This window comes from Malania oleifera, chromosome 4, assembly GCF_029873635.1.
Source record: "Malania oleifera isolate guangnan ecotype guangnan chromosome 4, ASM2987363v1, whole genome shotgun sequence".
Lineage (NCBI taxonomy): Eukaryota > Viridiplantae > Streptophyta > Magnoliopsida > Santalales > Ximeniaceae > Malania > Malania oleifera.
Genome location: NC_080420.1, coordinates 55,228,390 through 55,372,568, shown reverse-complemented (window position 1 = coordinate 55,372,568; position 144,179 = coordinate 55,228,390). Strand labels below are relative to the sequence as shown.

The 144,179-nt window shown below is 35.4% G+C and overlaps 4 protein-coding genes across 4 annotated transcripts; 3 read left to right on the top strand and 1 right to left on the bottom strand.

The window, feature by feature from the left end:
• Window positions 1–4,943: 4,943 nt before the first annotated feature.
• Window positions 4,944–5,617, bottom strand: LOC131153811 (uncharacterized). Its single transcript, XM_058106268.1, has 2 exons — window positions 5,129–5,617; window positions 4,944–5,051 (listed from the first exon to the last, which is right to left on the bottom strand). The coding sequence occupies exons 1-2, from the start codon at window positions 5,615–5,617 to the stop codon at window positions 4,944–4,946; spliced, it is 597 nt and encodes a 198-aa protein (XP_057962251.1).
• An 18,770-nt stretch (window positions 5,618–24,387) lies between these two features.
• Window positions 24,388–64,521, top strand: LOC131152813 (ubiquitin-conjugating enzyme E2 variant 1A-like). The gene is made up of 5 exons (XM_058104689.1): window positions 24,388–24,659; window positions 42,302–42,441; window positions 49,022–49,147; window positions 49,223–49,349; window positions 64,169–64,521. The coding sequence occupies exons 1-5, from the start codon at window positions 24,632–24,634 to the stop codon at window positions 64,225–64,227; spliced, it is 480 nt and encodes a 159-aa protein (XP_057960672.1). The 5' UTR covers window positions 24,388–24,631; the 3' UTR covers window positions 64,228–64,521.
• A 14,163-nt stretch (window positions 64,522–78,684) lies between these two features.
• Window positions 78,685–92,787, top strand: LOC131153313 (probable peroxygenase 4). Its single transcript, XM_058105531.1, has 6 exons — window positions 78,685–79,049; window positions 79,139–79,246; window positions 79,363–79,448; window positions 90,866–90,960; window positions 91,561–91,686; window positions 92,406–92,787. Exons 1-6 carry the CDS (start codon window positions 78,980–78,982, stop codon window positions 92,554–92,556), a joined length of 636 nt encoding a protein of 211 aa, XP_057961514.1. The 5' UTR covers window positions 78,685–78,979; the 3' UTR covers window positions 92,557–92,787.
• Window positions 92,788–120,975: 28,188 nt separating this feature from the next.
• Window positions 120,976–122,262, top strand: LOC131153215 (plasmodesmata-located protein 7-like). Its single transcript, XM_058105371.1, has one exon. It carries the CDS (start codon window positions 121,180–121,182, stop codon window positions 121,999–122,001), a length of 822 nt encoding a protein of 273 aa, XP_057961354.1. The 5' UTR covers window positions 120,976–121,179; the 3' UTR covers window positions 122,002–122,262.
• Window positions 122,263–144,179: the final 21,917 nt, after the last annotated feature.

The window sequence follows — 144,179 nt, the reverse complement described above, 5'->3', positions numbered from 1 at the left end:
CAGTGAATTTTCGGACGTGTTTCCAGAGGATTTACCCAGTTTACCTCCGGATCGTGAGGTGGAGTTCGCAATAGAGTTGCTGCCTGGCAAGGCACTGATCTCTAAAGATCTGTACCGGATGGCTCCAACAGAATTTCGGGAGTTGAAGAAGCAGTTGCAGGAATTACTGGACAGGGGTTTCATTCGACCTAGTGTTTAGCCCTAGGAAGCTCCAGTATTGTTTGTGAAGAAGAAGGACGGGTTGATGCGCATGTGCATTAATTACCGTGAGATTAACAAGGTGACTGTGAAGAATCATTACCCTTTACCTCGTATAGATGATCTCTTTGACCAGTTGCAGGGGACGCAGGTCTTTTCGAAGATCGACTTGCGGTCAGGGTATCATCAGGTAAGGGTTAGATCTGAGGACGTAACGAAGATAGATACGGCCACTACGAGTTTCTAGTCATGCTGTTTGGGTTGACGAATGCTCCGGTAGTGTTCATGGATCTTATAAATAGGTTTTTCCATGAGTACCTGGACCGGTTTGTGGTGGTATTTATTGATGATATTCTGGTATACTCGAGGAGTTCGGAAGAGCACGGGAATTAGTATTACAGATTCTGCGAGAGAAGAAACTGTATGCTAAATTAAAGAAGTGTGAATTCTGGTTTAATCATGTGGCATTCTTAGGCCATGTAGTAACTGGTGATGGTATATCAGTGGATCGTAGCAAGATCGAAGCTGTGGTTGACTGGGTAAGGCTGAAGAGTGCGCATGAGGTTCAGAGTTTTCTAGGACTGGCGGGGTGTTATCGTCAGTTCATGGAAGGGTTTTCTAAATTGTTTGGGCCTTTGACTCAATTGACTAGGAAGGGAGTGAAATTTGAGTGGACCAGTGATTGCGAGCAGTGTTTTTAGGAGTTGAAGCATTGACTAGTTACTGCTCTGATTTTGACCATTCCTTCGGGAGATGGTGGTTTTGTGATCTATAGTGATGCGTCTCTAAAGGGTCTAGGATGCGTGCTTATGCAGCAGGGTAAGGTAATAACTTATGCTTCTCAGCAACTAAAGGAATATGAGTAGAATTACCCTACGCATGATTTGGAATTAGCTGTTGTTGTATGCGCACTGAAGATCTGGCGACACTATTTGTGTGGTGCACACTGAGAGATTTTCACTGATAAAAAAAACCTTAGGTACTTCTTCACACAGAAGAAGCTGAATATGAGGCAGAGATGGTAGCTTGAGTTGATCAAGGACTATGATTGCACCATCAGCTATCACCCGGGAAAAGCTAATGTGGTGGCTGATGCGTCGAGTCAGAAGTCAGAACATCCGGTTGTATCTGTAGTTGTAACTCAGCATCACATCAAATAGGATCTGGAGAGCTCAAGTATAGAGTTAGTGCGTGATGATCATTAGGCTTACCTTGCTAGTCTGGTGGTCAAGCCGACTTTGTTTGAGCATATAAAAGTCGCACAGGCTAGTGATGCGGAGTTGACAGAGGTTGTGGAAAAGGTACAACAGGGATTGGTTATAGAGTTCAACATCTCTGAGGGAGGTGTGTTGAGGTTTGGGACCAGGTTATGTGTTCCAAACGACGATGAAATCAGAAGGACGATTTTGGAGGAAGTGCATCGTTCATTGTATTCGGTACATCCTGGTAATACAAAGATGTATCTAGACTTGCACGAGACCTTCTGGTAAAGTGGTATGAAGAGGCAAATTGCTCAGTTTATGGAGAAGTGTCTGACGTGTCAACAGGTAAAGGCTGAACATCAGAGGTCGACAGTACCGTTACAGCCCTTAGCTATTCCGGTGTGGAAATGGGAGCATATTTCCATGGACTTTGTGATCGGATTGTCACCAGCACTTCATTGGCAGAATGCTATTTAGGTGATCGTGGACAGGTTGACGAAATCTACTTACTTTTTACTGATGAAGGTTAGCTACCCTTTGAGTAGGCTAGCAAACATGTATGTGCATAAGATAGTTAGGATGCACGGGGTACCTGTGTCCATTGTATCAGATCGAGACCCGAGGTTTACTTCTCGATTCTGGACGAGTTTGTAGGAAGCATTGGGGACGAAGCTTACTTTCAGTACAACGTTTCACCCCCAGACTAATGGACAGTCGGAGAGGATGATACAGATCTTGGAAGATATGTTGTGAGCTTGTGTGTTACATTTCAGTGGTAACTGGATACATTTTATGCCACTAGTAAAGTTCGTTTATAACAACAGCTTCCATGCTAGTATCAGGATGACACCGTTCAAGGCTTTGTATGGTCGGAGGTGTCAATCTCCCCTGTATTGGAGTGAGGTTGGTGAACGTCAGGTGTTAGGACCTGAACTTGTGTAGCAGGCATATGAGAAGATAGGTTTGATCCGGAAAGGATTAAATCAGCTCAGAGTTAGCAGAAGAGCTATGTAGATGTTCGTCGCCGTGAGTTGGATTTTGAGGTGGGGGTAAGGTATTTTTGAGGATCACTCCGATGATAAGGATGATGAGATTTGGAAAGAAGGGCAAGCTGAGCCCGAGGTACATCGGACCATTCAAGGTTCTTGAGTGAGTGGATCCGGTAGCCTACATGATTGCACTACCCCCAGCACTCTCGAGGGTCCATGATGTGTTTCACGTATCCATGTTGAGAAGGTACGTGTTGGATCCTTCGCATGTTATTAGCTACGAGGATGTGGAGATTTGGGATACTTTAGCGTATGAGGAGATACCTGTTCAGATTCTAGACCATAAGGTTCAGAAGCAACGTACCAAGGACATACCCTTAGTGAAGGTATTGTGGAGAAATCATGAGATTGAGGAAGCTTCTTGGGAATTGGAAACCGAAATTCGCCGGAAGTATCCACAATTATTTTGAGTTATGTACATTACCCTACTTGTTCTGGAATGGGTGGTTGGTCTTGGGGAGTGTGTGTTTTGTGAACTCCTAAGACAATTTATGTTTGTAACCACGGTGTTCCTCCGCCATAAGTGAGGGTATGTATATATGGTGATGGAGCTACGTTGTAGTAGTCGCCAGTTTCTTTCTAAAATTGCATATATGTATTTGATGGTATGTTTGAGTTGTGAATGAGAGATGGCAAATTTCGAGGACGAAATTTTTGTAAGGAGGGGAGGTTGTAAGAACCCGAACCGTGATAGGTGGGTTTAATTAATTAAGAGAGGAGAAAATTGGGAAATTAGCAGGCTTTGTCAACGAAGTCCATGTGCTTCTCGTCGACAGAATTCAGAGGCTCGTCGATGAGGAGAAGCCGAGAGATTTTGGGAAATCAGGAATCTCAGGCTCGTCGACGAGGTAACCATTTCATCGACGAGGTGTCTACATAGGCTCATCGACAAGCGCGGCTGAGTCAAAGGTACTATAAATAGATATTTTCATTACTTCTTAACTAAGAAATCTCATTTTCTCTCTCTATCTCTCTAGAAACTCAACCTACTCCTTATCTCTTTAGATTTCTTTGCTGTTCGTCATTGGAATTGTTGATCCGAAGTTACCACGAGGATCGTGAAAGGATTCTCTACAATATCTACGAATCAGATCTTCGTTTTGGCCGTTTTCGAATTTTAGCCCAAAATCGAGGTAAGGCTCGATTTTTAGTTCTGATTCAGTAGTTGTGTAGAGAATAGGGTAGTGAGTATATTCTATATTGTGGTATGTAGGTTTTGGAACTCGGTTCGCTATTTAGGGGCCTTGGAGTTCAAGATTTACCGTTTGGGGAAAGGTAAGGGGATTCAGTTTATGTCGGTTATTTGTGAAATCGAACACGGTGGAATTGTGGTCCAAGGTCTTGTGTGCGTTTTGGTTACTCATTTGGGGGGATCTAACGGGTAAAACTATGGGTTTTTCATGATTATAGTTTTGGGGAAAATGGGGTATTGGATTGCATTCCAGGTTTTGTTGGAAAATCGTATGTATATGATGATTTATACTGTGTAATAAGGATAGCCGTGCCTTGACTTTATTTAAACTGTATATGTTTGGAAAACCATGATTTTAGATGACCAAATAGGTGTGGTATGTTTGGTTATATGAGCATGCATGGTTGTGTTTTGTGTGGAATGCAATCGGAACTGGGTTGTGAGTTGTTCCAGGTACTGAGAGTGTCCAGCTCTATATCCGTGGGCGTATGAAATTGCTAGGCCATGTTTGGCAAGAGTGTCTGGCTCTATATCTGAGGGCGTAAGCCTTACCAGCTAATCACCGAAGGGTGTGGATCCACTAGTTTGTACCGGTATGATGCCATGGGAGCCCGGGGTTCGCCATGTGCCGGGGATGCCGTGTAGTGTGGGTCGGCCAGGCCGACGTCGGGTATTGCTGGCCGGCTACGGGCCGAAGGGTGTGACGACATCGGGTTGCTTGATCATGTGTATGTGTGCTTGTATACACTATTTTGAACTAGTACTGGAACTACATTTAACTGTGTATGTATTGCTATCATGATAACACTCGAATGCCACACAATAATATAACCTGTATTCTTACTTACTGAGAGATGTCTCACCCTTGCTGTACGTACATATTTTTCAGGTCCTTTGGGTAGCCGGAGCTAGATTTTTGGTGTAGGAGCGTAGAGGTCGGTGTATTGCAGGAGGTACCTAGGTAAGTCCTAAGTTTGTGCTGGGTGGTTTTTTGGGAGTTTTGGCTGCCACCTCGATTTGTGCTATTTTTGTGGAGTTTGACCCCTTTGTATAGACTCTAGTAAAGTACAGATCATGTATAGAAAATCCTTTTTTCCGCTGTGTATGTGATTGTATCTGGATGTATATAGGGTGCCTTGGAACCCCACGGGGTCGAACCCTCATTCTGTGTCCCATGTATGGATGAGTTTGTATGATACGGGGACAGGTTATGTTTCTAGTTCACTCCTAGGTCCCATTATCGGGTTCGAGGCATGACAGTAATAGTTACCCATGAATGGCGGGCACTCCCTATCATGCCACTTACGACACTTGGCACAATGCTCGCGAGAAGTATCCCCTTGCGGATCCTACCGTTCCATATTCTGGCGATTTCTTGAACCATAGTTCCTCTTCTTCCACTGTCCCTATCTAGAACCAGTTTGAGAACCAAAAGGTACTGATCTCTTCTTCTGACCCTGTGCCACCTTATCGTCCTAGAGACCAACCTTAACTACTGCGGCCTTCTCCACTAGAACAGAAAACTCTTGAATCTGCAACATTCCCACCAGCTTACGAATGTGCTTCCTCAGGCCCTTCTCAAACTTCCAAGCCTTTTCGTATTCATTCGAGATCATACACGGCGCAAAGCGAGACAACTTGATGTATCTAGTTTCGTAACTCTGCACTATCAGGGTCCCCTGAGTCAAACTTAAGAACTCGTTTGCCTTCGCATCACAGACGAAAATCAAGAAATATCTCTCGAAGAACACCTCCTTAAAATGGCCCCACGTCATCCCTGATGAATTAGCCCTCTGCTCCTCAGGCAGGCTCACAGCCACCCACCACCTCTCAGCTTCTCTTACCAGCTGAAACGTAGCGTAGAGAACCTTCTGCTCATCGGTGCAGTGTAGAACTTTTAGTATCTTTTCTATCTTTTGCACCCAATTCTCTGCTATAAATGGGTCGGACCCTCTAGTAAACATTAGAGGATGCATGTGGGTGAACTTCTCAATGGTGCAACCCGCAGCTGTAGGTGGACGCTTTTGTCCCCTAACACTTCACTCAATCTCTCGCATAATATGCCTGGTCAAACCTGGAGGCATGAAAGGTGACCCTTCACTCGTGGTCCCCTCTGAACTACTATCCCAGTTGCTATCTTTGGGCTCTATACTGAAAATAGTATAGGAATAGATTAGTATTCCTATATCATAGCACAGTTAACACAATCATTACAGAATAATCATGTTAAACTCTAGACTCTCAGGCCTAGGTCTGCCCTACCACACAAACACGAAACCATCAATGGTTTGCTGTGATTTTACTGAAATCATCATTCTTGGAAAAACACAGAACACCGCCAATGAATCCTTGTCTAGCTACAAGACAACCCTTGACCTACTCTACACATTTCCTATATCCTATTCTCTTGTATGTTCACATAACTACGCCTAACCAAGTATACAAGACCTGACAACCTGGTTTGCTCTGATACTAAGTTGTCACGCCCCTAGAAATGGGCCCTAGAGTGTGATTTAGTAACCTAACCTGGCCCTGCATCATACAATCGTCCATGATACCAAACAATGCAAGGGTCTAACCTCGTAAGGTTCACGTATACCCTATCCATAATCACATATACCATATACGCAGCGGAATAATTCAACCTAATACATTCATAAAACCATACCAAAGTCTATACAAAACAGGATCTAATTCCCAAAATACAATACATACCACGGGGGTCTACATAACCCAAAATGATAACCCAGTCAAAGAACAGTACTTACACAAGTACTTCTACACAGCTAACCAACCACCACGCTCCTAAAACGCTAGGACGCTAGTGTCAGCTACTCGAGGGACCTGAAAAATATTTGTATGATAGGGGTGAGACACCTCTCAGTAAGGCAAAAATAGGTTATAACAATGTGTGGATACATGAGTGTTATTTCAACCGAAAAACATACATTTCACAATATAGTATTTTCACAAATACAGTTCTAGTATACATACATACGAAAGTAATACGATCTGGTGCCATCACACCCTTTGGCCTAAGCTGGACTGTCTGGTGGTATTTCACACCCTTCGGAAAAAGTCGGACATCTGGTGACATTTCACACCCTTTGTCAAAAGTTGGTGCACCCGGTAACCTAGCATAGCATAAGCCCCCATAGTGTTGAACTGGTGCAGGTCTGGTGTTCGCACACCCTTCGGTAAAAACCGACTGATCTGGTGGTATTGCACACCCTTCAGCAAAAGCCAAACTTAAAAACCTACGGTTTTACTCCAGCTCGATTCAATATCGCAGCCTACGACATTTTAATCCATCTCGCTTTGATATATTCCCACCAGTATTATCCCGCCAAGGCGTTTTCACAAAACCTAGAACATTTTGGAACTCACGCCCCTATATCACATTTGAATAATCCACAGCATATGGTAGTTAACCAGCACGTTTTACTACAAAATACATTATTCAAATTTACCATCTAATTCCACACTCATTTGGGTAAACAAACAATCACATATCAAATGTTCCAAAAATACAGTTTAAAATAATCAAAGGCATGATAATCTCTATATCACAGTTTATACCAATATAAAGTTTTCCAACGAAAATAGAGATGATATCCGAAACCACCAATTTTCCCAAAAACGGTAAATTGAAAATCCCATAATTTTACCCCATAGATTTTCCCAAATAAGTAACCAAAACATCCACAAAATCGTAAACTACAGTTTTACCTATTCAGATTACAAAAACAATTAATATAAACAAAAACCCTTTGCCTTTCCCGCAAACTGAAACACGAACTTAATCAGTCCAAAACAACAATAGGGGACCCCCAAAACCTAAAAATCGAAGAACAATACTTCAATATATTTACTACTACTACTACTACTACAAATCTACCGAACCAGAAATGAATTCGAACTCTTACCTCGATTTTGGATCAAAACTCGACAATCCTCGAAACGAAATTCTGATCCGCTATAAACGTAAAGCTTCCCCTCCTAATCCACGTGGTAATGTTGGATTGTTGATTCAGGTAACAGATAGCCCGAATCCCTAGAGAGAGAGAGAGATTTTGAGTTTTCTTCTCAACTAAGCAATGAATAGATATTTATAACTTGGTTTACCCGACCAACCTCGTTGACGAGATGACGTCCTCGTCAACGAGCATAAAAAGGGAGTTCGTTAACGATGGAGTTGCCTCATTGATGAGCCTAAGATTTCAGAATTTCACAAGATCCCTTGGCATCCTCTTGTCGACGAACCTCTAAATTTCGTCGCCGAGCTGTAAAAGGGACCTCGGCGACAAGAAAAAGAGCCTCGTGGACGAGCCCTGCTAATTTTCCCTTTTTAATTTTCTTCCTTTTTTTTATTTATTAAATTCAAAATTCTTGGGTCGAGTTCTTATAGTTTTAATACTTAAAATTTATTCATGTGTATACATGCATAACACATCTTTGTATAGAAGGTGTAACACCCCGACCCCGAGGGGCTGAGATATTAACTTTTTACTACTCATTTACAGCGGAAGCAAAATAAACTCAATTCTTATTAAACCAGAGCACTAATATTCCATATTACCATCATTTATTTCAAAAGAAGAAAAATTACACAAACATAAATATCTGAAACCATACTAATATTTCTAATCAATCTTTATTTTTCTAATCCCCACCCGCATGCTTGCTAAGCCTGATTTCCGACATGTCCTTCAGAGTTATCTGAAATAAAATATGATTGGGATGAGACGACGCACAGTAAGTAAATAAGATTATTATTAGTGTGTGGCCAAAATGAGTTTTTAAAGAATTTCGTAAAACAATATTTAATACTATAACTTCAAGACTGCTTTTAGAATAAACATAAATTTAAAAATTTCTGCATAAAACTTTTGTCATCAATTTCAACAGTAAATTTTTACAATCATATACTATAATTGCTAAATTAAACTTTTAACTTTAAAACTGTAAAAATATTTAATGATAAACATACATATACTTTTCCTTATACGTTTTCCTTAAATCGTCATTTAAGCACCAAAATGATCCTTTTCACGTAAACTTACACTTTTCCTTCAAATCATCAGTAACTTTGTACACGTAATTAAATATGTATAAACATCTATTATAAAAACCACGCTTAGGCCTGTTTGCCGTAAGTCATGTTTACCCCCATGACTGGGTTGTGCGGTCCGAAGACTGGATTTAGCTGGCTAGCCGACCAAACTAAATCAACGTACGTAAACTTTAAGTGAGATTTTCCTTATTAAGTCCTGGTCCGGAACCAGGTGTGCACTCAGGAGAAATCCACTAACATAAATAACTACTCTGTAAACAGTGTGGGTGCACTTTGATCCGTATAAACTTTAAGCTGCGGTACCGAGCATCTGTAACTTTGAACTTTCGTTGCCATAAGGGGTTTTAAAATCATCTTATTATAAATTATGCAATTTAAAATAATATCGTGAAAATCTCATCTTTACTCATATTTTCATAAAAAAAATGCAACTTATAAATAAACTCATGCCACACAATTTTTGTGTTAAAAATATATATAATTTTATTTTTAAATAGAAAGAAATGCTGAAAATTTACCCGAGGAGATTGGAACATTTCTTAACCCAAAAATATATGCAAGTATATTAAAGATAGAACTGGTATAATTAAATATGCGTAAAAATAAACTTATGGAAATTTTGTGGAACTAAGTAACATAATTAAAATTTACGTACAAAATAAACTCGGGTATGAACTTAAAAAAAAAAGAAACTAACATAATCAAAATTTACTTACCTTCTTCTTTTACCGCGTGCTACGAACACAATAACTATCTTTAAGAAATGAGATCGGAAAGAGTGGGTGATTGAGAACTTATTCAAAAATTCTCTCTCCACCACAAATTCTTTCACTCACTAATCCTTCTCTTCCTTGGAAAATTGTTGTGAAAAATGAAGGTTGAGAGCTCCCTATTTATAGGAAAATTTTGGGGAAAGAATGAAATTTATAAAAGTGTGGGGAGATTGGTGAAATTATAATTTTTAAAAATTAAAGTATGGGCAAGGGATGGGTAAGGTATGGGTTGAGTATGGGATGGGGATGGAGGCCATGTGGGAGTGTTTGCCACCATTCCTATTAAATAAATTCTTAATTAACTACTTACCTAATTAATTAATCAATTAGTTAATTAATTATTTTATTATTTTTATTAATCATTATTAATATCATTTTTATTACTTTAAAACTATTTTTAGTATTTATTTATTTTATTATTTATTTTTGAACAAAATTAAATTTAAATTTTAAAAACTCATGTGGGCCCCACATGGTCTTATGGGCCCCACACAACTTCGAGACTCGAATGGATCCTACATAACTCGAATAACTCTTATACGATTTTATGTATCCTACATAACTTTGAGACTCGTGTAAACCTCCATACAGTTTCGGGACTCATGTGGGCCCCACACAGTCTTGTGGGCCCCACATAGGATATCTATATTATTATTATTTTATCATATATTTCTACAAATTGTATCAGTCAAAACATTATTTTATGTACTTATTTGCGTATATAAACAGTGTCTTGTGGCTCTGGGACTCATGTGGACCCCACATAGTCTTGTGGGCCCCACATATGATACCTATATTATTATCATCTTATTATGTATTTTTACAAATTATGTCTGTCAAAATACTTTTTTATGTATATATACTTATTTACGTGTACAAACAATGTCTATCCTGTTTATCGTATGAAATTCCATTTTGACCAGGCCGACCTCCAGGGAGCGACTGAGCCGCAATGGTCTCTGAGCACTCACTAAGACAAGGTCTTTCTTAGGCATCAAACATGGAATCAAGGATCCTACAGAAAAACACTTCTGTATTGATATTAACTTAATGACTATTTTTATTATTTTATTATTATTGTACTTTAATCATATATATATATATATATATATTTGGGTCATCACAATCTCCCCTCCTTATAAAAATTTCGTCCTCGAAATTTGCTAATTTAAAATGAGTAATGTATAATTGGTTTGCGCTATTAGAAAGAGTAAATTGATTAATGATTTAATTAAGTCTTAGAATAGATTGAGGGTCAATTTGACGAAGTATTTTATTTTGGGAATTGAAGTGTGAATCGTCGCTCTAATAGTGGTTGAAATGGAAAAGAAATTCAGAAGATGTGGAAAAGGATAATTATATATATGTATATATATTATACATGTCCTATAAATAAATAAAAAATATACAAGATTTGGCCTTTAGAGCCTTAGATTAACGTCAACATCTATCGTAGTACTAGCGGTGTCACTGCTAACCGCTTGGGTTCTTTCTTGGCAGAGTTGACCTCTTATAATGTCACCGGCTTGGGTCGGAAAAAGGGAGAGGACGCCCATTTGTTCAGCGAAGGAGGAAGAGCTGCTCTCTTCCCGAGTTATTGGTGGCCCATATATGAGTCTCATTGCGAATCGGGTTTCCTTGAAATGGTGAAGTAGGCCAGCATTATCCGAAACCCTTGGTGTGGTGACTGCGATATTGCCATTGTAAGGGATATGACTCATTGGTGAGATATTAGTTGTAAGTTTCACAGTCGGAATATTCTCGATAGGGAAGAGGGTTGGAAGAATGGCAGGGGCACTGCTCGGGTCGGTAGTGGCGGAGGAGGTAATATGGAGAATTGTTGGGGCAGTAGTTGAGATAGTGGCTTCTCCAACTGATCCCCGCCTACGCCTACGGTTCTCAAACCAAAAGCGTATATTTTTCGGCTCGATTGGACCATACCGTCAGAGTTGTGCTGCAAGCAAGATAATCTGCTCCACTGAAGGGAGTTCCCCTTGACTGTTGTGGAAGACCTCCTCTAGAATCTCCAGCTGTGCCTTATTGGGTTTCCATCTTTGAATCGATGATCTAGTGCTGCTCTCAGCAACTTGGGGAGTTGGGTGATTTGGCAACATTTTCGAGTAATGAGACAACTAAGAGACAAGTTGGGAAGAGCTAATCACTACAAACCGAAATGTGATTGTTCAAGATGATAGAAAACTGTGATGCTTAGAGTTCGAGGAGGGCGTACCCTTTTTATAAGGGGATGACCGCGTGTTATGGAAATCGAGAGAGAGCGACGTGTGTCACGGATATTGAGCAACGCGTTTTGCACAAATCGAGAGAGAACGATATGTGTCACGTGAATCAAGAGAGGGCGACGCGTGTCATGGATATCAATCAACGCAATTTGCACAAATCGAGGGATAACGATGTGTGTCGTGAGAACCGAGAGGGGGTGACGCGTGTCACAGATATCGATTAACGCGTTTTGCACAAATCGAGGGAGAACGACGTGTGTCACGAGAATCGAGAGAGAGCGACGCGTGTCATAGATATTGAGCAACGCGTTTGCACAAATCGAGGGATAGCGACATGTGTCGCGGAAATTGAGCGAGTGACACGTATTGCAAAATTTGCAAACTCTAGGTTCTTTTTATGTTTTTACATCTTTATTAATGCTTTAATTATAATTAATTTCATCCTTAGATCACCACTTGGGTGGGTAGCCTAGTGGTAAGGAACTGGCCGTGCATCCATGTGATCGCGGGTTCGAGTCCCCACTACGCCCAAGTGGTCTCATGCCCTGACCTTGCTTCGGGGGTAAGTGAGCTATAGCCGATGATTTCCACCCATGAGGCCCCCCTTTTTTTTTTTTTTTATAACTACAAGAGCACCCCTTATATATATATATATATATATATATATATATTCCATTAACATTAGTATTATTATTATTATTATTAGATCAAATATATGTTGGGCATGTTTAGCCAATGATGATTTGACATTGGTTAGTTATTTGAAAGAAATTAGTAAATTTTTATATTGCTTTCATTAAAATATATATATATATTTTTTTTATATAGAAAATTTTAAGTTGTATTAACTTTTATAAATTTATACAAAATTAAAGGTTTCATCAAAATTTGTACTCCTAAATTAAACTTGGATACTTGATGGAAATTGAATATGTAATGAAAAAAAAAAAAGATATATTTAACTTGCACATGCTAAGGGATTATATATATATTGAATTTAAATATATATAATATTTAAATTATATTTAATTCCTTGTATACACACACACACACCCGTACACACATGTATGCATGTGTGTGTGTTTGTGTATATATATATATATATTGCAAATGATAGAGACTTCCTCTGAGGTTTCAAAAATGTCACAGATCTCCTCTAAGGTTTCAAAAATGTCAAATACCTCCCGTGAGATTTGCAAAAATACATAAATCTCCCTTGTCTTTGGAATTTTTGAAACTTCAGGAAAGGTTCGTAGAATTTTTGAAACCCAAGGGGTAGTCATTAAATCCTTAAGATTCTTTTCCAAAGCGAATTTTCGTTGAATTCAAATTCTAAATTACAAAAGAAAGTTAAATATTGTCATTAAATTTATACTTATAATTACAAAGTACACATGTAGTAACCCGGATAATAATAGAAATTAAATAATAAAAGGAAAGCGAGAAAAGGTAATTTTAAAAGGGGGACTCAGCAGGGTCTCGTCGATGAGCGCAGAGCGTTCGTCAACAAGCAGTCTTCTTGGGCATGTCGACGGAGACACGAGTCTCTTCGACAAGAACTTACCGAGGGGGCTAATTTCAGGGCTTGAGATTCGTTGACGAGGGTTATGTGTTCGTCGACGAGGCCATGTAGCCAACCTTCTATATAAGTGCAAAAATCATATTTTTGACGAAAAATTTAGCTCATTCTCTCTCTCACACAAGGTTTCGGTTTCTCTTACTTCTCTCTAGATTTTCGGCCCTATTTCTTCCCAGTTCGACGATCAGAAGCTACCATGATAATCCTGGGGAGATTCTCTACAACCTAACCAGAGCAGAATTTTGATTTGAGAAGTTTGGGAACCATCCCAAAATCAGAGTAAGTAGATTATTTAAGGGTTATTTAGTTTGTAGGTTTTTCTGAACCCAAATTTAGTAGTAGATGTTGTCACACTGGTGATTGGGATGGTTTATGTGGGTATTGTGAATTCAGGGTGTTGGGGCTTTTACTGCAGGCAAGTTAGGGAACCTAGAGGGTGTTCCCAGGAAAACCAGGTAAGATAATGAGTTATTTATAATTCAGAAAATATGAATATAAAAATTTATGCTAGGGAATTCAGTTATTTGATAGGAAAATATATATGTGTATAATTTCAGGATTTTGGTATTATGGACGCCGTGGGCGTGAGTAAGGAAATTAGCAGGCAAGGTCAGTTAGCCAAGGTAAGGGAAATATGCTATGTTAGGAACTTCAGAAATTTTATTTGTAATATATATGTGTTTCGAGATAAATTTTATAGAGTATAAATTATCTTCATTATCAGAAAATACAGAAGTATAGAGATTTTTATTTTTTTAGTTGTGTGGCATGAGTTAATATCAGAACAGTTCAGAATTTATAAAAGTTTTTTAGAATATCATGATTTTCAATAGTTTTATACAAGAATGTGCTTTACCATGATTTCCAGAATTTCAAAACTATAACACTCGGATATTTCAGTTTATTTAATCAAATATTTAAGTTTATTCAGACAGATATTTCAGTTTCTTCAGTCAAATATATTTCAGTTATTTCAGTCAGATATTCTAGTATTTTCACATCAGATTTATAGTATTATGGTTATTTTGGAATCATGATGAAACTGTAAGATAGTTATATGTATTAGTATTATGTAGTATTAGATCCCTGATGAAATATTTCCGTCAGATTAACTATTTCAGTCAGATTAATTTTTTACAGTCAGATTCAATCAACAGAGCACGGTACCTTTGCTATTTTAGATCAGAGTGCAACCACATATCTCAGATAGTGTGTGGATTCCGTTTACCGTGCCTATGGAAGGATTGCAGGCTCCCTATTATTCTGGGTTGAGGAGGTTGGTTTGACGAGGTAGATACTAGTACCGAGCCTTTGGAAGGATTGGAGTAAGGCTGGACTGAGGATTGACAGAGTATTCAGGTGACTTATCCTGGTTGGCCAACCAGAATTAAGTCTAGCCTACGGGCTGCACAACCCTATTATGAGGGGTTAAATCATGACATTTGGATTTCCAGGGATATTTCTCAGTTATTTATATATATATATATACAGATTTACAGAATATCAGCAGATATATTATAATACTAGTTGTATGATTAAATAGAAAACTTAGATATTACAGTGTATTTTAAGTCACGTAGGTGTGAGTTACACAGTATTATATTTTACATGGTATCTTAGTACAGTTATTTATTAGTAGATTATTTATGTAAACTCATTTGCCACACACTAGTAATAACATATTTCTTCTTACTGAGCATTGTCTCATCTCGGTGACTTAACATTTTTCAAGTGATCCAGCTAGACAAGCAAATCATGCTCGCAGGTAGAGAGGTCGTCTGCACTACCCTGCCTGTAGGGTAAGTGTTATCAAAGGGTTGTATTTTTGTGTAGCATTCAGGAGTTTTGGGTAGTAGATGCGGGGATGATGAATATGTATGTATATTTTGGGAAAATACTGGATTCTGGTATTGCAGATATAGATGTATGACTTTATGTTTTCCACTGCATAGGTATGTTACTTTGTAAACAGGAATTTCCTCAGTGCCCACTTGGGGCTTGAGATGTTATAGTAGATATTATCAAGGGTGTGAGAGTATTTTATTTTGCAATATATTTATGAAAAAAAAGTTGTATGAAATTTTAGGTCGTTACATTTTGGTATCAGAGCCTAGGTTGCTTGGTTCCACAGACTCTAGAGTGCAGTGGAAAACAATATCAGAATATAGGAATGAAATTTTGGAGAAAGATAGAATAGAATATCAGTGAGTTAATGTTGGAAAACTAGGATAAGGATTTAGGGTTTTGTTCTGCAGTCTGGAAGCAAGAATTTCGGGGTTGTTTCTGTGTTTTTCCTGGGGTGACAATTTTAGGAAAACCATAGTAAACTATCATCGGTTTCTATTTCCATATGGTAGGACTAGACCTTATATTAGTGATAAGAGGTATGGGGTATTTTAGATAGAATAGCACTATGAGGCTGAGATTCTCATATCATGTTTATTTTATTTTCAGAATGGACCCTGAAAATAGCAACAGGAATGTTAAAAGAAGTGGCGATGTAGGGGCATTCTGTATGAGTGGCAGTGACTGTGAGCAGATGCTACGTGGTGCAGGTCAATAGGTTATGACTAGAATTGTGCGGAATCTTAGGGGACAATATTGGTCACCAACTAATTCGAACTGCTCTACCAAGCAGTTTACTAGTATGAATCCCTTGACTTTTATGGGAAGAGCTGATGCAATTACTGCGAAGGAATGGATTCAAGAGATGGAGGGTATATTGACCAGTCTTTGTTGTGCAGGCGAGCAGAAGATTTTGTATGCTATTTTCAAAATGACTGGGGAGGCCAAGCGTTGGTGGATGTCGCTGAAGCTACTTAAAGAACAAAGGCCATGTTCAGCAACCTTGACATGGAACCATTTTAAAAAAAAATCTTCCACAATCGATATAGTCACTTTCCCACCAGAGAAGCTCAGGCAGAGGAGTTTATGAACTTAAACCAGAGGAAGAGGCCTACGCCTCTTAAATTTCAAGCGGGCTCTAGCTGGGGCCCAAGGGGGAGAGGTGGACATAGCAATGAACAGAGGTAGAAGATTGGGAGTCGTGAGGTTTAGGGCAAGCAGATGTACCCTATTTGCCCCATATGCTGTAGGAGACATATGGGAGCACATCGGCTGGGAAACAATATTTACTACAGATATGGTAGACCGGGTCATGTAGCACGAAATTGTCGTACGCAGTATATTATAGCTTCTGCTCCCAGGTGACTTCGGCGTAATACTTAAGCGCCCCGTGGAGGCCAGCAGAGAAATACCACGCAGAAGTGGGTTTGCACATCGACGCCGGGAGATGCTGAGGCTGCTAGAGACATTGTGACAGGCATATAAAGTAGTTGTTTTAATTTGACTTAGGTACCATCCATCTGATTGTATCATTGGGATATGTTTAATTATGTGAGATTGAGTTATAGTTGCTAGATGTTGGATTGTTAGTAGTTACGCTGACTGGATTAGTAATGAGGGGTAGAAGGGTGCTTAAAAACTATCCAGTGGGCATTTAAGAGAAAGTATTACCAGCCGACCTTGTGGTGTTAGACTTGCGAGGGTTCGATGGGATATTGGGCATGGATTGGCTGGCAGCTAATTATGCTAGTATTGATTGCTATCAGAAAGAAGTGATTTTCAGACCCCCTAGGTGAGCAAGAATACATATTTGTGGGTTCACGCGTACGTGCCTCGCCATAACTAGTGTCAGCTATTCAGGCGAGAAGGCTGATATGGGGTGGATGTCAGGGATATGTAGCTTACATAAAAGAGCTATTGAAGGAAGAATTGAAATAGGCCGATATTCTAGTGGTCAGAGAATTTCCATATATTTTTTTAGAGGAATTACATGACTTACCACCAGATTGAGAGATTGAGTTTATTGTGGATCTTTTACTAGTGTCGGCACCGATATCAAAAGCACCCTAAAGAGCTATTAGATAAAGGGTTTATCAAGCTCAATGTGTCGCCTTGGGGAGCACCAGTTCTATTCGTGAAAAAGAAAAATGGGACCCTGAGGATGTGTATAGATTTTAGAGAAATAAACAAATTGACAGTCAAGAATAAATATCCTCTTCCCAGAATTGATGATCTAATTGATCAGCTCCAGGGGACTCAGGTTTACTCCAAAATTGACCTTTGATTGGGTTGCCACCAGGTAAGAGTTAGAGCAAAGGACATTTTGAAGACAGCTTTTCGAACCAGGTATAGGCACTACGAGTTCTTAATAGTGTCGTTCGGATTGACTGATGCACCGATAGTATGTATGGATTTAATGAATTGGGTGTTCCATTGATATTTGGACCAGTTTGTTGTAGTATTTATTGATGATATACTGGTTTATTCGAAGAGTTTTGAGGAATATGAGGATCATTTGAGGCTGGTGTTGCAAATATTGAGAGAAAGAAAGTTGTACGCAAAATTCAAGAAATGTGAATTCTGGCCGAGGCAGGTCACCTTTCTAGGGCATGTGATATGCGGGAATGGCATATCAGTTGATCTAGGTAAGATAGAAGCAGTGGTAGATCGGCCGAGGCCGAGGCCGAGGAATGTTCAAGCGATCAGGAGTTTTCTAGGTTTGGCAGGGTATTACTAACACTTTGTATGTAGTTTTTCTAGACTATCAGGTCCTTTTACACGACTCACGAGGAAGAATGCGAGGTTTGAATGGTTTTATGAGTGTGAGCAAAGCTTCTAGGAGTTGAAGCAACGGTTGGTTACTGCTCCGGTGTTAGCTATTCCATCAAAAGAGAGGATGAATTTGTCATATACAGTGATGCGTCCCAGAGGGGACTTGGGTGCGTGTTGACACAACATGAGAGAGTTATTGCTTATGCATCCAGGCAACTTAAAGAATATGAGAAGAACTATCCTGTGCATGATTTAGAATTAGCTGCGGTGGTATATGCTCTTAAGATCTAGAGGCATTGTCTGTATGAAGGAAAATGTGAAATCTTCACGGACCACAAAAAGTTTGAAGTATTTCTTCAACCAGAGAGAGTTGAATATTAGGCAAAGAAAGTGGCTAGAGCTTATTAAAGATTATGGCTGCACTATCAGCTATCACCTAAGGAAGGCAAATGTGGTGGTTGATGCATTGAGGCGAAAATTAGTAGGGGGCAGAGTTGTCGGCAGAGTTGTCGGCAGAGGAGATTCAGCATCCGATCCAGATGGATCTGGAGACACTCGGGTAGAAATAGTAGAGGGTGATCACCAGGCATCTATTGCCAATCTGGGTTGCAGCCTACTCTGCAGGAGAGGATTAAAGTCATCCAGAGGAATAACACAGAGGTTGCAAAGTTGATAGAGAAGGTGCGGGATGGATAGGAAGAGGAGTTCAATATTTTAGAGGATGGAGCTCTAAGGTTCTGTACTAGACTATGCATTCCTGCGGATACTGAGATTAGGAGAACTATTTTAGAGGAGGCTCATAGATCCCTGTACACAATTCATCCAGGTAGTACTAAGATGTATCAGGACCTTCGAGAGTCTTTCTGGGGGAGCGGTATAAAAAGGGAGATAGCTGGATTCATGCCAGCAGGTAAAGGCTGAGCACTAGAGGCCAACATGACAGTTGCAGCCACTCCACATTCCTGAGTTAAAGTGGGATCACATATCCATGGATTTCGTCACAGGGTTACCGGCAACGCTGCATGATTAGAATGCTATTTGGGTGATTGTAGACTGGCTAACGAAGATTGCCCACTTCCTACCTATTAAAGTTAGCTACCCTATGAACAAGACTAGCAGAGATCTATATTCAGGAGATAGTTCGACCCCATGGAGTGCCAGTATCTATAGTCTCAGATCATGACCCAAGTTTCACATCATGATTTTAGAGGAGCTTACAGGAGGCTTTGGGGTCTCAATTATCATTCATCACAGCTTTTCATCCTCAGACAGATGGGCAAACAGAAAGGATGATTGAGATACTTGAGGATATGCTACGAGCTTATGTGCTGGATTTTGGGGGTAGTTGGACCCAGTATATACCGCTGATTGAGTTTGCTTATAATAACAGCTACCAGACCATCATCATAATGACACCTTATAAGGCATTGTATGATAGGTGGTGCGTTCTCCGCTATACTGGGATAAGATGGGTGAGAGGCGAGTTTAGGATCATGTATTTTTTTTGAAAGAGTTATGAGATTTGGGAGGAAGGGTAAGCTGAGCCCTAAATTTATTGGCCCATATGAGATACTAGAAAGAATGGTCCAGTGGCTTACAGACTAGCTTTACCACCAGCTCTTTCCAAAATACACGACGTATTTCATGTTTCCATGTTGAGGAAATACGTCCCAAACCCCTCCCATGTAATTAGATATGAGGAGTTAGAGAGCTCAGAGATACACTAACATATAAGGAGATGCCAGTGTTGATCTTACATAGAAAAGAGTAGGAATTGTGTACTAAGAACATTAAATTAGTAAAAATTCTGTGGAGAAATCATGCAGTGGAAGAGGCCTTGTGGGAGCTAGAAGAGGAGATACGATAGAAATACCTACATTTGTTTAGTGGGGATCAGTAATAGTCAGGGAAGAAACAACAACAGTTCAGATAAAGTAAGTTTTATTTTGATATTGAACATAATAGTTGATGTAAAAGTTGTATAGTAGAATATAAGATAGTTAGTATTTTGGTGTTGGGATAATTTTCTTTTATGTATATATTTGTAATCTCCCAAAACCCCGAATGTAACCACGGTATTCCTCCGCTATAAGTGAGGATAAGTAATAAAATAAGTAGTCAATTTTCCTTAGAGGACAGTGTATAACACAGATAACAAATTTTGAGGACAAAATTTTATAAGGAGGGGAGAATGTAGTAACCCGGATAATTATAGAAATTAAATAATAAAATGAAAAAGAGAAAAGGGAATTTCAAAAGGGGGACTCAGCAAGGTCTCGTCGACGAGCAGTCTTCTTGGGCACATCGATGGGGACACGAGTCTCGTCGACAAGAACTTACCGAGGGGGCTAATTTCAGGGCTTGAGATTCATTGACGAGGGTTATGTGTTCATCGATGAACCTCCTTCTTGGTCTCGTCGACGAGGCCACGTGGCTAGCCTCTATATAAGCGCAAAAATCAAATTTTTGACGAAAAATTTAGCTCATTCTCTCTCTCACACTAGGTTTCGATTTCTCTCACTTCTCTCTAAATTTTCGGCCTCGTTTCTTCCCAGTTCGACGATCAGAAGCTACCACGATGATCTTGGGGAGATTCTCTACAACCTAACAGGAGCAGAATTTTGATTTGAGAAGTATGGGAACCATCCCAAAATCAGGGTAAGTATATTATTTAAGGGTTATTTAGTTTGTAGGTTTTTTTGAATCCAAATTTAGTAGTAGATGTTGTCATACTAGTGATTGGGATGGTTTATGTGGGTATTGTGAATTCAGGGTGTTGGAGCTTTTACTACAAGCAAGTTAGGGAACCTAGAGGGTGTTCCCAGGAAAACTAGGTAAGATAATGAGTGATTTATAATTCAAGAAATATGAATATGAAAATTTATTCTGGGGAGTTCAGTTATTTGACAGGAAAATATATATGTGTATAATTTTAGGATTTTGGTATTATGGATGCCGTGGGCGTGAGTTAGGAAATTAGCAGGCGAGTTCAGTTAGCCAAGGTAAGGGAAATATGCTATGCTAGGAACTTCAAAAATTTTATCTGTAATATATATGTGTTTCGGGGTAAATTTTATAGAGTATAAATTATCTTCATTATCAGAAAATACAGATTTCAGTATAGGAATTTTTATTTTTTTAGTTGTGTGGCATAAGTTAATATCATAATAGTTTAGAATTTATAACAGTCTTTTAGAATATCATGATTTTCAATAGTTTTGTACAAGAATATGCTTTATCATGATTTCCAAAATTTCAAAACCATAACACTCAGATATTTCAGTTTATTCAGACAGATATTTCAATTTATTAAGTCAGATATGTTTCAGTTACTTTAGTTAGATATTCTAGTATTTTCAGATCAAATTTGTAGTGTTATGGTTACTTTGGAATCATGATGAAACTGTAAGATAATTATATGTATTAGTATTATGTAGTATCAGATCCCTAATGAAATATTTTTGTTAGATTAACTATTTCAGTCAGATTAATTATTTCAGTCAGATTAATTATTTTAGTCAGATTTAATCAAAAGAGCACGGTACCGTTGCTATTTCATATCAGAGTGCAACCACATATCTTAGATAGTGTGTGGATTTTGTCTACCATGCCTATGGAAGGATTGCACGCTCCCCAATATTATGGGTTAAGGAGGTCGGTTTGACGAGGTAAATGTCAGTACCGAGCCTTTGGAGGGATTGCAGTAAGGCCAAACTGAGGATTGACAGAGTATTCAAGTGACTTATTCTGGTAGGCCAACCAGAGTTAAGTGCAGCCTAAGGGCCGTACAACTCTGTCATGAGGGGTTAAATCATGACATTTGGATTTTTAGGGATATTTCTCTATTATTTATATATATACAGATTTACAGCAGATATATTATAATACTAGTAGTATGATTAAATAAAAAACTCAGATATTACAAGTGTATTTTAAGTCACGTAGGTGTGAGTTACACAGTATTATATTTTACATGGTATCTCAGTACAGTTATTTATCGGTAGATTATTTATGTAAACTCATTTGCCACACACTAGTAATAACATATTTCTTCTTATTGAGCATTGTCTCATCCCGGTGACTTAACATTTTTCAAGTGATCCAGCTAGACGAGCAGATCATGCTCGCAGGTAGAGAGGTCGTTTGCACTACCCTGTCTGTAGGGTAAGTGTTATCAGAGAGTTGTATTTTTGTGTAGTATTTAGGAGTTTAGGGTAGTATATGCTGGGATGATGAATAAATATGTATGTATATTTTGGGAAAATACTGGATTTTGGTATTGCAGATATGGATGTATGACTTTATGTTTTCCGCTACGTAGGTGTGTTACTTTGTAAATAGGAATTTCCTCAATGCCCACCTGGGGCTTGAGATGTTATAGTTAGGGGTGTACATGGTTTTGTTTGGTTCGGTTATTGCCAAAATCGTCAACCGAACCGAACCAAATCGCTCAGTTTTTAAAACTACCGAACTGCAACCAAACCGTATACCGTCGGTTTAAAACCAAACCAAACCATTTATTTTACGGTTCAGTTCGTTTAATTCGGTTTTACAAAATTTTAAACTAACAAAAAAAAAAAAAACAATCATTACTTAAAGCCAAGTCAGGCCACAGCCCACAACCTCTTTTATTATTTTAACTAGGCCAAGGCTTTGACTGCAAAGCCCAACACGAAAGAGGATGAATAGATCCAACTTCAATATATAGGGCGGAGAAACTTTTTTCTTCCCATTTCCAACCGATGTGGGACGGCTAGAAACACATGTCGCACCAGAGATAATGTGGGCGTGAGCTGCGTTGTTGTGTGTGACTGCGTCGGCGTGGAGATGTGGGCATTGGCGACTGGCGTGGGCGTGAGCGTCGCTGCATCGGCATGGGGTGGGACTTGGGAGGAAGTGGGAGGTGCTTTAAGGACTAAGGAGTCGAGGACGGAAGGTTTGGGTGACTCGGGGTTGGTGTCGGCGTGAGCGTCGGAGGGCATGGCAGTCGGCAGGTTACCAGGATTCCAAGACAAGGAGGATTGAGCGTCTCTTCAGTCTTCTTCCCAATAACACTCATCCCACATGGCCAAAATGGGAAGCATGAATCTCATGCCTCCTATATAAAATCCTTCCCCACTCCCTGAGAAAGTACAAGAAGACAACAATTCAAATTAAAAAAATAATATATTCCACAGGACATATATATGTAGCATTAAAAATAATTATTTTAAAATTATAATCGGTTTTCGGTTTTTACGGTTCGGTTTTTGAGTGAAACCGAAATCGAAACCAAAATTTTGTTTTTTATAAATTCAAAATCGAAACCGATGACCGAAATCAAAAAACCGAACCGAAGCTTCAAACGGTTTGATTTTGGTTCAGTTCTCGATTTTTCGGTAAATTTTATACACCCCTAGTTATAGCAGATATTATCAGGGGTATGAAAGTATTTTATTTTGCGGTATATTTATGAAAAAAAAATGGTATAAAATTTTAGATCGTTACAACATATCCATATTATTAATTAAAGGAGGATTTGACAATTGCTTTGCATTTTCTTCCCCTACTCTTCCTAAAATACCTTCAATTTTTACAATTTATATCATACATACATATCTATATATATATATATATATATATAGATATATATATATATGAAAGCCCTATCTAGTTTGTTGATTTTATTAAATACTTTTGATTCTTTTCCCAAGGGAATTTTTGCCAAATTCAAATTCCAAAGTATCATAAAGTTTATATTTATAATTATAAAGTGCATATGTCTACTATTAATTAAAAGAAGAGGAGACAATTTTTGAATTTGCATTTTCATACCTCACTCTTCCTAAAACACTTTCATTTTTTACAATTTAGCTTATAATTGTATGTCTACAAAATCATATGTATATAAGTAATTTAATAAAATATTTTTAAGTTTAAAACTTTTAAAAATCTTTACAACTTTCTTTATCTTCTCAATTACTCATTATCTCTTGAAAATAGCAAATTTGAAAACATAGAGCACAATTATGCGAGCAACTAGCATTTATAGAAATTATCATCAAATTTATAGTTTTTTCAAACATTATTAACAATTGTGTTTATGCTATACACATATTTTTAGGATTAATTAAAAAAAAGATTATTTTCACTTTTTAAATCTTTTTTCATAAAAATCTTACAACTCATCTTGAACATTTGTAAATTATGGAAAACTAAATATTTTGACAAAAAATATTTTAATTTTAAATTCTTAAAAAATTATTCATTATCTCTTAATAATAATAATAATAATATTTAAAACTATAAATTTTAAAATTAATACGAATTTTGTGTGTGAATGGTTTTTTAAATTTAAATTTGAATGGATTTAAAATAGATATAATATAAAAATATATTAACTTTTGTTTAAATTTATTTAAATTTAAAATCTATACTTCAAACATAATTTTAGTATTAGAAAATATGTTATATTTAAATAAATACATTACTTTTTAGTTTTCACGTTTGGAACAGAAGGTGCTCACAGATCATCCCGACCTGGGTGGCGATTCGTGAACAGAAGTTGGACTCGGGTCTCCCTCTCTCTCTATCTACGACCCCATCCTGCTCTCTCTAAAACCTCGAATCAGAACTCTCCGTTCTCTCCCTCTTCATCTCTCTCTCACGAACACACACAGGCGCGCGCGCGCGCAGTGATCCCCGGCTCTCTTTGAATTGAAGATCAAATGGGCTCTGAAGGATCTAGGGTCGTGGGTGAGTTTCGAACTCTGTACCTCCGCCACTTCTATGTTGTATTCTATTCTTCGCATGGTGATGGTGTTTTATTGCAGTCTTCAGCTCTAAATTTGTTGCATATTTTTTTCTATTCTGCCGTGGTAAAGCTTTAACTGGTGTAGAGTTTTTGGTGCTGCTTGGTTGGTAGGTTTTGTGGTTGGAACTAGTTCAAAGTAAGGGCTTTCTTATGCGGTTTAGAATTAGGGCTTTTTAAATTCAAACTTCTAAGCCTTAATAATAGATATTTTCCCTTTTTTTTTTTGAAGGCTGGGGATGTGTGGGGGCTGTGGAGTGAATTGGGAGGTTACTATTTTAAGTGTATGGAGTTGTTTTGGAGCCGCTAGTGGCCGCTATATGTGGGTTTCCATAATTTATTATCAAATTGCGAGGGTCTACAGGTTCTGTGTGAAAACATTCACACAATTGTGGTTAGAAGGTTAAAATCAATGCTGCTCTTTGATTTTGTGCGCCCGCATGCTGTGATTACTTGTGCAGTGGTAGCTTATTTGATGTGAAATAGTGTAATATAAAAAATATAAAAAATGAAACATAAGGTGAATGAAGTTGAATTTATTTACTTGAGAAAATTTTAAATTTTCTAATGAAAAACTACTGTACTTCTTGTGCTGCCAGTTTAATCGCTGTGGGTTATTTTGAGCATATTTTCCTGAATCTTGCCAATCTAATGCTGTAATCAATCATGATTATCCATTCTCAATCATGTGGATTTCATTGAGGAGATTTTATAATAAATTTTTTATGATGGTTTTTACTCTTTAAATAATCTAAGTAAAAGAAATTAGAAAAATCAGGGTTTTCTGATAATTATATATGCAATACCGACCTTTCTGCTAAAGTGTTTTAAATTTTCTTACACGATATGAAACCTAGCATATGTTAATAGAAACCAATAGAAATATGTATTGTGCTTGTAGTAGGGAAGGGATGAGAGGAGGTTGGATCTTATTTGGAGTGTTGAAGCTTCCTCATCCTTTGCTGTTCTTTTTTATTTTTTGTTTCTTTAAAATAAATGCTTTTTTCAGTCACATTTTCCTGCAGTTGCATGTCTAAAAGGCAACAAGGGGATGCCAACCCAAAAAAAGGGCTTATTTACATGATCAATAAAGCAAGAAAGTCCGAAGTAGTTTGACTACAGATATTGCTGTCCAGTTTACCAAGAAAATAGACACCGCTGCCATCTGCATTTGAGCTTTCCGAGGGTTTCTTCATCTCTCTCAAAAGGCTATCCTATTTTTTTTTCCATCCACATTTTCCAAAAAAAATTGCGAGAGGGAAAAGTCATATAACCTTCTTCCTCTTTTTTGTAAGCATTTACACCCATCCAAGCTTGTTACCCTTGGATGACTGAGGTTCCTATTGCCCTAGACAGATCCAACATAATAAAGATTGTAACTTCAGTACATCCAAGTTTCGATCCACAATAATAAATATTGTACCTTTGGTTTTTTATGTTAAATGAATTAGCATTTACTTTAGTACACGATGAATGAATGTGAGCTGCTCTCTTACTCTTAGCGCCAATTGTTAAAACCCAATGGTACGTATTATTGTGTATATTGAAAGCATTATTATTATTCATTTCAGGGTTACATTTAATATTTCTTTAAGGTTTTAAATGAATTTGCACATGTTTGAATGTTCCTTGTGTGTATTGTCTAGAGCAAAGTAAGTCCAAAATTGTGAATGGTTAGTGAATGGATATTGATTATGATTTTGTGTATTTTTTTTTCTTTTTTCTGTCACTTGTAAATTGTTAAGGAATATGGGCATTGTGGATTATTTGACTTGAAACAAGCATGTAAACTAGGTTTGAACCGGGATAAGTGAGCTATTAGAGCATAATGCCCTTTAATGTATTAAGATTAAGGCAGTTTCATACCTGAACATTCTCATCACCTGTTTCTTTTATTTTTTTATTTTATTTTTTTATTTATTTTTTGCTTAGAAACATTATTATTACTTAAACTTTTTTAGAGAACGAAAAATAGATTGGGGAATAACATTATTATTGCTTTCTAACTATATGATTAATGTAATTTATTCTAAAAGTACATTGTTACCTTTTCAAGTACATGTATTTTTCTTCCATGGTATGCGAACTCTTGGGTAAAGAGCTTACTAGTGTCACTAAAAGAGATATATTATTACGGTGATGTGAGAATGAGAATGAGAATATATATATACTTTCTATCTGATGCTGCCACATGTGAATTTGAGATTTGGATTTTATGACAATCTAAACAATTGTCACTTGCACGGTCCTGTCCTCTCTCTCTCTCTCTGCGTACACACAATCTAGATGCTTGTAGTTATTTTTATTTTTATTTTTGTAGGGTGTTCTTATTAGGATCATCTCTTTAAGATACTTCTCTTATATCTTGGGAAATTTCACGTAGGAATTATTTTAGTTTATTTAGGTTTCTAAAATTCTTTTTTTTAGTTAAGGATATTTTTATTGGACGTATCTTCAAGATTTGAAGATATTTTTCAAGTAGAAAATTAGAATTTTATTCTGTTTAGATTTCTAAAGTTAGTTTCCTTGTTCTCGAAGCATTGTAGGCCCATCAAATGTGTCTTATGTACTAGTTTTATTTAATGTTGAATTACAATTATTTTGTGTTGGACATTGTTCCTGCATCAGGTCGTATTAGAGTAGACTCTGATCCAATTGAGACAGCTGTTAGTGTTATTTGACATGGTTCATAATTCAAATTGTCACAGCTGTTCGTGTTTGGCATGGTTGTTTACAAGTTTTAATTGAAACTTACAGGGTTCACAATTTCAACTTAAATTGCCTTGCACTGCTGCCATCCCCTCTACCATCACTGCCTCACTGTTGCACAACCACTATCATTGCTTTACCACCTTCAGCTATCCCTAAGCCACAGCCATAGATATCTGTTTTTTTTTTTTTTTAATGATAAAAAAAGAATTCCTTCATAGAATAAGAATATACATCTAGGAGAATAAGACACCTGCTTAACAAAAGAGAGAAAAAAATGTCACAAACTAACACTCCAATGCATACCACCAATCGCGCTGAATATAAAAAAAGCTTACCCTAATGAAATTCCCTTGTCCCGCACGCCAAAGAGAAGCCAAATAATGTATCTTTCCCCAAACCAGCACCTGAGCAGACTTCTTCCCTAGAAAAATGCGCGCATTATGTTCCACCTACAACCCCCAGGAAACTGCAAAAAAAAAAAAAGCACATTTCCAAAGCACTGCCCTTTCCTTTTTCCTTCCAAATCCAGCAAAAGTCACCGCCAAGAAATCCTCTGCTATTTTTTTTTTAATTTTATTTGATGTTCATTATTGTCACTTGCATCAAAAGCAGAAGTGGGAAAATAAGTCTTGTACATCCTCGAATCCCTTAAAACCCTAATTGATCCCAACCAACCCACGTCAGATCTAATCAGAGTTTTAGGGCAGCATAGATCAGTTGAAGCCAATATTAGAACCAAACATAGTTGCCGTTGAAAGCCATCATTGCTGCCCATCCATGATGTTATTCTAGAATCGAAACTTCTAATTGACATCCATATGCTATCAAATGTTCTGAAACTAGACACCATTGATAGGTATTCATTTGGCCTTCTTTGTTGCTTTTGAGTCATGCCAAAGCTGGTGATTTATATTCATGGCACAATTTGGACTAGATCTACCTGGACCAGATGAACCGGAAAATAGATTAAAAAAACATTACAGGGGTGATTAACTTAGCCTCATCAAAAGCTATGGAGAAGTTCGATTCTAGGAAAAGCAAGCTTGAGTTCTTGATTTGCACTTTATCAATTGTTGATCCTAATTGTTGTGAATTAGGAGAGAGGCATTCCTTTTAGTCCATTAAAGGAGGTAGTTTCAATAAGAGTTGGTTGAGGAAGCTACTGGTGGGGTTGAAGGAAGAAATAATGGATTGCCTCAACTTGTTGAATTCATAACTTTAGTAAAATTTATCAGTAACCCCTCTAATGGCCCTTCCCAATTGCATTGGTCTGCTTCAAGTTTGCTCTCTGTCTTTGTTCTTCATCTTTCGATATTGAAAATTTGAGGTTGAATTTTTTCTAACGGGAGGAAAAGTGATGCATGAGCTATTATGCATTTCTAATTTTGTATTTTATTTTATTTTTTTATTTAGACTATTTTTATCAGGTTCATATCTCAAAGATTCTAAGATATTTTTCTTTGAGAAATTAATATTTTAGTATATATAGTTCTCTAAAACTTTTTTTACTTATAATATTTTTGTCATGATCATTTGTTTATGATGCTACTGGGACTTGAGGCTTGGTGGTGGTGGTGGAAGTTGTTGATTCAAGATTCTTGTATAATTTTATTTAGGAAACTAGTAATTTTTTTTAAAAAATTTTTCTAAGCTATTTTTTCTTATTCTCTAAGCATTATAAGCCTATTGAAGGCCTCTCGCATTTAAGTTTTATCTAGAGTTGAAGTATGATTGTTTTGTGTTGGACATTGGCTCTGCATTAATAAATGTACGTCTATGTATGTATGCATGTTTATAGATGTGTGTACATGCACATGCATAGGCTCAAATCCTTGTATTGCTCTACTTCAGTTTGAAAATCTAGATTAAAATGGTAGGACATGGTGTAGACAAAATAGGAAGACTATATTTGATGCTATGATTCTATGAAAGCTTGGTTCTAGCAAGTCTGTTAGTGTTGAAAATTCCATGATGAATCTGCAACAACATTCTTATCGGCAAAAAGCGAGATTCAACAATGCTTAAGTTAACCTTGTCAATAGCAGTCTCCTCTGAATCACTCTCTAGCAACTTGGCAGTAATTGTCTTGGGTAACCTCGAGATTCACATCTGACAATGAAGAAGACTATTTTGGCATCTTATGATTATCTTCAAGATTGTTGAGATCAACTCTTATCAATTCAGTATAGGTGCCATCCTAACAAAACAACCTAATATGCGCACTTTTGAATCGATGTCAATCAACATGGCTTATCATGACTTTAGTACTGAATTCCGTTCAAGTACTTTTTTTTTTTTTTTTTTTGCAGATAACAAAAATTTATTAACGAGTAAACAGAAACCTCTTTTTGGAAGTACATATGATATTTATTGACCTTGAGAAAACATATGATAGGATACCTAGGGAAGTTCTATGGTGGGTTTTAGAAAAAAAGGATGTATGTAGTAGGTATACCGATGTCATTAAGGATATGTACGATGAAGTAATGATTAGTGTAAGGACTATAAATGGAGAAACTAGAGAATTTTCAATCACCATAGGTGTACATCAAGGATCGACTTTGAGTCCTTATTTTTTTGCTTTAGTGATGGACCAATTGACTAAGAGTATTCAAAAAGAGGTTTCATGGTGTATGTTGTTTGCAAATGATATGGTATTAATTGATGAAACTAGGGACAAAGTAGAGACTGGGTTAGAATTATGGAGAGAAGTTTTGGGATCTAGAGGCTTTAGGATAAGTAGAAATGAGACAGAATATATGAAATGTAATTTTAGTAATGATAGGAGGAATATTGGAGACAAAGTTAAACTTGATGATGAAGAAATAAATAGCACTTGCAAATTTTGATACCTTGGATCTATTATGCACACTGAAGGAGAAATTGAAGATGATGTAATGCATAGAGTTAAAGCAGGTTGGGTAAAATGGAGAAGTGCTTCAAGTGTACTCTGTGATCGTAGAATACCCTTAAAATTGAAAAGGAAGTTTTGTAGGACAATTATAAGACTAGCTATGCTATATGAATTGGAATGTTGGGCGACGAAGAAACATAATATACAAAAAGTAAAAGTTGCCGAGATGAGAATGCTTAGATGGATGAATGGTATAACATTGAAAGATAAATTAAGGAATAAACATATTCGTGGTAAGTTAGGTGTAGCTCGTATAGAAGATAAGTGGTGGATGACTCAGATGGTATAGACACTTGCAACTTAGGCCACATAGTACACCTGTGATGAAGAGTGATTTAGTTACTGTGGGGGGCAATAGAAGGGGTAGGGGTAGACCTAAAATAACTTGGGAGGAGATAGTGAGTAAGGATTTAATATCTTTGAATCTATTAAAAGAAATTGTCCATGATCGCATAAATTGGTGGAAAATGATTCATATAACCGACCTCACCTAGTGGAACTAAGGCTTGGTTTTGTTGTTGTTGTAGTAGTAAACAGAAGTACAGAAGATGGAAGATAAGTGATCCTCCACAAAAAGCTAATTACAATAGTGCTGCCCTCCAATTCCTTTGAACAGATGATATTCTCCAAAAATTCCAAAAGAATATGCCAAAGAAATTAACTCTATCCCACAGCAGGGAACGAGAAACTGATTGAGCTTTATATATCCTTGCACTCTCCTTGAGCCACAACATCCAAAAGATCGAATGCACTGCAGAAAACTTTAGAGCCTACCCTTGTGTCTACTCTTCCCTAAATTCTAATACTCACAAGTAAGAATTCGTACACATTTTGTGGAGCTGCCCTCATTTCACGAAAAAAAACAGGTGAAAAGAGCATCCCCAATATTCCTTGCCAGCCGGCAATGAAGAAAAGGTGCACATTAGCTTCATTGGACTTGCGACACAGACACAGAAATATCTGAGTTGAGAGCCTTGTAGGGCCTTCTTGCCTGTAATAAGTCATTTGTATTAATCCTGTTAGGTGATAAGAGTCCTAGTGAAAGCTCCGACCTTAAAAGGAACCTTATTCTTCCAAACTATGTCACACAAAGGAGAAGGACAAGGGGCTGCAGGTCTCAGAAGATGAGAAAAGAAAGATTTAGAAGAAAAGGAACCCAAAGAATCCCCTAGCCAAACCTGAGCATCTTCCCAATTTTGAGAAACGAAAGAATCCAACATACTTAGCAAAGAAGTAAGCTCATGAACCTCTCCATTGTTGAGAGTCTTAAAGAAGTGGAAATCCTGAGAAAAGGAGGCCCCGCTCAAAAGAAAAACAGCTATTATTGTTGCATTATGAACAGTGCATAATCTAAACAGGAGTGATGTTTTCTTTCTCATGTGAAGATCTCTCCACCTCTCATCTCACTATCGCTCTTTGTCATAGTGCTATTAGTTCTTGATGGTGGGGCTTAGTTCAGTCCATATTGGAGCCTCAGAGGGGATTTCTTTGATCTGAGATTGGATTTAAGTGGGGAAGGTTGTAGCTTTGTTTGTTCTTGAGAGGAATTAACAATGCAATTGGTGGGTAAGACTTTCATCAGCTGCAGGAACATGGTGCTCGCAAGGATTTTCGTAAGGTAAAGCAAGGTTTTTTGAAGATTTTGGGCGGGTTATATTACCATTGGATGGTGATTCATGTCATGAAGGCAGGTAAGTTCTTGGAATTTGGCCATGAATGGAGAGGCAAATGGTGTTCCATCTTTGTCTCTGAAAGGCACAAAGGTGATGGGTGGCTTTGATTTGGAGAAGCATTTAGTGCTCTGCTGAGCTCATTTCTTCCTGGCACTGATGGCGTAGGTAGCAAAAAAAAAAAAAAAAAAAAAAAGAAGATAAAAAAGGGCAGCCTGGTGCACAAAGCTCCCGCGTGTGTGGGGTCCGGGCAAAAAAAACACAGAAAATCATTCTTGGAGTTGGAAAGTGTCAGTAAGCATTGATGATGCTGGTGTTCATTCGACTTCTAAGAATGTCGGAGGCGGTGTGTGCTCATTGTGGGGAGAAGTCCAAGAGGAAGTCCTTTGGCTTGCTTCGTACGATCAATCAATGTTGCTAGGGGCAAGGGTTCTGGATGAGGAGTTTTATCCAGAGGCGGCCTGGGTTCCTGCATGGACAAAGGGATGGATGATGATGTATTGGTGGGTTGGACCCGGGTCTTTGATGATTATTTACACCTGGCCATTGTTTGACAGCAATAAAGGCCTATTAAAACCTCTGTTTGGCCAATCATTAAGGAAGCCCAGAATCAGATTTATGATTCTACGTGGGGCTTGGTTAATGAGAAGGAAAACCCTCCCGGTTAGTCACAGTTGGTAAGGGAACAAATCCATGTAATTCAAACTGAAGAGTTTGTTGGATAGTGTTTGGCATCAATTTGTTTGGTCATGGGGGAAATGAAGTTTGGCTTCATAGGGAATTAGCTAAGTTGAAGTGTTTGGTGAACTATGATGGGAATGGCTTAAAGAGGGATTTTCTTTGCTGATTTTAGTTTTTTAGTTTTATTTTATTTATTTATTTTTATCTTTGTTTTCGCTCTTGTTTCTCCTTTTTTCTTTTTGAGGATTTAGTATCCTGGCTCTGATTGTATGTTCTCTCTCTTAATATATCTTCCCCCTTTTTTTAAAAAAAAAATTTTTTTTAATCAAAATAAAAAAGCTAATCTAAACAGATGAAGTACCAACAGCTTCAATGCAGTCTCACCCACCCCAAATGTCTTCCCAGAATCTAATATTATTGCCATTGCCCACTTTGAAATGTGTAAGAGGAAAGATCAACAAGCAATATGGGAGAGGAATTTGTAAGGATTTACATGAGAAACACTGCCATTTCCTTTAGCGTCCACCCATTCTAATGAATTCCATACTTCTAATAACCTGATCCCTTAGGGGATTAGCCTCTAAGGGGAACCTCCATAGCTGTTTTGCTATTAAAGATATGTTTTTAGATACCGAATTTCCAAGCCCCAAATCCCCCTCACATAGGTCTCCTAACCATATCCCAACCTACAAGATGACCCTCTTGCTTTCACCAATACCTGGCCTCAGTAAATCTCTCAACCTCTCATAACTCTAAAAAGTGATAAGAAGTAAATGGGAATGTTAGAGAGGTATGTGCTAATGAGAGTAATATGACCCCCTAGTGATAAGTAAAGCCCTCCTCCACCCTTCCAACTTCTTCCCACTCTCTTAATCATAGGATCCCGTAAAACTTTAGACATAGGTTGTTCCGTAAAGGAAGATCAAAGTATGATAAAGGCTAAATCAAAGAAGCACAGCCAGCTATAGCTAAATCCCTCTATATGAGTTAATGCCAGCCACCCCACTCTTGGACATGTTGATCTTCAACCTCAAAAGAATGAGAATTTTTCAGTGCTTGCCAACATTATCCTCCCGGAAAAATATGGTGTCATGGGACACCTCAACCTTGTCCCTCACAAATCACTAAGCCTCTAATTTCTACCTACTCCTAAGCATGAGAAACAACCTACTTTAATCATCAACCACAAAGAAGAAAGGAGACAAAGGGTCCCCTTTTTTCAACCACCAAGAGGCCTTAAACAGCTTCCTAGGTTGTCCATTAACAATCACAACATATTTGTAGAACTAAAACCTCCTTTTATCCAATTCCTCCACACCAATCTAGAACCCCTCTTGCCCATCACTTGGTCTAAGAAACCCCAATTCACCATGTTATAAGCGTTCTCAAAACCCAATTTGAGAACCACACCCTTCTTACTCCTCCCAAAAAAAAAAGTGCTTATAGCACTTATCACTTTAAATAAACACTTTTATAAACTAGTGGCATCTGACTGTACAACAAACACTTATTGCAAAAAGTGCTTTTCAAACTCATTTTTTTGAGAACTATTTAAATGAATTTTGAGAAGTAATCTAAGATAGTTTTTTGGCCACTTATAAGTGGCATTGTTCATGGGGTCAATTTTGCAAATATAAGAAAATTTAGTGGCTATTTTATAATTTAAAATACATTAGAAGATAATCATGTATTATTTTATTATGTATTATAATATATTAATTATTAATGAAACATTATTTAATTTTGGAATGAAGAAGAAGAAGAACCATCTATTAATTTAAATTAATATTAAAAATTGAAAATACTAATTTAATTAATAACATTATTTTAACATAAATTAATAAATATGATAATCATATGTTATAAATATAAATTAAGAACAAGATTGTTGTTAATAAAAAATAATATTATATTATTTTTACTTAATAAAAATATTTAAATGTTAATTAATTATTTCATATAAAATAATCATTAATTAAATTGCTAGATTAAAAAATTAATCATATATTATTTTATGATGCATTATAACCTTTTAGCTATTAATAAAATATAATTAAATTTTGGAATGAATAAAAATAACCATCTATAAATTTAAATTAACATAAAATAAACTAAAAATTTTAATTTAGTTATTAATACTACTTTTAACATAAATTAATGTGATAATCATATGTTATCAATATACATTAATGACAAGATTATTGTTAATTAATAAATAATATTATATTATTTTAGTTTTTAGAAAATATTTAAAATTTAATTACAAAATTAATATAATTATCATTTAAATTTTTAATTATAAAAATATATTTAAAAATACATATTAGTAATTATAATTAAATTTTGGATTGAACAAGAACTATTTATTAATTTAAATTAACATTAAATAAATTAAAATTTTAAATTTAATTAATAATATTAATTTTATCATAATTTAATATGGTAGTAATATGTTATAAATATACATAAATAACAAGATTGTTAATAATTAAAAATAATAATCTTATATTATTTTTTAATAGAAAATATTTAAATTTAAATTATAAATTATTAAAATAATTATTAATGAAGTTGTTAATTAAACAAATATTAATAATTGTAATTTAAAATATGTTTAAAAATAATGGTATAATACCCTATAATAAAAGTAAGTATCCAAATACCTCTTATTTTAAACACAACCAAATTCCACTTATAACTTTCAACACTCTTTCAGTTCAGCACTTATTATCAATACTTATTAAGTTCAGCACTTTTCTTGAAAAGCACTTCTGCATAAGTGGTTCTAAATGATTCCTTAGCCACTCAAACATTGTGTAACATTTGTCTGTCAAATAAATGCAGACTGTGTCACCATCACTGCATCCTCCAGCCCCTTTTTGAGTCTCCTGGATATGACCATGGTAAAAATATTGTAAAAACTAGTTACCAAACTAATAGGTCTAAAATCTCTCATCCTTCTAGACCGTACCTTCAGAGGTATCAAAGTTACAAAGGTTGAATTTGCACTATTTCCCATGGAACTTCCCCCCACCCCCTCCCCAAAAAAGGGGGGGGGGGGGGGAACACCTAACAACATCCTGCAAAACTTCCCAGCTATTCTGAAAAAGAAAACCATCGTAAAAAGCCATCATGACCCAGAGCATTATCCCTATCCATATCAAATATTGCCATTTTAACTTCAACTTCAGAAGGCTGTTCTAACCATATAGCCTTATCGATGCAGGGGCAGCGTCAAAGGATCTGCAGCCATGGGAGAGATTGGAAGAAATCGAAGAGAGGAAGGGGAAGAGAGGAGAGAGGGGACACCAGGGGAAAACTCACATTCAACAACTGCTTATGACATGGCTTTCACACACTATCCATAAGAAAACCTCTAAACACATGAAATTACACACACACACACACACCTAAAACTACATTACATTACGAACTTAACCCTAGAATACACAAATACTACAAACAAGCCGCCAACATACATAATCATAATACAAGCAATTTTTTTTTTTTGTTAACAAAAGAAGAGATTTCATTGATAAAAAAAGAATTTATGAAAGGGAGAAAAAGATTTCTCCTGTCAAAATTCTGGAATAATCCAGAAAGATAAGCTAATAAAACAAAAAACTGGAAAAAAAAATTAGAGCAGAAAATTGCTCCATTCTCACTGGACCTCTGAAAAGCTAACTGCCTTAAAGCAACCGAAGCCAACACACCATAAGGAGGCGAGATAATGAATCTTCTTCCATACCGGTTGCCAATTCAATTTCTCCCTGAAAAAATAGGTGCATTATGCTCCAACCATAATACCAACATACTGCAAAAATACCACATATCCAAAGTGCAATCCTATCATTCCTTTTACCAAACCCCTCAAAAGAAATAAGACAACTATCCCTCCACCAACGCTGGGTAGACCCAAGATTCTCCCATCACGCCAAACAATTTATTCCCAGTTTTCCAAGAATAATCAGTGTAAAAATAGATGAGGTGCTGTTTCAGAATTCAAGAAACATAGCACACAAACATCTGGAGATAAGGCCTTCAAAGGTCTCCTGATCTGCAACAAGTTATTAGTATTGATTTTATTAAGCACAATCAGCCAAATGAAAATCTTAATTTTAGGGGTGCTTTGGCCTTCCAAATAAATGAATATAGGAGAAAACAAGAATGGGAACTGATCAAAAACTCAAAAGAAGATTTACAAGAAGACACACCTGAATGATCCAAAACCTAAGACCAAGTATCCCTAGCTGAAGAAAATGACATTGTTCAATAACGACAACAAGGATGAAAGTTCCAACAGCTCTTTATCATTAAGAGATCTTCTGAAATGAAAGTTCCAGGAAGCCAGAGGACTGCCCAAATCAACGACAAAGAAGGAAATCATACTATCTTGCCTTGAGCTCAAATGAAAGAGATGAGGCATGTGGTTATAACATCATTCCCCAGCCATGGATCTTTCTAAAATCAAATCTGAGAACCCCTCTCCACCACAAATTTAATGTGAGGAGTAAACAAGGGATAAATTTGAGAAATAGTTCTCCATAAGCTGTTTGATGAATATTACATACTAACATTGGTGACTCACCCATTCTCACCCAAACCATACTTACTTCTAATCACACTAGGCCAAAGGGAGTTATTTTCTAGGGGAAAGTGCTATAACCACTTAACTAAAAGGGGGATGTTTTTAGACACCAAATTTCCGAGACCCAACCCTCCCTCCAATTTAGACCAACAAACCTCTTCCCACCTTACTAAATGATACCTAAAACCCCCGACTCTGGACCACAAGAGATCCCTCATGATTTTCTCAATCTTTTTAGCAACACTGGAATCCTAAAAAGAGAAAAACAATATGACAAGATACTAGATAAACAATCTTGGATAAGGGTGATTCTACCCCCAAAGAAAAAAAGTGCCCCCTTCCAACCATCAAGCTTCTTAGCCATTCTCTCCACTATCAGATTCCAATACTCTGCACACATAGGACCACACCCCTAAATAAGTCAAAGGCCATTCTGAAAGACCACACCCCACGATAGAAGACCGCTCCCTAATTCGCTCAACAGGCATATTAATATTTGCTAAGCCACTTTTCCCCATATTTTATTTGAAGCCCCGATATTCTCTCAAAGACTTTGAGGATACATAGAACACAATTGAAAGAAGGGGTGTGATCTTCTAACAAGAAAATAGTATCATCGACAAACTGAAGATGGAAGACCACCACTCCCTCTCTCCCAACTTCCAACCCTTTTACCCTCTTCCTATCCATAGCCCTATCCACCATTCTACTCAACACATCAGCTACTAAAATGAACAAAAAAGGCGAAGTGGATCACCTTGTCTAATACCTCTCGAAGTCCTATACTGCGACTGAGGTTCCCCATTTATACTACTGAAAACCACACATTTGACGAACAACCCCCTAACCACCTGCGCCAATGCTCACCAAAATCCTTTCTCAAATTTATCGAAAAACTCCAACTTATTCTATCACAGGCCTTCCCAAAATCCAATTTAAAAATGAAACCCCTCTTCTTCCTCCTATGAATATCCTCCACCACCTTGTTAGCCACCAAAATAGCGTCCACTATTTGTCTTCCCCCCACAAAAGCTCTGAGCTGCAGAAATAGACTTTATCCAGCACCGCACTCAGCCTATTAACGAGAACTTTGGTGATGATTTTACACACACTGGAGACTATACTAATAGGTCTAATGCCCTCTAACTTAATGGGTCTAGATTTCTTAGGAAAGGGTGTAATAAAAGTGGAATTAATGCTCTTGCCCAGCCTCCTGTTCCCATAAAATTCAGCAAAAGCTTTAAGAAAGTCATCCTAAGCACACACATACTTAAAGAAGTAACTAACTAAGTTCATTTTGGACCCAATAAACTGTTGACCCAATTCCTCGACATAGGCCATTGGGTCGAAATTATCCATCCATATACTTGCTTCTTGTCCTACATGACTTGTCCACCCCTAGGGTGGACTCTAATGAACCCCTAAATCATCAGTCTATACTGACAGCCTCCTCTGTATATGGATGCTTATACAATCGTGTTGTCTCCTCTCCAATCTGTTTTTGATCCCTCACAGGACATCCTGATTCGAGATCCAACGCCTTAATAAAACTTCTCCTCCTCCTCTCTTTTGCTACCCTATGAACAAACTAGAATTACAATCCACCTCTTTCACCCATTCTATTTAATTATTTCATCCATATGGACAAACTGACTGTAACAGAAGTGTTTCTCCATTTTACTCACTTAAAATCTAGTTCTGTGTTTCCAGTATAACACAATGAAGTACCTCCATTATTTCACCATATTAAAGATTCATATCATCCTCGATCCCATTTGTTTTCCCTTAAAGAGACAATTACAATGGTTCAAGATAGATTTTCCATCTAAAGAGTTATTTCATGCAGAATAATTTGAGTGTGTGCGTGTGCGTTTGCAAGTAGAGTGGAAGATATTCTCCCTTTTATATGGTTCAAAAAAGAGGGCCCTTCTTCAATTGGGAAATGAGGACAAAGAAGCTAGTGAGCATTTTCAGCATACCCGAATCGCGACTTGAGTCGTAGAAACGTATGATTCTATGATTCAAATTCACCCCCACGATTCAACTTCCAAGGAAAATCACATTGCTGTAGCAGAATTGTAGCAAAATCGCTGGAATCATAGAATCAAAATCATGAGTAGAATCGTTACAATCCTACAATGCTGCCTGGATTGGGTCTTTTCTCTCTTTGGGCTTGAATTGTAAGGTCCAGTATATGTTTTTACTGTACCAGAGGGCCTAAAGTTTTTACATTAAGCCCAAAATCTTGAAATCTAGGGGAAAATAAATCCCAGCAGTTCTGTTTGACAGCTTTGGTGTTCGATACTTTGATCATCAGGAAGGCAACAACCAGTGAACCCTTCAAATGCCTCTCGTCTCTCTCTACTCTCCTCCAATCTAGTTGACTACTCCTGTAGCAGTCCAGTTCGTGTTCGATCAGCAGTTCAGCACTCTCCACAGTCAATTCTTCTGTTGGCACTCAGTTCTGATTGTTCTTTGGTGTTTGATTCCTTTTTCAGTCCCCTTCTCTCTGTCGAACACCTCAGCAGCCAGCAGAGTCAGCACTCTTCAGTCTTCAATCAATTTCTAGGTATGCTTGAGCCTTGAAAAGAAAAACCATTCATTCAGCAGACTCAACACTCAGCAGTGAGCTACAGCCAGCTACAATTACTGGGTTCTGTTTTTCTCCTCCTTCCTCTTCTTTTTTCCCTGAGGAGTTGTTCATCTTTTTCTTCAAGAAAGAATCATCAATCTCTTTAAGTTATTAAGTATTTAACTTAATTGGAATTTTCTCTTTTTGATTGAAGATTGTTTTGGTTATTTTTTTGTAAACTTGACAGCTACTTGTTCAAAATTCTAAGTTCTAAGAGACTAAGACTTGTGTTGCAGACTTGCAGCTGTGCTTACTGCTTAGTGCTTACAGAATACAGATTTACAATATTGTGTGCTTAAGAATTGTTTTTAACTTGATTGACTTATTAATTAAGCTTATAGTCTTAAGAATTGTCATAAAATTCCATATACATTTATTTTAAATATTTTTTTTACACTGAAAGTAGAATATTACGATTCTCGATCTGATCCTGCAGGCCCCTCCAATGATCCTACATAGAATCCTGATTCTGACAACCTTGCCAATATGAGCTTGAACAGCAGAGTGAGTGAGTGAGTAAAGCTTTAGTGGGTTCTCTTGGATAACAGGAAAAAGATTCTGAGCACTTCTAGTTAAAGTTCATCTTGGATAAATGGAAAAGACCATCTTAGAGAGACGAAAGTATCAGTTGTTTGTTATGGCTGCACCTTGAAGTAGAAGGGCTTGGTTTTCTACCTTGGGAATGGTTTGTTGCCCTGGCCAAAGTGTCATTAATAGAATCCCAGGAGAGTGAAGATGGGTTCCAAAAAAAAAAAAAAAAGGGATCAGAGGAGGCGAAAATCGATTCTTTTTTTTTTTTTTGCTGCATGGTCTTAGGCAGAATGTTGTTTCTCATGTTCTTGGCAAGAAACTAAAAACATTTCTAAAGCGATGTTGGGTTGTGGCTACTGGGTATTGCTATGTGGCTGAACTCTAATGGCCCCCTCTGAGGGTAGGACACGTGTGTGTGTGTGTTTAATAAAAGCATACATAATTTATAGTACTCAAAGACTTCTGAGTGAAAGAACTCTTTGAAAAGAAAATTATGTCTTGAATAATTGTCTTTTTAAAGGGTGACCAGATCTACTGTCTTGTCTTTGTTAAACTAGAAAGATAGACCTTAATTTAAAATGAATGGAATAGGGAATCTCTTTTGTTTGTATGGATGAAATATTTGGTGTTGATTGAGATTGATCAGTAGTGCACTTTATTGGTTGCTGGGCTATGGTGACACCCGTCCTGGATGGATGAGAGACATGAATTGAAAATAATCGTAAAAGATGTTAACAGAGATTTGGTTGGTGAGGCAGGAATGTTTTGTGATTGTGTCTGTCAGACGGAACAAAGGAGAGTGATTTTAGGTGAGGCTTTGGGATAACTCTTTGATCTGTAAGTCAAAATGAAAGATTTAAGGAAGTCAAAGATTTAAGTGATGAGGACCAAACTGAGCATATAGGTGTCTTACAATCCCTTGGGTTGCTTAACCTCGACATAGAGATGTGTATTTCAAGGGGTAGTTACCAATTAGAGGGGTTAATCGCAGGAGAGAGTAGGCTATTTATAGAGATCATGGGGTGCAAGGCTCACATTTGTGAAGCGAATCACTTTCCCAGTTGAGGATATTGATCTCCATATTGTGTTGTGTGGGAGAGAACTCGCATTTTCAACTGGGGCCCCCGTGGCTGTCTTATTGACTGTCTGGAATGTTTCATGTCAGTTGCTTCCACTTCCTTGTTTGGTTTGAAGTCTGGACTGCTGTTACTAAGGTGGTAGAGTGGTTCTGGATGTTATCTGGCTTGAATGCATGTGTCTTTCTAAGGAGCTCAACAAAGTTTGTTAGGCATTCCCATGCACTGGGATCTTCACTCTTCACTTTGTGCTCTTTGGATCCCGTCGAGAGGGCTTGTAGTTGTTAGCCTGGGGACATTTGTCAATATAGCAATGCTCAAAGGTCTAAGTTAGGCTTTCTTTTTCGAACTTCTATGTTGAAGTCCTACACAATTATGAGATCTCTCCCTCTCGCTCCTCTCTAATTCCTAGCAGGCCATGTAGGGTTTTGGCATGCAGATAAAAGGACAAGGATGACACTTGGATCTGAGGTATTTATGTTTTTAATTAACAAGTGAATGTTGGTAGAGTGTGCTGACAATAACACATTAACTTTCAAACTCTAATTATGTACATATTGATCATCCCAATACCCAAAAAGCACTGAGCAAGTCCCAAATATTTTAAATTTTGATTATTCCTTTGAAAATTGTGAAATATTCAGATCATACAGATATGCATTTGGAAATCTTTATTAGTTTTATTTCTGTGGCAAGTTTTTAGTCTTTGTTATTGCATGACTATTTTTAGAATGAATGCATTTATCAATATATAGTTCTCTGATTGAAATTGCACATTCGCAGTTCCTAGGAATTTCAGATTGCTGGAAGAGCTTGAGAGAGGAGAAAAGGGAATTGGGGATGGAACTGTCAGCTATGGAATGGACGACGCTGATGATATATTCATGCAGTCTTGGACTGGGACTATAATTGGTCCTCCTAATGTACGTTTTGATTTTTACAAATTTCCTTGTGCAGTTCTAGAAATTATATATATTTATATATTAATTTGTACTTACAAATTGGTTGCTTTTCAGAATGTATTATTAGGTTTGAGTTAAATTTTTGAGGTTTTATGATGGATCTAAGGCCTATGTTATGGACTGGATACCTTCTTGAACAGTTCTGATGCAGAGTCTTGAACAGTTCTGATTGGGTTTTGGGGGGGCTGGTTGTCCATGCAAACAGGCTTAAAGCACACAGGAAACACAATTTAATTTCATAGTTCAACTCCATCCAAAGATCAGTCGTTCAGTATGATACATGCTTATGGGGAAAGTAAGCTTGGTGACCAAGAATGCTTGGTGGCTAAGCAATTTTGGTGTCCTAGTTTGACTTGCTGGAATAATCCCACTTGATGCGCAAGAATACTCAAGTGGCTTGAGGAAACTTGGTGCCCAAGTACTTTGATTAGATTTTGACAATGTTTTGTATTTTACCTGTAAATCTAACCAAAAGATCACTTGAGCCACATTGAAATTACTAAAAATGTCCATGACATTTAGTCATAAAATAAGACTCCACACTACCAGGACACTTTCCTTTAGACCAAATTTCTTGCATACCAAAAGTTCTCATTTCGGCCTCCAAAGTGAATGTGCTTTGTCTAACCAAGTCGTTGTTGTTACATCAAATTTGTTGCTCATAAATTATTGAATGCTCAACCTGTTATCCAGTTTGCGGGCACTTGGTTAAATGTGCTGCACAATTGAACTTATATTCTATAGAAACAAGAGATTGGGGAAAGATTTGCTCGAATGGACCACCATGGTTCAACATCATATCCTGATTGGTTGGCATAACGAATGCCATGTGATTACACACACACACAAACACTTATGAGGATGTGAATCATTTGATGCACATATATACTGTATCCCAGTTTTGCTTATGACAATTAGGGTGTAGAACCATTTAATCCCCATCATATCGACTGCACTTTTCTTGTAATTACTGGACTAGCAACAGCTTATAAGAATGTCTAAACCATCTGTGGCCTGCTGTTTACATAAAAAGAACTCGTTAACAAAAGGCGTACCCGTAGTTACTGGCGAACTCTAACTCCCTAGCAAACCATGTATTGATAAAGAGTTCCGAAATATGGTATATTTTTGTTCTGGAGTGCTAAATCTATTGATCCAAAGTTTTAATTCAATGTTTTTCACATAACATAATGTTTTATTAATTAAAATTGGGGAATCTTCACATATTAACTCTATTTCTATTATTATTAATCTATTCCATAACAGAGAATCTCTTCTACATTTAGAAACCTCTCAACATCCTCTCCTAAATATACAAGTGGCATTGTACTTTCCTCCCCAATATATCTATTTAAGTATACACCTAACGTTCCACATTTTAGAGCATGTACTGTACCGCAATCCTGTGCCTGTTCCATGTACCATGATGTTTAACATTCTAGGTAACATTGGGCATACCTCTTTTCTGCTGGTTGTCAATAGTACGAATCTTTCTTCCCACTGCTTACCCAATTGAACCAAAAAAAATGCTCTGCTTTGGTGGGGACTACTGTTTTCCAAATAGCTTTCCATGGGAAGGTACTTCATCTACCCTTATGGTCACCTCTATTAATAGTCCTGTAGGGCTCGACCTAAAGTAACCTCTTTATGAGCTCTTCTATCTCATGCCATTCTCCCTTATTTGCATCTTCTGATTTGCATTCAAGTTCTCAAAACACATAGCAAAATGTTCTAGTCCCCAATCTTAATTCTTCTCATAAATGACAATCCCAAAGAACCCTTCCAAGAAGAAATATGAAATAAGAGCTAACCAGAGCTTCTCTCTCTGGCCAAGAGACTGAGTTAGATGTTGACTTTTTAACAGTATGTGCTTCAAGAATTTTACAGATACACGAAGGAAAGAATTTATAGATTTGATGCTTTTCATTCTCTTTTGGTTGGTGTCACAGAAAAGAAACAGAAGAGTTTTGAAGGTATAGAATCTTCAATTAATTGTTTTTTTAGTAGCAAAAGAAGAGATTTCATTGATAAGAGGAGAAAAAAACTTCAATTAATTTTGTATAAGCAGATTAGAAATATTTTCTATTTTTAATAATCATTTGGTAGAATTTATTCAGGCTGCCATCAATTTTGTCATTTCTATTTCTTTCAACCTCTGCTAGTGTAGTACTTGGGTGTTGGGTTGCACACCTTTGGTGCTCTTAATGTCTTTTCACCTTCTGCTTATTTTTTTTTTTTTTAAAAAACAAAACTGTCATACGTCATCAATCTTTTGAACAGGTTGTTGCCCCTTTAGAATTATTTTTTTGTCCTAGATTTTTTTTTTTTCCTGAGTTTCCTTTTTCAATGAAATGTGTGTTGAATGGAACTTTGAAAAGACATAATTCTTACTGCTGTTTGATTACTAATTCCAGTTATATTTTGTTGGCCCAAATATCACACCTGAGAAAAAAAAGGGGGTTGGGGGTGGGGTGTGTTTTGAATTGGGTGATTAAAATTGTGTTCATAAACTAATTTTGACACTAAGTGCAGATGCAACCCAAGCAAGCAAACAAGAGCAAACAGCAAAGTTATAATGGTTCAATAACACGACTTACATCCAGTCCCCAAGAACTCCAATTGGGTATTCGCTATCTCAAAATCAAATGCAGCACGTGCTCTTGGTACATGGACTCTTGGTCCAACACAACTTGGATTACCAAGTAAACATATAACAATCTATAAATACTCAATCCAAGATTATAACCATGGTTTTAAAATCTGTACGAGACCGTCTGGTCCAACTGGGTTCAAGTGGAACTGGCCACCTGGCTGTCTGATCAATGTCTTAGAACCATATATGATGCAGATCAATCCTTGACCCGACCGACCTGGTTTGAGATGGCATGACCCAAAGGGGAACCCTGGACCCAGGAGAATACATCTGTGGTTTACTACCAATGCATTACTTACAGTTTTTGATTTGTTTGTATGGTAAACACACAAACATTAATACACAAGCTTCAAATATGTTTGGTTTAATAATAATATAATTAAAATGAATAGTAATAAATTTTAAGAATATGTTGGGGAAAACAAGAAAAGTAATACAAGTTTTATTATATGTCTGTTTGTGATTCTGTTTGGCTCGCATTGGCTAATATAAGTGATTTTAATCAACATCTTTGTAATATTTAAATGGGATCGGCGTGTTATAATTTTTGTAGTACAGATATATACATATGTATAAATATTATGTATTATTAATATATCAGTTCAATCAATGGCTTTAACCCACCAATTTTACAGACCAGGTCGTTTATCTTGGCTGGGCAACCGTCTGGGTTTAAGACCATGGTTATGACAAATATGTAAAGAAGTCAAATATCATAAACGTAAAATAGAATACTTATAATGCTAAAATATATAAGAGATCAGAGCTGTAGAAATATGAGAATTTAGCATGTCGATTGATATTTTGATTTTAGCATGAGTCGACTTATGGGAATGAGCTGTCTTATGCAACCGGAAACTAATGAGTTGACTTGTAAGAGAAATGCTGAGGATTTTGAATGCCAAGATTATATCTCCCCACTTGTTGCAGAATATAGTTGATTTCCTTGTTTATTTCTGGCACATTCTTTGGGGATTTTTTTGGGGGTTTTCCTTGTCTGACCTTCCAAGGGACAGGGGAGCAGTATTATTAATGTTTTTCTGTAGTTGATTGCTGACTGATGTCTTGTTCTCCACATCTTCTATTTTTGTCTCTTTCTGTAATGGATTATTTTTTGTATGATAAAAGAAAGTATATTAGATTGGGAAAGAGAAGATATAATTTAAAGGGACAAAAAATCTGCCAAAAAAAAAATCAGCAAAAACAAAAAAAAGAATAAAAAAGAAAAAATACAATTGAAAAAAAAAAAAAAACGGAAACAAAAAGAACAATAAACCAAGGAAACCCCTTTTCAATCTCTTTCCATCATAATTTGCCAAGCACTTTAGATTTGCTAGCTCCCTCTAAACCTTCTCCGCTTTGTACTTACCCCCAAAAATTGCACTTCCTTTCCTCCAGCATCACACATTGTGAAATCCAATTTATCTAATATCTTTTGGGCTTCCAAATCCTTCTTAGACATCACCTCCACTGTTGTAAATTCCATTCCATCATTGTACTGCATTTTATTACCCAATCCATTGTTATAAAAAATATAAACCCCCTCCAATGATCCAATCTTTCCAGCAGGGCTGGATGAGCATGTGATTGGTCTGAGATCATCACAAGAATCAGAAACATAACCATATTGTCCCTGAATCTCATCCAACATAAAACTCCAATCACACTCAAACTCACTTATGTCATCACTATCACTATCCAAAAATTCTCCTCATTTCTAACCTCCTTTCCTTTGCAAGCTCCGTTACTTCCTATATCCTTCCTCTTATCTAGTGCATTTTCCACGATACTCAACTCCCCTGCAGAATCTCTCCTTGAACTCTTTGGCCTTATCTCACCGGATTGCTCTCTCTTCATATAATTTTTTCATTACTGCACCCATCAGAGCAGCCTCCAATGAGCGTATACCTTAGGGCCTTTAGATTTTTCATAATTAAAATCTAAAACGTTAGATTTTTAACTTAAACCATCTTTTTGGTCCTATTTCTCCTGGATATACCAGTCTCTAACCCCTCTTAAAAATTTCCCAAATCAACCACTGATCTGATACTTCTGTTTCTATCATCAATTTCTTCCTGATGTGCTACCAAAACCGTGCTAAAAGCATCCTGATTACACACTAAATGCTGATCCACTTTTTGTTTGTCTTGAAGAACTGAAAGGGGAATCTGGATTGCAACGCTAGCCGCCTCTTTGACACTTGCAGCAACTACCAGAACCCTATGCACTACCTCCTTATGGATGTTTTCCTCTGGATGAGCGGCTAAAGTCATCATTCTGGATTCCTTCAATTGCCAATCTCCCTGACACCGAAGACATAGGTTCTCTGATTTTGTACTACTTACACAGCCTTTGCCTACCTTCCCTTCTGAAACCACCTGCCTCCACGATCTGGGAGCTGATGAACATGCAGCGCCTGCTCTTTCAAGATTGGGATGGAACTTCTTCGCGAACACACACAACACATTCGCAAAACTTTGCCATCCAATTCCATCTATACCTCCAGGAATGAACACCGAGAAGTTCTTCCCTTTTCCCCTCAGCCCTAGCTCCAAAAACTTCCCCACCCTCATGCACCTAATCACCATCCAGCAATGAAGACTTTCTTTCTGAATTTTTCTGGATCCTCTTTCCATCCAAACAAAAGTTAATAATCCATCGGTAACTCATGAAGCTTGCCTTCTTTGAGAGGGTAGTCCACCTATTTCGAGCGATGTTCTTGAGCATGCACGGACTGGTGTTTACCCCTCCTCCAGACTCAGTTTGAAGGATTTGCTTTCAATCTGCACCTAATGCCTTAGCATCTACTGGTCGGAGAGCCATGAATGAGTTTGTGTGAGGAAGGGAGAGTTTTCGAGAGAGCACGAGAGACTCATCATGAATGCACAGCCATTCAGGTGAGTGTTTGAACTGAAGCAAAGATTTTCCTCTGGTAAGTTGGTGACGACTCTGGTCATCGTTCCTCTGGTGAAGCAGGGGAATCTTGGGGGCTGGGAGGTCTGGCGGTGCAAGGCAGCAGTTGGCGCTAGGGCTTCACCGTCCACACTCAAAGGTTGAATGGAGTGTCTCAGACCTCTCAAGATGTTCGTATAACAAAATTTCTTATCTAAAAAGAAATAACATGAAATATTTGGATGATGAATAAACGACTTAATATGTCAATATTTCATCATGTTCACTATGCGTGTACAACATTAACAAATATTTGCACATATTTCAACATCTTCGGTGGAACTCAATAATCATGTTATGCTTTGGGATAGGGTGTTCTTAGGTTCGCTTTGAGTATTTTCTTTTGGAGTTATTGATGCACTTCCTTCGGTGACTTCCAACATGATTGGAGACCTGTTTTGATGTACTTTTGTTATGTTTTTATTTTTGTGATGATATCTTGTCTATTATTATCTACAAAGGAGGAAGACTTGCCCTCTCTTTTGTATTTTTTTCCCTATATAAAAAAAATAACGTTCATCCTCTGCTTCAATTTTCTATATATTTAGAACCAATTACTAAAGCCATGGAATTGAAGCCTTTCTCTCTGATGAAAAGAAGGAATCCTTCTGTAAGTTAGCTTCTTTAGTGACCTGGAGGACGCTCCAACATATATTTTAGGACACCCTGAATTACAAACATCAGCATGAATCTTGTCCCTACTGTTTGGGGTTTAGGTCAAAACTAGGGAACTTGTGTGAAGGGAGCAGAAGAGAATAAGAGAAATTTCTTTTGGCTGTGTTTGTTTATTTTGTTTATTTTATTTATTTATTTTCTGTTTTTTGTGTTTGGGACGTCAACTCGGTTTTGTATGGTATGTGTTTTCAATGCATAATTTTAGAACGTAACTTTTGGTTGGTTATCACAGTTGTTTACTGTTTTAATGCTATTTGTCAGACTGTCCATGAAGGGCGCATCTACCAGTTGAAACTTTTCTGTGGCAAGGATTATCCGGATAATCAACCAACTGTAAGGTTCCAAACCCGGATAAACATGACCTGTGTCAATCAGGAAACAGGAGTGGTAGGTAATTTTGCTCACAAGAACTGTTGTATCATTATTTGCTGCAAATATGCTCATGGCGTGTGAAATTACTAGGTTGAACCAAGTCTTTTCCCTATGCTTGCTAATTGGCAAAGGGAATACACCATGGAGGACATATTGACTCAACTGAAGAAAGAAATGATGTCTGCCCAGAACCGGAAGTTAGCTCAGCCTCCTGAAGGTATGTAGATGACTCCTGATTATTGCTGGCTGTATATTTTCCTTGCTATCTCCTTTTAAGTTTTCTTCTATTCTAGGAAATCCCTGTAAAAGAAAAATGTAAGAAATAAAAATATAATATAAGAGCAGAATCCTTGGTTGATGATAAAAGTTACCAAGACAGTTGAACTGAATAGAGACTTCTAATATTGTTAAAAATATGTTTAATACACTTAGACTGAGGTTGGTTTATTTTATTTTGCTCTAGTTTTTAAGATTAGTTTTTTCTTGAATTGTTTATTTTGTTAAATTTGGGGCCTTAGTCCATTGAATGAGATTTCTCCTAATTATTGACTATGGCATTGGCCTGTTTGTTTTATTTTTGGTTGGCACTGAACATAAAAGCACATGTACTATGTTTAACTTACCTTGTAATTTTAAGTGTGAAAGCTTTATATGATATGGATATCATGGCATAATGATGGACGAGGGAATGTCTTTGGACCAATATAACCAAATATTGTTAAGTATTCTAGAGGCCCACACAAAATTAACCACCCCTTTGAAATTGCACAAAGAAGCAAATACACAGTATGTTGGTACTCTCAGTATGTTATGCACAATGACATGGACATGATTCCTCCCCATGCCTCTTTATATTTTACTATTTTTTTTGATAGAAAAGAAATATATTGAGGAAGAAGAAAAAGAGATTACAAGTTACAACATTAGATAGGACAAGTACACTTTTGCCTCTTCTTTAAGATCTTTTTTTTTTTTTTCAATAAATTGAATATCAAAACTCAAAATAAATAGAGAAGTTATAATTTTTGTTGTGTAAGGTCCAGCTGTATGAATCTGGACCCTTTGTGCATTTATGTATGTAAGATTATCTCATTCTTGTTGTGCCATTGCAGTTTTGCATGAACTAAAATATGCTAATATTGCCAGTCTGATTAAATGTTTTAACATTATAGAGAAAGATGGATCTGAGATTAAACGTGTACTTCCCAAGAGATGGGGTGAGGGGGTGAATTGGGTTTTCAAAAATTTCTTTAGTTAAGTATAACCTTTTTCAATTTATTATGACTATATTCACACAATCCCTTTTCAATTTAACTTGATTACAATCACAATACCAATAATATCACAACCCAACTTCTAATATCAATTCTTCTATGGATAAACGATAGGTAAGATCAACTGTATATTTCAATGAAAAATATCAAGATAGACTTTCAGAAATTTGATCTTAAATACTCTGTATTTTATCTTCAATAAGATAATTAAATACACAATGTTTATCCCAGCTGTGTTCTCAAATTTCAATATTCAGAATTTATCCAATCAAACATCCAAAATAGTTTCTTGATTTCAAAGATAAACAAAATCAGTATTTCAGAAAAACTTCCAATATGCAGCAAATTTTCAATGACCAAATAATCATGCACGCAGATTATATGTTTGCAATAAAGTAAAGAGATTAAGGGAAGAAGAGTTGAAGACCAGATTTTTACAAGGTTCGGCCGATGGCCTATGTCCTTGCCCTAAGCAACATGCTGTGAGAATTTTCCTTTTCCCAACTTCGTTACTAGGTGAAGTTACAACCTTTCTACCTCAAAGGTAGAGTTCGCCTCCCTAACGAGAATCCCTTCTTGCTAGGCAACGATCTAACAATCCTAAATTGTCGAACAAACAAAAAACCAAAAAATAACTTTGTTCGTACAAGAAACACTCTCAGTTAGAGCAGATTTGTACAATTGAAATTTAGTATACATCAATCAATAAACAATATATAAGATGAAGCTCAGAAGAATATCACTAGAGTTCTGATTTAGGAGTGAATAGATTGAGAGATTGAATCAGAATATCAGTTGAAATTTCAGTAGAGGCACAACAACTCTTTCAGAATACTTTCAGCAATATGATTTCAAAAATACAATTTGTATGCGAATTGTGAGTTGCCCTAATTTTTGAAAATATCAAGTATATATAGAGTAATAAAGTTTCCTACCTTTTTTCCCAAGTTTCTTTTAAGTTTGGAGCCCAAGAAATCAATTTTGGAGACTTTCCCAACTCTGTTTTAAAGTTAAAACATAAACCTCAGTCGACTATGCCCCGAAGGTCGGTCGCTTGAGCTTTTAAGTTCAGCATATTTTGAAAACACAGGGAAGAGTCAGTCAATTGGGCTTTACAGGTCAGTCGCCTGTCTTAGTTTTGTTTGCTTAAAAAATTATCAACAAAAATGTCAGTCGCCTGATGAAGATTCATCAGTTGCCTGTCCTGCTTGCAACTTCAATGTTTTTCAAAATTTGATTTCAAATCTTTTACTTTGATCTTTGAAAAACGTAAGTAAGACTTTATGAAATTATTTTCCATGATTTTAAAATTAGGTCTCTAAGTCAATGATATTTCCTAAGAGCTTCATGCATCAATATTGAATTGTTGAAGTACTTACATGATACTTATGTACGATAACTCTATCTTAAGAACTAAATCTTCATGCTTTGGCTTGCTCTTTATATCCAGCTTGAAATGTCATCTTCAATATATTTTGACTTCATCATTCCTTGTGACTTTAAGCACGAGCTTTATTCAAGTTCGTCCAATACTCAATCTTGGTCTTATGAAAGCATTTGAGTCCTGAAACTTTACTTAAACAAACAAGTTCAGTACCATTGATTTGTTATCATCAAAAGAAGATTAAGCTTTGTTAGGCCAACAATCTCCCCCTTTTTGATGATGACAAATAAAGTGCAAAAATGAGTAAGCCTTAATAAGGCTTTTCCCCTTGCAATAAGCATAATTTTAACGATATTTGTAAAGCATGCCATTATTCATATTAACTCAATGATCATATATCATGATATCATCATAAATATAACTTTAACGTCCTCTGAATGAAACATACGTCATTTGCAATAAAATTTGAAATTCATTCATGAAGAAAAAATTAAGCCATGTATAGAATAAAGCTAATATCATTATATCATTTCATCATTAGCAGATTCATTTTATCATGCATTCATGCTCAGTTTGCGTCTGCATAACCTTTTGCATGCTCAGTGGTGAACAAACTTAAACTTAGTTTTGCCTTAATTTTGCCCAAACTTTTCCCCCTTTTGACATCAATCAAAAAGAGAAGTATAAAAAAATATACACAATGTCTAATGCATTGAGCCAAATCATCAAAACAGATAGCTAGTATTCATCATGCATAATAAAATAGTCAATAAGAACCAAAATAACATGTGAAAAAGCATAAAAACATAAGAAAGATAGAAAAGAGTAATATTAGATTCAAATATTACAACCAAAGATTGTTTAAGCTAAGAAAATATCTAAGCATCATCTACACCATCAGTTTCTTCTTCATTGTCCTCTTCACTTTCATCATCTTCATTCTCTTCAGAGCTAGTCTCCATAGGAGCCTTACCGCGTGAAGAAGATGAACCGACCATATGTTGTTCAATCCATCCAAGCCTTTGATCCAGAGAAGTGTAGTGTGCTTGGAGTGAGTTAATGCCTGTACGAACTTCATCACGAAGATTAGTGATTTGTTGCTGATAAGCGATAAACCAGGAAGGGGTGTCATCTGCCGGAGGAGCAGGTTGTTGAGCTGGTTTCTGAACAGGTTACTGAGGTTCGGGAGCTTGTCGTTGCCGCCGACCATATTTTGGAAACCACCCTTGATTGTGTCGCTCATATCCCATTTGCTTAAGTGTAGTAGAAGAAAAGATGTCATAATGGGTTCGCTTAATGAACAATGTGGATGGAGTGGCTACGCCGAGATGTGCAAAGACAAGGTTCAGAACTTCGCCATATGGAAGAATTACTCTACAAGCTTCTTCTCTAGAAATCATCCATTTCAGAATTAAGCTTGACAAGTCAAGCTTTTTTCCTCTAAGCAGGCACCACATTACAAAGCAATCCAGATAGGAAACGTGGTCGTGTGATCTTACCCTAGGCAAAATATTGTAAGTAATGAACTTTTGTAAGATTTGAGCTTGCAAGTTCAGTTGATTATAGAGGGGAGGATGACCAAAGTAGACAGGATCATCAGACATAACCAGAGGTAGAAATTCCTCAGGGGAGAAATCTTGAGCCATAATCCATGATTGACCAAGAGATGGACAATCAAACTCTCCTCGTTTGATATTCAGAATGGTTGCTAAGGATTGTGGAGTACTGGCAAACAGTTTGTCCATGACTTGGGTAGAGGTCACAGTGTCCCCTTTGATTATATTGGCATAGAAAAGCTTAACCAAGTTTGGATACACTCCCTTTGCCTGATAAGTGATATACCTTTCCCATCCTAAAGCTTTGAACATATGTAAAATGGCGGGAAAATCATCTTCAAAGAATGTAGTATCTAAGACCTTATCGAAAATAGGTTCAGTGGATCGAAAATGGTTCCGGTATAGTTGCTTGGCATGGGGAGTCATAAGCCATTGCTTTATGTTATTGCTGTTATCTTTCCCAGAAAAAGAAGCTCGGTTTGCTGTGGTTTTCGTCCTTGGCATAACTTTTGGAAAAATTGAATGGTGAAATCCTTGAAAATCAGTTGGGAATGAAGTAGGAAGGAATATTTCAAAGTGTAATCGGGAGAATTTTTGTGTGGTAGTACTGTTAGATGAAGAAGAGAGAGTTTTGGAGAGGAATAGAGTCATTAGACTGAGGGTGAGAGAGTTAGGGTTTTTTTACGCATTGTTCTTATTTAAACCGCCGTCAGTCAGTCGACTAAGCTCGATGATTTAGTCGCTTGACGAGTGTGTTTTCTTCGAAATTTTACCAAACAGTAGCGAGTTAGTTGATTGTGCCTGAAATAGTCAGTCGCCTGACCTTCTGTAACGCTCCGAACCCAAAACTGGGGCTCGGAGTGTTATTTAAAAATAATAAATTTTTGATACCAAATAATTATATAGCGGAAGACCTCAATATTTATATACCAGAGTACTAAAAACCTTTTATTACAAAAATATCTTCAATAACAAATTCAAATACATTCTTAGAAATTTTAAGATAAATTCAAAATAACAAATTTAATTATTAATCTAAACTACTATTTCTAATCCCACTCACACTTCCGTAGCGCTACTCTGATTCCCGTCTTTCTCCACAGGGCATTTGAAAAATATTTGATAATGATGGGGTGAGACACTTCTCAGTAAGGATGGAATAAATTATCATCAGTGTGTGGCCAATGAGTTTAGTGTATGTATAAAATAACCATTTGTTAATAAACAACAACAACTGTTAGTAATTTTATAGACTATACTTACACATACACCATTATTTATAAGAGAGAGTTCCTGAGAATTGGGGAGATTACAAGCCCATAACATGTAGTGCCCCTTTGCTCTGATACCTTATATAACCTTGCCCATTTAACTTTGGCGTGACTACATCTGATACCTATTAGGGCACTCGCCTTACTCAGTAAGCCTTCGGGCGAAAAGTTTTCCTCGCGCCAATCATATGTAATGCCACAGTATAAAATACATTTAATACTTTGTTATAAATAACTTTCACATGCAAACTATAACTCACACCTATATAAATATTATAAACTATAAGCTATTAATACTTTTGCAACTATAGACTGCGTACTGTAAATACTTTGCAACTATACTCTGTGAATTGTAATTTCTGGAATACTTTGCTCTTTTATGCTCTGTTAAATATGCTCTGTTTTCATATACTCTACTCTGTTATACTTTGGTTAAATCTACAAATATGAATATAAAAACCCACTCCTAAATGGATAAACAACATGCTTCCCCCCCATGACGGGTTGTGCGGCCCGTAGGTTAGACTTAACCCTGACCAGCCTTCCACCAGGTTAAGTCAACTATACTCCATCTCTGCTAGTACGATTGGCCTTCCCATGCTGGTCTAGACACCAGGGGGAACTTTACACTTCACTGGCTTAATCGACTATTCAATACCAACACTCTCCTCGAGACGTGTGGTTGCACTAACTCTTCATTACTGTAGCTATGGTACCGAACGATCTATGATCCATCGGAGTTCTTAAACCATACTTTGCAATTGGATAAAACTACTCGTGGTCTATATGCCACAATAATTATTTACTATACATGCATTCTTTTTAACTATTCCAGAAATTAATATATATATCAACACATTTCCAATATTTCTATCAAATAGTTTAAATCTCATTTTCACGATAATACTACAAAAATACTCGAATTCAATTATGCAGTAAAAATATAATTAAACCTCATACCACACAATTTATTCAATAATTATAATTATATAAACTACTAGAAAATAGGAAATTTATACCAGATATCTGTTTTACTGAAAATACCGGTTTAATTATCTCCACCATTTATTTAACTCAATATATATATATATAAAGGAAAAACGGAGATAACCAACCCTACTCACTTTAATCCTTTACCAAAACATGTTTAACAACTCAAACTAATAATTTCAACCGGTCAAATCATTCAGAAAATCTATTATAATAATCTAAAAATCAAATACTTTAATTCATTCGGTTCAACTTTAAAATAACAATTATTATAAAATCCCTAAGCTCACAAACACTCATTTAATTAACTCATAATAATAATAATCCAAAATTCAATTTTCATATACCAAAATACTCAGAAAAAACGTGTATATAATTCCTATAATTTCATATTACAATTTAATCTGTTAAATTATAAATATTCTTGACATGGTTTATTCCCCTTAGCTCACCTTAGGAGTGAAGCCTACGATGCTCCTACAATAAATCCACTCCGGTTAAAATGTCGGTGGTGGAGAATGTAACCCATGGGTATTTTCCGTTCTCCAATCGGCCGACAATCGGAGAAATTGAAGAGAGAGGGAGACGGGCGGAGGAGAGAGAGACGGAGTAGAGCTGGAGAGAGAGAGCAAGAGCTCTCTATATCTCACAATTTCTTCCTAAAGGATCTTTTGATCATTTAGGTGGATTGGTATATATAATATAATATAATATTATTAAATTAATAATAATAATAATAATAATAAAATAAAATAAATTAATTAATTAAATTATATATATATCCCTAATCAAGCATAACAATTTTTGGGATCGCTACACCTTCAGTACTATGGACTTGCATACTAAAACACTCATCTAATTTTCCTCTTCAAACTACTTCTCTACTATGCAATAAACCTAGTTCACGTCTTATAGAGATGAATCTATCCTCTGAAAGAGGTTTTGTAAAAATGTCAGCTCATTGATCATTTGTATTCACAAACTCAAGTATGGTATCCTCTTTTTGCACATAATTTCTCAAAAAATGATGTCTAATATCAATATGCTTGGTTCTAGAATGAGAGATAAGATTTTTGGATATATTAATGGTGTTGGTATTTTCACATTTTATAGGTACAGCCGAATACTCCAAATTGAAGTCCTTTAACTGTTGTTTCCTATAAAGAGTTTGTGCACAACAGCTACTTGCTGCCACGTATTTTGCTTCCGCAGTAGATAGTGCCACGAAATTTTGTTTCTTGGAGAATCAAGACATAAGAGATCTTTCTAGAAAGTGGCAAGTACCACTAGTACTTTTCAATCAATTTTGCATCCTGCATAATCCACATCTAAATAGTTGATCATCTCGAAGCCTGTATTTTTAGGATACCATAGACTTAAGTCAATAGTAACTATCAAGTATCTTAATATTCTCTTGATGACTATTTGGTAAGATTCTTTAGGGGCTGCTTGAAAACGAGCACACATGTAGACACTGAACATAATGTCAGGTCTACTGGCTGTCAAATAAAGCAGACTTCCCATCTTGCCTTGATAGTAATTCATATCTATTGCTTTTCCTTGCTCATTTTTGTCAAGGCTTATAGAAGTGCTCATTGGAGTCCCCAATGATTTTTCACCTTCTATATCAAACTTCTTAAGCAAGTCTTTGATTGATTTATGAAAGTCCCAGTTTTGGCTTGCTTGATTTGAAGACCGAGGAAGTATGTCAGCTCGCCCATCATACTCATCTCAAACTCGTCTTGCATGCATTTTGCAAATCTTTGCATAAATCTTCATTTGTAGCACCAAAGATGATATCATCCACATATATTTGGATGATGAGCATATCTTTGTATTTAGACTGAATAAACAGTGTGCTGTCCTTTTTTCTTCTAAAAAAGCCATTTTCCAACAAAAAGCCACTTAGCTGCTCATACCAAGCTCTAGGAGCTTGTTTTAGTCCATATAAGGCTTTTGTTAGTTTGAACACATGATTAGGGCAATGAAAATCCTCAAATCCTAGAGGTTGTGCTACATATACTTCTTCATTTATATATTTATTTAAGAATGCGCCTTTCACATCCCTTTGATAAAGTTTAAAGTCTTTGTAAGATGCATAGGTTAGTAGCATTCTAATTGCTTCCATTCTTGCTACGGGAGCAAAGGTCTCAAAGTAATCTATTCCTTCTTCTTGATTGTAACCTTGAGCTACCAGTCTAGTTTTGTTGCACACTACTATTCAGTTCTCGTCCTTCTTATTCCTAAATACCCATTTGGTACCGATTACTGAGTGATTAGTGGGTCTATGAACTAGCTTCCAAATTCTATTTTTTTCAAATTGATTTAACTCTTTTTGCATAGCTACTATCCATGAGTCATCATTTAATGCTTCAGTTATGTTCTTAGGTTTCTCTTGAGATAGGAACGCACAATGATTACACATGTTCTTCAATGAGGACCTAGTGGATACCCGTCGTGAAGGTTCACTGATGATTTGATCCTTTGGGCGATTCCTTACGAATTTCCATTCTTTTGGTAATTCGGATTGATATAGTGGGCTATCATCTAAAGATGAGCTTGATTCCTTACTCTCATCTTTTACTTCTTGAATTTTTAAGTCTTCTATTCCTTGTTTAATTTCAGCTTCTTCAATATCAGATGGTTTAGAGAATGGATTTGCCTCATCAAAAGCTACATGGACTGATTCTATGATTGAAAGGGTCCTCTTGTTGTAGACTCTAAAGGCTTTACTATTCAATGCATATCCTAAGAAAATTCCTTCGTTTGATTTTGCGTCAAAGTTTCCTAAGTCTTCTTTATCATTTAATACGAAGCATTTACACCCAAATACGTGAAAGTAAGATATGTTTGGTCTTCTTCCTTTCCAAAGTTCATAGGGGGTCTCCTCTAGGCTAGTTCTAATGGAGGCTCTATTCATCACATAACATGCGGTATTTACCACTTCAGCCCAAAAATACTTAGGTAAGTTATGTTCATTTAGCATGGTTCTAGCCATTTCTTGAAGTGACCTATTTTTCCTTTCAACAACTCCATTTTGTTAAGGATTGCGAGGTGCCGAAAAGTTGTGATTTATTCCATATTCATCACAAAATTTCTCAATGTCTTTTTTTTTGAATTCTCTTCCTCTACCACTTCTGATAATTAGAACTCCGTACCCTTTTTCGTTTTGAAACTTCTTGCATAAGTTGCCTTGTCTTTTGAGGATAAGAAAAGTACCCAAGTAAACCTGGAGTAGTCATCAACAATAACGAATGCGTATTGCTTTCCTCTTAGACTCTGTTTTCTGGTGGGACCAAATAAGTCTAAGTGAATAAGTTCTAAAGGCCTACCAGTGGAGATGTGTTCCTTTTTTTAAAAACTTGTCTTAGTTTGCTTCCCAAGTTGACAAGCATCAAATACCTTGTCTTTTATAAACTTAGTGCTGGGTAGTCCTTTGACTAAATTCTTTTTAGATAATTTGGACAATAAATCCATACTTGCGTGTCCTAATCTCCTATGCCATAGCCAGTTGGTTTCATTCATGGCTCTGAAGCATGTGACGTCTTGAGATATCAGGTTTTCAAAATTTATGCAGTATACGTTGTCAACCCTATTTGCAATGAACAAGGTGTCATGTTTTTCTCTATGTTCAACTATGCATTTATCTTGTTTGAAGGTTACATCAAAACCTTTGTCACTCAATTGACTAATGCTAAGCAGATTATGTTTCAACCTATCTACCAATAGAACATCATCAATTATTAAAAATGGTACCTTACCAACTTTTCCAATGCCGATTATTTTTCCTTTAGCATTGTCTCCAAAGGTGACATGTCCACCATCTTTTAGTTTTAATGAGGTAAACTTGGATTTGTCTCCAGTCATATGTTTTGAACATCCACTATCCAAGTACCATTTGTCTTTTGATGGAGTGGACCTAAAATATACCTACAAGAAGGGTTTGAAGGTGTTACTTTTGGTACCCAAACCTTCTTAGGTGTTTTTGATTCAATTTTAGTTTCAACTCTGAGTCTCCATTCTTTCTTGACTTTAACATTCTTTCTTTTGTAAGGACATTCAAACTTTATGTGCCCCTTTTTCTTGCATAAGAAACACGTAGTGTGTTCATGTGCATTTGTGGAAGATGTGCTTGCAAAGTGTTTTGAGGGTTTTAGAAAGTACCCCATGTAGAAGTTCTTTTTCCTTCTGTTTTCTACTCCATTGAAACCAATTCCTTCTTTATCCAAGGACATTCTTTGCGATCCAACCAGTTTATCAAAGTTTTCCTTTTCTTTAGTGAAATTGTAAATGATTTTGGGTTGATCCTCAACTTTACTCTTAAGATTACATATTTCTGAGTCTTATATTTTTTCCATTTACTTGAAACTTGACAAGACATCATGTTGATTTTTTACTCATGAGTTCATCAATAAGTGAGTCCCTTTTCTTTTTCAGCTGATGTTGATGTTTCTAGTTGGTTCATTAGTTTTTCATTTTGTTCTTTCAATGGTATGTTTTTTTTTGGTTTTTCATTTTGTTCTTTCAATGCTATGTTTCTTTTGGTTACTTTTATGAACCTATTATCCAAGGAAAATAGTTCAACCTGAATTTCTCTATATGAATGCATGCTTTCACATGAGTCACTATACGATTCATCACTAGAATCTTCAAATGAGCTAGAGTAGGAATTTACCTCGTTATCTTTTGCCATGAAGCATAGGTTTGCCATGTCTTGATCACTTGATTCATTTTCTGATTCACTCGAGCTTGAGCCATCCCACGTAGTTGCTTTCATCGTCTTCTTTTTCTTCTTCTTGGCGTCTTTCTTTAGCTGTGGACAATTAGGTTTTATATCTCCAACTTTCTTGCAGTTATAGCATGTGGGAGGTTCATTCTTTGTTTATTTCTTGCTAGTTTCTCCTTTATCATATTTTGAGCCTTTGAATTTTCGAGTAAATTTCTTGTTCTTTTTGAAGAATTTTCCTAGTCTTCTAGTGAATGAGACTATATCATCATCGTCTAATTCGTTGTCTTCATCTTCACTAAAGCTTTCTTTTGCAGCTTTTAGAGCTATTGACTTCTTTTGTTTGATACCTTCAGCATTTCTTTCATTTATCGCTATCTCATACGTGAGGAGCGATCCTATCAATTTATCCAAGGAGGTATTCTTCAGATTTCTACCTTCCGTTATGGCGGTGACCTTAGGTTCCCAAATCGGTGGAAGTCCTCTAAGAATTTTTCGAATCATCTCATGAGTAGTTTTTCCTTAAAGCACTAAGGGAATTTATTATGTGGGTGAACCTAGTATGCATACTAGTAATGGTCTTATCAGGGTTCATCCTAAATGCCTCATACTTGCTGGTGATCATGTTAATTCTACTATCTCTTGCATCAACAGTTCCTTCATAAATAACTTCAAGTTTATCCCAGATTTCTTTAGCTGATTTACATCCTATGATCCTATTGAATTCATTGACATCTAAGGCACGATATAGTGCTTTCATTGCACTAGAGTTTATCTGTAGCATCTTTAAATCATTGTCAGTTATCTCTTTTTCTTTCTTAGGTATTTCCTTGTTATTAACATTTTTAGTGGAGATGAGGTCACCATGTGTGACTACTTTTCAGACCTTCCAATCCATGGTTTGCAAAAATATTCTCATTCACTATTTCCAGAAAGTGTAATTTACACCGCAGAAGATGGGTGGTCTAGATGAGGATTGGCCTTCGCCAAAAGGAGATACACTTACGTGTGCCATAGGGATCTTTATGTAGCTTCTAGTTTAAGATTTACTACAACCTAGGGCTCTGATACCAATTGAGATTAAATGTGTTCTTCCCAAGAGAAAAGGGGGGGGGGGGGTGAATTGGGTTTTCAAAAATTTCTTTAGTTAATTATAACCTTTTTCAATTTATTATGACCATAATCACACAATCCCTTTTCAATTTAACTTGATTACAGTCACAATACCAATAATATCACAACCCAACTTCTAATATCAATTCTTCTATGGATAAATGATATGTAAGATGAGCTGTATATTTCAATGAAATATATCAAGATAGACTTTCAGGAGTTTGATCTTAAATACTCTGTATTTTATCTTCAATAGGATAATTAAATACACAATGTTAATCCCAGCTGTGTTCTCAAATTTCAATATTCAGAATTTATCCAATCAAACATCCAAAATAATTTCTTGATTTCAAATATAAACAAAATCAGTATTTCAGCAGAACTTCCAATATGCAGCAAATTTTCAATGACCAAATAATCATGCACGCAGATTATATGTTTGCAATAAAGTAAAGAGATTAAGGGAAGAAGAGTTGAAGACCAGATTTTTTACAAGGTTCGGTGATGGCCTACGTCCTCGCCCTAAGCAACACGCTGTGAGAATTTTCCTTTTCCCAACTTCGTTACTAGGTGAAGTTACAACCTTTCTACCTCAAAGGTGGAGTTCGCCTCTCTAACGAGAATCCCCTCTCGCTAGGCAACGATCTAACAATCCTAAATTGTCGAACAAACAACAAACCAAAAAACAGCTTTGTTCGTACAAGAAACACTCAGTTAGAGCAGATTTGTACAGTTGAAATTTAGTATACATCAATCAATAAACAATATATAAGATGAAGCTCAGAAGAATATCACTAGAGTTCTGATTTAGGAGTGAATCGATTGAGAGATTGAATCAGAATATCAGTTGAAATTTCAGTAGAGGCTCAACAACTCTTTCAGAATACTTTCAGCAATATGATTTCAAAAATACAATTTGTATGCGAATTGTGAGTTTCCCTAATTTTTGAAAATATCAAGTATATATAGAGTAATAAAGTTTCTTACTTTTTTACGAAGTTTCTTTTAAGTTTGGAGCCCAAGAAATCAATTTTGGAGACTTTCCCAATGCTGTTTTAAAGTTAAAACATAAACCTCAGCTGACTATGCCCTGAAGGTCGGTCGCTTGAGCTTTTAAGTTCAGCATATTTTGAAAACACAGTGAAGAGTCAGTCAATTGGGCTTTACAGTTCAGTCGCCTGTCTTAGTTTTGTTTGCTTAAAAAATTATCAACAAAAAGGTCAATAGCCTGATGAAGATTCATCAGTCGCTTGTCTTGTTTGCAACTTCAATGTTTTTCAAAATTTGATTTCAAATCTTTAACTTTGATCTTGGAAAAACATAAGTGAGACTTTATGAAATTATTTTCCATGATTTTAAAATCAAGTCTCTAAGTCAATGATATTTCGTAAGAGTTTCATGCATCAATATTGAATTGGTGAAGTACTTACATGAGACTTATATACGATAACTCTATCTTAAGAGCTAAGTCTTCATGCTTTGGCTTGCTCTTTATATCCAGCTTGAAATATCATCTTCAATATATTTCAACTTCATCATTCCTTGTGACTTTAAGCACGAGCTTTATTCAAGTTCGTCCACTACTCGATCTTGATCTTATTAAAGCATTTGAGTCCTGAAACTTTACTTAAAACTAACAAGTTAAGTACCCTTGATTTGTTATCATCAAAACGAGATTAAGTCTTGTTAGGCTAACATGATCCATGCAATCAAATATTCAAAATGGCTGAGGATGTAAATCAACAACTATAAATAAATTAAGAAATCTATTTTCATGTGACATGTGGGCTTCCAGGATGTATATTAATATTAATATTGTACTATTTTTGAATATTATACATGGATGAACTCACATGGTGGCAGAAATAGATAATAATATGACTATAGAGGACACGAAAACAGGTGACCTGATGAAGTTGAATCACTTTTATGATAAAAGCAAGTGTTAGAACAACTTGCTTTCATGCATATATTTAATTGAGCAGAATGTCTTTACAGAAGTTTCTGTTTAATGCTATGTAATTTAAAAATTTGGACAATTCAATTGATGGACATTTTAATGATGGATCATTGCAAAGACCAAAATGATTGAATTGCCTAAATTTTTTGAGGCTGCTGTTGGGACATAAATTTTGGGTCTTGCATTTGGGTTTAGGTGGATTTTGACAAAATTCAGTACAATTTTGTATTATATTTTTTCTAAATCCACACAAATCCAAATTCAAGGCCTCTGCCAAACATATGGAAAGTAGTTGTTTGATGGGTTTGAGTCCATTTGAGCATCCGATGCTCTGAAATCGGACCTGCTTGCAGGAGGGAGAGAATTGGTAATAAAGTTCCTTTCCCACTACCATCCCTTTCTCATCTGTAACTCTTTGATTAGAGTGAGCAAATTATCCTTTATTAGTTACTTAAGTGGCAGGCATATTTTGTTTACACAGCTTTCCTGAGGTACGACGAGTGCTGTTGCCTCATTGTGTATTTTTAATCTTTATGAAATACATAATTTAAAATGTTTGAGACTTTGATTAGTATTTGCTGTATGGTTTGAAAAATTGCAATTTGTAAAATCTTAGAATAAGTTTCATTTTTCTTTCCTTATTTTTGGTTTCACATAAGAATTTACCCGTTTTGCACTTTTATATATGGTGTGGATTTTCATTTTCATTGTATTTTATTACTGAGTTGTGAAAAGTCACTCACGGAATATGTGTTTTTTCAGGCAATGAGGAGGCTAGGATGGACCAGAAGGGCCTGGTGCTGAGATGTTGCATTCTCTGAGTAAAATTTGAGACAAAATTGAACACGAAATGTATATACTATGTTTATATATATATATATATATATATTAGAAGATTTGTGCTGCCGGCTAAGTATCCTCCAATGTAAGCTCGTGTCCACAGAGAAGAGAGATGTCCTGGTTCAAGTGACTCCATAGACCATCCAATCTTCAATCTAGGGGTTTGATTATTGTTTAATGTTACTCAAAAGTGTGTCAAATTCTAGCTGCTCAATAAGCTGATGATCTTAGATTACACAGCAAGCGTATTTAAAAATCCTTTAAAATTTGTTCTCGATGCCCTGCTGTACTTCTTTTATTTATTTATTTATTTGTGGTTTTGTTTTGTAATTTGTTACTTTCATTTTTGTCTTTAGTCGTCTTTTGAAGGTAAGTTGGGCTAAGGAACCTTACTTGGGCAGGCTCACACTTTGATCATTGCTTTGACAAAAAAACTGCAATTCTGGATTCCTCTCCAAGCCTGAGAGAATGAAGAGTGGGACCCATCATGAAAAATAAAGAGCCTGTTGCCTGTTGGGCATCCCCATAGTAGGTGCAGTAGGTGGAAGACCCTCCATGATTCAAAGTCTCCGTAAGTCATCGCCAACAGAAGTGTGAGCAACGACTTCCACAAATTTTATTGATGGGAATTGCTATTTTGTTTTGACTCATTATTTTTTACTCTGCAGTAATTACATTCTCCATATTAATAAAATTCCAAGAGGAAAAAATGACGCACTACTAGTTGAACCACCCATTGCCCCCCCCTCTTTTCTCCTCCACCGACCATTTACTTGTGCAGTTCAACAGTAGCCTTGAAGGAGACGCCCCTCTGTTCTCATTTCAATCGTCGGCCAACAATATTACACATTGAAAAAGTGATAAAAATTGTGGCTTTAGCAGTTATTTTGTGCCAATTTGGAAGAATTACAAAAGTGCATCATTGTTTTTCTTTTATTTTGACAATTCTTGTACTGGAAAGATGAAAAATAATCATAGAGGTTCTGCAAGTGCTGTAAATTGAAAAGTGAGATTACTGTGGCAGGTGGTTAGAAATTAAAAATATAATTATTTACTAAAATTGAGCAAGCCCCTAAGGTGAGCTTTTCATTTCAATTTTTTTGTTCTTTTTGCTTGCTTTTGTTTTAGTTTTTTGTTTTCTTTCACAATGAATAATGTGATGCTTTGGTTGTAGTTGAATTGGTTCGAGTGGATTGCTTCAAAAGATCGTGACTGCCCTAATGGGATTATGGGCAATCTTCTCTCTCTCTCTCTCTCTCTCCCAAACTCGTCGACTCACTAGTGGAAGCCAAATTTATTGACATAGAGAATCCTTGGCTGTACATATGTTTATAAAAATATTAATTAACACTTAAGAAAAAAAATGGACTATGAAGGGCATGGAGAGGAATGAGAAGGGAAGGTGAGGAAGTGACAGGCCTAGAGAGAGAGAGAGAGAGAGAGAGGAACTGGGCTATGTGTAGTGGTGAAATTTGATTTTGAGAAGAGGTCTTTTTACTACTTCATTACATGTGTATTTATATATCACCTAAATTGACTTTCAATCTTAATTTTGAGGGATCCTTAGAATCCCTCAATCATTCCTAGTTTGATCCTTAATCTGCCTTGAGTTTCAGATTTCCTCAATCTCACGATTTAATCCTCAACCTGCTCTAGATTCAAACTTTCAACTAACTCACAAATCAAATTTCCTCAAGCATTTCAATTTGGATACAGTTCTATAACAATCCTTACAAATTAATCCATGAGCAATCCTAATTTTAATTTAAGTACGAAACAATCTTGTGACCTTAGGTGACCCCCAGCTAGGAATGCCTAATCAATCCATCATGATTTGACTCAAGTAGAATTCATGCTCGTTTGAGAAAAACCTCACTTTTGATCCTCCTCTAGTCATATCAAATTGGATCCATGTGGCCAAATTTATAAATTTCAAGTGATCTTCACACAAAATTTCAAAGATGGCATAAACAACATCCCCATGGCTGCTCCATTTAGTAGCATTTATCATTTAACTTTAACTTGTTAATGTGATTTTAGTGTGATTAAATATCATTATTGGAGCAATTTAAGTACAAGCTAATTATAAACTCTTTCTAGACAATCTCATTTGGCTCAATGAAGCTAATTTTGTTGCACTAGTAATTATAACTCTACTTATATAGGAGAGAAACATAAACATTTTATGACACTAGCATTGGATGGTTTGATTTTTCCCCCATTCATTAGTGAAATATACGTTTAATTTCACTTACTTTTAGGTCAATTAATAGTTTTCATATCATAAGGCCTGGACCCATTTATTATTATTATTATTATTATTATCATCATTATTATTATTATTATTATTATTATTATTATTATTATTATTATTATTATTTCTAACCTTTGGTTGTGAAAATGTATTTAATAAATTTTTAAAGGATGAGCAATTTCCTAGATGGTCAAACTATAAGCAATGCCTCCTAAATATGTTGTTCTTAGAACACAATTGACGAATTGAGAAAAAAGTCAATCATCTTATACCCAACTTGGGCCAAGTCAAAGAGTACTTTTGGCTTGACCCAATAACTTCAATGACGAACATACACATATCAACATCAACTCTTTAATTATCCAAGTCTCCATATAAAGATTCAAGCATATATCATCAGCCTATCTAGAATCCTTATGATCTTTGAGATGTCTTACCCCTTAAGCTCACTAGAGCCTTTATTATAGGTGGGCTTCAAATCGTAATTGAAAAATATTTTTTGAATTCTTCATGTTGGGCAAGGTTAGAATCCACCTTCTTCGTAATATCATTAGCCATTGAAGGGTCCCTGTCATCTTTGTCGAAGGCGTGCTTGGTTTCTTCTTATTCTTCGATGTAATTAGCTATCAACAAATTCTTGATCACTATGAACATGGGCAATGGTTTGGCCATATTTCGCTTTTCAAGCCTTTTTATTATGTGATCTAACAACCCAACTCAACTTATGGCTTTCTTATTTAAAGGCCCTATTTGCATATGGTGGGCATACTTACCATTATGTGAATAATCGATATGTTTGATGTCGTATTTTGGAACCTTGTTGCTTGGTTCGATCTCACTAAGGATGACTGACATTTTGCTGGTGGTTCCTATGCTTTCTGTTGTATAAATTGTATTTGCACAGCAGAATATTGAATCATTCAAATGCAGCAATCAACGATAAAAAAATTGAACAACACAACCACACAGTATGTATGAAAGCAATAGAAACAACACAAGAAATTACATGGTTTGGCAATGCCTACATCCATGGGAGCAATTGGCAAATATTTCTTACTATTTGGTGTCAAAGACACTTACAACATTACAAATATATCAAGAACAATGTATATATAAAATTCCCAAAGGCTTTCCCTCAAAACCCTAACCAACTTAATGTCCCTCTTTCAAAATTCAAAAATCTGCACTAGGTTCCCGAGCCAAATCATCAATGGTTTCATATAGAATGAAAATTGTCTGAAATTGGGTGCCAATCCGTCGATGGTTATAGCCAATCTGTTGACCTTATGGGTCACGCTCAGTATTGATTATGACAAATACTCATTGTATCTAATGAGTGTTTGAGGTTTTGTGCAGGAACTAAGGGTGATAAGATCAAGATGTGCACAAAGCAAGAAAAACTTGAAGACCAATTTATAATTCAGCATAGTAATATATTTATATTGGTCTATAATAGTAGTAGGTATTTGGTTTGTAATAAGCTCACACACATCACATGTATGATTTACTATGTAAGTTCAAACAAACCATGAATGAGAAAATGACCATAGAAAGACCTTAGGGTTTCGGTCGACCGACACCGGACTTTTTCGGTGTCTTCAAATTGGACCCCAAGTGCCCCTAGGACACTCACACTTTCACATATATTTGTTAGACACTTGAATAAGGCTCATTTGCTTCAATACGGGACCGAAATGCACACACGATGCACTTTCGGTCGACCAGCCAAGCCAGTTCATTATGGCTTGGTCGACCGAGACTCCGTTGGTCAAAGTTTGACCACCCGATCGACCAGCAAAGGTAGTTCAAAAGGCCATGGTCGATCGAAACTCCCTTGGGTTAAAGTTTGACCACCTGGTCGACTAGCAAAGGTAGTTTAAAAGGCCCTGGTCGACCGAAACTCCCTGGGGTCAAAAGTTTGACCAACTAGTCGACTGAAACTGATAGTTCAAAAGGCCCTGGTCGACCGAAACCCTCCCGGGTCAATAGTTGACCATCTGGTCGACCGAGAACATTTGTTCTCCAACTACCTAGTCGACCGACGGGTCCTCAGGAGAATTCCCAGCGGTCTGGTTGACCGAACCAGGCAGTTCAAAATGCCCTGGTCGACCGAAACTCGAAAAATTAGGAAATCGCCCTCTCCTGGTCGATCAAGACCTCAGTTCAATATTCCCCTAGTTGATCGGACCATTTGAAACTTGGTCGACCGAAACATTTCTGGTTGACCGGATCTCTCGGGTTGCCCTGATTTTTTACCACAGTTAACATTTTTTAAATAGGGTTAAAATGCTTTAAACATCATTAAACTTTTCTAAATAATACCGAATAGGTCCCCAACGGTCATATTTTCTCCCATGCCTATATATATGAGTTCATTTGAGAAAATTAGAAGTGATTAGCCACCTTGATTAGGGAAGAATTCTCTCAAAAATAAAAACCCTATACTACTCATTTTTCTTACTCAAATCACTCATACTTGCCTTCTATCATTGCCTACATCATTTGTAAGTGGATCGAGTGTGTTTGAATAGGTTTGCTCTCCTTATTCTGTTTGCTTGACACGATTTTATTAGAGAGCAAAACCTAAGGATTCTTAGGGGACTTTGTTGATAAGTCTATCGTAAGAAGACCTTTTTAGATCTTCTAAGCTTGCACCTTTATTGCAATATCCTGAGAAGATCGTATAGTATTTTGTTTGAAAAAGCTTTTCAAAATCATCTTCAAATATCTAGTGTGCTTTATATTGATAAATACATTTGAAGAGATATTTGTTTATGAGATAGTGGTCTTTGTTGCAATATTCTTTCACTCATATATTATTTGCTGAATACAAAAATTATGCATCTTTTGCAAATCGAGCTTATACTTCATTTATTACTCACATGCTTGAGATATCTTGCTGATTGAAATATTGGAGACATGACATCTTTGTGTGAACTTATTTGTTGAATAGCTTGTGATACAAAGATTGTTTGTTTGACACTTTCACGTACGCATTACACTGATAGAAAATACTTTGAGAGTTGAACCATCTAGACCACATTGAGCTTACATATTATTTCATGTTGTGGTGTATGTTATTGCGCGCATTTGGGTACATATTTGCTTTACACGAAAGCTTATTCATTGTACCATTTGATTGTATTTCAAATACTATTGTATTTCCAGGCACGGGCTTGAAGAGGGAGACTAGCCCTAGAATAGTCTCGAATTGGCTTAGACCGGGTTAGGAAAGTTAGGTGCGTTGTCCTGTTAAGGCGTGTAGGTTGAGGTCAGCCCCACTAATTGACCTGGTTAAGGTTGAGGTCAGCCCTGTGTTAATTTGACCTGGTTGTAAACAGTGCCGCTCCACCCCTTAAGTGAGCTATTAGTGGAATCCTCCGGCTTGCGAGCTAAAGGCGGGGACATAGGCATAGTTGGCCAAACCCCGATAACACATTGTGTGTTCATTTATATTTCCACACTTTATATTTACCGCACATGTATGTTATGGGTGAATGATGCATATGACTTTATTTCCACATTATATTTATCTACACATTTGGAAATTGAATAGACTGACCCTAGGTTGTGTATATACTATCGTTGGATAGATTAACCTAGGAGAAAAAGTTTTAAATTCCAATTCACCCCCCTTCTTGGGAATACACCAATTCTAACACAATCCGTCGACAGTTTCCTTGCTGCTCTACTATCATTTTGATTTTCTACCATGTTCTCTTTTTGTACATGTATCCCATTCAATATAAGTGCCACATATCACAACAATCTCCACCTTGGCGAGTATACACCCTTTAGGAGAAACTGAAAACATAGCTCGCTGCTCTTTGACCTTGGGAAATTAAGTTGAGACCGCCTCCTTTCTAGCAACTAGAGACATGAAGTAAGTCTAAGCAATGCTTGAAATTTTCCGTGGTAACTGGTTTTGTCAAAATATCCACTGCGTTCTCAGATGTGTGAACTTTCTCAAGTATAAGTTCACATTAAGAAATCAACTCCCAAATCATGTGGAACCTTACATCTATATGTTTGGTTCTAGCATGATACACTTAATTTTTCGCCAAATAGATGACACTCTAATTGTCACAACGCAGTACAACTCCACCTTGCTGTATACCTAGCTCCTTAACTAAACTAGTAAGCCATAATGCTTCCTTTGCAGTGACTGCCATGTACTCAGACTAAGTTGTAGATAATGCTACCAGGGATTGTACCATGGACCTTCAACAAATAGGCCCTCCCACAAGGGTGAATAAATAACCTATTGTAGACCTTCTGTCATCCATATCCTTTGCGTAATCAGTATCAACAAACCCCACAACTGATGGATCACTCTGTTGCTTGTCAAACATGATGGCATAATTAGAAGTACACCATAAGTATCTGAAAATCCATTTAACAGGTTCCTAATGCTGTCTACCTAGATTAGAAAGAACCTTACTCACCACACATACTGCATGTGCCAACTCCGATCTTGCACACACCATAACATAGATTAAACTCCCCATAACACTAGCATAGGGGACTTTGACATGTCCCGGATATCATCATTTGTCCTTGAGCATTTAAGGGTAGACAATTTAAAGCAATTCGCTAAAGGTGTACATACCGGTTTAGCATCAGCCATGCTAAACCTCTCCAACACGTTCTCCCCATAACCACCCTGAGATAACCACAACCTCCCTATAGTTCTGTCCTGACGAATCTCCATCCTAAGTATCTTCTTGACTGCACCAAGATCTTTCATGTCAAACTCTTTATGTAATATAATTTTCAACTGATTTACCTCAGTTATGTCCTTAGCAGCAGTTAGCATGTCATCAACATACAACAATAAGAAAATGAGAGAACCATCATCAAGATCTTTCACATACACGTAGCAATCATACTCACACCTCCTATAGCCTATCCAAATCATATAGGAATTGTTTGTACCATTGCCTCAGAGACTATTTCAGCCCATAAAGACATTTCTTCAGTTTGCAAACTAAGTGCTCTTGCCTGGGTTGACTGAATCTCTCTGGTTGTACCACATAGATCTGCTCCTCCAAGTCACCATGGAGAAATGTTGTCTTTACGTCCACTTATTCCAAATGTAAGTCATTATGTGCTACTAGTCCCAACACTATCCCGATGGAAGTGTGTCAAACCACAGGTGAGAAGATTTTATCATAATCTACTCCTTTCTTCTATGAGTGCCCCTTTCCCACTAACTGTGCCTTGAATTTCTCCTATTCCTTTTCTGAAATTGCTTCATTCTTCATATATACTCATTTGCAGCCTATCGCCCTCTTCCCATCTGGAAGCTCCACCAAATCCCAAGTCTAATTCTTATGCAACGACTCCATTTCCTAAATCATAGCATACATCCACATACTTTTCTCCTGGCCATGCATTGCCTTTTGAAAAGTAGTTGGATCCTTACAACTGGGAATGAAAGCATAAGACATCAGATCATCAAATCCATACTTGGGTGTTGGCCTGATAATGTGTTTGGATCTCCTTATACACTATCAACTTACTAGTTTTCTGAGATAGAACTCTTTGCAATGGGAGGACCAAGAGCATTGCCCTGAGTTTCTAATTCCACCTGCACAACATGCTCATCTCTACTCTAGTTTTCTGGTTTCTATTTTTCTTCATCATCTTCTTAAGTACACTTCACCATAACTTTCTTATCGAAAAATACATCTCTACTAATCACCACCTTGCTTGCCATTGGATCCCACAACTTGAAGCCCTTCACACCTTTCTAATACCCCAGAAAAATGCAGCATCTAGACTTTACATCAAGTTTCAATCTCTCATCACTAGATATGTGCACATAGGTTGGACAACTAAATTCCCTTAAACTGGAGTACTTTACCGCATCACTTGTTCATACCTCCTCTGCCACATTCCCCTCTAATGATGCCCTTGACGATCTGTTTACCAAGTTACAAGCCATACTAACTTCCTCAGTCCAAAAGTTCTTCGCTAGCTCTACATACAACTTGAGACACCATGCTCTCTCAACTAGAGTTTCGTTCATCCTTTTAACAACACCATTTTGTTTAGGTATCCAACAAATAATGAAATGTCTCTTAATGCCTGTTGCTTACAAAACTCCATGAACCTAGAATCAACGTACTCGGTCCCATTGTCTGACCTGGGCCATTTAATTCTCCTCCTGGTCTGGGCTTCCACTTCAGCTTCCATAACTTAAATCTTACAAATGTATCTGATTTGTGTCGCATGAAGTACACCCAGACCTTATGTGAGTAATAATCAATGAAACTCACAAAGTACACATATCCTCCACGTGATGCTACTATCACCGGCCACCAAACATCAGAATGTATGTAATTAAGAATACCTTTTGTATTGTGAATAGCTGTTTTGAACTGCACACAGTTCTGCTTCCCAAGAACACTAAACTTGCAGAAGTTCTGCTTACATGTTTTCATACCCTTTGTTGACTTTTTGAGTCCGATCCCTGTTTTGATGCTGAGAAAGCACTTGGAACTAATGTGTGTGCCTAGTACATGAACATGTTAATAATTCAGAACACACAGATGAAAGAGGATTGATGGAAGCCCTAGGGACATAAAGATCGACATAAAGATCATAGCGTTTAGCGTATTCCATGATCAGAGGAACAAAAGAAGAAGATATTTATTTTAATTGTAATGCATTTAGTATTTGAGTTTTGGTCTATAATAATGCATTGCATGCATGTTGTGAATGATAGCTCAGAACGACCATAGACTAACCGTAGGGAACTAAACCAGACTTTGGGTCGACCGACGTTGGATTTTTTGGGTCAAATTAAGGGCAAAATAGTAAATTTCAATGCCCTCGGTTGACTGACCATTCTTGTGTTATAATCCAATGGTCGACCGAAGCACTGTTTGCTCGGAGTCAACTTATTGACCAAGGCTCAGTCGATCGACCCAGTTTGAACGTGGCTTCCATGGTCAACCGACCTTCAAGAATTTGACTTCTTCCCTGCCTCAGTTGACCGACCTCTCAGTTCAAAAACACCATGGTCTACTGAACCTCATGAGTGGCCGACCTACCTTTTTCCTTGGTCGACCGAACCTATGAAGGGTTCCGTGACGCCTTTCGTTAGGTCAATCGACCCGTGCCTAGGTCGACCAAACCTCTCGGGTTCAAGTATTTTTCAGTGCTTAAAACATGTTTAATTTTAATTAAACATTTTTCAAAATACCTAATATGTCCTAACAGTCAAAATTTCTCCACACTCTATATATACCCCCTTATAACTCAATTTTTAATCATTAGATTAGATTGAAAATCTTCTAAAAATATTTTTGATTTTTTCATTTCTTTACACTCTCATGTACTTATTACATTGAAAATATTTTCAAGAGTATATTTATTTGGGCATTTTATTTTAAGATAAAAAATCATTTACTCTCTTTTTTATATTCACTTTACAAATCATTTTTGGAGAGTAAATCTAAAGTTTCTCCATATATTTTCATTGATAAATATCTTTGGAGAAAACTTATTTTTTGCTTGTGAATCTTGCACAACTTATTTATTGCTTGTGAATCTTGCACACATATTGCAAGATCTCAAAGGCTCAAATATTCTTCATTGCAAAATTATTTTGAGCAGAAACCCTTGCTTCCTTTGAACTTTTTATCGTTGTTGGGAAACTTTCTTAAGGGTTCAAGATCTTTGAAACATTTATTGGCTACTCATTTTTCATCAAAGATCATATACATATATTTGGGCAAATACTTCTTGAAAACAAAAACCCTAGGTTCTCCTACACTTTATTTAAAAAGTATATTTGGGAGAAAATTTTTAATAGGGTTTGAATCTTTGAAGTGTTTTATCATATACATCAATTTTAAAGATTATAAAATTATTTTTGAGAAAATCACATACTTACATTGAGCTTTAATTCATATCACACGTGAGTGCATATTATGCTTATTGGTGTACACATTTATTTGTGTTAGAAGTAATTTCTTTGTACACAAATATTTTATTGGTTGTAGTCCCGACGTGTTGGTCGGAAGAGGATTGCACTAGCTTGTAACGTGCACTAGATTGCTTAGACCCGGTTAAGAAAACATCAGATAGTTTAGACCCGGTTAGGAGGACTTGTTGCATCGTAAGGTGTGGTTGTAAAGGTTGGGGTTAGTCCTATAAATTTGACTTGGGGTATTCCCTTGCCCAGTAAGGAGAGGTGATTGTAATCGGTGTTGCTCCACCCGCAAGTGAGCAATTTAGTGAATCCTCTTGCTTGTGAGCTTGAGGCGAGGACGTAGGCAGTATTGGCCGAACCTCAATAACATATTATGTCTGATTTTAATTTCTTACACTTTATATTCCTGCACATGTATGTTATATTTGATATACTGTGAATGTTGCGCATGATTTAATTTCTACACATTTTATTTATCTGCGCAATTGGTATATGCTTAGAATGACCCTAGGTTGTGTATTACTACTGCTAGTTTAGTTAAACCTAGGAAGAAATTTTTTAATATCCAATTCACCCCCCTCTTGGGAATACACCAATCCCAACACCCTTCAAGAGTTTCCTCTTGTGAAGTTCTTTCATGTCATGCTCACTCATATGCCCTAGCCATATATGCCACAAAATGGTGTCATCAAATTCATAATCTATGGCTGCAGTTCCACCTACAACTGTAGTGCCCAGCAATGCATAAATGTTTCCATCCAACTTTTACCCTTTCATCACCGTTAGAGCACATTTACACACCTTCATAACTCCACTTTCAGATTTGTAAATGAATCCATTACAATCCAAAGTGCCTAATAAAATTAGACTCTTCCGTAGGTCTGGTATGTGTCTTACATCACATAGGGTTCTTATAGTACCATCAAACATCTTAGTTCTTATATTTCTTATTCCAATGATTTTACATGAAACATCATTTCCCATAAGAACATTACTTGAATTAACGGACCTGTAAGTGTTGAACTACTGCTTATTTGGAGTCATGTGGTAAGAACACGCTGAGTCTAGGATCCAAGAGTTCGTGAGGCGATCCAACCCTGATGAAACTGAAAGTATGTCACCATCACTACATTCTAAATTTCCTTCTTTAACTACATTTGTTGATTTTGAAGCGCTTTCTTGCCTTTCAACATTCCCTTTCTTCCATTCTGGACACTCTATTTTTATGTGCCCTTTTTTTACTGCGCTTATAATATCAGATATCCTTTTTCTTCTTGGTACAAGATCAGGACTTATTTTGATTTGATCCATTTCTGAATTTTTCTTTCCCATGTTTATGGTTACCCTTCACTACAAGCCCTTCATCGTGTGAAATTTCATTGCTAGCTTTCTTTCTTTGATGAAAGCCCAGCAACGCGCTTGTTACCTCTTCCAAATTCAGGGTTTCTTTACCCTATGTAAGATTTGTAATCAAGTTCTCATATGTGTGAGACACTAATAAGGAATTTAGTAGCATCAATGCCTTGTCATCTTACTCAAATTTCACAACAACCCGCATTAAATCACTTATGATTTGAATTAATGCGTTGATGTGTTGGTTCAAATCCGAACCTTTTGCTTAAGATAAAGTTTATTCGTAAGAGACTTAGACATGTATAGGCTTTCAAGCTTTTGCCAAACAGCCACAAGAGAATCCTTTTCGATGACGTGATATCATGTCATCGGCCAAATACAATCTGATAGTAGCCACAACCTTTGCCTCCAATTCCTTCCAATTTGCCTCATCCATGCCTTTCGGTTGAACTCCATACAAGGCCTTCACCATCCCTTACTACACAAGAAAATCCTTCACCCTTCTCTGCCACAAGCAGAAATTCCCAGTTCCATCAAACTTGGCAATGTCAAATTTCACAGACAAAGTACCTGAAGCCATTACAACAATGCTCTGATACCAATTTGTTGTATAAATTGTATTTGCATAGCATAATATTGAATCAATCAAATGCAGCAATCAATGAGTAAACAACACAACCATGCAGTGTGTATGAAAGCAATAGAAACACAAGGAATTACATGGTTTAGCAATGCCAACATCCACAGGAGCAATTGGCAAAGATTTATTACTATCTGGTGTCAAAGACACTTACAACATTACAAATACATCAAGAACAATGTATATATAAAGTTCTTGGAGGCTTTCCCTCCAAACCCCAACCAACTAACCATCCCTCTTTCAAAATTCAAAAATCTACACTAGGTTCCCAAACCAAACCGTTGATGCTTTCAGACAGAATGGAAATTATATGAAATTGGGTGCCAAACAGTCGACGGCTATAGTTAATTCGTCGACGGTTTCCCTGCTCCTCCACCAACACTTTGATTTTCTACTATGTTCTCTCTTTGTACATGTATCCTATTCAGTATATGAGCCATATATCACAATAATTTCATTACTTGTACAATTTCTTAGAAGAAGGAACTTGTGCAAATTCTAAATTTAGGGGTACTAATGAGAATTTCTTTTAAATCTTGGCTGATCCTCAGCTTTGCAAGGTTTGACGATTTATGCCTTACTGCACACAATTGCAGTGATTACTCTCTGCTTACCAAGCTTGGATTTCTTGTGAGAGAAAGTTGATGTATTCAACAACTTGACTTACTAAAATTGAATTTCTTGGTTAGGAATTTCGACAAGTGATAGTTGTCATTTCCTTGTTAAGTGTGGGAATATCCTCATGGTACATTATTTCGTAGAATATCCATAATCTTTGTTTGAAAGGTCTTCATAGAATGCCAATAAGTGAAGTAAAAATTTAGCAGATCAGTATATAATGAAAATCACTTCAAACTATGGATCTCATATGGTAGGATCCACATATATTATGATGGTTCCTACTATTTAGAGTGATTTTATTGGATAAGAAGAGTTGATGGGAGGACCATGTTGGTCCTTTCGGAGTACCTATCAATTAACATTGGAGAATCCCTTGACAACTCTCTAATGCCTGATTTAAAGTTTGCTTTACAAAACCTAGGCACATGTGTCTCCCCTTAACTTGTGCTCTTTTGAAAAGGCTTCAACATGAATTTGGTGGCATAAAAATTAAAGTTAATTCTTCAAAAATTCCTTCTCTATTCTAGGGAAGTAATTATTTTTCAGCACTAAAAATGGCGTATAGATGTTTAGAATTTGAGATTTCTGCATTGGATATTTCATGTTGAGAAAAGCGGGAAGGAATTTAGGATAGAAATTGATTCTTTTTGGGTATGTTTGGTTCAGTGAGTAAGTTAGATTAGGTTAGGCTAAGGATCCTTACCCCATGCATAATGCAACACACTAGTAGGATAAGATTGGACAAGAAGGGATAAGAAGGAGGGCCTTAGCCCATTCATTTTGAGTTGGGCAGTTGGTTCTCGAAAAAAAGCTTAGGGACCATTTGATGTCACTTTTAAGAATCATGAAAACGAAAATCAAAAAGGAAAAATTAAAAATAGAGACAGAAATAAAAAATTTAAAACTAGAGCAATTTGATTGGTTAATATAATTTGTACAACTAAAAAAAAATAAAAACTTAATTAGACAAATGCTCATTTAATTTTAACTTTAATTAAAAATTATGTATAAAATGAATGATTAATATACAAAATTTATATATATTGAAGTATATTATCAAAAAGTTACCAAAATGTTTAAAAACTACAAAATCTTATTTTAGTTTTATTCAAAAATAATTGAAAAAATGACAATTAAAACAAAAAAAAAATCAATGTAAATAAAGGCGTTATCATAATTTATTTGTTGACTATATAAAAAAGAAAATAGAAACTTCAAAGAGAAATAATTTGAAACCTACCTTTAGCTGCCACAACACCGCGACCCCGTTTATTTATTTATTATTATTTTGCTATTTTTCTCCTGTGAAATACTAAGATATTATCTTAAATGAGAAGTTAAAATTTCAAATATTTTAATTAGAAAATCTTGAATGAATCAGATGCCTCTAGGGGACATTGCGATCCTTTTATAAAAAATGGCTACGTATACTCCTAAAATATCACATTGTTCACGGAATGGAGCAGAGCAACACACAAGTTCATATGGTTGATGGGGACACTGCTCACAGATTTATATTATTTTTTATTTTCTGTGAGCTCTCCAATGGGTGTAAATTAAGAATGCCAGCTGGAATGTTCTCCTATACGGCAGAAGACTATAAAAGGTGGGGGTGTGTGTGTATGCATATCGGTTCTTTAGCATCCATCCTTCCTTCAATTGTAATGCATGAAAGAAAAGGAAAGCGAAGAGAGCAATAAAAGGCAGGCGAGGGTTGAGTTGCGTAGGTGCAACCGAGTGGGAATTGTGGCGTGAGCGCATGCGAAACCCCCCCAACTCCAGACTCCATTAAACCTCCACCCAGCTTGCCTTCCCTTCCTTCCAACGCCTCTCTCTCTCTCTCTCTCTCCAACCTCAACCCCAACCCCGGCCTCCACTGTCCCATTTTCCATTTTCCCATTTCCATTTCATACTCTCTCTCCCATGCCCATGGCTTCTTCTTCTCCCGCTCACGGCGAGCCCCAGGCACCCTCCGACATGCTGCAAAACGGGGGTACGTCCAGTCCACACGCACCTACGCACGCTGTTCGTTTTCTTCGTCGTCGTTAATCTAGCTATTCATTTTCATTTCTTTTATTGCAGACATTCCTCGTTTAGGAATTGAAGGTGATCTCAACGTTCTCCAAAAGCACGTCGCTTTCTTTGATCGAAACGGGGATGGAGTGGTGTATCCATGGGAGACTTTTCAAGGTTCCTCCCTCCTCATTCTCTTAATTAATGTTTTCTTCTGTATTTTAATTCGGCAGATAATTATCTTTTCTTTTGGTTAATTTTAGAAATACCATTAGCTTATAATTCTTTGCCAGGATTTCGAGCAATTGGAGCTGGCATTCCCTTGTCTACCGTCAGTGCTATTTTTATCAACGGTCTTCTCAGTCAGAAAACCCGCCCTGTACGCCCCACATTCTCTTTTTCTCTCTAACCCAATTTTTTTTTTTTTTCATGAGATAATAAGTTTTGCATAAATCGTTATAAAATATAATTTATAGTACAAATATCAGAAAGGCAAACAAAGTAAAAAGATAAATTTATCAGTTTAAATTGTTATTTTTTCTTTTTGTAAGGATCTTGTAAATTAATTAAAATAATATGTGTTTTTCATTGTCTTTAATTTTTAAATTACATAAATTATACTTTTAGAGTGTTGTTGTGCATGGCATGTGGATTGTGTGGTACAGCTCTTTATTATATTCCTCCTCCAATATGCACAACTTTTGGAAGCATACCTTATTTGCACACAAAGGCTTTGGTTCCTCGCTTTGCACGCCAAGTTTCCTCTCTCCTATATGTAACTAGGAATGAACATAATTCCATTAAAATCGAATTAATCGAGTAAATTCGATTCGATTAAAAATTTATTCAGTTTGGTTCCGTTTTCATGTTTATTGAATTTTGAATTTTGATTTTCGATTTGAGTTTTGAGTTCTGTTAATTCGGTTAACCGAATTAATCAAATACAATAAATAAATAATTATATATATATTAAAATATTAAATTGGTTAACCGATTTTGCCAAAATTTAGTTCGGTCGGTTTTGAGTTCGGTTAAATATGAAATTGTAGTCAATTCGGTCAATGAGATTTTTTAACCGATTTTTTTTGGTTAATTCGGTTAATTACCGAGCCGACCGAATGCTCACCCCTAATTATAACTGCTCTTTAAGCCATATTTGGTCCAATTTTATCTGCTTTATGTTCATTGATGTTAGGCGTATAAATTTATATTTAAAGTTGTACATGTGAAATAGACAAATTTGAATCTAAAATTATATAAAATCTAATTTAAGTTTAGGATTTGAAATTTATATTTTCAAATGCAACATTAAAGAATTTTAAAGTTACACTCAAAGCTAACAATCAACTTTGATGAGTAAGTTCAAAAAAATCAAGATTTTAAACCATGCATGTATCTAGAAGTTAGCTTTAATTTCAGTTTGAATCTTGATTCCGTGTGAATTTAGAGAAGATACAAGTAGTCTTTGGGTATGCGCCTTTAATTTAGATTCCTATGGCTTGCGACAAAATTTAATAAAATTTATTTTATCTAAATCTAAAACTTGAAATCTATACTCTCTAACGGGGATCATATAATATAATCTTATATTATATTTTGTCTAAATCTATATAAATTTAAATATTTTAAGGTGTCAATTCAACATTCCCCAAAGACAGAGGAGTTTATTATTAATTTTTGAATCAAAGCACACACATAACTTATTTAGGTTCAATTGCTTGTGATATTTGTTCGATTTTCAGGAGAAAAGTCTATTTCTATTCAAAATCTTTTCGACGTAGGGTCTTCGCCACGCCATTAAAATGAATGATAATTTCAGAGGACTCTTGATTTTTTGAGATGAGTGCTGAGAAATTTTTTTATACTGAAATACAAAATATAATTAAGTCAAAAAAAGGAAAAATTCCTACAAAAAGCAACATGATAATGTAAAGCAACCAAAATATTGTTGTCTTTCCTAACCCTAAGCATTATTTATTCCTATAAAAAGCAAGCGCAGAGTTGAATGGGCAATGGGTGGGAAGGGATTAGATGATCTCTTCACTTTATACAAACTTGAGAAGGAAGGCTAACATTTTTGATTTGATGGAAGCGTGGTTCTCGATGCACTCTGTTAAATCTTAATGATACGTTTAAAACAAGCAAAGGGCAAAATGTATTACGCAATCATTTGCACCATTGAGCTTTGGCATCATGGCAAATGGCTAGGCTCACCAACTTCCCTTAATTTGTATTATAAAAAATTTTGTGGGAGGAAAAAAAACATAATAAGACAAGAAAATTGTTTGTTATTTTGTTTTGTTTTAATGTAAAGCATTATTGAGAATAAAAAAAATTTCAAATATGAGTAAGAGTTGAGAGAAAATAAAATAATTTATTATTTTGTTATTTTCTCAACAATCAAATAAGACAAGGTTAGTTGTGGGAATTTTTTATCCCCAATTTTCTAAAGAATTATACAAATTTCAGCTTATTATTAGTTTTGGAGGATTTGTATTAAAAAACAAGGTAGAAATCAAGAGTTTGTTTAATTGTGCAAAACGTTTTTCATTATTGTTTGTAGATTTCAAAATAATTACAAAATGGGTAGCTTGTTTTGTCAATTTTCTAAAAATTTATAGAAGATAGTATGCGAGAATATGGATTTTGGGGTTTAAGTTTGGATTTGCGTGAATTTAAAAGAAATTCATTCATTATGGAGTTTGCTATATTAGTATTGCTACAATTATCAAATTTTTTTTTTTTGTATTCCTAGCATTCTAAATGTGGTACACAATGGCAACTAGGATGAGTTTGTTTTGGGTAGCAAACTGTCCTTTCTATGTTGATATTCTTTCTTTAACTTGGGGAAGTTTAAATTGTTTTGCAAGAAGAACCTTGCAGTAAACTTGGTCTGTGAAATCTCGACTCCAGAAAAATGGTCTTTGCATTTTGATTCTCTCCTAGTTGATAGATTGAAGACTTCTCCATTGGACAATTATCCAGTGTTTGAAGACTATTTCAAGATGCCATCTAAAGGATAATGGCAAATCTTGGAATATGACCTTTTAATTGTTCCAGAGAACTTTGTAATGAGAGACTCTTAATGAATGTTAGCTGTTCATGTATGAGATTTTTACTATTTTCTTACCCAAGAAAGTGGTACTATAAAAAAATGAGGTTGAGACAGAAATGTGGCAACTTCTTTGCTTTCCTAGACTACTTTGGAAGATCTTCTTGGCCATTTCCAATCAGAGTTGGCGATAATTCAAGAGACTTTGGCTTCCATAGGGAAGAAAAAGTCCTTGTTAAGTCCAACAAGCCATAAGAAAGCCTAGTCCAGGGCAAACACAAGCGCAACCATGACTAGGAAAGGACATGAAGGGGAAGGTGATGGTGGACGTTGTCCAACAGTAATTTTCCAATTTGAGTGCTCTTAGAGGGCTTAGATTTACAAGGAAAGAAGTACTACGCGTGGAACAACTCTTAGACTCATATCACTAGCAATTGTATAATCTTTAGGAACGATATTCAAAAGGTAATGAGTGAGTTGTAGCTAAAATTTATCAAGAAGAATAATGCCCGAATGTAGGTTGGTAAGGATCCTTGTCCCAAGTACGGGTGAATGTCTTAGTGGGGTTTTCAAACTCAGGTTGGTAAGAGTTGCCTACTAGTACAACAATTTAAATTGGCCTAGGGCGAAGGAACATGCACACTTAGGACTATAGTACTAGGAAGGTGAAGTGCTTATTGAGATGTAAGCTAGTATACTAAAAATAAAATTACAACATAGGTCATATTTGAATGAAAATCATGGTTACAAAGCAAAAAATATTTCGGTCACTAAATACCCTAAGTGAATATTGCTTCTACCATGACCTAGGTCCAAGAAATTGATTTTTAAGAGAATATAAAAATGACTAAAACTTGTGGGGAAGAAAGATTCTTAGGCCTTGTATTTCACTAAAACCTTAAGCACCTAGTATAAAGGTGGAGTTAAACAACTTGAGTTGTTAAGTAGAAAAGTAGAAGCCAACACAAGCCTTAGAACCTAGAAAGGACTAACTTTCCAAATAGAAAAAAAAAATTTAACACAAACTTAGGATCGGACTCTCTCATCATGTCTAGAACATATTTTTTTTCACACTTTCCTTGACTAGAGGAGTTTTACAGACTGAGCAAGCTTGATTACCTTACCTAAGATATTGTGGGTTTTACTAATGTGGCATATTGTTGAAGGTTGTATGTTTTTTTTAGCTACTTCCATGGTTCTCTAAGTGGGTGGATCCCCCATTACCATTTTAGCAGTTCCATTTCATAAGTTGTGCCACACCCTTGATTGACTTGGGTGTTTCTCCTAGGTCATTTGATCTGGTTTATATAGAAAAACACAATCTATTAGTGTATAGAAAAGTTAAAAGATTCATCAAATAACAAAAAGGTTTGTGTTCGAGATTAGAAGGTTGTTTACTTAGGATGGTGACAACGCATTGTTCAATATTTCTAGGCTTTAATCCTTAATAGGATGATAGTCCATAAATTTGATTAACATGTTTCAGTTTTCTATGTGATATCATAAACAATCATGAACAAAGAAAAAATATTTTAGAATTTAGTTATCTTGAAGGGTTAAGATCCACTTCTATGAGGCTAAGGCAAGTTTAATTATTCTAAGAAGTTTTGCTAGCACATGGAAGGGTGTGTTTTTCCTAGCCTTTGAAGGTATCTTCTATTAAAAACATGAGTTGTATGATGTTGTGTAGGTTGATTGAAAAAGCCAAGATGGAATTTGATCAATTTACTTATGTCCAAAGAGTTGTGCTTCAAGTTGGCAACTAGCCTAGATGGTTATTTGGTGGATATATGGTAGCTTGGTAAAGCTAGTCTTGGTTGATTTGGGTTGTTCTATTTCCTTAAAGGTTTTTATTTTTTATTTTTTTAATTTTTTTAAATATTATTTTTGCATTTTTCTTTGCTATGCTCTTCATAGCTAGAAACCATGTAGAATATGTCTTAGAAGAAGGTTTTGAAGGACCTTCACACGTATTTAAAGCCGAAGCTTTCACAGCATCCTTCAAATAGTATTGTTGCCTAAGCAACAATGTGTGGTGCTTTTAACTTGAACTGTGCCACTAAATCATAAGTAACTCAATTAAGAAGTGCATTGTGGTGATGCAAACAAATAATTGCATTTCAGATAACCACTCATTGACCTTAACCCATATATGATTGAATTGACTAAGCTAGGCTAAATTTTTAATTTAGTAGTTAGGGTTGTAAATTCCCACTAAAAACTTACTATTCTAAAGATAGTTAGCAGTGGCTTTGTGACTGGATATTTCTATTAATGAGCATACTTGCACAGATTTTGCATTGTCCTCTTATGACCATAAAAGGGCCTATAACAATAGGAATAAAGAGATACACTTTGAACTTCAAACCCAATCAAATAATCATTTGAATGAAGTACTTACATAAAGAATCTCTTAAGACTTCAAACACATTCTAAGCTTTGGAGGCTTCATGCTTGTTATTTGTTGAGTCATTTTTGTCTTTGAGCTTCAAATCTCTAAGCTTTCATCAATTCCTCTTTGGTATTCATGCTCTCATATTCTTTGAGCTTTCATATTTCTTTCACATGAAGTCTTGCAATGAGCTTTGCTTATACCTGAACTTGAGCTTGAAACACCTATTTCCTGAAGTATTTTTACTCACAAAAAAACATGTTAAATAATCTTTTATTTGTTATCATCAAAATAAGATTAGTAAGTCATGTTAGGCCAACAATATATATAAAGTTTGCGGAGGCTTTCCCTCTAAACTAGAACCAACTTAATGTCCCTCTTTCAAAATTCAAAAATCTGCACTGGGTTCCCGAGCCAAACCATCGACGATTTCAGATAGAATGGAAAGTGTCTAAAATTGGGTGCCAAAACGTCGATGGTTAGAGTCAATCAGTCAACGATTTCTCTATTGCCCCTTAGCACTTAGATTTTTCACTATGTTCTTTCCTTGTACGTGCATCACATTTAGTATATGAGCCACATATCACAACAATCTCCACCTTGGTGAGTGTACGCCCTTTAGGAGAATAAAAAACATAGTCTGCTACTCCATCTTGACCTTGGGAAATTATGTTGGGACCGTCTGCCTTCTAGAAACTAGAGACATGAAGTAAGTCCAAGCAATGCTTGAACTTTTTAATAGTAACCGACTTTGTCAAGATGTCCGCTGCGTTCTCAGATGTATGAACTTTCTCAAGTATAAGTTCACTTGAAGAAATCAACTCCCAGATCTTGTGGAACCTTACATCTATATGTTCGGTTCTAGTATGATACACTTGATTCTTCACCAAATAGATGACACTCTAGCTGTCACAATGCAACACAACTCCACCTTACTGTATACCCAGCTCCTTGACTAAACCAATAAGTCATAATGCTTCTTTTGCAGCTTTGGCGACTGCCATGTATTTAGACTTAGTTGTAGATAATGCCACTAGGGATTGTACTATGGACATCCAACAAATAGGTCCTCCCACAATGGTGAATACATAACCTGTTGTAGATATTCTATTATCCATATCCTTTGCATAATCAGCATCAACAAATCCACAACTGATGGACTACTCTGTTGCTTGTTGAACATGATGTTATAATTAGAAGTACCCCATAAGTTTTTCAAAATCCATTTAACGACTTCCTAATACTGTCTACCTGGATTATAAAGAAACTTACTCACCACACTTATTGTATTTGCCAAGTCTGGTCTTGTACACATCATGTCATACATTAAACTCCCCACAATATTAGCATAAGGGACCTCTGACATGTCTCAAATTTCATCATCCATCCTTGGGCATTCAGCGGTAGATAATTTAAAGTGATTCACTAAAGGTGTACATATCAGTTTTGCATCAGCAATGCTAAACCTTTCCAACACCTTCTCCATATAACCGCTCTGAGATAACCACAACCTCCCTGTAGTTTTATCTTGGCGAATCTCCATCCCAATTATTTTCTTGGCTGCACCAAGATCCTTTATGTCAAACTCTTTATGCAACAAAATCTTCAACTAATTTGCCTTAGTTATGTCCTTTGCAGCAATTAGCATGTCATCAACATACATAAAAAAGAAATTGAGAGAACCATCATCAAGATCTTTCACATACACGTAGCAATTATACTCTCACATTATTTAGCCTATTCGAATCATATAGGAGTCAAACTATTTGTACCATTGCCTCGGAGACCGTTTCAGCCCATAAAGAGATTTCTTCAATTTGCAAACTGAGTGCTCTTACCCGGGTTGACTGAATCCCTCTGACTGTACCATATAGATCTGCTCCTCCAAGTCACCATGGAGAAATGTTGTCTTCACGTCCATTTTTTCCAAATGTAAGTCATAATGAGCTACTAATCCCAACACTACCCTGATGGAAGTGTGTCAGACCACAGGTGAGAAGATTTCATCATAATCTACTCCCTTCTTCTGTGAGTACCCCTTTGCCACTAACCGTGCCTTGAATTTATCTCATTCCTTTTCTAAAATTGCTTCCCTTCTTCCCATACACCCATTTGCTGCCTATCACCCTCTTCCTATCTGGAAGCTTCACCAAATCCCAAGACTGATTCTTATGCAGTGACTCCATTTCCTCAATCATAGCACCCATCCACCTACTTTTCTCCTGGCTATGCACTGCCTCTTGAAAAGTAATTGGATCCTTGTAGTTGGTAATGAAAACATAGGATACCAGATCATAAAATCCATACATAGGCGGTGGTCTAATATTGCGTCTGGATCTCTGTATAGGAACATTTGTAGCTTTTTGGTTTCCCAAGCTAGAACCCCCTGCAACTGAGGGACCAAGATCATTGCCCTGAGTTTATAACTCCACCTCCACACAACATGCTCATCTCTGTTCCAGTTTTTTGGCTCCTATTTCCTTCATCATCTTGTTGAGTATGCTTCACCAAATCTTTCTCATTGAAAACTACATCTCTATTGATCACCACCTTGTTTGCCATTGGATCCCACTTGAACTCCTTCACACTTTTCTAATACCCTAGAAAAGTGTAGTGTCTCTCTCTTTACTTGATATATGTACATAGGCTGGATATCCAAATACCCTCAAGTCGGAGTAGTCTATCGAATTACTTGTCCATACATCCTCTGCCACTTTCCCATCTAGTGATGCTTTTGGTGATCGGTTTACTAAGAAACAAGCTATAATAATTGCCTTGACCCAGAAGTTCTTCACTAGCCCTATATTCAGCCTAAGATATCGAGCTCTCTTAACCAGAGTTTGTTTCATCCTTTTAGCTACACCATTTTTTTGTGGTGTTCAACGAACAGTGAAATGTCTCCTAAAGCCCTTCTGCGCAAAAAACTCCATGAACCTCAAATCACTGTACTCAGTTCCATTATCTGACCTAAGGCATTTAATTCTTCTCCCTGTCTGGTTTTCCACTTTAGCTTTCCACAATTTAAACTTGGCAAAATGTATCAAACTTGTGCCATATGAAGTACACCCAGACCTTCTATGAGTAGTTGTCAATAAAAATCACAAAATACACATGTCCTCCCCATGATGCTACTCTCATTGGTCTTCAAACATCAGAATGTATGTAATCAAGAGTACCTTCTATATTGTGTATAACTGTTTGAATTGCACCCTATTCTGCTTCCCAAGAACACAAAACTTACAGAAGTTTAGCTTACTTGTTTTCATACCCTTCAAGAGTTCCTCTTATGAAGTTTTTTCATGTCATGCTCACCCATATGCCCTATACGCATATGTCACAAAACAGTGTAATCAAATTCAGAATCTACGGCTGCAGCTCCACCTACAATTGTAGTGCCCAACAATGTATAAATGTCTCCATCTAACTTTTTTCCTTTCATCATCGTTAGAGCGCCTTTACACACCTTCATGACTCCACTTTCAGACTTGTAATCGAATCCATTACAGTTCAAAGTGCCTAATGAAATTAAATTCTTCCGTAGGTCCGGAATGTGTTTTACATCACGTAGGGTTCTTACAAAACCATCAAACATTTTAATTCGTACATTTCCTATTCCAATGATTTTACATGAAACATCATTGTCCATAAGGACTGAACCTGAATTAACCAACCTATAAGTGTTGAGCCACTCCTTATTTAGAGTCATGTGATAAGAACATGCCGAGTCTAGGATCCAAGAGTTCGTGAGGCGATTCGACCCCGACGAAATTGAAAGTATGTCACCATCACTGTATTATGAATTTCCTTCTTCAATTACATTTGATGGTTTTGAAGTGCCTTCTTGCTTTTCAGCATTCCCTTTCTTTCATTTCGGACACTCAAGTTTTATGTGCCCTTTTTTATCGCGCTTAAAACACCAGATATCCTTTTCTTCTTGGATTGAGATCGAGACTTATTTCAATTCGATCCATTTTTGAATTTTTCTCTCCCACGTTCATGGTTACCTTTCACCACAAGCCCTTCATCATGTGAAATTTTGTCGTTGACTTTCTTTCTTTGATGAAAGCCTCGCAATGCACTTGTTACCTCTTCCGAATTCCGAGTTTCTTTACCCCATGTAAGAGTCATAACTAAGTTCTCATACGTGTGAGACGCTGGAAGGGAATTCAGTAGCATCAATGCCTTGTCACCTTCCTCAAATTTTACATCAATTTGCATTAAATCACTTATGATTTGATTGAATGCGTTGATGTGTTGGTTCAAATCCAAACCTTTCATCATCTTAAGCCAATATAACCTTTGCTTAAGAAAGAGTTTATTCGTAAGAGACATAGACGTGTACCGAATTTTAAGCTTTTACCAAACAATCGCAGGAGAATCCTCTTCCATAACGTGATACAACATGTCATCGGCCAAACGCAATCTGATAGTAGCCACAAGATTTGCCTCCAATTCCTTCCAATATACCTCATATATGCCTTCCAGTTGAACACAATACAAAGCCTTCACCATCCCTTATTGCACAAGTAAATCCTTTACCCTTCTCTACCACAAACCGAAATTCCTGGTTTCATCAAACTTGACAGCGCCAAATTTCACAGATGAAGTACCCAAACCCATTACAACAATGCTCTGATACCAATTTGTTGTATATATTGTATTTGCACAATGAAATATTAAATCAATCAAATAAAACAATCATTGAAAGAATAATTACAGAACACAACCACATAGTATGTATAAAAGCAATAGAAACAACACAAAGAATTACATGGTTTGGTAATGTCTATATCCACGGGAGCAATCGACAATGAATTCTTACTATCTGGTGTCAAAGAGACTTACAACACTTACTACATTACAAATACATCAAGAACAATGTATATATAAAGTCCTCAGAGGCTTTCTCTCCAAACCCCAACCAACTTAACGTCCCTCTTTTAAAATTTAAAAACCTGTGCTGGGTTCCTGATCCAAACTATCGACGAATTGGCCCAAACCATTGATGGTTTCAGACAGAATGAAAATTGTCTGAAATTGGGTGCCAAATCGTCGATGGTCAGAGTCAATCCGTCAACGATTTCCCTGCTACTCCTCAACACTTAGATTTTCTACTATGTTATCTCCTTGTAGATGCATCCCATATAGTATATGAGCCACATATCACAACACTTAAGCATATGAAGAAACAATCTTATACAATGCTTATGAGGCTGCAAAACTTATTTCTTTGAAATTAAAAAGGTTGTTTATCACTAGCCAAGATTTGTACATCATGTGTACAAAGCTACATCACTAGTTTCTTGTTGTATTTATACTTTATATATTTTGTTTTTTATGAGAAGTCAAATGATGATATGTGGGGTAGTTAGAAACGAAAAATATTTGGCTGAAATGTGTTCAACCAAGATGGATTGGTTCTTGGGAATATGGAAGAATGGAAGTATAAGTCTTGAAAAAATGTCCCAGTATGTATCATCGAAATAGAGATACTAAAATTAACATAATCAATCAATGACTATCTAAAAGTATATTATGGATTGAGCAAGCAACATAAGCCTCAAGAGAATGATAGAATATTGTACTAAAAGGATGTTTATAAAGATCAATCTATACGATCACTACATTTGAAGGTATTTTAAGTCGATCAATGGTAAAACAATTCAAGTAGAACTAAATATCATTACAAAATATTTAATCTCTCTCTCTCTCTCTCTCTCTCTCTCTCTCTCTCTCTCTCTCTTTCTCACACACACACACACACACACACACAATTTTTATTATTATCTTATACTTTTCCCAAATCAAAAAATCCTATCAAGTTTATATTTTACATTTATTGTGGCAATATATGTCTCTAGCTCCTGCCCTTTTTCAGGACTCATTCTTCTTCCCTTTGCTCCCAGCAATAGCTTTTTTTTTTTCTCTCAATGCAGTTCCCAAACCTAGTTATTTCTCCTCTCTCTCTCTCTCTCTCTCTCTCTCACACACACACACACACACACACACACACACACACACATTTATATGTTCTTTTGTTCTTCTTACCTTATCTTGTTTTCTTTTGTATTATTCTTCATTATTGTGGACTGAAACATAATCTACTCCCAATATACTCCCTTACCTAGCCTTGAGCAAAACTAAAACGTTGTGCAAGGATTTATGACAATAATGGATTACTTGTGGATATATAATATTTATTTTTTTATTAGCATTACCTTCACTATTCAACTATTATTTTTATAGAGATATTTTAATGATGTCATAATGGTGTAAAACACAATTAATTACTTATGAACACAATCATGATAAGCTAACCTAACATGTGGTATTGCGTATTTGGGTTGCATAGGGCAAGTTCCCGTCGTTGCTCTTCCCAATTGAGGTAAAGAACATCCACAGAGCCAAACATGGAAGTGACTCTGGAGTCTATGATGCAGAAGGAAGGTATTTCTTTAATAGACTAATTACTTAGAAGGTTGGAATTTCAGGAATCACAAATTTTATGGCAATATATCAAAATCGAAATCCTTCCATGTCAAACCACAAGTATGACTGTAAGAAATTTGCATAAACAAGTTTAAAATGCACATCTTGCACTGGAGAATCTATTGCCATCTCTTGATTTTCTTAGATATCTCTGCATAGTTTGAGGGGCAGCCTCACTATACCACTTCAACATAATGCAAGTTCTTCCCATCATGGTTGCTTGTACACAAGGCCTGTACTTACTAAAAGACCATGCAACTAGAGGAGGTGCAACTATATTTGACCCAATATTTGCAGCCACATTCACCAATCACACTATGCTTAAAATAAATACTTTGGAGCATTTGACATTCATTTAAATATGGGTTTAAGAACATCACACTGCCAGTCCATTAAGGATGAAATATTTAACATTGGTTAGGGTATGATCTAAACTTGCAATCTCTTGACAGGCTTTTTACTCATCGTTGTACCTTCTCCTTCCATTTGGTCAAAAAATTGTTTCCCTCCACTTTCCTTTTCTACTTTTATTAAGTGGATTTTAATTTTTGATTTTAGGTTTGTTCCTTTAGCATTTGAAGAGATTTTCAAGAAACATGCACGTACAAAGCCCACTGCATTGACATCAGAAGAACTAATGGCAATGCTAAAGGCCAACAGGGTCCCCAAGGACTATAAGGGATGGTGAGTATTAGCAATATTCATGCTCATTTAATTGTGAAAAATAGTATCTTATATTTCACTCTTAGTTTTTTAAAGAATTATAATAACACCAATTTTTATTTTATTTTATTTTTCAAGATTTGTATTACATAGATAGAAAACAAAGGATCGATTTGTTTAGATGCCTAAAATATTTTTTATTATTCTCTTCTAGATTTCCAAATAATTACAGAATTAACACACCTTTTTTCCTTTCTAGTTTCCAAAAATTACATAAGAAATTAATATCTAGACAAAAATGAAAAGATGTATTTGGACCTTCTTATTGAAATTTAGAAAATTGAAAAACAAAGTAGCAATTTTATATTTATTAAAAATTTGAATAGAAAACAAAACTATATCCCACAAGTGGAAAACCTTTTTAGGGTTTTATAATTATCTGTACAAATGTTATAATACCGAAAAAAGAGTTGAATATTTTAATTTGTAAATATTTGTTTTCGCAAGGCCCTTAAGTTATTTTGAACATATGCAATTAACTAAGACCTTATTCGATTTAGGGATTTTACTCAAAAAAAGAAAAGCAAAAGAAAATGAGGAAAAAAATGAATCTTCCATCCTTGCTTTCTCCCTTTATATGAGATCTTTTTATATTATAATTATTTTTAATATAAATTAACGTTGATATTTTCATAAAAAAATTATTTAAACGCTGGAAATGTTTGGGATTGGTGGGATAGGTTTGCTGCGTGGACAGAATGGAGGACCTTGTATTCCCTCTGCAAGGACAAGGATGGTCTTCTACAGAAAGACACCGTAAGAGCAGTTTATGATGGAAGCTTGTTTGAGAAAATGCAAAAGGAGAGACAATCGGGTCAGAAGAAAGCATAGAAAAAGAAAAGAAAACTTCTTTTTAATTTAGATATTTTATATATCCCCAAATGAATTTGATTGAATGAAAGAAACTTTATTTATTTTGATGTAGTAGTGCTGCTTCTAGCTTGGCTGGTTAGATGATCTTGAATTATAAATTTAAATTGGCATGCATACGTGTAGAGATTATACAAGTGTTTAATGAAATTGTTTAAATGATATAAGCCATTTAAGAATGGCATGTTATCTTTATAGTGCTTTGTTTTGGCTGTTACAATTATTTGGGGACAGCATTTTTTGTCTTCTTATTTTGGATTTTATGGAAGGATGTTTGAAAAATGAGCATAAATTTGATGTGATTAGATACGAAAAAATTGATGAAGGCTCATTTGGATCAAGAATTTTGTTGGAGAAACAAAAAGGAATGAAAAAAAATTAGAACAAAATTCATTTTTATTATATTTTGGCAAAAGATATTCTCCTTCCCTGAGGTTTGACAAAAGTATAGAGACCTTTTCTGAGGTTTCAAAAATACTACCGACCTTCATTGATATTTGTCAAAAAGATACAGGTCTCCCCTTAGAAAATTTATCTTTTTTACAAAATACAAGGGAAAGTTTGTGCCTTTTTTGCAAACCTCGGGGGAGGTCTGAAATTTTTGAAACCTCAGGTGTGGTCCTTGAAATTCTTGAAACCTCAGGGAGTTTATTGTCTTTTTGTTAAACTTCGAGGGAGGTTAATGTCTTTTGTTCTTATATTTTCCTTTTATATCAAATAGAATTATGAATACAAATTTGATTTGAAATAATTACAATAAAAAAAAATTTGAATGTTTATGTACTTTTCTTGATAACCAAACATAATTTTTTTTTCTCCATATTTTCCTTTTTTTTTTTTTTTTTTTTTCATATTTTTTCAAATTCCAAACTAGACATAAATAATACAAGTGAGTGTGAGTGAGTGGTGCATGTACGCATTGTAATGTCTTTAGGCCCAATACTAGTGAGATATTGTCCATTTTGATCTACTAGTCTCACATATTTTGTTCTGTAAAAGGTGCTTCACATAATTGAAACCCAAACCATCCTTATGTGCCCAAGATCTTCCTAATATACATTTAATGTGACATCATGACAAGTTCTCCTATCTGATCTCTGACGCTTTCGTCAGAGTGACTTACACCTCTTTGTAAGATTCACCCACATGATGGTACCCTTAGGGTAGCTCTAGCACCAAATGTAATGGTCTTGGGCCCAACTCTGGTGTATTATCTACTTTGACCCACTAGCCTTATGAGTTTGCCCTATAAAAGGTGTCTTATATAATTGAAGTCCAAACCATTCTTGTAAGTCCAATATCTTTCTAGTACACATTTGATGTAAGAATACGTAATAAAATTTTAAGATTTTAATAGTGGTACAAACCCACAGCGTGCACGAGTTTTCATTTGTTTTCATAGAAAAGTAAATTTAGTTAAAAATTATTAATAATAGATTTTAATTATTAATGCATTTATATTTTCATGCAAAAGATATTTTTATTAATAACTTATTAGATACAAACAATGGCATTAATTGAATATTAGACATTTGACTATTTCTCACTCAAGTTAAGTAATAGAAGTGATTTCCTTTTTCTAATTTAAAAGAGTTTGTCTCAACTGCAGTCCTCCTATCTATGCCCGACTTCTTTACTGACTTCCATGAATTTTATCTATTTTACTCATTTTCCTCAATCTTTTCTTGTTTAGGAATCGCCGCCATTCCCTTCATTGCACCCCTGCTAGAATCCAATGTCGACAAAATACAAAAATGAATGCAAGATTAATTCCCAAACATTAAGCAAATATTAGATTGACCAATTCAGTTGTTGCATATGTTTTTTCAGTTTCTATTTTTTTAATTATAAAATGTCACTTTATTTTTTTAACTTTGTAATATACACAAAAAACTTGGAAAATAAAAAAAAATATTTTTCAAGTTTCTTATGTGAATGTTAGAAACTAAAAAGTAAAGTCTTTTGCATGTAATTTTTCATAAAATTTTAAAAAGTAAGATTAATTTTAACAACTCAACAAATCCTAATTAATTTCAATAAATTAAAATTTTTTATAATCATAATCTATTCGTAAGTATACATTAAAAGTCAACATATATACTCATAGCAATCATGATTTGTTCAGTATACTTATGAAATGGAATGATATTGATCTTTATCATATTATATTTTTGTCACATAAATTTTTATTTCTATTCATACCAAATATTGAACTAGAATGTTTGTTTTGCTTATAAACGGAATGCTTGTCCTATTTTAAATAAAATGAAAATGATTTCATTAACTTTTAAAAATTTGCCATGTTGAAAATGGATTGAAGGATAAAGCAAAAGAACATACAATGGAATAAGAGTTAAATAGCTAGCATAAATGAAAACTTGATATATGCTAATTCACATATTGCAAAAAGGCAAGTAATAAGTGTGTTGATTTTGACAAATGATGTTAGAGACTTTTTTCGATTATTTTAAATATGAACTTATTAGATAATCTTGTAAGAAGGAGAATGTCAGAAATGATGTAGGATGGGGATGGGTGATTTAGTCTTACGGGTTTCAACTCTTAATCACATACATGAGAAACACTTTAAAATGAGAATTTAGTGAACCAAACATAAACAAAATGAATCATGCTTTATCATGCGGTACAAGGATTTTAGAAAGGTATATAATCTAATTCAAATTCAGTTTTAGGTGGTTCTTTCATAAGATAGTCAAGTTACATGCCATGAAACATATCCCATAGTAGACAAGCACTTTGTGTATAAATAGTGAGAAATTTCAAGTTTTGAAGGTGTGCAGTTGACTGGCGACGAAGGAACTAAATAAAAATGGGATTTTTAGGGGTTTTTGCGAAACGGGGGATTATGGGATCTTAAACAAAGATGGTAACAAAGTTATGGATAAGTTAGGTTGAGTATTACCATGTGGCTCCTCTGGATAACTTACCAATGATCAACGAACTTGAATCAAACCAAGAAATCTGTCGAGATCGCGGTGAATCGGTGTAAAGGTTGTTGCTTGTTGTTCGTTGTGTGCGGAAGGCATGGGATGATCAGAGATGGAATGATGTCATGGATTGATGTGATAGGTAGATGTTGATATATAGCTTGATGGATAGATTGTTGATCTCGCACCAACTAATCTCCTGGGAGAACATCGTAGCCTCTCGTTACTCAACCGCAAGGATCAGAACAAAGCTCTGAGATTTCAAAGGAAGAACTTTTATTCAATCAATAATAATACTTGGTTTCCTTCCGGCGTTTACAATAGCAATATATATTGAGGAAAAGAAAGACCTAGTGAAAAATGACCTAAATGTCCCATATAGGCATGGGAGTTGACTCACTTAAGGAACTTGCACAAATCTCTCACAAATTAAATACTTAACACAAATTAAATACCTAATGTAACTCAATGCAATTAATTAAATGAAACAAAGTCAAAAGGGAGGCCCAAGCTGTGGGAGGCCTAGAGTAGTCGTGTGGGACCTAGTAGATCTGTGTGGGCCCCACAAGGGTCTTGAGTCTCGGAATTGTAAAATCATAACTCGGGGCTTCTTGATTCTAAAAAAGTCTTCAAGTATCTTCATAAGATCTTCAAGTATTTCCATAAGATCTTCAAGTATCTCCATAAGATCTTCAAATGGTTATCAAGCATTATGGACATTCGGGGGTCGTCCACGTGTCACCATGTCTGCGAAGATCTTATGATGATACGTAGTAAATCTTCCTTCAAAATCCTACTGCGCTCTGAAATTGGTTTACTTTTCCACTTGACTAAGAATTTCTGATAGGATCTAGCTTGTGTGATCGTGGTTTTGTCATCCAAGATTTCCTTAATGTCATCACAGTTCTTGGATATTGGTAATGATGGTGGCAAAGGCAATTTTGGTGGTTCGAGCTCATGATGAGTGGAGAACAAAATGGGATCACTTGTAGGGCTTGAAATAGGAGGTTCCACAAAAGTAGAAGCTTCAAGATATGGGGTTAAGTCCTCAACATTAAACACATTACTAATGCCAAATTCAGTGGGAATATCAATAATATAAGCATTAGAACTGATTTTTTTTTTTTTAAATCTTGAAAGGACCCATATTCTTAGCATATAACTTTGTTACATTTCCTATCGGAATCTGTTGGGGACGAATACGGATCATAACCATATCGCCCTCTAAAAATTCTTGCAACCTGCGATGAATATTAGCAATAGATTTGTAATGTTCATTGTTCAAGTTGATCTTCATTCTAATTTCTGAGTGTAGCTCATGTATGTGTTTAGAAAATGCATCAGCTTGTTTGCTTAATCCAACTTGCAGAGGTAATGGGACAAGATCTATATGCTTTCTAGGACTATATCCTGTGGCTAAGGCATATGGTCCTATTTTTTTACAACTAAATGCAACATCGGCCACGGGAAGGTATAAACCCCAAGCTATGAATTAAGTGTTCAACTATAAAACATCTCAATAGGCTACTAAGACTCCTATCAAGTACCTCAACTTGCCAATTGGTTTACAGGTGATAAACACTAGGACATTTAAGCCTGGTGCCTAACATGGTCCTCAAGGCTTTCAAGAAGTAGCCTATGAACTTCACATCCCTATTGGAAAAAATGATTTTGGGAAACCTATTCTTGATGACAATCTTGCTGTTTGTTCTATTGTGGATGCATGACCTCAAAGTGTTTTCTTCCTTGGGGTTAGGGAAAGTAGGGTAGTCAAGTGTACCTAAACTCTTCTGAACAAAGTTAGGTTCCTTCAATTCATGCACTCGTTTCAGCTCCTTATATTCTATCGGGTTCACTCTATGATGTGAAAAATGAGGCAAAGATGAACCAGGAACAAGATATGTGAATGTGTAGTGGAATTGGTGTATTCCCAAGTGGGGGGTGAATTGGAAATTTAAAGGTTTTTTTTTCTAGGTTTAACTAACCAAAAGCAATATATACACAACCTAGGGTCTATCTAAGCATATACAAATTCAATAGATATATAAAATATGCATAAATTAAATTAAGCACAGTAAAACGCAATATGTTATTAGGGTTTGGCCATACTGCCTACGTCCTCGCCTCAACTCACAAGCCTGAGGATTCCACTAATGCTCGCTTACTGGGTAGAGCGACACCATTTACAATACCAAGTCAAATTACTAGGGCTGACCTCAACCTTTATAACCGATCCTTATGGGATAGAACAAGACCCCCTTAGGCCACGCCCCGAATACAATAGATAATCAATACAATTTTGTGTACAATTTCAATGCCTCTAACACGAGCAGATTTGTACCAATATAACTAATGCACTTTTATATGATAGGAACTATAAGCTTAGTGAAGATAATATGCCTACTCTCAAGATAATGCAAATATTGCAATCACAGTGTGAGACTGTATGTGAATGGATTTTGATTCAAAATAACAATATCAATCATAATGTTCAATATCGAAGATTTTAACACATAAGCAAAAATCTTGTAAATGTTTTTCAAAAGTTAAGCACACGAAATATTTTGAAAACTAGCTTGTCAAAAATATTTTCTTCTAAGCACAAGACAAGCTCTTAAGTCTTGCAACAAGAATGCAAATACTCACTAGCTTAAGAAAGTTTTCCCCAAAAATGAATTTATGGATTAAATATCTGGGGAAATTTTTTTGGCTTACTCTCAATAAAATTAACAAACAATCAAGTGTATAAGAGTGTAAGCTTGTACTAATAGTATAGGATATCTCAAGATACTCTCACCAAAGGTATTTTTGCAAACGAATGAGAAAGGGTAGAGTATGAATAGCTCAGGGAATTTCAGAGAGAATTTTTGTTAATCAAGGCTCTAATCCTCTGTTAATTTTTCCAAATGAAGGTATATATAACCGTTCGAGACTCATTCGGTATTTTTGAAAAAGTTTAAGTATGATTAATAAAAATAACCCTATTTTACCTCGGTAAAAATTAGGCAACCTGAGAGGTTTGATCGACGTATTGAGGGTTCGGTCGACCACTTTAGGAGCTTTGGTCGACCATGGAGATGTTCAACTGAGAATATGGTTGACCGTATTCAGGTGATTTTGAACCATTCGTAGGTTTGGTTGACCAATACAGAGGACGGTCGGCTACTCATACGGTTCGGTCAACCGAGTGTATGGTGGCCAAAGAGAACTAAACATTTGGTCGACTGAGTGTACGGGGTGTCAGGAACGTGGCAGTTCAGTTGACCAAGGAAACTATGTTCAAAAACTGGACGGTTAACCATGCAAAGTCAAAATGTTGACTTTCATACGATTCGGTTGACCATAGCCTTCATACTGCACAGGTTCGGTCGACCGAGGCCCTTTCAATGGTCATTTTAGGTTCCGATTTTTATTAGAAGTTACCTCTATTCACATAAGTATAACTTCTGAGTTATACAAGACTTTTCATGTAATGTTTAGAAACCGAAAGTCAATCTACGACCTAGGCTTTTTAAATTAGGCCAAAAAATCTGGTGTCGGTCGACCGAACCCTAAGGTTAAACAATGGCCTTTGATTCCCCATGGTCAATCTATGGTCCTGTCTGAGCATTAAGACCCTATCATGGATGTAGATGCAGTTATTACAGACCATAATATTATTACAGACCCAAATGATTAAATGCAATACAATGCAACTTGAAACAAAAATCTTTATGCTATGATCCTTTACGATTTCATGGATTGTGTCGAATGGTGCGCACATTTAAGTACTTTTTGGCTTCCATTTCTCATTTTTCATCTGTGCTAAGAAAAAATGAACCTGTTCATATACTTAGCACACAGATGAGATACTGTGACTTGTCATAATAAAAATAGGGATCGGACTCAAAAAGTTAACAATTTGAAAGCTTTGTCATGGGAGATGACTCACTAGGTGGCTTAGATAGGACATCCTTAAACTCAGAAGGTAGAGATGATACTTCTAAGGGCGTTTCTTTTTTAGGAAAGGGTATTTTAGTCTCCTTAGAAACATCCATCGACACTACCTTGGTATCTTGACTCTCCTACTCACACAACTTTTTACTTATGGTGTTCAAGGTTTCACCACAAGTCTCTCTCTTTTCCTTCTTATTTTTTTCACCATCTTCCTTATCAAGCACCAAGTTCATGGGTGCTTTTCCATTGTCCATAGGTTGTTAGACTATGAAATTACTTTCTTGGGAGGTGACTAGACCTGATTGTGCTAGTTGAGACTGGTTGTAGTTCGGTACCCTTTGAGAGTGTGGCTCATTTGAAAACTATTTTCCCATAGGCCCTTTACTTATTTGCTCAAAGTCATAAGCTAAATTATAGGCATGTTCAAGGGACTCAATGTGATATGGGAACAATTTTCCCCTCAGTTAAGGCTTTAGTCCTAGGCAAATTCAAGAGGTCTGTTGACTATTAGTCTCATAGACATCACATCTTATAAACAACTCATCGAATTGACTGATGTATTCTAACATAGTTATGCTACCTTGACACAAACTGTAAATTTGATCTATAATGTGCTCTCTAGCTATAACTAAGGGGTTCATATTTCTCTCTTAAACTGTCCTTCATTAGATCCCAATGCTCAATGGGTCGATGATTTAACCTCGCTTCCTGCCTCTCGACATTTATCCAATGGAGCTTGGCTTGCCCCGTTAGTCACATTTTTGCAAACATAACCTGATAAGGGCTAGGCATCTTACACCAATCAAAATAAGCATCCATCCCAGTTAACCAATCTTGGAAGACTTTAGGATCCTTTTGTCCATCATAGGTGGGGGCTTCTATCCTTATTACATCCTTGTATGGATCACGATGGTCCCTACGGTAAGGTCTCCTAACATGAAGATCATCAACGTCATAGTTCTCATCATCCCATTGTTGGGCATAGGTCTAAAATTCTACTCCATTGTAAGCCCGAATCGACGATTAGGAACCACCATGAGGTTCCTCACAAGATTCTTTACAACCTAGGAGAAGTGGAATTTCAGTTTGGGCTTCCGGGGCACCAACCCAAAACTAAGGTAAGGGTGTAGTTTGGGTGTTTATTGGTAGTTTATTTGGTTTAATGGATGTATAAGCTTAAAAATGTGAATATGAATATAGTTATGGGGTTAAACTAAGGAATTGGAATTTTATGAAATGCAAGGTTATGGTGTAAAAATGATAATATTTGTCTGGTTGATATTCAGTAGACAAACTTGGAATATGCGGGTTTGGGAAAAATTTGAATACGATATTCTAGGAAATTTAATTGATTGACTGGGGAATATATGTGTAATTTCAGGGCGTTGAAATTGCGAACGCCGCAAGTGGGAAATAGAAAAATAATAAATAGTCCTCAGAAAATTAGGTAAGGGAAATATGTTATGCCAGTTAAATTAGAAATTTTATCAGTAAAGCATAGTATTTGATTATGAATTATAGAGTATAATTTTGAATAGATCAGAGCATGAACATTATACAGTATTACATAATATAGTTAATGAGTTTTATTTAACTGTGTGGCATGTGTAGTACTGGAATCCTACAAAATTTTATACAGATTGCAGAAGTATGATTATATAGTTTTTATAGAATTACGATATATAGATCATACAGTTTTATTCATAAAGCTATAGCTATACAATATTTTACAGAGTTATAGTTTACACGTTTATACAAAATTATGACATACAGTTTGTATAGTATCATGAAATTCATATTACAGGATCATGAATATACAACATTTTATAGAATTATGATATAGAAAGTTTTACAGAATCTTGAATATACAGAGTTTTACAGAATCGTGATTATATAGAGTTTTTACAAAACCATGAATATACAAAGTTTACAGAACCATGATTATACAGATTTTTACAAAACCAAGATATATGGAGCATAAAACCATGACATAAAGAAATATAGTTGATACAAATATATAAATATATTATAGCGTCACGGTTAATACATAGAATTAAAGCATCATGGTAAATATAATTGATATAGAATCATGCTAAAATAGATAGATATTATATAGAAATAGTATTATATAGTATCAGACCCTGATGGAACAGAGCAGTTACAGAGTATGGTACCGTAGCTATACAGTATAGATAGTGCAACCATACATCTCAGATAGAGTATGGTGTTGAATGCCGATTATGCCACAGGTAGAGTAGAGGACTTCTTGGCGTCCGAACTAGGTGGAGCGGGCCTTTCATACTATAGACATATACATAAATACAGTTAGATTAGCACTGGTAGGCCAACCAGTGTTTAGTCCCGCCTACAGGCTGCACAACCCTGTCATGAGAGGTTAAATCATGACATACAACCATCTAGGGAAGTTTTTAGAATTATATACATATATAGTATACATAGAAAATAGAGATTATATATTATAGACAGAAGTATGTTTGACTAGTTAACTCCGAATTACTGTATTTTAAATGACATAGCTATGGGTTATAATACAAATACTTTTACATGATATCTCGTTTATAGTTTTAATAAAATGTTATGTTTTGTGTATAAATTCATATGCCACACACTGATACAACATGTTTCTCCTTACTAAGAGGTGTCTCACCACATCATTATAAACATTTCAAGTAATCTAGAGAGATGTGTAGTGTCGGCTTAGAGATAGAGGATACAACTGAGTCAACATAGTTCTGGGGTGAGTTTAGGTTGAGTTGTAGCTCCCTCAGCATTTTGGGATTTTTGGGAAACGTGTTCATATATGTATATAGTGAATTTGTAGTACTTTGGTATTGTGTATTTTGGGTTATGGTTGGATATTTATGTTTTTTTGCTGCATAGGTATTATACATGGATTGTACAGTTTACCACGTTACCCACTCTGGGCCGTGATGATGATATGTATATGTATACAGAGTATTAGAGTTATGAAATATAGCTTGACAGTATATATATATAATGGTATGAAATTTTGGGTTGTTATAAGACTAGTCTCACAACTTAGAAACAAAATCGTCCATAGTTTGCCATGAATTTTCTATAACCATAGATTGCTTTAGAAAAATTATAGAAAGCCATCAATGTATTTCCGCTTCCAGGTCACGAGAAAGAATCCTATACCTTTCAATCTCTAATCTACCCATTTCCTACCCTCTTCGTCATTCATTCCTATTCTTTGGTATTACTCATCCCTAAAGTCTGTAAAACCTAACAAGCTAAAGCTCTGATACCAATTGTAACACCCCAAACCCGAAAGTGGGGTTTGGGGGTTATGTGTTCCATTCATAGATCTCCGGTACCATAAATATCCACGACAAAAAAAATTGGTTTTTAGTGACAAAATTATTAGTGACGAATTCAATTTCATCACTAAAAGCAGGTATTAGTGACAATTTTAATAACCGTTACTAATACGACACTATTAGTGACGAAATTGAATTTGTCACTAATAGTTTCGTCACTAAAACCCAAAAAATATCATGCGTGGAAATTATCTCGAGAAAATATTAGCGGTGATTTCTGTGGTATTAGTCACGAATTAAATTCATCACTAAAAGATAAAAATTAGTGATGATTAAATAATTGACACTACTATTATTTAATAAATTTTTTTTTTTAGTTTAGAGTATTAGTGACGAATTTACAGATTCGTCACTATTGACCCAATATTAGTGACAGATTTGAAAACTATCACTAATACTTCTCTTTTTAAAAAAAAAAATAAAAAAATTTAAGTTAGAGTATTAGTGACGAATGTACAAATTCGTTACTTTTGGCCCATTATTAGTGATGGATTTGAGAACTGCCACTACTACCATTTTTAAAAAAAAAAAAAAAATTTTTAACTTCAGTGTATTAGTGATGAATTTGTAAATTTGTTACTATTGACCCATTATTAGTGACAGATTTGAGAACTGTCACTAATACTTCCATTTTTAAAAAAAAAAATAAAAATTTTTTTACTTCAGTGTAACAGTGACGAATTTGTAAATTCGTCACTATTGGCCCATTGTTAGTGACGAATTTGAGAACCGTCACTAATACTTCCATTTTTTTAAAAAAATAAAAAAAATTTAGTTAAAAGATTAGTGACAAATGTACAAATTCGTCACTATTGACCCATTATTAATAACAGATTTGAAAACCGTCACTAATACTTCCATTTAAAAAAAAAAAAAAAATTTTTTGTTTAGAGTATTATGACGAATTTACAAATTTATCACTATTGGCCTATTATTAGTGACGGATTTGAGAACCCTTACTACTACTTCCCTTTTAAAAAAAAAATAAAATTTTTTTACGTCGGAGTATTAGTGACGAATTTGTAAATTCGTCACTATTGGCTTATTATTAGTGACAGATTTGAGAACCGTCATTAATACTTCCTTTTTTTAAACGAAAAAAAATTTTTAATTTAGAGTATTAGTGACGAATGTATATATTTGTCACCATTGCCCTATTATTAGTGACAAATTTGAGAACCGTCAATACTACTTCCCTTTTTTTAAAAACTAAAAAAATTTTAGTTCAAAGTATTAGTGACGAATGTACAAATTCATCACTATTGACCCATTATTAGTGACGGATTTGAGAACTCTCACTAATACTTCCTTTTTAAAATAAAAAAATAAAATTTTTTTTATCTGAAACTATTAGTGACAAATTCTTCACTATTGGCCCCTTCCCCTTAAACTCTTAATTCCCCTTTTTTTTTCCTTCAAAATTTCCCTCCATTCTCTCGTAGCCCCTCCCTCCAGATCCTCCTCTCTCTGTCGCCTTTTGCCTTTGCGTTGCCGTCGCCATTGGCTCGCCATCGCTGTCGCAACCAGCTTTCGCCCGTCGCCATTGGCTACTTTGTCCGTCGCCGCCGTTGCTCCTCGCCAAGATCTTGGTTTGCTTCGTCTTCTAGTTCTCCTTACCGTTGTTGCTCTTCGCCAGGAGATCCTATTTCTCATTTTCTGTTTGTTTTTGTGGTAGATGTTTGGGTAGATTGGTTTTTAGAGCTGTAGATAGAGATTTTGTATCATTACAAAGACAAAAAAATCAATTTTATTTTTTTCCTTTGGTGACTAAGTTCATGGTATAAAACTTTTGCTTTAGTCGATTTATCATTAAAGAAATTTTCTAAACTGATGCATTAATATGTTGTGGCTTTCTGCTCTTTGTCATTTGGTGACTGATTCTTAATCTCTTCATCTCATTTGGTGTGAAGAGGGCATTTCTTCATCTTCCACTTGGAGATTGTTTCGATATTATATTTCCTTTTAGGATTAGTGATGTGGCTGGCCTTTGGCTTGATTTTCTGTAGATTATATAGGACTCCATGATATCCATTGCCATGATTTCAAAGTTTCATAGTTTGAGCAGTCAACACCATATATTCTATAATCCACGATTGTGTTTCAATGAATTTTATAATTATTATATCAGTGGGTGATGGCCTGGATATTAACTGTGCCCTTTCCATTTTAGAGTACTTTAATGATTTTAGGTGGGTTTCTTGGTTTTTACTAGTATTTAATAGCTTACAATTTTTAGATATAGTAGGAAACCTTAATATAACAGAATTGCAGTTAAAAAATAAAATTGTTCACTATTTTTTTTTGTTCTGATGAATTGTTTGAAATTAAAATATGAATTTTCCTTTTAGAACCAATGACTTAGCTAGCGTGTGTATCAGTTCATAAAAAAGAAAAAATAAATAAATTTGTCTCAAACTCATGATAAGTTGGAATTGAAGAAAGGGGATGGAAACAAGGGGAGGGGAAAGCTGGGAGTCCAATTGGGTATTCAGTGGGAAACCAATCAGTGCAGCCTATGTGAGTTGCTTGCCTCTTTAAATTTTATTTGGTGAGATATAAAATTTAGGCTTGTGGACTTAATGATCATCTCCTTTCCTTTGTTTTTTGGTATCTAAATGGCGAAAATGTAATCAATGCAACGAAGGCGAGGGAGGCCAATCTGGTGAATAAGGACATATCAAATGGGAAAATAGAGTTTACACAAACTATTCTTAAATATTTTTAAATAAATTAAAACTAAATTCGAAGAAAAACTTGAACCCTAACATGCAACCCTCAGAGGCCTATGCCAGAAGTTACACTTCAATTCAATTATTAAGTGAGACTGAATGATGGTAGAGGAGGGCCTCAACCAAAAGTATTTAGTAATAATAGTAATAAATAATAATAAAGAATTTTCATTGCTAATACTTGGAAAAATTAACCCAAACGAATTGTTTGGATTAAAATCCATTGATTAATTGAATTAAACCAGTAAACGTTCTGTAGATGTTTACTTCATTGATGATGAGGAAATTGATGGGGAAGATGAAATAGGGGTCGAGTACTATAGTGAAGAGGAAGACACTTTAGAAAGTGAGGATGATACCGATATGAAGGACGTAGAGGGGTACAACAAGTGAAGGTTGTTACCATGTATATGGCATGTGTAAATAACTAAAAATATATTTATTATGCATCCATCTATATTTGTACTTCTTATATTTACTTGTCTAATATTTTGCAGACATAGCACCAGGAGACCGTCGTGGCCGACTTCCTTCCAAGCTATCGACTACGTCATCACATGAGGTTGATCCAACGGCCTTGAGATTGGTGGAGCACGTTGGTGGTGCTGCAGCACCATCATTGTCTGAGCCATCCGGACCTCGGCCAGACATAGATACCACAGATGCGACTGAAACACAGGGTGAGTTGCCGACCATGATGAGCAGCGTTGGTAAGGTTACGATTAATTTATTTACATTTAAACTATTGATGGTTATTCACGTGTATGATTATAATGTTGTTCTTAATTTAACTCTTCTTTCAGCATCTATATCCACAGTGAGGTTAGGCCGTGGTGTAGCAAAGAACATGGCTCTGAAGAAGCACCTGGAGAGGACTAAGCAGCGGATTTAGATCGACATTCCTCTAGACTACACAGCCCGGCTTAATGATTGGTGCACAACGTGGACCCGGGAGTTCGGCATTATATGCCGACAGTATGCTCTAGTCAGCGCCTTTAGTTGGTTGCAGGTGACTTAGAAGCAGTGCATGGTTCTTTACATGCGCATTTTGGTAAGTAAATCCAAACCTTTTTTTTGTTTTTTTGTTTTTTTTTTTTACTTTTAATATACTAGCCAAACAACTTTCTAACATTCTAATTGTATTACCTATGCAGGAGGAGTTTGATATGAACATTCTCGAGGCTGACTATGTGAAGAGGGCAGTGGACATCCAACTATGCAATAAATTTAAGAGCTATCGCTCCAAAATGCGCGAGTATTTTCGGGCAATGCGAGATCAAGCAGAAGCACGCCCATACGATAAGATATCCCAAGAGAATTGGGAGGTGGTGTGTAGCAATTTCCGCGATTTACATTATCAGGTGATGTGTTTGTATTATAATAACTACTTTTTCACATTGATGTCGCTAGTAAAAAGTCATTACATATTTTTTGTAAGCTATATATGAAACAAATGCTATGAACCGCAACAAACTCTTTACGACGTATTACGGTGGGTCGAGATTATTCATAAATCATCAAAGGGTAATTACTATATATAAAACTATCTGACCATTACCTGACTTAATATTAATGATGTTTTATATGATAATGTAGCGTGATCCCGAGACTGGCGCAAAGGAGCCGTTGCCAGATCTTTATCAGAGAACATACCAATAGCGGTCGGGGGAGTGGTGCGAGGGTGTGCAGGGCAAACATATAAGTTAAAGAAAATATTTAGTTTATTATTTGATTCAAAACATCAAGGTTGTATTCTTATTTCTTCCCTTTTATCATTTTCATGACTGAAATTAGGCACGGATGGTCGAGCTGAGGGATGCACCTGTTTCAAAGGGGAGTCAGCAAATGACAGATTACCAGATAATCGCTCAGGTGCTTGGGGAACGAGCGGGGGGCTGGGTGAAAGGTCTTGGAAGTGGACACATTGCCCCAACATCATCATTATCTACAGATGTGGTGGCTTATGCTTACATGGAACGAGGGCGTAGAGACGCCGAGTCTCGAGCGGAGGAGATGGTTTGACGGATGCATACGGTGGAAATTGAGAACCAAGAATTGAAAGACATGGTGTCCATTGTTGTAGCGGAGAACCAGCAATTGAAAGACATGGTGTCCACCATTGTAGTGGAGAACCAGTAATTGAAAGAGATGGTGTCTACCTTTCAAGCCCAGTTGTAAGCCATGGTGAATAAGCAAGTGCCGTTCGAACAAATGATGCGCCAATCTCGACCAGATGATGTGGTTGGCTCCTCTCATTAGAAGGTATGTAAAACGTAATTTGAACTGCATGTTGGTAGCTTTGTTGGTTGTTTAATTGTATTCATATGCTGAATTGTGAATTGTTGAGAGATACTAGAACTGTATTGATTGTGTTATCAATTTAATTATTTCCTAACATTCTGTTTTTTTTTTTGTTGAATACAGGGCGGTGATTGATCGAAACTCTAAACTTCTTCAGAGTGGTGTTGCTACTTTCTTGGTACTGGACTTTAGTTTACATCATAAAATTTATGTGTTTTCCTTCATGTGATGTATTGTTGAAAGTTATTCTCTAGATCAATACATGTAAGAGTATCATAAAATAGAAATTGTGGTTAATTTCTATAGTTGCCATGCTTATGGGTGAGAATGGTCCCCAAGAGATTTAAATATATATATATATATATATATATATGTTGAATTGTGAATTGTTTAGAGATACTGGAACTATATTGATTGTGCTGTTAGGATTTGATTTATCTTTTCTACAATATCATATATGCATAGACAGACCCTAGGTTGTGTACTATTGCTATTGGCTTAGCTAAACCTAGCAAGAACTTTTGTGATTTGCAGGTGATTATGTGTCAAAGATTCACAATTAGGCGTTTAAATTCATGCATTGATGATTATAATTTTCATTAAATGCCTAATTATGTTCTGAATTCTAACATTGAGCTCATTTGAGATGATTATCCTATTTTTTCCGCAACGTTATGGATATTCGTGTTTTATTATTGCAAGAAAAATTTTGAAAATTAAATCCGAGATTAGAATGTACGCAGGTCGTGAGCATCAAGAGGTGCTATGTATGTAAGGCGGAGTCCAAATTAAGACCGTGAGCATATGAGATTTTTATGGATATTTAAAAGATAATTTTCAGAAGCTGAGGCATGCACGCAAAGAAAGGCTGTTATCGACATTACTTCGTAATCTGTGCACAACTCTCTCATTCAACCTTTGATTCAGATAATTCAAAATCCTGTAAAAATATAAGAGAACCATCTACAACTTTTATGTTTTGCATTTTGAGAAATACTGGCTGCATCAAGGTTGAAATCGTACGTGAAGTTACCATATGTTGTTTTTATGGACTATTTCAGCATTGTTTTGTTTCTCATCCGAGCTCTGATTGAGATAATTCAAAATGAAGTGGAAAACTGAGGATATTCTCTACAACTTTCGTGTTTGGAATTTTGAGAGCTATGGACTGTAGGAAGGTCGAAATTGGGCTTGATGTGCTAGGCTAGTAGTGAGGTGTGTGAGAAGAAAATGAAAAACAAAAAAAGGAGTGGACCTATGTGTGTGTGTGTTGCTGGCTTATAGGCACTGGCAGTTGGGGGGCAGAAAAGGATGAAATGAGGAGAAAAGGAGGGCTGGCACACTGGTAGGAAGGAAGGGGAATGAAAAAAAAAAAAAAAAAAAAAGGGTAAAGGAAGGCAGCTGGGGGCTTTTTAGGAGAGTAGCATATTGAAATAAGAAAAAAAGGGGCTGGGCATTTATGGAAAATGGGGCTAGAATAATTCTAAGGCTAGGGCTTGAAGGAAGCTAGAGGGGAGTTTGCATTGGGGGTCTCCTGTTGGAGCTGCGCCGCAGCCACACCTCCATCTCCATTGCTCCATCTCTCTCTCTCTCTCTCTCTCTCTCTCTCTGCCTAGTCTCTTTTATTAATTAGTTGTTTATTATTATTTGTTTCATTTTGTCATTTCAATACATATTTAAATATTTAATTTCAGTTGATTATTGCAATGAATACTTTTGCTTAGAATTAATAGATGACTTATTTATGTTTAAAAAAATTGGTGGATTAATTTTAATTGTAGTTAAGTTCATGCTAAGTTTGTTTCATTGGTATGTTTCATTTACTTTTATTTTTTATTCTCTCTTTTTTTTTTATCTTGTGTCATTTTAATATGTGTTTTGAGTTCCTTATTGTTATGTTTATTTTACTTAATTTAAAGTTAATGTTGGTTAAATTCATGTTTGTTTAAGGCATTATTGTTTGAGTTCATTTTAATTGTTGAATGCTCACATTAGATTAATAGAATTTTCGTTTTGGTTCGTTATTTGAATATTTGATGCTTGAGTTATTTCTTGTCGTTTATTTGATGCATGTTATGTTTATTTAAAGTTCATTTTAATACATTGCCTTGAATACTTTATTGTTGGGTTGATTTTCATGTGAGCTCATTTTTAATGTGGATTTAATTTGTTTAAGTATTTTGTTAAGTTTAAGACTTTGTGTAGGTTAATTTATTTTTGTTTAGGATTTTATTTGAGCTTAGTTCATTTGCTTGTTTCAATTTCACCACAAATTTTCAAAACTCCCAAGATTTCGAATTTGAACCATGTTCGGTGAAATTGTTTTCTTATTTTCTTATTTTCTTATTTTAGTTTTTACACGAGTTTGAAATCGAATTGCATTTCTTGAAGAGACAATCTGGCCTTTTTGGGCTAAGTATTACACGACGTATTCCTATACTTGTGATAACTTCCGAGCTACTTATTTTTAGGAGTCAAGTTTTTGGCGCCGTTGCCGGAGAATGTTAGTTTTAGTTTCAAACTAGTGTTTTTTCCGTTATTTTAATTTTTATCATGAAAAAAAGAAAAAAAAAAGAAAAAAAATTAAAAAAAAAAAGGAGAAAAATGAATTTTGAAGAAAGTATGGCAGCACTTGCACCACACAATCTTATGAATTTTTTTGCAGCTTACATGCACTACTGCACCATCTTACCCTATTTTATCTGATAACGAACTTAATTTCATGACTCAGTGTGGGAGGATGTCATTGATACCTCAGTTCTATGGGATGGAATCCAAGTGTCCTTATCGACACCTGACGGAGTTTGAGTTAACTTGCAATATTTTTTTTCCTAGTGATAGAACTGATGAATTTACTAGAATTTGTTTATTTACTTCCTCTTTGAAGGATAGAGCAAAGATGTGGTTTAATTCTTTGATGCCTCATTTTGTCTCTAGTTGGAATGATACAGAATGTGAATTTTTGCATAAATTTTCTCCCTCATAGAGATTTCATTTTTTGCAGGAACAGATTAGTCACTTCAAGCAAAGAGCTTAAGAGAAATTTCATGAAAGCTAATAGCGATTTAAAGATCTGGAGATTTCTTCGACAAGGAGCCTGATGAGGCATTGAGTTTTCTGGATCATTTAGCTGACTATGTTCGGCAGTGGAACACTAGGATTGACAGAAGACCAATTGTAGTTTAACCATTGGGAGCAATACGTGGTAGAGACCAATAAACAGTTGTCTTGGCACCTGAAGTTACAACTGAAATAGATGAAGTCAAAGAAAAATAAGAGGAAGCGAGCTCGGAAGTGAAGAAGTCGGTTAATGAGGAGGCTGAGACTAATAAGAGTACCAACCTGTGGTACTTTATTCTCAAAGATTGGCAGTCATGGAACCGTCTCTCTCTACTGGAGTAAATGTTAAGGAGTGCAATGTTGAAACGAATCCCTACAGTGGTAAGGTAATGAGCACACCTGATAAAGAGGGTGAGCAAAATGGTGAACATTTAAAGGAACTAGGTAAAAATTTTACTGTTGATGCTTCTGAAGAACCAAAGGTAACTGCTCTGACAACTTTGCCTCAAAGACCGGTTCTTAAAAAAAATGAATTTCTTGGAAAATGTACTGAATAAAAATCCATTTTGTTAAAACAAGGAAGACAGTCTACACATGTTTTGTCTAGTACCTTACAGAGCATTGATTTAATTAAGGCTCACTTTTACGCAGGTAACAAGACTGACTCATTGTGGCGACTCAAATTTGGAGACTCACTGGTTCAATTTATAAACCTATACCTGCCAGATGAAATTCCTCCAAAGCCTCCACCGGACATACTGTGATTTTTTTCTTTCCTTTGTTTTTCATTTTATTTTATTTTGTCTTATTTTAGTTTATTAGTAAGTACATTTTCCTTTAGTTTTAGTTTTTCTTTTCCCTTACTGCTCCACCTAGGTAGTCTTGTACTTCCCTCATTATCATTCTTTTGCTTCTCTTTTCAAATATTGAGGACAATGCTATATTTTAGTTGGGGGGAGAGCATTTGTATGTGATATTGTGTGCAATTGTGTGCTTCCATGTGATAGAATTTTAATGTGAAAATTGCATGTTGGTTAGGTCCACCTTTTCAGAAATACTGGTATTAAGCTCAGAGCATGTTGAATTTCTTATTTGTGAACGTTACATGCCAATTTTTTTTTCTTTCTCTTTTTGAGGATATGGAACATGTAGGATGTAGTGCAATCAAAGTTTGAATCAAAAGAGAGTTTTATCCATTTCATTTAATTGTAACCAAGAGAAGGATGTTGAAAATCTTGATACACACACTACGCCGGTTAAAAGACTTAGAAAGACTATCTTAAACCATTTTTGGTTGATATACACTTTAATTGTTTGGTAGGGCTCGAAGGAAGCTGGATGGGAGTTTGCATTGGGGGTCTCCTGTTGGAGCTGCGCCGCAGCCACATCTTCATCTGCATTGCTCCATCTCTCTCTCTCTCTCTCTCTCTCTCTCTCTCTCTCTCTCTCTCTCTCTCTCCTCCTAGTCTCTTTTATTAATTAGTTGTTTATTATTATTTGTTTCATTTTGTCATTTCAATACATGTTTAAATATTTAATTTTAGTTGATTATTTGCGGTGAATATTTTTGCTTAGAATTAATAGTGGGCATATTTATGTTTAAAAACATTGTAGCTAAGTTAATGCTAAGTTTGTTTTATTGGTATGTTTAATTTACTTTTATTTTTTATTCTCTATCCTTTTTATCTTGTGTCAATTTAATATATGTTTTGAGTACCTTATTGTTAAGTTTACTTTACTTAATTTAAAGTTAATGTTGGGTTAAATTCATGTTTGTTTAAGACATTATTGTTTGAGTTTATTTTAATTGTTGAATGCTCACATTAGATTAATAGAATTTTGTTTTTGGTTCGTTATTTGAATATTTGAAGCTTGGGTTATTTCTTGTCATTTATTTAATGCATGTTATGTTTGTTTAAAGTTCATTTTAATACATTGCCTTGAATACTTTATTGTTGGGTTGATTTTCATGTGAGCTCATTTTTAATGTGGATTTAATTTGTTTAAGTATTTTGTTAAGTTTAAGACTTTGTGTAGGTTAATTTATTTTTGTTTAGGATTTTGTTTGAGCTTAGTTCATTTGCTTGTTTCAATTTCACCACAAATTTTCAAAACCCCCAAGATTTCGAATTTGAACCATGTTCAGTGAAATTGTTTTCTTATTTTCTTTTTTTAGTTTTTACACGAGTTTGAAATTGAATTGCATTCCTTGAGGAGACGATTTGACCTTTTTGGGCTAAGTATTACACAATGTACTCCTATACTTGGGATAGCTTTTGAGCTACTCATTTTTAGAAGTGAGTCAGCAGGTTTGGGAAATGTTTTATTTGCTGCCGAAAATTTGTTAAATTCCAACGCTTTCTTAACCTCCTCCCAAATATTTTTGTTGTGTGTTCTGCTCAAGATCAATGCCAACGTGTATTTCTTGTGCTATTAGGACTTGATTTATCATTTCTGCAATTTCATATATGCGTAAACAAACCCTAGGTTGTGTACTACTGCTGCTAGCTTGGCTAAACATAATAAGAACTTTTGTGACCTGCAGGTTTAGGAAAAGTTCGGTATACAGATGGAATACTGTCGAAAATTTGTTAAATTTCATCGCTTTCTTAACCTCCTCCCAAATAAATCTTTCGAACACTATAACTTAGCCACTTATGAACATTGAAACCCATTAAAGAATCACAACTTGAAACTTCCTATATATTGAAAACTTTTTTAGTCAAACTCAAGTTAGCAAATTAAATCCTAAGGACCAAAGACAAGCTAAAAAATCTCCAACAAAGCAAAGGTAATCTTAAAACCTTCTAAAAATCATCAGCAAAGTGTACATGAGAAACATACTTCATTCCTGCCAAGCAACAAACCTTCCACAAGATCACCAGCCTCACACCTAATTAGCACTCTAATTAAGACATTTACCACCAAAATGAACAAAACATGAAATAACAATTTGCCATGAAGAAAACGGAAGATGTAAACCAAGATTCCACCACTATCATTGAATAGAAGAAACAAAACCATAATCCATTTCCTCAAAATATAACCAAAGCTTTTTATGTCCATAATTGAATCCAAGAAACCCCAACTCAATCTATCACAAGCCTTCTCACAATCTAAGTAACAACTTCATGCACAACTCAAGCAACATCAAGAATGTTTGAAAAGCAACCTTTTGGACAAAACTAGAAAACCTTAGTTGAATTGTGTTTTAACTTTCTCCTGATAATATTTTCTTGATGGATGGTGTTATGTTATATGAATTGTATATTGAACTATTGGAATACATGCTTGTGTTGAACGCCAACTGTATGACTGATGCAATATATTGTGAATTGCATACTAGTAGTGGATTTAGGTTGTTGCATACTTGAAATGTTTTATTTAGTGAAAACAACCATGTTTCAGGTATAGGTTTTATGAGAAAATATTCAATTTATAGACGGTATGCTGCCGAAATTTCGTTAAAATTTATCCAAAAAGAAAACCATGTACAAAGATAATTATGATAAAATGAATGTTAAAATATTTTTGAAAGGATGAGTGAAAGTTAAACAAAAAGTCATTTCATTAAACCCTAAATTTGCATCTATTAACATGCATGACATATCATTTGCTTTTAACTATGGATAAGTATTATCATTTGTCCACCGTCGGGGATATTCTGTTTTGAAAACGAGTTAAAGTGTTTACGTGTGTGGTTTGATGCATGCAACTGTATATATTCATACGTACGTCATTCACATTCATTTCAGTTATTCGTTTAGGATTGAAAATTATTGTACAACGTACTCTCTATATTTTTCTTTCTGATTATACTAAGCGTTAGCTCTCTATTCTGCTCTCCATTTGTAGATTAATTTTTTTTTTTTATGATTCTTAATTTGTAGGGTTCGTGACTGTCATAACATCAGCACGATGCCATGCATGCACTACAATCGTCAGATGCAATTTTTGATTTTTTTTTTATAATTTTTATTATTATTTGAACAAATAGAATTTCTGTATTTTAATTTAAATTTGTATAATATATTTGTATTTTAATTTTGAATTTTTTTGGTTATCTGAACATATGTTTTTTCTTTATTTTAATTAAATTTGTATTAGAATTCGAAATTTCGAATAATTTATGAATTTTGTAGTAATTATGGTTTCAAGTTATGTATGCGAAAATGTAATTATAGATTTTTATAGGAATTGATGATAAAAAAAGAATTAGTATTAAAAAAGTTTTAATTTTTTAATTATAAGTGAATGATTCAAATTCGTTACTAATAGTACGGTATTAGTGACGAATTTGAATCTTTCACTAATACTGTACTATTAGTGACGGATTTGTAATTCCTTACTAATATCCTACTATTAGTGACGAATTTGATGAGAGCCGATGTAGAATTTATAGTGACGGTATTAGAGTTTTAGTGACGGTTATAATCTGTCACTAATATTGTATTATTAGTGACAAATTTAAAATTCATCACTAATAGTTAGTAGTAATCGCAGATATAGAAAATAATTTAAAACTGTTACTAATACTTATAAATTCGTCACTAATACTATTTGTGACGAATTTATAAGTATCAATGACATATTTGATCCTTCACTAATACCCTGATTTTTCGTAGTGATCATGCAAGCAGCGGAAAATAATTAAACATCCTCAAATACAATACCAACCTTATATATTATTATCAATATAAACATTTCTAAATAGTGTTATTATAGTCTAAGGGTTTAGAATAAAAACATAAAGTTCCATATCTTATAGCCACTCACACTATACTAAGCTAACAAGCCTGTCTTGGAGCTCGCTTAGCTCGATCACGAGAAGGTCCTGAAAAATTTGCTGTATATATTGGGTGAGACATTTTTTAGTAAGACGAAATAAATTATTATTAGTGTGTGTGACAACATGAATTTTAGTGTATACGAAAATATAATCATTTGTTAATTAATTACAACTGTAAGGACACTTGTAATTATACTCACACACATTTAATATCTATCATACTACAGAATTTGCATACACGTACTTTACGTAATACCACAGCATATTCATAATCACGAAACATTCAATTCACCTACATGTACTTACACACATAATAAAAAAAATACATATTTACTTCACTTCCTAATACTTTCTTACTTTCCGGGCATCCCTCCCCATCGTTCCCACTACGTACTGAGCATCCCTCCCCATCGTTCGTAGTACGTACTTCACAACTGCACTTCCACAGTTACAATACACAAGACCCTATTCATAATAAATCAGTAAAACGACCTCCTCATGCCTGCCAACGTTTTACCACATTTATATAAATGACAATTTAACAACCTTCTTTTATCCTACCAACGTTATATTGCGATTTATATCAAGGACAATATAATGAACTCCTCATGTCTGCCAACGTTATATTGAAATTTACATGAATAACAATATAACATTATAACATATAAGTTAAATACATCACAAAAATCCCAATCAGTTTATTATAAAGAATTAACCTCATGCCACACAATTTTAATATTACTTCAGAATATAATAACCTGCCCATGAAAAACATATTTTGCTGAAAACTAGGCCTTACCATCTCCACAATTTCATTTAACTAAAAATATATAATTTTCGAGAAACGAAGATAATTAACCTGCTCACTTTGGTTTTCCCCAAATATATATATATATATATATATATATATATATATATAAAATATCCCAAATTATCATTTCCATATGCTTGAATCTTCAAAAAATTATATATATAATTCATATAATCAAATACTACAATTTAATCAGTTAACTTTAAAAATGTCTAACATAATTTATTCTCACTACCTTAGTCTAGGAGTGGTGCGTAGGACCGCCAAATGAAGAATCCACTTTGGTTAAAATATTGGTGGTCGAATTTGGAATCCAATGGTATTTTCCGTTTTTCAAACAGCGCACGATTAACCAAAGAAATTGAGGAGAGAGAGAGAGATGAAGCGTATAGGGAGAAAGAGAGTGGCGTAAGATGGGGGGTCTCCTCTGGATTTCTTAATCCTGAAGGAATTTGATTCCTTCTGGTTATTTCATATATATAAATATATATATATATATAATATTATATTATATCATATTATATTTATATATTATTATATTTTCAAATTAATAATTATTTATTTATTTATTTAATTTTTTTAAGAATCATTTCACTAATCTTGTATAACTATTTTTTTGGTCGTTACAAATGATTTCATTAATTTTTTAAAAAATTAGTTTTAAAATTTTTTTCTTTTTTATTAGACAAAATTTAAAAATTTCAACATTAATGAATTTCACTAAACAATTTTTTTTGAAAAATAACCCCAACTCAACAACTTTCCATCATTTTCTTTCTCAACACTTTTTTATTATAAAATTAATTCAAATTATTAGTGTCTCTATATTTACATTTGCGAAAAGTATAGAACTAATTTTAATTTATGTTGTTTAAAATTATAAAAATATATATACTGTGTTACATTTATGTTTACATACATTATATACATTAAAATTAACATAAATGATTGAAGTATTTTAAAAATATTATATATATATATATATATATATATATTACAATACAATTTTTTTCACTAAAATTATATAATTAATTTTAGTTAATATTATTAAAAAATATTGAAATATATATATACCATGTTACATTTTTGTTTACATATATTATATACATTAAAATTAGAATAAGTGATTGTTTTCTGAGTTACCTTCTGCAAAAAATTAGTTCTAATTTTAGAACATTACAATTATATATAAATATATATTTATATATAAATACATAAATGATAGAAAAGGTACAATCCCAAGAGGGGGGTGAATTGGGTATTTAAAAATTATAACCTAGGTTGAACGAGATAAACGGTATTACTTAATCAAGGGTCTATCTATGCAAATATAAACTCAATCATTCACAATATAACATATACGTGCAGTAATTAAATTGTGAAAATGTAAATGAACACGCACGATATGTTATCGAGGTTCGCCTACGTCCCCGCCTTGGCCACACCAGCCTAATGATTACTACTATAATGCTTACTTAAATGGGTGGAGCGGCACCTAATACAACCAGGTCAATTCAAGGGGCTGACCTCAATCGATACGCCTTAACAAGATAACGCACTTAGCTTTCCTAACCGGATTTAAGCCAATCCGGGACTATTCCACATGGTTAGTCTCCCTCTTTAGGCCCGTGCCTTGAAATACAATATATGTGTATATAATTTTGTGTACAAGGAAATGCTTCTTACACTAAGCTGATTATGTACCACTAAACACAATATAATTAATACACTACCAAGAAATAGGATTTGATAATCTCGGTGTAGTCTAAGTGTTTACTCTCAAATATTAAGCAAATATAACAATCAGTGGGTGAGAGTGTAAATGATAGGATCTTTGTGTCAAAATAATATTTCAATCATAATGCACCAACAAAGATTACAAGAACACTTCAAATATCTCAACAAATAATATTTCTCAATATAAACCACATGAGATATTTAAAAATGATTTGCAAAATATTTATTTGATCTTTGTAATAAAAAGATAATCTCAATCAAAAGGTGTAGCAACAAAGATCTTTTAGCACTTAAGAAAATATCTCAAAATAGATTTCTCAAAGATACGCACAAGAGATATTTTTGAAAATGATGTATAATATTTTTGCAACCAAAACACAATATGAACTCTTGAGAATTGCAATGAGAATGTAAAACTCAGAAGCCCAAAGAAGTTTTCCTACAAAAGACTTATTTACGATGCCCCCTAGGAGAACTTGAAGCTTACTCTCTATGAAATATAAATATCAAATAGAACAACTAAGAGAGGGTTTAAGCTTGGTGAGATAAGCACAAAAATAGTCTTACAAAGAGGTATTTGCAACATGAATGAGTAAGAGTGGGAGTTTAAAGCTTGAATATGAAATATAGGTTTTTTGAGATTGAGAGGATATTGGCTAATTATATTTGCTAATCTCATATAATTATTCCAAATGAGGGGGTATATATAGACAACCACTAAAATGTAACTGTTAAGGACCCATGGAATTATTAGGAAAGTTTTAATATATTTTAACCAAGTTAACCCCGTTTAAAAATATTAACCACGCTAAAAATTAAGTCCAACCTGAGAGCTTTGGTCGACTAGAAACATTTTCGGTCGACCCAAGTTCATATGGTTCGGTCAACCAGGACAAAAAATAAACTAGGGACTCGGTCAACCGGACACATGTGTCGAGGGCAAAATTATCGAGGTTTGGTCAACCAGTGAGAAATGAACTATGGTCTCAGTCGACCGGGAAGGACGATTTTTTTTCAATTAGCGCAGTTCGGTCGACCGGGAGTATTTGAACTGGAAAGTTCGGTCGACTAGGTAGTTGGGACATCTCCCGGGGACCCTCGGTCGAACAGAGCATTGGAGTATATTTTGGGCTTGGTCAACTAGGTGGTCAAAAAGTTGACTCCCTAGGGGGTTCAGTCGACCGGGTATAAATGAACGATATAAGTTCGGTCGATCAGGCTATGGTCAAACTATTGACTCGATCAGGGTTCAGTTGACCGATAGGTAATGAATTGAAAAGTTCGGTTGACCAGGCCATGGTCAAACTGTTGACCTGACACCTGTTCGGTCTACCGGGGGCATTTGTACTTGAGTAGTACGGTCGACCGAACATGCAACTTAAGTGCATTTCGGTTCTTTTTAAGCATGCAAACACTCTATTCAAATGACCATTTATATAAATGCATGTTTGAGTGTCCTATGATCATTTCTAAGTCTTTTTGAAAACAGAAAAAATTCGGTGTTGGTCGACCGAATTGTGTTCCCTAAAGTCTATCTATGGTCTTGAGCTTATCCATCCTACCTTACAGGTAAGGCATTAATTATTATTATAGATCATTTTCCCTAATTACTATTACATATTTGAATAAATGATTAATATAAATTACAACACAAAATGATCTTTAGGGTCTTTATCTTTCTTCAAGTCTATGTGCGTGCACCATATGATACTTCCGATTGGTCCTGCACATAAACTCATTCACTATTAAATATCATAGTATTTTTCATAATCAAAACGGGATATGACTAATAAGGTCAACAATAGATGCAAGTAATTTAATAAGTGTTCAAGTTTCCATATGTTATAAAATAAAAATATTTAAATTTTATTCAAATTTTACATTTTAAATCATTATTCAATATTAGTATGATTTATATCTGTATTTTATTTTTTTAATTAATTTTACATTTAAATTGAACCGCCGCAAATAAATTTATATGTACATGTCCCAAATATTTTTAAAGTTTTATGTACTACATATAACTTTTATAAATATTATATTATTCATGTGAATTTATCAATATTTGTCAATTATGTTGGACAAATAATATAAAATAATGTGTTTACTATGATATTACTACCAAAACTAATTATCAAAATACATATATATGACAATTAATCTCACAAAAAAACACATAAAAAAGTTTACGTAAATATTATTCGTATTATGCATTTTAAATGTAATATTTAATGAAATAGTATATTGCAAATGTGCTTTTATTATGCGCTTTTAGTCATGATAAAGTTGTATTTACACTAAAGTTTCATGTTAAAATGATATATCATTGTAATTTTAATTTATATTATTAAGATTGATCTTAATATTTGGATTTTCTTATAGTTAGTGTCTATTATTAAAATTTAAAATTTAAATTCCTTTGTTATCCTTAAGCAATTTTTATTATTTCACTATCACCTACATATAATTCAAACTTTTAACTTATTTTTTGATTTATCTCATGCGTACCTTTGATATTTCTTTTCTATCATATTAACTATCGTAGATTTTTATACAGTTGGCTTTAAAGTAATTTATGACACGAAAATGAAAACACACAATGGCTACAGACTGACCTAGTTCCATTTGCGTAAACTCATTGTCCTTCAAGATGTATTAAAAAAAGAAAAAGGAAAAGGAGAGGGAGAGGGAGAGGGAGAGGGAGAGGGAGAAAAAACATCTCTCTTAAAGCCTGCATTGCCTTTACCCTTTGCCTATAGCTTTATGCAATTATACACCCCACCATCAGCCTCAAGTTGCAACTCTTTCAGCTTCTACCACCCGCAGCTCTCTCTCTCTCTCTCTCTCTCTCTCTCTCTCTCTCTCTCTCTCACACACACACACACACACACACACACACACACACAGAGACATGTTTGCTGGAGCTCCTCTTCCTCTCTCTACTCTTTGGCTTCTCCTACTCACCACCTTTGCAATCCTGACAGACCCATCAACGTCTTCCATGGATTCCTTCATCTACGGTGGGTGCACCCAGCTTAGGTTCACCCCGGGATCACCCTACGAGTCCAACGTCAACTCGCTCCTCACCTCCCTGATCAACTCAGCCACCACTCCCTCCGTCTTCGCCCCCTTCAACAAGTTCACCGCGCAGGGGTCAATCCCCTCCGATGACGGCGCCGGCTCCGGCCCCGTCTACGGCCTCTACCAGTGCCGCGGTGACCTCCAGCCCTCCGAGTGCGGCCAGTGCATCGTCCGCTCGGTGAGTCAGCTCGGCACCCTCTGCCCCAACTCCTGCGGCGGCGCGTTGCAGCTCGAGGGCTGCTTCATCAAATACGACAACGCCACCTTCCTGGGGGTGGAGGAGAAGACCGTGGTGTTCAAGAAATGTGGGCCGTTGATGGGGTACAACTCCATGGCGTTGACCCGGCGTGATGCGGTTCTGGCGTACATCAACGGCGGAGATCAGTTCTTTAGGGTCGGTGGGTCCGGGGAAATCCAAGGTATGGCACAGTGCGTGGGGGATTTGAGTACGAGCGAGTGCCAGGACTGCTTATCAGACGCGATCCAACGGCTGAAAACCGAGTGTGGGGCCGCGGCCAGCGGGGACATGTTCTTGGGCAAGTGCTACGCGCGGTATTGGGAAGGTGGGGATCACTCGAGCGGTAAGAGGCTTGGCCGACTGAGGTGGTGGCTCTTGGCTTTTTGTTTGTGTTTGATTGAGCATTTGTTTTAGCCAAAACCTACCTTGAATATTTTGAATTTACCTTTTTAACCTTTTTTAGTTGTAAATAATGTGCGAATTTTCAGCAATTCGCAGGGTGGTAACTTGGTAAATTCAAGTTTTCAATAAGTTTTTGGCCCCATTTTTTTTTTTTTTTTTTAATTTTCTTTAGTGTGATGGTGAGAGTGAGAGCTGAGTGGTTGTGTGATTAATGTAAAAAGGTGAAAAGAAAATATTATGGAAACATGAATGGTACGTGCAATTTACCATAAATGAAGGAGTATTTATTATTATTTATTTAGAAATTTTTTAGCTTATAATCTCTCCATCTTTAATACTTCAAGAATAATTATATTTCTATGAAGTGGTAAAAATATTTTATTTAATTTTCTTGTTTTAAAATTTTGAAATCCCAAAAAAAAAAAATATTTATATGCATAATGTATAAACTGAATTTGTTGACTTTTTAAAAAAGAATTTTAGTAATTAATGATCCCATGAAAGGAGTGAAAACTAAAATTATAATTGTCAGTTGTTTTTACAATAATTTAAAATTAAAAATTAACAAAATTGATCAACATATTATGCTCATTAATGAAACAACTTCAGTATTAAAAAAAGAATAATGCCAAACAATCCTTTAACTACATCATTTTAATTAAATGACCAAAAAGCCAGCAATCATATGAAGTGAATATATTCATGATTATGGGTATCGTCCGTCATATCATCTCAACTTTAGTTATGATTGCTTATTATTTTTTATGTATGGCTGAACTCAATGAAACAAAAGAAAGGGAAACCAAACCTCAGTGTTTGTGGCTTTACTTTGATAAACTTTATTTAATTATTTACTCATATAATTAATTAATAATTGACTGTTCATATATTTATTTACTAACTAGAAATTTTATTAACCAAATGATATTTCGAGAATGTTTTTGTTTTTTAGTATATTCAACTTTCGTATATTCTAATGCTTTTGCATGCTTTAAGTTTTATTTATTTATTTAACTTTCCTAAGTAGCTTATAGTTTTGCAATAAAAACCACCCCGTAAGGACTTAAATGTTCAGTATATTTTTCAGATGAACTAAGTTTAAGTTTCTCGAATTAGGTTTTGAATGATTAGATTAGACTAATATTGCATTTGATTCATTGAATATAACTATTTGTGAAATTAAGATGGGATGTAATCAATTGAAAATTTAGAAATTAATAGAATTAAGTAATTTATTGTATATTCCTTATTATTATTGCATCAAATATAAAATAAGAGATGAATATATATATATATATATATATATTTCCATGCAAAAATTTGGGATATTTATTTCTTACCTATGCATTATTATGGGTTTATAAAATGTTTTAGATTGCTACCCTTTTTCCTAAAAATAATAAATTCTTTTACACAAACTATCAATTTTTTCTATTTTCTTGGGAATAGGCATTTCGATAATCGCAACTAAATAGCTTAATGATTAATTGGAATTAGATATGATGCATATAATACAAATATTTTGACATGATCGTGTTTGGTAAATCATCTGCAGCAACAAACTAACACCTATCTTCAATATCATTTGGTGAAATACAAGATAGATTTAGCCAAATGTTAAACGACAAAACTATCTCAAAATTAATCACATCATCTCATGCAAGCATATAAGGAAAATTGGGGTTTTCATTCACTTCTTTGTTAAATTTACTCATTAATTAGTATAAGTCTTAATTTTTACAAGTAGATAATAAGGAACAAGCCTGCTATGTACGACCCACAATATATATATAAGAAATTTCATCTTATTCAATCTATCATGGTCCCCATTTTCCATGATTATTTACGAACACTAACTGCATATTATAATCTTAATGTAGCTAGTGAAATAGATGCACTGTGAAGAATTATAGGAGAATTTAATAATATTAATTAATATATTTATAATATTTATTACAATGGTATAAGAATTTAAACTAAACCAAGAGAATTAAATCATTGAATGACAATGGCATGACAATGCGGTTGAACTACTCCATCTTTAAAACAATAATAGGATAATTTATTCACCTTTTCAATAGGAAAAATGTGAAATGAAAGAAAGGAACAAAAATTATTATAAATTTCTCGAACAAATAATGTCTAAGGATGAATTTTAAGTGAAGATTTATTCTTTTATTAAAAAATTTTGCATACGCAAAGACATGCATTGTTATTGTTATTGATATTGAGAGGTAAAGACATGCATTATTATATGGGATTACTTATATTTATTTGTGGTTATGAACTGCATGCATGCAGATTCTAATGATGATGAGATCGAGAAAACTCTGGCAATACTCGTTGGACTCATAGTAGGGGTCACTCTAATCATCGTTTTCCTGTCTTTCTTGAGGAAAGTGTTTGGAAGAACAGGTATCCATATTCCAAAATGGACTATATATGCTCTCTCTCTCTCTCTCTCTCTCTCTCTCTCTCTCTCTCTCTCTCTCTCTCTACTATATGTATATATTTGGGTCAAAAATCAGAATGGACGTCACTTTCTACTTTTGCTCCTTCTTTTGCTTTTACTGTGTTTTCCATTGTTCAAAGAAGATATTAATTATTTGCTTTTATTTAAAATTGCGTGCAGATAGAAAATAGATTATTACTGTTGACATTCCAGGAGGTGCCTTGAGCTTCCTTTGGACTACTGGTACTGTCATACATGCATGCCTATGCTTTCGGTGGCTAGCTCCTTCCTTTACTTTTGGTTCATGCCTTCATGCTTTCGCCTTTTCTTCTTTCCTTTTTTCTTTTTCGTTGCTTTTACCCATCTCCATCTCTTCTGAAGTTCCTGCATCTGCATATTTCATCGTAAGTAGAATAGAACTGCGGGATACAATGATAGACAGATGTATATAATGTATATGTAGAATGCTGTTTTGGTGCAAGAAATGAAAGAGCTAGGTATTCCTTGGAATGAGTGAAAAGTTGTATCACGAAAAAGAAAAGAAAAGTGGCAGACCTATGTAATATTCCATAATTAATAGTGCTCACACCCACATAACCAAAGTTAGCTTTAATGTTGTCTTCTATTATTTCTGTATATAATGCCAAATTCTTTTGTGAAAGGTGCCACTTCCCTGTTGCTGCACTTATTGGTTGCTTTTAGGATATCATTATATATATATATATATATATATATATATATATATATATATATATATATATATATATATATTGTTAGCATAACTGGACTTTTTAATTTTATTTTGATGATAATAAAATGAAAGATGATTTAACATGTATTGTTGAGTGACTCACGGTTAATCATGGAAGCAAGCTGAAAACCAATGTCAATCAAGTGAAAATTTCTCAGTATATTGAAGTAATGAACGACAAATGAAGAGTTTAAAGGTCAAGCAGATCTTGAAATAAAAAGTGAACCTCTAGAGACTAGAAGACTTAGTGATTAAGGAGATTATGTGTAGTGACCCGAATAATAGCAGGTTAATAATAGTAAAAGGGAAAGAAAATAGATACTGAAACAGAAGGAGGTCGTAGACTTCGTCGACGAACATTCCGCGTTCGTTGACGACATTGCATTTTGGAGATAATATTAAATAATCAAAATTTCAGAATTTTGTCAAGTTTCTTCGACGAACACAGGGTCTCGTCAACGAAGGTCTTTAGAATTTCGTCGACGAATACAGGGCTTCGTCGACGAGAAAATATCGAGAGAAGGTTTAGGTTTCTCTGAATTTCGTTGACGAACACAGGGCCTTGTCGACGAATTTTGTGAAGGGTTCGTCGACGAACACAAGGTCTCGTCGACGAACCTGACCCTATAAATAGTGGAAACTCGGGATTTAATCACATTTCTCTCACCGCTCTCTCCCTTCTCTCTTCATTTTCGGCCCCACGATCCGAAGCTACTACGACGCTCCTGGCAGAGTTCTCTGCGAATCTACTGGAGCGGATCTTTGGGAAATCAGAGTTGGAAATCATCCCAAATTCAGGGTAAGGCCTTTTAGCCACGTTTTGGCCTCATGACAGTTATAGGAAATAATGTAGGTAGGAAAATACTAATGTTTAGTTCTGACAAATTTTAGTTTCAGGGTGTTTTGTAGGAGGCCCTGCGGGTGTTAGGCTTGTATTCCCTAGGGGTTTTTCAGAGATAAGGTAAGGGAAATATGCTATGCTAGGATATTTCTACATATTATACAGTTTATTTATTTATGAAAATCATGTATTATAGTATGGTGTGGCTTATGAATATGTATGTAGTACGGGGATATGATTTACGAATGCTAGTTTCATGATTTTTATGAATTTCAGTACCATGATTTTATGGATTTTAGTACCATGATTATACGACTCTCAGTACCATGATTATACGAATTCCTGTATTATGAATATGCAGTTCCGTGTTATGAATATTCAGATTTTAGTACGTTATGCAACATCATGGTTATTTCAGTACTTTAGAATCATGGTAAATCAGTTAGACATATATATAGAAATATATTATACGATATCAGACCCTATTGGACTTGCAGCTATAGAGTACGGTACCGTTGCTACAGATACTATGTTACTTTATGAGTGCAACCACCTATTTAGATATACGTGGTACGGTCGACCACCTAGGCCCTAGAAGAGGTTAGGCTCCCCATCCAGATATGGGTTGAGGAGGGCAGGTCGACTGACAGAGTTCAGTGATTTATTCCTGATTGGCCAACCAGGGTAAATCCCGCCTACGGGCCGCACAATCTCGTCATGAGGGGCATGTCATGACACAGATAGCCACAGGGAATAGTTTCAGTTACTATTACTTACGTATTGATTTACAGAAACAGGGATCCTACTATATACACTAGAAGTATTTTGAATTATAACCATAATACTGATATGTTAAGTAATAGGGAAAAGGGGTGGTGTGCTATATTACTTGTACTGTACTTTGGTACTTAGCTATTCATGTTTATATGAAACATATTTCATGATATATAGTAGCTCATTTGCCACACACTAGTAATAGCATATTTCTTCTTACTGAGCGTTGGCTCATCCTAGTGTTGATACATTTTTCAGGTGATCCAGGTAGGCGAGCAGACCAGGCTCGCAAGTAGAGGGGCGTATGTAATGCCCTGTCAGCAAGTGAGTACAGAGTCGGATTTTTGTATTAACCCTAGTTTGTTGAGGGTATTTTTGAGGAAGAAATGTATTTATATTTTGGGAAAACAATGATATGTATATAACTCTGGTATTATATTGTATAAATATGTTTATTATGATTTACGCTTCTTGCTGCTTAGGTTAATGTCATAGATGGTATCAGAGTATAAAAATAAAAAAAAATCAATTAATTAAGCAGGTCGTTACATATGCTTAGAAGGATATTTGTAAATACTTCAAATCATTACTATTTAAATATGTGAAGCTCCTTAAGATACAAAGACTTAGAGACTAGCACTTGAAAAACTCTTGAAAATGTTTTTAAAAAGTTATAATTAAGTTTTTCAAGTAATCTAGATTTTAAAGAAATCAAAAAATGGAAAATATTTGAAAAAAGGGACTGCCCAGCCGATTGACTCGTTAAACTAAAAGTACCCAACCGACTGACAGTATCTAGCTGATTGATCATTTTTGAACATAGTTCAATCAACCGACTGGTAGGAAACCTTCAGGAAAGTTAATTGTCCAGTCGACTGACTCAATGAACTGAAAACGCTCAGCTGACTGATTGTGCCCAGTTGACTAACTATTTTGAACATGGTTCAGTCAGTCGACTGACAATTTATTAGAATTAATTTTTGAAGGACAGAATAGTGTCAGCTGCCTGTTCAGCTGACTGACTTGTGCAAAAATTAATCCAGTCGAGTAGGTCAGCTGACTGATTCTGCAGGAATTTTTAAAATTCAAACCTACGGGAAGATTTTCAAAATTGATTCTTTGATTTAATATTTTTTGAAAAGTTACCTAAATGCTCCATGTTAAATGAGGAAATTTTTCTTTAAGAAGTCTATAAATACCTCTCTTGCTCAATCAAAAAAATACACTCAAGCAACACATGATTGTTATGCTAAGACTCTCTTAAAGCTCAATCTTGCTCGCATCTTTGCTGGGGGGAAACTCTACAAAATTGCTGGATTGAAAATAAGGGTTTACTTCTGAGTTGCATCTAAATCTTTAAGAAAGAACCCTTGGTGACTTCTAAACCTTGAGTTTTACATTTTCTATTTAGTTTTGGGTTTGAAGTACGATTTGAGATTTAACTTGTACAACTTACTCTGTGTTTGAGAGTGTTTTTGTACGCAAATATCCATTCCCTTCTACTAGATCTATTGACGGTTCAAGGTATTGTTGGATCGTTGGACCAAGCATAGGTTGTCGCTTGGAGAGGTTTCTCTTCTTGAAAAAGAGGTTGATTATTGTAAAGGTTTTTGTTCCACCCGGAAGGAACAAGGTATAGTGAAATCCTTAGGTGGTTGAACTAAGGTGAGGATGTAGGCTGGGTAAGTCGAACCTTGTAAAAGCTACGGTGTCACTCTTTTTCTTTTACTCTCTTTAAATTCCAGCAAAAATATAAACTGCGTGGATGTTGTAATTCTTTCAATTATAAAACAATGCATATTGGAAGTTAAATAAACCAAAGCCTAATTTGTTCTTGGGCTTGCATAAACCGAAAGGGAGTACGTTGGTTAATCAATTTTTTATGAAAATCATAAGGGAGTACGTTGATTGGTTAACAACCCAAAACCTATTAGCTGAAGGTTTATTTAAATTCTGATCTTGAAAAAGTGTTTGGATGTTATTTTAATCTTTAGTTCAAAAGCCAACTACAAGACTTGCATATTCATATACAGGGCTCCTGAATATTGCAAATCAAAAATTGATTACTTGTGCTGTGGTTGTTTTGCTTGAATAGTTAATTAATTGGTCGTGTTTGTTGTGGTTGTGGATTGATTAAGTTAGTGCTTGTGTGGATTACCTAATCAACAAAAATTTAAGAAGTCTTTAAAGGATTGTAAAAAGTTAAGAACTCTTAAAAAACTCTAAGAAATTTTAAATAACCCAATTCACCCTCCTCTTGGGATTACACCTTAGGTTTCATATGCATACATACCCAAACATATCACATAATTTCCATTTTAATGGATGTAGTTTCTTGATGTGAAAATCATTGTCACTCAAACTTTGTGTCGATATCCTTACGACAAATGTTAATTCGCCTACAATGAAGAAAGTGAGCTTATTAATAGATATTGGTGATCTTTGAGGGTCTTTTGTGACTTGTAAGTCAAAATTGTATATAGATTTATTTAGGGTTTAGAGACATGCCTCCCCGAAGGAGAACATGTATGCACTCTTAAATAGACTATGGAATTGTAATTTGGGGCATTTAGTGAAGGGTAATGTATTGTAATATTACTAGGATTTATTTTATTCCTCAATATTATCAATCTAAGCTAGCAAGTACAAGCATGTTTAGCAAATGCTACGTTGGCGAGCCCACACCAAATCAAGTTACCCTTTATAATTGGGAAGAAAACACTAGTTTTATTTATGTAACTTTGGTACGCCTTTGGAACGAGCGTAGCAATTATATATAATCAAATCACCTATCATGTAATAGTTGCAACATAACATAAAACTAGTGCATAAATATCAACACTAATTTCTAACAATAAATTTGCACTCACTAAGAAGAAATAACATGATCTGTATCTTATTGATTTAAACAACAAGGGTTGTTAAATCACTCAAAAATATTTTTCTCTTTATAACTTTTCGACTAACTTGTTCTCTAATAGTTAAGCTTTTAAAACCATCTAAACTCCGAAATTCACAATATTACTATAGAATTTGTGGGATAGTATTTCATCATTTTGTTGAAAATTAAACTTGATTAGGCTGCAATGGAGAAGTCGGTAGCTACCTCCACCAACCCCAGCTCACTTTGTTGAAATTGTTGAGTTGCAGGCAGCCACCTCCACTAACCAACCCACCTTTGTTGATTATAATCTCCACCTACCATCCCCATCCATTGCTACATATATCGAGATGTGTGTGTGTGTGTGTGTGTGTGTGTGTGTGTGTGTGTAATGTATGTGGTGTAGAAGAGGGAGAGTAACCAGTGAAAGAAGAAATTGTGTATAGTGAGAGTCCTCTATAATTTTTAGATTATTATTGAAATCCGAGAGTGTTTTTGTGCAATTGAGTGTTTCCTTACTGAGTTCAATTTCAACTAGTGATTGAGCAACTCTCCTCCACCTATCAGTGGCATCAGAGCACCAATGTTTGTCGAAATTTGCCAAATAGAGGCAAATGAGGAGGAATTCAAATTTTTTCCCAGTTTTGAAATTGATCAAAATCAATTTTCGAGCACACCATTATGTAGATTGCATTGAAATGAGTCCATAGGTGAAAACCGTGTCTCAAACAGAGTTCGCACGCTTTCCCATGTGCTCACACACACCACCACCAGCTACTACGTCATCGAGACATGTTGCACGCACGAGCACGAGTGTTGACTAGCAACATCACTTGCCTAATGTGCTAACATGCGCCTTCTTCACCCGACTGACGCGACCTGGCCCAGAAACCCTCAACCCAATTTGTGGCTAGCCTAGAAACCAGTGTTGGCTTTTTTGAGTCCGATCTTTATTTTGATGCTGACAAACCACTAGTATCTTATGTGTGCATTTAGTGTGTGAATAGGTTATCATTTTAGCACGAACATAAGATATCGGAAAATGGAAGCCAGCAGGGACATAAAGCTCACATACTTTTAGTGAATTCCATGGAAAATGAAGAGCAAAGAAGAAGAAATTTTGATTTTAATTTGTATTGCATTTAATTTTTTATTTGGTTTGTAATAATGCATGCATATGCATGATATGATTTGAATGTTCAGATGACCGTAGTTTGACTATAGGGAACCAAAGGACATAGACAGACCTTAGGGCTGACTTCGGTTGACTGACACTAGGTTTTTTAGGCTAAATTAAAAAACCTAGACCTTAGATAGACCCTACGTCCTTGCACTTCACTTAGGAAAATAACAGGGGTAAAATACGGCTTTAGGTTTAAAAATGAAAGGACTTCGGGCGACCGAACCAGGCAAGTTAAAAATGCCTCGGTCGACCGAATTATTGATTTATCAAAAGTTTGACTTGGTTTGGACGACAGAACCAAAATGAGTTGAACTTCCTCGGACGACCGAACCCTAATTGTAACTTTTTTCACCTTCCCCGGGCGCCCGAAATTCATGTTCATTTTCACCTCGGGCGATCGAATTGAGCAGTTTGGTAGATCGAACTTAAGTCCAGCCGACCAAACCTCAAAAATTTTGGAAAATTGCCTACTTTAACCACCCGAACTTGTCATCGGGCACCTGAACATGGAAAAGTTACTTTTTCTCATGTGTCTATTCGAGTGACCGAACCTATAGCTCGGTCGACTGAAACTCTCGAGTTGGCCAAATTTTACCACAGGTAATTAAGGGTAATTGAGGTTAAAAATTGATTAAATATTTTTAATAATACCCAGCATGTCCCAACGGTCATATTTTTCGTAAAAACTATAAATACCCCTTCATTTGTCAAAATTAGCAACTTTAATTAGCCAACTTTTCTTTCTAATTTTCTCCTAATCAAAGTTCCCCTAAAACACATTTTTATTGCAAAACTCTTTTATTGGGGCAAATCTTTTACTCTCCGAAACTCTCTTTCCTTTTATTCATTTCAAAAATTGTTTTGAAAGAAAGCATATTTTTTTTGGGCATTTATTTTTAGATCACTTACTCTCACATATACTTTGATTTCTTAAAAATAATTTTTGAGATTAAGGTTGAAGTTTTCTTTGACTATTTCATTGAAAAATATTTTTGCGAGAAATATTCATTTTAGGTTAAATTTTTGAAATATTCATTATATATATATATATATATATATATATATATATTATTCAAAGATTTCAAAAATTTTATTTAGAAAAACATCATTTCTCTACTAAGCATTATTTCATATCTTTAGAGAATGCATGTTTTATAAGCTTTAATGTGTACATCCATGCTTGTATTTTCAGAAGCACTATTATGTACAAAAATGATATAAGTGTATCGATTGGGTTCAGCCCTGAATTGAATTGGAGAGTCTCAGCCTCGTAAGTGAGACCGGTTCGATTCCGCCTGAATGTTGAACTGGGGAGTCTCAGCCCCGTAAGTGAGACCAGTTTGGTTCAACCCCGAAATTGAATTAGGATTTTCCTCGCCCCGTAAGGAGAGAATGTAAATGTCTTGTGATTCATCCATTTAAGAGAACAGGGTGAGTGTAATCCTTGGGGGGTATGCCCAAGGCGAGGATGTAGGCTGGTTTGGCCGAACCTCGATAACAAATATCGTGTGTTCCTCTCTCCCTATCTCATTTACATTCCGCATTGTAATTTTTATATGTGTATGTTTGTACATTTCCAGTAATAATTATTTGCATGCACACATTCATTTAAATGAGATATGCTGCACGTGTATGTTCGCACTCACAGTTTTATTATTTATATACACGTTTGTATTATGAATGTGATATAATTTTTGGTGAATCGGAAAAATGTTTAAATTAGCCAAAAAAGTTTTTTAAAACCCAATTCACCCCCTTCTTGGGATCACACCAATTCCAACAATCAGCAACTCGAACTGAAGATCCGTTAGCACGACCCGACTTGGAGACCGTCCAGATCCGCGGATCGTCACAACACGCAGCTCGCCTAGAAGACGCCACGTGGCCTAACCACACTATCCGACGTCATTAATCTACAGTTAAGAAAAATTGGACCAACCATATCGGTCCATAACATTTTTTAGTCGGTTCAGTGTTATTTAGACCGGTTCTTTGCTTCTCAAAACTAGTTCCTGAAGGTTTTTAACCTTCTGAACACACTGGTGGCATTATATTTGCCAAAATTTATCCCCAACATTATGTTTTGATATATATATATATATATATATGTTGATTAAGGTGTAATCCCAAGAAGGGGGGGGGGGGTGAATTGGGTATTTTAAAATTCTTTGAACCTATTTACCACTTAATCCCTATTTGTATATTTACCAAATCAATTGCTGGGATTTATAACTAACTTAAATTGTAAAGAGTTAAGGGAAGAGAGAAGACAAATGCAATTTTTACGAGGTTCAGTCAACTTGGTCTACATCCTCGCCTTGAGCAACCCACTCAAGGATTTCACTAAAATTCCCGCTCCTTAAAATTGGGACGGAGCTTCCCTTATAATCCGCTGCTTACAAGAGGTACAACTTCCTCAAACTCCACTGCTTACAAGAGATACAACTTTCTCCTCAAACCCTGGTTCACAAGCTGAAGCGTGAATACAATGAATCTATAAAACACTCAAAATTGCTTCCAACAAAAGGTAGTGAGTACAATTCAAATTCCTAATAAATTAACATATGATTAAACTTGAAGTTTAGAATATATGAAATGATGCAATCGTTTATGTATGATATGCTTCCACACACAAAATTCTTTTTATAAAATCTCCCAAAAATATTTATATAAATCACTACTATGGAGAACTTAGGTGAAATCTTTGAATACAAAAATAGCTTTGAAGATTGCAAAGATTTGACACACACTTTGTCAAAAACAATATTTCTCTCAAGATTTCAATCTCAATGTGATCTTGGTAGTATTTGGCCTAATGTGTGTATATATATATATCTATATGATGAGAATACCAAGGATCAAAAACTTAATAAATGATTTCCAGAAACTATCCTTCAATATGTATAGATATAGTTATGCATTTCTTAGGATATCTAATCAACTAGTTTAGAAGTAACCAAAATATCACATCTCTAACTTTGAACACACTTGAATGATTACTCTTTAAACAATGGCAAAATAAAAACTTTCTCATATATTCAACTTGTCACAAACAATCTTTATATGAATATGAAAAATTTAATATCAAACTTCTTTAAAGATATTCAATAATAGATGTTGATATGAGAATCTATTGGAAAAGCTAAATGAATCAACCAAACCTCAATACCAAGAAGAAATAAAGTTGTGTAAATGAAACCCCTTTTGGTTTTCGAAGTAGATTTGCCTAAGCTTGATGAATAGAAGCTAGAGTGCAGGCAATCGTGTATCAATATGCTCAAATTTCTCAATTCTCTTTCAAACCGAAGTTCTCTTCTCTTCTCTTCTCTTCTCTTTTCGTTTTGGCTCCCGTACTAGGGTTTAGATATTCAGTATGTATAGTATCTTACCCTTAGATATGATCTTAACCGTTGGATCAAAGAAATATCTTGTTAATTCTTTTAATAAAAATCAGATTTTTAAGTTTTTCCGCAAGTTCAGGCGACTGAGGTTGAAGCCCAAGCGACCGAAGTCCCTTAAAGCTTTGAAAAATTAACTTGGAATACAGGGTCAGGCGCCTAAAGTGAGGTTCAGGCTCCTGAAGTGGTGAGTTCAGGCACCTGAAGTTCCAGGTTCAGGTGACCGAAGTGCCTCGACCAGTTTCTGTGTTTCCCATTAATTCTTCAGGCTAGCGAACTTAATCTTCAATCTCCTAAAGAAATTCCTCAGGCGACTGAGGTTGAGTTTAGGCTACCGAAGTGCCCTTTTTCTGAATTTTTCTTTTCTATTTTAAAAATATTCTTTGCTCTCTTTCTTGGCTCTTTTATAAAAACATTTTCCAAGGTTTTAATAATATTTCTAAGTCCACGAATGTCCCCTAATGATGTTCATAAAATGCATAAGTCCTAAAGTCATTCTAGGGTATATGTCGAGCCTCAAATTAAATTATACGAAAATGTAAATACATGAGTTCTAAGTACCAATTCCCATGACATTCTTGAACTTTGCTTCTTGCATCTTAATTCTCGTACTCATTGAGTTCCATGGATCTTGCCAAGGTATATATGCTCTACTTTATGGCTTCCATGACTTGTTATCCTTCCGTGTATGCTAAATATAGTTTATGTTCACAAACTCAATGCACGGATCAAATACCAAGTGATTTGTCATTATCAAAATTGGATTGGACTCATAGAGTCAACAGTCTCCCACTTTTTGATGATGACAAATACACGAGCAAAAAATATATAATGAGTTACACCTAACAAGGCTCCCCCTCAATTAATGCATCAAATATTTAATAAATGAAAGTATGCTCATGTTTATACATAAGGTGTTTAGCCTCCAAATGAAATATGCTCATGATGTTTCAATAATTTTTGCCTTCTCCCCTTGTATATCTCCCCCTTTTTCATAACATCAATAATAATTTTTTCTCATTCTTCTCCCCCTTTTGACATCAACAAAAAGATGTATAATAAAAATACGTGAGTGGACATAACCTTATGTTCTTCTCCCCTTTGAAATTTTAAAGTTTGAATCTTGTTCAACTATTAGATTTGGAAAAAAATTTACTTCTCCCTTTTTTACATCAACCATCTCAATTGCTAATGCATAAGTTTCAACGATTATGTGAGGATACCAAATATTGATTGATGTGATACAAAATGTGGACTAATGTTATATCGAATGTGCACAAAAGTTGATTGATTGATTTGATACCAAATGTTAATTAATGTGATACCAAAAGATAATTGATTTGATATCAAGTGATTACATCTTAAGTGACGATGCTCCCCCTGAATTATGTCATCTAATATAATTCTAAGCAACCTCTCGACTATGCATCAGGCCTAATTCACGCCTAATTTGGATAAACCTATCTTCCGCAAGTGGTTTCGTGAATATATCTGCCCATTGTTCATCTGTGCATACAAACTCAAGTGTCACATCCCCTTTTTGCACATGATCACGGAGAAAGTGATGTCGTATCTCTATATACTTAGTTCATGAATGTAATATGAGATTCTTTGAAATGTTTATTGCACTTGTATTATCGCATCTTCTAGTGATTGTTTCATAACTTAATCCAAAATCTTTTAGTTGTTGCTTTATGTATAGCGCTTGAGCACAACAACTACCTACTGCTATGTATTCAGCCTCTGTTGTGGAAAGAGCTACTGAATTTTGTTTCTTGGAAAACCAAGAGACTAAGGAATGTCTTAAGAAATGACAAGTACCACTAGTGCTCTTCCTATCCGCTTTGCTACCCGCAAAATCAGCATCTGAATAGTTGATAATCTCAAAAGATGTGTACTTAGGATACCATAATCCAATTTCCACGGTTCCTATTAGGTATCTATGTATTCATTTAACGGCTAACAAATGTTACTCTTTTGGTGTAGACTAAAATCTTGCACAAAAACATACGCTAAACATTGTATCAGGTTTACTAGCAGTCAGATATAATAAGCTACCTATCATTCCACGATATAGCTTGACATCTACTAGGATACCTTGTTCATCTTTGTCTAATTTCAATGAAGCGCTTATAGGTGTACCTAGTATTTTTCCATCTTCCATATTAAAATTTTTGAGTAGATCTCTAATGTACTTCAATTGATTTATAAAGATTCCATGTTTTGCTTGTTTGATCTAAAGTCCTAGGAAGAAATTTAGTTCACCCATCATGCTCATATCAAATTCATTCTGCATAGTATTTGCAAATTCATCACACAACTCTTTATTTGTAGCTCTAAATATAATATCATCTACAAATACTTGGACTAGGAGGATGTCATCTTTCTTAGTCTTTATGAATAGAGTTGTATCTATTTTTCCTTCTTATAAATCCATTTTCTAATAGAAAACCGCTTAGCCTTTCATACCAAACTCTAGAAGCTTGCTTCAAATCGTACAAGGCTTTTGTCAGTCTATACATGTGATCTGGATTCTTATGGTTTTCAAAACATGAGGATTGTTCTACATACACTTTTTCATTTATGTAGCCATTTAAAAATGTGCTTTTGACGTCCATTTGATATAACTTGAATTCCTTAAAAGCTGCACATGCTAAAAGCATTCATATGACTTCCATCCTAGCTACAGGTGCAAAGGTTTCTTCAAAATCTATACCTTCTTCCTAGTTATATCCTTGAGCTACTAGTCTAGCCTTATTTCTCACAACTATTCCATGTTCATCCTTTTTATTTTTATATATCCATTTTGTTCCAATGATTGACTTATCCTCAGGTCTGGGAACTAATGTCCATACTTTGTTTCTCTCAAACAAATTTAATTTTTTTTCATGGACAACACCCATGATTCATCCTCTATAGCTTCACTCACATTCTTAGGTTCTTCTTGAGATAGAAATGCAAAGTGACTAATCATATTCCTAAGAGAGGATCGAGTGGCTACTCCATGTAATGGTTCACCTATTGTTTGATCAATAGGATGATTCTTTATATATTTCCATTCTTTAGGTGGTTCATTAACCTCATCTTCAATTTGAATAGTTTCAGTGGACGGTTCCTTAAGTTCATTTTTCTTTTCTGAATCATTCTCAATGGATAGTTTTTCAAATTCCTTATTTATTTCAACTTCATCTTCATCAACTCTTTTGGAGAAGGGTTTTGACTCATCGAGCACAACATGAATAGATTCTATAACCGTTAATGTTCGTTTGTTATACAGTCTATAGGCTTTACTATCTAAGGCATACCCTAGGAAGATACCTTCATCTGATTTCACATCGGATTTTCCTAAATGTTCATTATCTCTAAGCACAAAGCATTTACAGTCAAAGACATGAAAATATGATATATTTGGTCTATGGATTCAATAATTCGTAAGGAGTCTTATTAAGTGATGGTCTAATCAAAACTCTATTTAGCACATAGCAGGTGGTATTCACTGCCTCAGCCCATAAATATTTAAGTAATTTATGTTCGTTAAGCATAGTTCTGGCCATTTCTTGTATAGACCTATTTTTCCTTTCAACTACACCATTATGTTGTGGTGTTCTAGGAGTTGAAAAATTATAGGCAATTCCTAATGAATTACAATAGTTTTCCATGCCTTGATTTTTAAATTCTCTACCCCTATCACTTTGAATTTTAGTGATTGTATATCCCTTTTCATTTGTATTTTCTTGCACAGGTTTATGAATTGTTCACACTCTTCATCTTTGTGACCTAAGAATAATATCCATGTGAATCTTGAAAAATCATCAACTATAACAAATGCGTATGATTTTCCTCCAAAACTCTGAATTGGGTTTGGACCAAATAAGTCTAAGTGTAGCATTTGGAGTGGGGTAGTAGTGGAGATTTCTTTCTTCTTCTTAAAGCTTGTCCTTGCTTGTTTTACTAGTTGGCATGCATCACAGATTTTATCTTGTACGAATTTAGTCTTAGGCAGTCCCTTAACTAGTTATTTCTTAACAAGTTTTGAGATTAAATCCATATTTACGTGTCCTAGTCTCCTATGCCAAATCCAGCTAATTTAGTTCATAGCAGATAAGCATGTCATGCTCTGTGAAATTAAGTTATCAAAGCTAGTGGTATATATGTTTTCATGACGCTTAACAGTGAACAATATCTTATTATCAGTTTTGTGTTCAACTATGCACTTGTCATGTTCAAAAGAAACTTTGTAACCCTTATCACATAGTTGGGCTATGCTCAATAATTTGTGGTTTAAACCTTTAACTAGTAAAACATCATCTATAATGAGTGAGGAATCATTACCGACTTTACCTACACCTGTGATCCTTCCCTTAGCATTATCTCCAAAAGTAACAAACCCTTCATCCTTGGGTGTGAACTTCGCTATATCCCCGGTCATGTGATGTGAGCATCCGCTATCCATATACCATCTGTCTTTTGAGAATGCTGATCTTAAGCATATCTGCAAGACACAATCAAACAATTAGCTTTGGTTCACAGATTTTCTTGGGTCCAGGGAGGTTAGTGTTAGATTCTCCTCTGACCTTCCATACTTTCTTGATTTTGACATCTTTATTTTTGAAAAGACAGTCAAACTTTATGTGACCCAACCTTTTACATTTAAAGCATGTAGTATTTCTATGATAATTCTTAGTTGGAAAAAATGACTTTGACTCTCTTGTAAAATAACCCATGTAAAGATGTCTCTTTTTTAGATTTTCCTTCCCATTAAAGCCAAGCCCTTCCTTTTCTAGGAAATTTCTTTGAGATCCTAGGAGCTTTTCAAAATTGTTTTGTCCCTCAGTAAATTTATAAATAATTTCAAATTTATCTTTGAAATCCTTTTCTAACTCCTAAATTTTCAAATCTTTGTCTCTTATGAAAGATGGATGAGATTTATTTTGACGTTAAACTAAACTTGAAAGTTCTTCGACTTTACTTTTCAACTCAGAAATTTTCTTTGTTTTCTTCTCGAGCACTTTAATTGAGTACATGTATTCTTGCTTTAGTTCATCATATGAAATCATATCATTTTCATTTTCAGAATCACTAGAATAATACGAATATGATGAAAATAATGATTGTACCTCAAGGTCATCATGTGCCATTAGACACAGATTGGCAATCTCATCGTCACTAGATTCAGAATCTGAACAGCTAGTGTTGTGTGTATCCCAACTGACTTTTAGCACCTTCTTCTTTTTCTTTGAGGCTTTCACTAGTTTGGGACACTCAGGCTTGATGTGTTCAACCTCTCGGCAGTTGTAGCATGTTGGAAGATCCTCCTTCTTTTTCTTCATGCTAGACTTTGCTCTTTCTGATTTAGAGTTCCAGAATTTTCTATTGAACTTCTTATTCTTTTTCAAGGACTTGACGAACTTCTTTGTAAGCAGGGCCATGTCGTCATCCATATCCATATCACTTCTCATTCTTTCTCTCATTTATTGCCAGCTCATAGGTGATGAGCGATCCAATGAGTTCATCCACCGATAACTCCTTAAGACTTCTCCCTTCTGCTATTGCCGTAACTTTTGCTTTCCACACTAGAGGTAATTCCTTAAGTATTTTCCTGATCAACTCATAAGTAGGGTAAGTCTTTCCAAGTGCATTTAAAAAATTAATGATGTGTGTGAATCTAGTGTACATGGATTGTATAGATTCATCAACAGTCATTTTAAATGCTTCATATTCACTGGTAAGCATGTCTATCCTACTATCTTTTACTTCCTTAGTGCCTTCATATGTAACTTCTAATTTTCCCAAATTTCTTTAGCCGAGTTACATGCCATTACCCTATTAAATTCATTGACATCTAATGCACAAAAAAGCAAGTTGATGGCAGTAGCATTGATTTGTACTGATTTCCAGTTTTCCTTTGTATACTCATCTTCAGTTTTAGGAACATTAATCTTATCAATTTTTTCATGGGAATATGATTTCCCTTGGTCACTATTTTCCATACCTTCCAATCTACGTCCAATAGATATATGCTCATCTGACGTTTCCAATAGGTTTAATTTACACCACAGAAAATAGGTGGTCTAGTGGATGAGTGTCCCTCACTAAATGGAATTACACCGATATGTGTCATGTGATCTTTTTTACAAATAACTATTAAGTCTATGTAAACCCTCTCTGATACCAAATGTTGATTAAGGTGTAATCCCAAGAGGGGGAGGGGGTGAATTGGGAATTTAAAATTCTTTGAACCTATTTACCACTTAATCCCTATTTGTATATTTACCAAACCAATTACTAGGATTTATAACTAACTTAAATTGATTTTATCTACAAGTTCTTTTTACCCAATTAAACGTGTGTAGAGTTATTCAACATACATTCAACATGCAATACGAATAATAAAGTGTAATGTGGAAAGTAAAAAGTTAAGGAAAGAGAGAAGACAAACGCAATTTTTACGAGGTTCAGCCAACTCGGCCTACGTCCTCGCCTTGAGCAACCCACTCAAGGATTTCACTAAAATTCCTACTCCTTAAAATTGGGACTGAGCTTCCCTTACAATCCGCTGCTTACAAGAGGTACAACTCCCTCCTACTCCATTGCTTACAAGAGATACAACTCTCTCCTTAAACTTCGATTCACAAGCCAAACCGTGAATACAATGAATCTATAAAACACTCAAAATTGCTTCCAACAAAAGCTAGTGAGTACAATTCAAATTCCTAATACATTAACATATGATTAAAATTGAAGCTCAGCATGTATGAAACGATGCAATCGTTTATGCTTGATATGCTTCCACACAAAATTCTTTTTATCAAATCTCCCAAAAATATTTATGTAAATCACTACTTTGGAGAACTTAGGTTAAATCTTTGAATACAAAAACAACTTTGAAGATTGCAAAGATTTGACACAATTTGTCAAAAAAAATATTTCTCTCAAGGTTTCAATCTCAATGTGATCTTGGTAGTATTTGCCCTAATGTGTGTGTATGTATATATATATATATATATGTATGTATGTATGTATATATGTATGTATGTATCAAAAACTTAATATATGATTTTTCAGAAACTATCCTTCAATATGTATAGATATAGTTATGCATTTCTTAGGATATCTAATCAATTAGTTTAGAATTTACCAAAATATCACGTCTTTAACTTTGAATACACTTGAATGATTACTCTTTAAACAATGGCCAAATAAAATTTTTCTCAAGTATTCAACTTGTCACAAAGAATCTTTTTATGAATTTGAAAAACTCAGTATCAAACTTCTCTAAAGATATTCAATAACAGATGTTGATATGAGAATCTTTTGGAAAAGCTAAATGAATCAACCAAACCTCAATACCAAAAGAAACAAAGTTGTGTAAATGAATCCCCTTTTGATTTTCGGAGTAGATTTGCCTAAGCTTGATGAATAGAAGCTAGAGTGTAGGCAATCGTGTATCAATATGCTCAAATTTCTCAATTCTCTTTTAAACCGAAGTTCTCTTCTCTTCTCTTTCCGTTTTGGCTCCTGTACTAGGGTTTAGATATTCAATATATATAGTGTCTTACTCTTAGATATGACCTCAATCGTTGGATCAAAAAAATATCTCGCGAGTTCGTTTAATAAAAATCAGATTTTTAAGTTTTCCCACAAGTTCAGGCGACTAAGGTCAAAGCCCAAGCGACCGAAGTCCCTTAAAGCTTTGAAAAATTAACTTGGAATATAGGGTCAGGCACCTAAAGTGAGGTTCAGGCACCTGAAGTGGCGAGTTCAGGCGCCTGAAGTTCTAGGTTCAGGCAACCGAAGTGCCTCGACCAGTTTCTGTGTTTCCCATTAATTCTTTAGGCTAGCAAACTTAATCTTCAGGCTCTTGAAGAAATTCTTCAGGCGACTGAGGTTGAGTTCAGGCTACCAAAGTGTCATTTTTCTGAAATTTTTGTTTCTAATTTAAAAATCTGCTTTTCTCTATTTCTTGGCTCTTTTATAAAAACATTTTTCAAGGTTTTAACAATATTTCTAAGTCCATGAATGTCCCCTAATGATGTTCATGAAATGCATGAGTCCTAAAGTCATTCTAGGGTATATGTCGAGTCTCAAATTAAATCATACAAAAATGTAAATAAATGAGTTCTAAGTACCCATTCCCATGACGTTCTTGAACTTTGCCGCTTGCATCTTCATTCTCGTACTCTTTGAGTTCCATGAATTTTGTCAAGATATGCATGCTTTACTTTATGACTTTCCACGACTCGTTATCCTCTTGTGCATGCTTAATATGGTTCCTGTTCACAAACTCAATGCATAGATCAAATACTAACTGATTTGTCATTATCAAAATTGGATTGGACTCGTAAAGTCAACAATATATATATATATATATATATATATATATGACAAACTGCTTAATTTTCACATTTTTTTCCATATTAAAATATCACAAAACTCAGTAGATCATAATCCATCTGGACCCGTGGGTACCATGGATACATTGAAAACACATCACGGTAGCCTATGCTGCAGGAAACATAAATCACAAACACCTCATTATACCATACATCACAATACAGAGTTACTACTACCATTGTATTTATATATACACATTACACAACCCAAAGGATATCTTAGGGCCATCCCACATAATGTATCTGACCTTATCAAAATACTTACCCTTCTGGAAGGGCAGACCAACGGTACTAGATCAGCGGGGCTTTACCTGCTCTCCTATCAGGGGCTACTGAAATGTTTATAAAATTTTGGAGTGAGACACCTCTTGGTAAGGGAAATAAACTAACATTAGTGTGTGACAACATAAGCATTTCTGTGATATACATATAATCATTAACATAACCAGTAAATCTGTATATACATCATTTATGGGAAAACATGTGTAATCAAACATGGAAGGACATAATGGTTTCCATAGCATAGTTCATCTCATATAAATAATAATACAAAAACAATTCTGGTAGGTTAGTTGGCTAATGTCATGTATTACCCCCATATGACTGGGTTGTGTGGCCCGAAGGTGGGACCTAACAATGGTTGGCCAACCACTGCCAAGTCAAAAGTACAGTTTGTAAGTCTGATGGGTCTGCTAGACCTGGTCCGTACACTAGGGGCACTCACACACTTCTTAAAAATCACACCGACCATCCAATCTCACACCACTCCGTATAGCAGCGTTAACACAAATATCATGATCATGATGACCATGGACACATAACAACGGTACTGTGCAAGTGCTAGCCTAGACCAAACCAACCAGGTTCTAATATCATATAACATATACTGAAACTGTGATACATGGATATTTCATATCATTAATTATCAAATCAATCATATCATTTTACATATATACGTATGTCATGAAAATCATCGGCCCGTACACCAATATTTCATATTTTACCATAGCTCGGCCCGTACGCCGACAAATCATATCCATAGCACAGCCCGTACGCTGGCAAATCATTTCCATAGCTCGACCTATACCCTGGAAAATCATTTCCGTAGCACGGCCCATACACTGGCAAATCATTTCCATAGCTAGGCCCATACGCCGGCAAATCATACACATAGCTCGGCCATACGCCGGCAAACATATATAAAAATCTCGGCCCGTACGCCAATTTTTCATTATAAAAATCCTTATCATTAACACATTCTCAGAAAACAGTATTTCATAACAATTTCTACTTATGCCACACTAAACAGATTTTTTGTATATTCAATATACCATCATTTTCAACAGTGTTTTCCCAAATATAAATCATATATAAATATATTTATTTCCCTAAAATCAAATGCTAAAATATTATACATATTTTTCATAAAATACTAGCTTAGTTTATCCCCTCACCTGTGTCCTGAAAAGCCCCTAAATCAAACACTCCTGCACCTGTAGGGTTACTTGTTCAATACC

Excerpts from the sequence above, each read along its gene's own strand:
- LOC131153811 (XM_058106268.1), bottom strand. The coding sequence starts at position 5,617 with ATGCATCCTCTAATGTTTACTAGAGGGTCCGACCCATTTATAGCAGAG. Across the intron at positions 5,052-5,128 it reads AGAAGGCCGCAGTAGTTAAG|ATAGGGACAGTGGAAGAAGA; the intron begins GTTGGTCTCTAG and ends AACTGGTTCTAG.
- LOC131152813 (XM_058104689.1), top strand. The coding sequence starts at position 24,632 with ATGGGCTCTGAAGGATCTAGGGTCGTGG. Across the intron at positions 42,442-49,021 it reads CTATAATTGGTCCTCCTAAT|ACTGTCCATGAAGGGCGCAT; the intron begins GTACGTTTTGAT and ends GCTATTTGTCAG. Across the intron at positions 49,350-64,168 it reads GTTAGCTCAGCCTCCTGAAG|GCAATGAGGAGGCTAGGATG; the intron begins GTATGTAGATGA and ends GTGTTTTTTCAG.
- LOC131153313 (XM_058105531.1), top strand. The coding sequence starts at position 78,980 with ATGCCCATGGCTTCTTCTTCTCCCGCTCACGGCGAGCCCCAGGCACCC. Across the intron at positions 79,247-79,362 it reads TCCATGGGAGACTTTTCAAG|GATTTCGAGCAATTGGAGCT; the intron begins GTTCCTCCCTCC and ends ATTCTTTGCCAG. Across the intron at positions 91,687-92,405 it reads CCCAAGGACTATAAGGGATG|GTTTGCTGCGTGGACAGAAT; the intron begins GTGAGTATTAGC and ends TTGGTGGGATAG.
- LOC131153215 (XM_058105371.1), top strand. The coding sequence starts at position 121,180 with ATGTTTGCTGGAGCTCCTCTTCCTCTCTCTACTCTTTGGCTTCTCCTA.